This window comes from Mesoplodon mirus, assembly GCF_964341445.2.
Source record: "Mesoplodon mirus genome assembly, chromosome: 3".
Taxonomy (NCBI): Eukaryota; Metazoa; Chordata; class Mammalia; order Artiodactyla; family Ziphiidae; genus Mesoplodon; species Mesoplodon mirus.
Window position 1 is genome coordinate 22,560,788 of NC_138978.1, and position 142,364 is coordinate 22,703,151.

At 53.4% G+C, this 142,364-nt stretch overlaps 1 protein-coding gene across 1 annotated transcript; it reads right to left on the reverse strand.

Moving 5' to 3' along the window:
• Positions 1 to 13,028: 13,028 nt before the first annotated feature.
• RUNX3 (RUNX family transcription factor 3) lies at positions 13,029 to 43,591 on the reverse strand. The gene is made up of 5 exons (XM_082616290.1): positions 43,239 to 43,591; positions 41,199 to 41,355; positions 33,080 to 33,184; positions 21,127 to 21,285; positions 13,029 to 16,127 (listed from the first exon to the last, which is right to left on the reverse strand). Exons 1-5 carry the CDS (start codon positions 43,521 to 43,523, stop codon positions 15,583 to 15,585), a joined length of 1,251 nt encoding a protein of 416 aa, XP_082472416.1. The 5' UTR covers positions 43,524 to 43,591; the 3' UTR covers positions 13,029 to 15,582.
• Positions 43,592 to 142,364: the final 98,773 nt, after the last annotated feature.

Below are 142,364 nucleotides of genomic sequence, written 5' to 3' on the forward strand. Positions count from 1 at the left end.
GTGCCTGTCTGCTCCCTCCTCTTCCCCCGACTGGGCCTTGGTCCAGCTGCCAGGCCCAGCACCTCTCCCATCTGGCCAATGTGGTTCCAAAAACAACCTCAGGAGCATTCGGATGTGTTTCCAGCCCCGACTAATGGTGCTCCTGTCCACAGCCCAGACCCAGGTTCCTGTCGGGTGGGGTGGCAGTTCCTCACCTCCTGGAAGGTGATGGAAGTGTGTGTGTGTTTTTTTTTACATCTTTATTGGAGTATAATTGCTTTACAATGGTGTGCTAGTTTCTGCTTTATAACAAAGTGAATCAGTTATACATATACATCTGTTCCCATATCTCTTCCCTCTTGCGTCTCCCTCCCTCCCACCCTCCATATCCCACCCCTCTAGATGGTCACAAAGCACCGAGCTGATCTCCCTGTGCTATGTGGCTGCTTCCCACTAGCTATCTATTTTACGTTTGGTAGTGTATATATGTCCATGCCACTCTCTCGCTTTGTCACAGCTTACCTTTCCCCCTCCCCGTGTCCTCAAGTCCATTCTCTAGTAGGTCTGTGTCTTTATTCCTGTCTTACCCCTAGGTTCTTCATGACACTTTTTTCCTTAAATTCCATATATATGTGTTAGCATACGGTATTTGTTTTTCTCTTTCTGACTTACTTCACTCTGTATGACAGACTCTAGGTCCACCCACCTCATTACAAATAGCTCAATTTCGTTTCTTTTTATGGCTGAGTAATATTCCATTGTATATATGTGCCACATCTTCTTTATCCATTCATCTGATGATGGACACTTAGGTTTTTTCTTTGCTCGTTTCGCTTTTGGAATGTAAGTCTCTTTCCAAGTCTCTCTGGCCAGATGATGATAGTGCAGGCCCGCCGGCCTCCTCATCAAAGCCCTGGGCTTCCATGTGCTGCCCTTGCTGCCCGTCACCCAGACGCTTCCAGGTGCATTCATTTCCTAGGGCCACCGTAACAAAGGGCCACAAACTGGGTAGCTTAAAACAGCAGAACTGTGTTCTCTCACAGTTTCGAAGACTAAAAATTCGAAATCAAGTTGTTGGCAGAGTTCGTTCCTTCTGGAGGCTCTGAGGGAGAATCTGTTCCATGCTTCTCTTCTAGCTGCTGGTGGCTGCTGGCGATCCTCGGTGTCCCTTGACTTGCAGATGCATCATTCCAATTTCCGCCTTCATCTTCACCTGATCTTCTCCCTGTGTCACTGTCTCTGTGTCTCTTCTCCTCTTATAAGGGCACCGGTCATAGTAGATGAAAAGCTCACCCTACTCATCTGATGATGGTCTTACCATCTCATCTTAACTAATTACATCTGCAGTGATCCTGTTTCCAAATAAGGTCTGAGGTTCCAGGAAGGACATGAATTTTGGAAGGGGCACCGTGAAACCCAAGGCTTGAGGTGAGGAGTTGTCGCTCTTGGGAAGCTGGCTGGAGCTGACACAGGGAAGGAGGCTGCAGTTGACATTCTGTTTCTGTGACCCACCCTGGGTGCCTTTGCTTCTAATAGCCTGCACCTGTGGCTCTCTTCAGGGGCCTCCCCTTGAGCTACTAGAGCTGCTTTGCTGACACACACGTACACACACACACACACAAACCCAGAAGTGCCTGGGCATTTTTGTCCCCAGGGCGACCTTAGCATGATAATGACTGGCTGGTCCTCATGCAGGAGTATGAAAGCCCAGTTCACTGGCCTCCAGTTGGGAACAAACTCTGAGGTGCAGCTGACACTTCAGAGGCCTCCATAGGTCAGGGTTGAGCTGACTAGTTCATTTTCCATGTCCAGATACCCCCACTCTGTTCAGGGCTTGTCCTGGGAGCACTTCCTTAAGAAATTCACTTTCACATAGAACCTCTTCTAAAAGTCTACTCTGGGCAGCCCAACCTGAGACAGGTACCCATACCTTGAGCCTGCTGTGACCAGGACTGATGCAGGAACCCAGCCCAGGGGAGCCATGAAGGGACCCACCTCACAGGGTCCCAAGATTCAGTGATTTGTGGCTGGTGACGCTTTGTAAATGGATTCACCCACTGGGGGCCCTGAGGAGCCTTCCACACATCCTGCTCAGGCCAGTCTTCCCAGCCGTGCCATCTGAGATCTTCTAATTTTGCAGTTTCAGGCTGCTGACCAACCAGCTCGGGAGTTAGTGCCAATGGGTAGTCCTTCTTCCTCCGCATGAAGGGGACGACCACATGGATTGCTCATCGCTGTGTGCCAGCCCATGACCCAGACCTGAGTCCTTGACTCCTCTGACAGTTGACCATAGGGAACTATGACCATGAGGCCACAGGAGTGTGTGGAGAGACAGGTATAGATGCAACACAAGTGGGCAGCATGGGGCCTGGCACACCTCTTCAGGGAACCTGCTTGGATCTTCAGGACCTGCTCAGTCCCAATTCCAAATATATCATTTCCATTCTATAATGGATTGATGCTGAGCCCTCCTAATATTATTACTTGGTGGATTTGATAATACCCAGCTCACAAGGGAAGCTCAGCTGGTATAGTTGCTGGGTGTCTCATGGTCAGGCATGCAGTCTCTCTTAGGATCCAGGAGAATGCCAGAAATTATCACAAAAAAAGAATAGTTCTCTTCTGCAGAAAACCCAAGGAGTGTGCACCAGCACTCTTCTACTGGGGTTTGCCAAAGACTCTGCCCAATATCCTTATCTAGCACCATGGAATCTTCTTAGTCACATGGCTTAAATAACAGGGTAGATTGCATTGCAGCCTGAACCTCTGCAGAGTTATGTCTTTTTTTGTCTCAAAAATGATAGTCTTATTTTTTTTAATAACAAATGTTGGTGAGGACGTGAAGAAATTGGAAACTTTGTTCACCGTTGGTGAGAATGCAAAATGGTACAGCCACTGTGAAAAACAGTATGGCAGAACAAAACAATCTTGAGAAAGGAGAACAGAGCTAGAGGTATCACATTCCCTGATTTCAGACTCTACTACAAAGCTACAGTAATCAAAATAAATGGTACTGTCACAAAAATTGACATATAGATCAATGGAACAGACTAGACAGTCCAGAAATAAACCCACACAGTTACGGTCAACTAATCTACAACAAAGGAGGCAAGAATATACAATGGAGAAAGATAGTCTCTTCTATAAGTGGTGCTGGGAAAACTGGACAGCTACATGTAAAAGAATGAAATTAGAACATTTTCTCACACCATATACAAAAATAAACTAAAAATGGATTAAAGGCCTCACTGTAAGACATAAAACTCCTGGAAGAAAACATAGGCATAACACTCTTTGACATAAATTGTAGCAATATTTTTTTGGATCTGTCTCCTAAGGCAAAGAAAACAAAAGCAAAAATAAACAAATGGGACCTAATTAAACTTAAAAGCTTTTGAACAGCAAAGGAAACCGTCGACAAAACGAAAAGACATCTTACTGAATGGAGGAACATATTTGCAAATGATGTGACTGCTAAGGGGTTAATACCTAAAATATATAAACAACTCACACAATTCAATTAAAAAAAAAACCCGATTGAAAAATGGGCAGAAGACCTGACTAGACATTTTCCCAAAGAAGACATACAGATGGCCAACAGGAATATGAGAAAATGCTCAACATGGTAACCATCAGGGAAACGCAAATCAAAACCACAATGAGATATCACCTGACAGATGTCAGAATGGCTATAATCAAAAAGACCACAGATAACAAATATTGGCAAGGATGTGAAGAAAAGCGAACCCTTGGACACTGTTGGTGGGAAGGTAAATTGGTGCAGCCATTATGTAAAACATTATGGAGGTCCCTCAAAAAACTAAAAATAGAGTTACCATATGATGCAGCAATTCCACTCCTGGACATACATCTGAAGAAAATGAAAACATTAATTCGAAAAGATACATGCACCCCAATGTTCATAGCAGCATTATTTACAACAGCCAAGATATGGAAGCAACTTAAGTGCCCACCAACAGATGAATGGATAAAGAAGGCTTGGTGTATATATACAATGGAATACTACTCAGGCATAAAAAAGAATGAAATTTTGCCATTTACAACCACATGGATGGACCTGGAGAGTATTATGCTTAGTGAAATAAGTTAGCTACAAGGATATATTGTACAACATAGGGAATATAGCCAATATTTTATAATAACTTTAAATGAAGTATAGTCTATAAAAATTTTGAAACACTATTTTGTACATCTAAAACTAATATAATATTGTAAATCAACTTAAAAAATATCCACCACCCCCCCATCCCCACTATGGCGGCTTCTCAAAGAATTAATAATAGAATTACTATATGATCCAGCAATTCCACTTCTGGGAGTATACTCAAAAGAATAAAAAGCAGAGTTTTGAAGATATATTCTACACCCATGTTTATAGCAGCATTATTCACAATAGCTAAAACATGGGAGCAATTCAAGTATCCATCGATGGATGAATGGATAAGCAAAACATAGTATATCCACACAATGGAACAATATTCAACCTTAAAAAAGAAGGAAATCCTGTCATATGCTGCAACATGGGTGAACCTTGAGGACCTAATGCTAAGTGAAATCAGCCGTCATAAAAAGACAAATACTGTATGATTCCATGTATATGAGATACTTAGAGTAGTCAAAAATCATAGGGACAGAAAGTAGAGTGGTGGTTGTCAGGGGCTTGGGGGTTATCATTTAATAGATATAGAGTTTCTATTATGCAAGATGAAAAGAGTTATGGGGATGGATGATGGTGATGATTACACAACAATGTGAATACATTTAATACAATTGAACCGTATGCTTAAAATGATAAAGATGGTAAATTTATGTTATATGTATTTTAACACGCACACACACATACACACAGAGCTGGTAGCTTTCTGATCACCTAATAAATAGGTCAGAGTAGTATTGCCAAGTGTGGAATATGCTTCTTCAAAATTTAGAGGCCAAAGATGGTGGCTTAAAACAATAAGAATTTACTCTCTCAAAGTTCTGGAGGTCAGAAGCCTGAAATCAAAGTGTTGTCAGGGCCTTGCTCCCTCTGAAGGCTCCAGGGGACGAACCATTCTTTGCTTCCTCCAGCCTCTGGTGGTTCCAGATATGCCTTGGCCTGTGGCTTCTTTACTCCAATCTCTTCCTCTGTGGTCACATTGCTTCCTCCTCTGTGTGTCACTTATAAGGACATTTGTCATTGGATTTAGGATCTGCTCGGATAACCCAAGATTATCTTCTCACCTTGAGATCCTTAACTTAATTACATCTGTAAACACCCGTTTTCCAAATAAGGTAATAGTCGCAGGTTTCAGGGATAAAGACATGGACGCATCTTTCGGTGGGGGGACGTTTGCCTGCTGCGTGGTAGAAGGTGCGGAGTGCAGCGACTTCTCTTAGAGGTGAAGGCGTGGCATGCCTCAGCTCCCTGCTCCGTACTGTCTTCATTAACACGTCGGACCCCTGAATCTTCATGGGGTTTATCTTCCACCCTCTGGCACCCATGTTCTTTTTTTTTTTTTTAATTTAATTAATTAATTTATTTATTTTTGGCTGTGTTGGGTCTTCGGTTGCTGCACGTGGGCTTTCTCTAGTTGCGATGAGCGGGGGCTACTCCGTTGCAGTGTGCGGGCTGCTCATTGCAGTGGCTTCTCTTGTTGCAGAGCAAGGGCTCTAGGCGCATGGGCTTCAGTAGTTGCGGCACGTAGGCTCAGTAGTTGTGACTCACGGGCTCTAGAGCACAGGCTCAGTAGTTGTGGTGCACGGGCTTAGTTGCTCCGCGGCATGTGGGATCTTCCCAGACCAGGGCTCGAACCCATGTCCCCTGCATTGGCAGGCGGATTCTCAACCACTGCGCCACCAGGGAAGCCCCACCCGTGTTCTTGCCACTTCCTGCTCCTCAGGTTCACAGCAGCAGGGGAATGGGGCACTGGCCCAGGGAGGGGGGTATGGGTAATGTTCTGGCAGCATCGACTACGGTGTGCCTGATCCTCTAAACATTCCAGACACCACCCTGGGCCACCAGGTTGGCTCTAGCAGCTTACAGATGCCTCCTTCCCTGAAGAATTGCTCTCCTCCCAATAGCAGGGATCTTACCAAGGGGGTTACTCCCCTCTGGCGGGGGCAGGTCAGCCACACCTGCTGCCTGGGAGGCAACTCAGTGGTGCAATTCACACTTCAGAGGGCCCCGTGAGATCAGAAGGAGGCCAGTCTCCAGCCCAAAGACATCATGGATTAGCTTTCTTCCCCTGCTCTGTCCTACTTCCTTCATTCCACTTCTGAAAGCCCACCCCACAAAAATCCCTACCTCTGGATCTGCTTCTAGGGAACCTGAGCTAAGACAGCCCCTGGCAGTGTTATTATGATGGGGCTCGGGCAGGGCCAGGAAGGGGGTTCTGCGGTCCCTGCCGTGTAAAGGCAAACTGCTTTGTCTCCTCTCTGCCGTGGGACATCGTGAAAAGAGTTTGCCAGATCAATAGCTGTCTGCCGGACTCCAGACACGCTGACCTGCCCCAGTGAAGATGCCACCTGTAGTGGAGATTCAGCCACACCTGGCCGAGCTCCTGGCAGACTGCGTCCCCTCCTCAGAGGGCCCTTCCCTGACTACGTTGTCTTCTAACACTCCGTCTTCCTCCATCATATTCTCCCATTTTATTTTTTGTAGCCCTTATTCCTTTCTGAAATCATGGCATATATTTATTCATTTGTTTACAGTCTTTCTCTCCTACTAAGGGCATAAGCTCCATGGGGCTGAGGATTTTGGCTTATTCACAGCTGCATCCCAAGCCCCCATCATGGTAGTAGGTGCTGAACCAGTATGTGTCGAATGAATAAAAGAGCGGGCCTGTGTTCTTTCACTTGAAGCCGACAGAAGTCAAGCAATGGGGTTTTCTACGGAGGTTTTAAAGTGGAGGCCACTTCTGGGGGGTTACCGGGGTGGGAGAAAGCAGGTCAAGGTGGGCTGTCTTCCAGGTGGTGAAAATGCCCTTGGTCTGCTGAGCCCCTCCCTGGCTGGGCTTCTTGTTGGGTCTGGGGCAGACCTCAAGGAAACGTAACATTTTTAATAAAACCTCAGGGTCAATAAAGCCAAATGGTCTCGGGTGCCCCTCCTGCCAGCCCCAGCTGTTGACGTTAGAAGTCAAGAGGATGGGGAGTCGCCCAGTTCCCGTGTAGTTCGGGGAGACGTAAGCTAGAAGGGCCTGGCCCATTTTCTATGAAAAAAACAAAACAAAACAAAACTCACTTGTCCTGGAAAGATTCCACCGCCAGCCAGAATCAAAGGTCCATTCAGAGTGACAGAACCGCTCACATTCGCCGCTAATGAAAACCAAATTTCTCGTCCCCCTGAGCATTTCCAGGGGCTGCAACTGGAAGGGGCTGCCGTGGGCTCTTGGCCACCCCTCCTGCCACCCAGAGGGCCCCACCGTGTTAAAATAGTTTTATGATAATACCAGCCACGTATTTTTCTAATTTCGGGTGTCGGTGGTTTAGAACTGGGTTGTTTTCATGGAAAAAGAAATAGCACTTGTTTGAGGCAGGGAAGACTGCCCCCTTGGTTGGTGGTCCCACTGTGTGTGCCTGTCCAGGGCGAGGGAACCCTGCCACCAAGGGCCCGGGTCCCCCCAGGGAGGCCTCATTCGAAGGGCGTCTGTCCCCTTGAGTAAGCAGGACAGGCTGGGGGTCGCCAGAGGGTCCAGAGACGGTGATTTCTGTCTTTCGACTTCATACTTCTGTGAAATCTTAGATTCACAACTCAGAAAGGTGGACACATCGCTCTCAGATGGGAAGAAAGGGCTGTAACGCCTGTGTCCTTCCTGCTTCTACTTTTTTTTTTTTTTTTTTAAAGACATTTTCTCATGGCTTTTTCCTTTCTTTTTCCCTTTGATGGGCAATCTTTATGGCCAAGATGAGTCATGGGGCACAAACTCAGGTGTGCAAGAAATTACACCTTTTTCCTAAAGTGAACTTAATTCTTACTTTGAGCCCCCAATACGTTTAGCTAATGGGAAACTTAAGCTCAACTTTTTCAGGTATTGCTCTGTCCTTGTTAGAAATGGGAGGGAATTATTCCCTTGTTCTTCAGTTTTCTTATCTGTAAAATGGGGATAATGATAGTAGAGACCTCAAAGAGCTGAGTTAACACGGCAAAATATTTGTAATAGTGCCTGGCATGCAGTGTTAGCTATTATTATTATTCCAAAGATAAACTCATGGAGAAGGCACCAAACCCAGCATGAGGTTATCAGGGAAGACTACCTGGAAGAGGTGACACCTCAGCTAATGTCAAAGGAGTTGGTCCAAGCATGATTTTGAACTCCTCTGCTTGGATATTCATCAAGGTCTAGAAGTTTAATACACTATACCCCTAACAAATGTGCTCACTTTAGAAAACTTGAAAAAACACTGAAAAATATAAAGAAGAAAACAGAAAACAGCTATAACCCACAACCATCCAGTGAGTTCACTCTAGATTCCTTTTATTTCTATTTTTTAATTACATTAATTGATATACTGTATATACAGTGTGTACCTGGCTAGAAAAAAATTATTCCAGGAAAAATATTTATATATTTATAGAAAATAAAGATCCGGATGGGGGAAAATCCCTGAAAGTATTAACAATGGTTATCTTTGGAGAGGTGGGATTATGGGTAATTTTTCTTGTCCTCTTTTTGGTAATCTGTATAATCTACTTTTTCTCTGTAATTACTACTAATTACACTAGTATTATTTGGTGTAATTTTAAAATGTGATTTTATATCTGTGAGTCTGTTTCTGTTTTGCACATACATTCATTTGTATTATTTTTTAAGATTCCACATATAAGTGATATCATACAGTATTTGTCGTTCTCTGTCTGACTATTTCACTAAGCATAATATTCTCTAACAAACTAGTGGTTACCAAAGGGGAGAGGGAAGGGGGATGGACAAATTAAGGGTATGGAATTGACAGATATTAATGTAGATTTTAATGTAGATTTAAAAAATAAGTAAGCAACAAGGATATATTGTGTAATTGTGTGTAATTGTGTATATATTGTGTAATTGTGTAAAAAATAAGTAAGCAACAAGGATATATTATATAGCACAGGGAAACATAGCCTTTATCTTGTAATAACTCTTAATGGAGTATCATCAGCAAAAATACTGCATTACTATGCTGTACACCTGAAACTAATATAATATAGTAAATCAACTATACTTCAATTTAAAATATTTGATTTTAAAATTTAATACATAGAATTTGGGAACCTTAGACTCAGGATCTTACAACCATTACATCTTTGGGCCACGGAGGAGAGTGGGGTGGCAGGACCAGACTCTGAGCCCTGGACATGTCTGAGAGGCTCCATGTGGCCTCAGGGGTGGTGAGGGGGTTGTCATGAGCCAGGACATAAGATAAGGCTTCACTAAAACATGTGTGGGGGGTAGGGATCAGGGAGAGGGCAGGGTTGCTGTTATTACACACTTGGCATAACAAAAACTATTATCAAGACCTTGTCCCCAGTGGCTCCATCAAATGCCATGAACCCAAGAAATTGAGAGACACTTGAACCTGGGGTTTGGGGCACTGGATACTTCCTATGACTTTTGTGCTAAAGATGCCTTAGGGAACACTTAGCTCCTCCTCTGACCATTTTGCACAGGCTTCACCCTCCTTTGCCTGGACTATTGCAGTAGCCTGTGAGCAGGTCTTTTCTCTGCACCCCTATGCAGTTCATATTCCAGGCTGCCATGGCGACCCCCCCCAACAGAGGCACAACCATCTGAACCTGCCCCCACTCCACAGTGCCTGCAGGACCAAATCCAAGCTTGACCTTCAGCCCCTGTGACCCCCTGGCCTGCTTGTCTCCCATATCCCCTTGCCATTCCTCCACCTTCCCCACTGTCCTCCCAGCTTAGACACACTCCTGTCCTCCAGGCCTCTGCACGTGTGGTTCCCTCCACCTAGAGGCCCTCCTGCTGCTTCTCTGAGTAGAAGTTCTGCTGGTGAACTTCTACTCATCGTTCCATCTTGTCTCATCCGCACTATGTATCCCACGGGTTAGCCCTCCTGTCTTCCTGTCTGTCCTGTGAGCTCCCCGGGAGCACAGCGTGTCTTATTGGTCTTTTTTCTTGCTGTCTGGCACATGAGGGTGGATCGAGGCCTGGGTCTGTTTGGTGAATGAGTGAATGAACTCTGTCCAAGGCCTCGCAGACACCAGGCCCAAAGAGCAGAGTGGGGTATGTGGCCCAAACAGCTGCCACCCATTAGAACAACAACGAGGTCACAACTGTTTCCAGCAGTTGGCATGGGTACAAAGGAAGGGTGGCTCCAGAAGGCCAGCTCTGGGGCTGCTCCTCTCCCCTTCGCTCAAGGGCTTCCTCCGGGCTGGCTCAGGGCAGCCTCCCTCTGCGGGTGAGTATAAATATATAAAACAAACAGCGTGCCGTTAACTGCAAAACTAAAAATAGGAAGCCTGGAATCCGGCTCCCCGGGCTCCTCTAGCTGCTGGACCACATCGGTGTGGATGTGGGTGTTGGGGGGATGCGGCCCCTCACCCCCTCCCAGCTCCCCAGCCCTCGTGGGGAGGAACGGGGGGCACCCTGAGTTTCCACAAGGAACAGTTCATTCTTTCACTCTGGTGCCCCCCCGCCCCTGTCCTTTGGACAGCTCATTTCATTTACGACCCCAGAACGAACCGACCCACTGAGGTGCATTCCCCTGTGGCCAAGCTGCGTGTCTGGTGCAGCTGAGAGCTGCCCCCAGGGCCATGCTGGGGGGCCTGGCTGGCTGTGTTTGTGGGGTGCAGTCTGGGGAAAGGGGGGAGTAAGGCAGAGCTTCCCCAGAGCACCGGTGCTGGCCCTGCACCGGGCAGCCCCTCACAGCAGCCTCCTCCGGCCCTCACAGCTCTTCCCTTGGGCACACATCATCACCTGGGGCCCGTAGACCCCTGCTGGGACATCCACCTCTCACTACAAAAGCCAAAGTCATTCCCATGGCCAGAAGCCCAGCACTTTCAAGTCTGTCTGGGACCACTTCACCCCTCAGGAGGTGCCAAGATCAGTCCAGTGCCCAGGGAGACCACCCCTGGGAGTCCCAAGGCCTGGACCACCTCTCTCAGCCTCTGGCCAGGCCGGACACAGGCTGTGGCCTGACACGGCTGGTGAACCCGTAGGCACTGCCCAAACTGGACCAGCTCCTTGAGCCTCAAAATGGAATTCTAGAGTCCAGGGGCTCCCAGACTCTGGAACAAAATGGCCCCTTTACCCTTGACGGGAGGTGCAGGAGGTGGGGGGCTCGGGCCTGGGCTCCAGCAGGCTGGGGATGCTGGGCCAGGGATGTCAACCTTTCCTTCAAGCTGAGTAAACCCCTGTCCCAAAGCAGGGCCTTTGGGGATCATGAGACTTGATACTACATACCTGGCATATGATACTTCTACTACATACCTGGCATACAGTAGGTGCTCGTGTAATATCTGAATAAAAAGGGAAGCTGAGAGGGACAGGGACCTCCCACAGGCACATAGCTAAAGAAGGAAAGAAAACCCTTCCTCCATATCAAGATATTTTCCAGGCCCTTCTGGGATGAACCTCCTGAGGTTAGGAATTTCTTTCCAACACCTAACCTGAATTCTGGCCATAACTGAGGCAAGTCCCTTTTCCCCCTTCTCTGGAGGGGCATGTTCACTCTCCCCACCTGCTGCCACCTGCAGGCTGATATGGTTACTGCAGCTCTTCCCCCAGCAGCCTGTGTGACCTCAGGCAAGTCCTGGACTTCTCTGGGCCTCAGTTTCCCGTTGGGAACCTGGGTGTGCTGGTCTGTGCTTGCTAGGGTTAAGGTGATGGAGCTTTGAGTCAGAGGCTCTGGAGGCCACACCTCCTCTTGTATCAGCTGTGGCACCAAAGTGTGGCCAGCAGGGAGGAGCTTGAACTGTGGTTCCCTCATAACCTCCATCATTCCCTACAAAGGGCCCCCAAATAAACACATATTATGGAAGCAGAGTGTTGACTTATAGATGCTGCTTCAGGATTATTCCTGCTCATCCGGGCAGATGGCACTCAGAGCACACCCACAGAGCAGTTCTGCAGCTCTGGCTGGGATCCTGCTCAGAGAAGACTCTGCTGGCCCTGGGGCAGAAGCCGTGCTTCAGCGCAGAGGGGTGGGGATCAGGGTTTGGGCTGGGGAAAGGGGAACTTCCTGTCGGGTGTTGGGTTTCAGGCAGACCAACCTAACTGAACAGGGCAAAGTCTTGGGATTAGCTTTTGAAGTATTTTCACTCAAAAATAAGGTGTTTTATGAAATTTCCCCTCCCCAAGCCCCAGCTGGACAGGCACGGTGGGCCAGGCCTCCTTGCTAGCAGGCTTGGGGAGGCTGTCAAGCCGGGGGCCCACGCCCTCACACCCGCCGCCCTCACCATCAGCCACAAACTCCTCTGCGGAGCCGTGGGGCCAGGTGACACCCCCTCTTTGCACCTTAGTCACCTCATCTGCAAAATGGGGGAGCTGACATGGCTGATTGCTTTGCAGTTCTGATTGCTGCTAATTTATCAGTTTTGCAGCGAACAGTTCCCAGAGATGGGCTCTCACCAAGGCTGCTTCACGGTCCACCTGCCTATGCCCCCTTCCCAACTCAGAGCCTGGGGGATGAGCTGGAACAGGTGTTCTGCCTGTTCTGTTGGCCATGCGCGAAGGGACAAGGGATGGTGGCACCTTGAAGACCTGATATTGCTCTGGGGTTCCAGCCACACATGGGAGAGCCCTCGCCAGCTGCACTTACCCAGGGTGGTCTCTGTGGCCCTCCCAGATGGAGCCGGATGCAGGGAGGCCAAGGCGCTGGGGATCTCTAAAGCAGTGCGGTCAGTCCTGCTCCTGTCCCCAGGCCCTGCCCCATTCCTCCCTGGCCATGGTGGAAGGACTCCCATCCCCTCCCATCCCCATGCATACAGCTCTAGAAGTCTGGCATTGAGATCCTTCAACACATCTCAGAGTTATATTATTGTAACAAATCAGTCAAAATTCCATTTTACTGTTAAATAGTATAGAAGACAGTTTACTGTACACGGAAGTTGTGCATTAAAAACAAACACACTAAGCAAATTATAGTGCAAAGCAGTTTCCATCCCTCCCCACCTTCTTCCCAGCCCTGGGTCGGTTTTAGGGAAGATATGAGTATAGCAGGTATTAACTCCTCAGCATGACAATATGTCACAACGAACCCGAACCCACCACCAAGAGGCTTACAGTAATATGGTGCCCAAACCCTTTCATTTCCTTGTACTTTCTAAATCAGTGTGTTTGCCTAGTACAACTTCAAAGCAGCCTTGTAAATAAGGACCCATTTTTACCAGCCCAAGCTGTCTGTACCCACTATGGGCCTTAAAAAAGACTCAGCACGGCTGCCATCACTTTGAGTCAGGGAGTTGCGGGGAGGGGGTCAATTTATTTCCTGTCCCTGCCCCCACCGGGGCTTGGATGTCAGGAAGGGGTAGTAATCTGGGGAGGGGCTACAAAGTGCTGGGCACTGGGAACCCAAGGGTGCCTCCCACTGGGGCCTGGGGCCAGTCTACAACCAAAGAGAACAGGAGAGGAGGGCAATGGATTTGTAGCTGCTTCCTGAGAAGGGGTGGAGATATCCCCGCGCCCCTCCCCCGGCTGAAGGGAGTCAGCAGGATCCCCCCAGCAGCTATTTTGAACAGATAAAAGCAGGGGACTGCTTTTTCCAGTGAGGGCAGGACAAGAGAAGCTGTAGCAAGAGGGTTGTGAATAAGATCACCAGAAGGACCTCCTGACCTGTCTGAGTGTGCATCCCATGTGCTTATCTGGCGGTTGTTACAGGGTGCGGTGGCAGGCAGGTCACGTGCTATTACAGAGACAACCGCTAAGGAGCATTTTGTAGGGGAGATTTCCACATCCACAGAGGATGGGGCTGAAACAGTGGCTAAAAGCCACAGGCTGCCCAATGCTTTTAAGAGTTTTGTCTTTTTCCACTTACGCCTTTCGAGAACTAAAAAATTCAGACATGGGTTTTTTATGCCTTTCTAGAATGAAAAAAACTTGGACATGCTTAAACCCTTGGGCAAGGCCTGCTTTCCCATTTGTAAACTGTAATACTTCCCCTGTGAGCACAGCAGGGGCTGAGCTGAGGCTGCCAAGCCCCTCACAGCTCTTGTGTTCTGCCATCATGCAGCCACCGTACTCCCTCACACCCCTCCCACCTCTACCGGGACACCCACACGTCCTCTCGGACAAATGCCCGAGAGCCACAGACTTGAGATTCCAGCATCTCACCAGTGCTCCCTTTGTTCTGCACCAGGCTGGCCTTTGGTGCAAGCTGGTGGGCTGCTGCTGAAGGACTGTGACCTCTTGAGGAGGTTTTGGGATCCTAATAATTCCACACTCTCAGAGGGGGAGGGATATCGTTAACTATCATGGGAGCTTTTCCCGTAAGAGATCGTGTGTCTGAAAATGTTTGACAAGCTTCTTTCTCTAAAATCAGCTTTAAAAACTTTTTTTTTTTTTTTCAAGACTGCTTTGGGAGCAGACTGGTTAAAGACGGAGAGTTGTGCGTCAGAGACTGGAAGGTTTGGCTGGGCCTTCCCACGAGGCTGCGGGTCCGGGGCACAGCTTGGCTGTGCACAGCTTGGCTGGACCTAGGTGGGCCAGGGATGCTGACATCTGACCCCATGACCCCTTACCCCAAGGCTTTCTGGTAGGACCTGTCTGGTCCTGGTGCTCTCTCCAAAAATGGCAATTTTGAGACCAGCCTAGCGGGAAAGGGACCCTTCCCAGCCCCCACTGAGAGAACAGAGGACGAATGCCTTGGACTGGTAAAGTGCATGGAAGACCTGTCCGCAGGTGTCTTCCCCAGTTTTAGGGGCCTGCTGCTGCAGGCCGGTCTTCTCTGGGGCCTGGGACCCACGGACGGCTGGGATGGGGTCGGGGCCCTTAGCTGCCACCAGGAGTTGTAGGGAAACAGAGCTCGGGCCTGGGGGTATCCTCATTCCATCTCTGCTAGTGATTCCCTGGGGCCTCTGGAGGGGTTCCTTCCCCATCCAAACCACAAGTGAGCCCCTCTCAGGGCTGGGGGACCTTCCAGTTGTGACTCAACTTGTGTAGATGCAGAGGGAGGGCTGGGCCCACAGGGTGCGGGGTCTCTGAGGAAGGTAAGGGTGGGGAGGTCTTTCTAGGGTCCCGAGGATAAGAGGCCAAACCATGTGGGCAAATGCCGCCTCGCTCTAGAACAGAGATGGTCTCTGTCCCAGGAGGCCTGGGCCTTGTGACAGCAGTGGGCATAGCTGGGGACAGCCAGGTCATTCCAGAGGAGGTGGCAGGAGGAGGCTACTTCTCCCACAGGGACGTGGGATGAGATGAGTAGGATATGGGCTGGGGGCGGGGTCCTGGGGGAGGTCCCGACCCCTCTGTACAAAGACGTGGCTGGACCAGATGCTCTCAGAGCCAGCTACCAGCTCTGGGCCCCAGGACCATGGACCCTGGGCCCACAGCTGCCGTGAAGCGTTAAGTTCCATGAGTGCCCTGAGCCTTGGAGCTGGGCCCGCCACTTGTCTGGAAGGTTCTTGGGGTCCCCGCCACCGGCGGGAGCAGTCCACTTGGACCCGGGCGGTCAGTAGGGCCGCCACACGGCCTCGTCCATGCGGCCGGGCGTGCTCAGGGCGGTAGGCGAGTTGCTGTGGCTGCCATCGGCCTCCACGCCGTCGCTCTGGCCACTCAGGCTGGGGTTCACGAGGTTGCCGGTGGCGACAGAGGCGGCGCTGCTGGGGCAGGAGGCCAGCATGCGGGTGGGCGAGCGGTCGCCAGCGCTGCTGCTGCCGGCCACCATGGAGAACTGGTAGGAGCTGGAGGATGCACCATAGTATAGGTGGTAGGGGGAAGGGCTGGCCTGGAAGGGCCCGCTCTGGTTCTGCGGGGCCCCCGGGTAGGGCGGTGGGAGGTAGGTGTGGTGGAAGCGGCCGGTGGCCGGCATGCTGGCCACGCTGAGGCTGCTGATGCTCGTGCCCGAGGGTGTGGCGCTGTAGGGGAAGGCGGCCGACATGGCCCCTGGGTAATGCATCCGGGGGTCGGGGAAGCGGCTCTCTGGGAGGGTCGGCAGCGCTGCGAAGGAGCGGTCAAACTGGCGGGGGTCGGAGAAAGGGTTCAGGTCGGAGGTGCCTGGGGGACAGCAAGGAGGATGGTCAGTCACTGCCCGACACCACCCCGGCAGCCTTTCTTCAAGAATGACCTCAGCTATGCGGCTGCTTCCCACTAACTAGGGAGGGAGACGCAAGAGGGAAGAGATATGGGAACATATGTCTATGCATAACTGATTCACTTTGTTATAAAGCAGAAACTAACACACCATTGTAAAGCAATTATACTCCAATAAAGATGTAAAAACAAACAAACAAACAAACAAATAAAATAAAAACAGAAAAACGAATGACCTCGGGCTCTGGTTTACAGGCCCATCCAGGGGGATCCCTGGTGCTACCTGTGGCTCTGCTTCCACCGCCCTGAGCTGCTCGGGGGCTGGGGCCTGTTGATTCCCAATCCGGCCCCACCTGGGAAGAAGGTGAGAGCAGGGGTCTGGGCTGTGGGTGGCCCCGGGCGCTGCCGGGGCAGGCAGAGGAGGGGGAGGGCTTTGCTCTCCTCCCAGCATCCTCTTCCCAGCCTAGCCGTGCAGAGGCCTGTCGAGGGGGCAGGTGGGCTCCCCGCTGGGCTGTGGGTTCGTGGGGAGCCAAGGGCGGGGCCAGCACAGGCTGCCCGGCAGGTTCGCCCTGCCTCTCTCACTCTCCGTAAAGAGGGTCCCCAATGGTCCCGTGAGGTTGGGGGTCAGGCCCTGCTCTCCCAGAGGAGGGACCAGGCAGAGAGAGAAAGATGGCTTCTCCTGATGCTGCACAGAAAGGACTGGAACTCATCACGAGGCCTCTGCTTTCTGCTCCGGCTGGGGTGGACGTGTGCGTGCGCCTGCACCTCTCCTGCCCAGGTGGGGCTCAGTTAGGTTACGGGAGCTTCCGCCTGTGCTGTGGGAGCTGGGTCCACGGCAGCTCTGTCCATCCCCCGCCACCCCCCAACCCCGGCCTCAGCCTGGGCCTGTGTCTCCAGGGCTGCCCTGCAGGCTGGAGCTGACTGGTGGCCAGACAGGGATCAGATGCCACCCTCACCTGCCTCCACAGCAAAGTGAGACAGATGGCAGCCAGAGGGGCTTGGTGGCCTGGACCCTGCCCTTGTCACAGAGAGACCCAGTGTCCAGCCCAGGCCCCACCCTGGCTCCCCCAGGAGTTGGCTCCAAGACAAAAGTATCCCAGCCTCTGCCCCGTACTTTTGTAATCACAGAGCCCCCCAAACCTCAACACTCAAAGGGGCTTCAGGATTGAGTCTAAACCCCTTGGTAGGAAGACTGAGACTCAGAGAGGGTGGGGCACTTGCCTAAGTGTCACACAGCACACTGGACCTACACAGAACCCTAGGACTCTCAGTCCTGAGTTCTGACACGTGCCTGAAGGGTAACTGTCTCATCTTTGAGGCAGCACAGACTGAAGGTGAACTGTGTGGTCTCTGAGGTTGGATACTTATCTTAGTTCTGACACTTACTAGCTGTGTGTCCTTGGGCAAGTCACTAAACCTCTCTGTGCATCAAGTTGTCCCACATGAAAAATGGAGACAATAACAGTTCCTAGAGATTAAATTAGTTGATACATGTAAAGTGCCTACACTGGGCACAGAGCAGGGGCCTGATGAGGGTTTGTGCTGCCACTGCAGCTGTGACACCTCCTGTTCCGGGCACTCGGGAGAACCGGCTCATTCAGGGCCCTGCAAAGATGAGCCCCTGACCCTGGGCCTTCCTTGTACCCTGGCCAAAGGGGTGACTCTGGGCAGCAGTGGGGAGGTGGATGAGCCCCCAGCAGCAGTCTAAAGTCTGTCTGTCCCCAAGCCCTCTTTCCACCAAAGACTAGGGGCCAGAGAGGGCTCAGGAGGAGGTCAGCCTCTGCCCCTGGCCAGCTCCAGGTGTGCACTGCCTGCCGTGCCTGAGGTGTGGCTGAGGCTAGAGCTGCAGATGCCCTCAGGCCTCACTTCCCCAGATCTGCTTGAGGTGCTGTGTGACCTCAGATAAGACTTGTAACTTCTCTGGACTTTGGGATCTTCCCAGCTCAGCTGGGGAGGTGTTTCCTCAGCAGCAGGCTCTGGTCCCGGATGTGGATGATACGGGATGAGGCTCCAGGCTCCAGGTGGGGAGATGTGGGGGCTAGGGGCTGGGAGACGGCGGCCTTCTGGCACATCTGGACCCTCCCTAACAGATCCCTTGGCTGGTCAGTGCTGCCCTGAAGCCTAGGGGGTCAGAGGACCCTGGCTCCTGCCCTCATCTCTGAACCCCAGGGGAGGATCCTTGTTGGCAGTGCCTGGCACCCCAAGCACAGCCAAGCATGAGGCTAACACCTTGCTCTGAGCCCAGGGAAGCGAGCGCCGCCGCCTGACAGGAACCCCTTTTGCAAAACAAAGGGATCCCAAACAGGGAGCCCAGGATGCGATGGCAGGGCTGTAGCCCGGGGAAACAAGGCCATGCCAGGTGGGCCTGGGTGCGTGTGGCCCTCGGGGTCATGTGGGCTGCGGGCAGGCCTGCCCGGCCCTGCCACCGTCCTCACCTGCCTCCCTCCTGGGGTGGGGGCAGCGTCTGCCCCCAGCCCCGCCCCCTCCAGCCCAGTAGCCCCAAGAAACCCGAGCTGGCCAGGCCGCTGTCGAGCAGCCAATCCCAACACTGGAAGGAAATGTTTATTTTCTTCTCCAAATTGCCCCAGCTGCTGTGTGGTGGCTGAAAGAGGCCTTTGAGCTGTGAGAAGCCCCCATTGTGGGCAGTCACAGCCAGGGGGCGGGGGGCTGGGGGCTGGGGGCTGGGGTACCGAGGGGTTGGGGCCTCGGCACTGCTTGCCAGTCACCAAAGCTGGGGGGTCAAAGCTATTAACAGGAACCAAGAGAAGTGGTGGTGGGGTATCCTTAGGGGGACCCCCAGGATGGAGTCTGAAAGTAGAGGCTTGTCCCACCAGGAGGGGAGGGCCAGTGAGAGGGACTCCCCAAGCCTGGCCCTGCCAACACCCGTGACAGATACCTCCTTCTTCCCACTTTACAGATGAGAAAACTGAGGCTCAGAGAGGTGAAGCGACTTGCCTAAGATCACACAGCCAGTGCCTGGCAGAGCCCAAATTCCTAGCCAGGTCCACCTGACTGCAAAGTTCATGTTCCTTCCTTGGTCTTGGTTGTCAAAAGCCCTTCCTCTTACTCCAAAGGGGACAGGCCTGAGGACGGGGAGGCCTGGCTGGTGTGAAGGGCCACAGAGGCTGCCTGAAGTCCAGTGCTGTGGGTGGCTAGCGAGCACCCTGCCTCAGGATACAGCAGAAGGGGAAGGACTGGGTCAGCCACTATGCCACACAGGCCCGACCTCCTCTCCTCCCAGCCTCGGGGGAGGCAGGGGCTCTGCCTGCTGCTGGGCTAGGCCTGGCCCTCTGGGGCTGGACAGAGGGTGGGTAGGCCGGCCTCAGGCTCCAGCAGGTGCTGATTCCCAAGTCATGTCCACACAAGTGGAAAGAGAGGTGGGTTCTCCTTCCACGGGAGCTGCTGGACAGGACGCCACTGTTAGCCCCCACCTGCTGGGTTCCAGGGCCCCCTGGCTGGGCCCCAGCACTGCCCATGTCAGGGAAAGGCCTGGAGTGTTAGACCACTGTACCTGCACAAAGGCTGGCCTGCCGGGAACGGGAGCGCGGACAGCTTCTGGGCAGGGGTGGGCATGGCCCAGAGGACCTCTTACTGCCTCTTGAGCTCAGACCCCTCCACCCTGCAGCCCCCCTGGCTCAAGAGTTGCTGAGTGTCTCAAACTTGACAGCTCGTGGCTAAGAGCCTGGACCTGGGGCCTCTCCCTACCTTGGGGGCTCAGCAGGGCCAAGGCCCAGCTTCCCAGGCCAGAAGGGAGGTACTGTCTCTTCACACCAGGGGGCTGCATCAAGTCCCCCTGTTATGGCATTGTGCCTGGCACACATGGCCAGGGCTGGGGGCAGGGCCTCCCTTAATGGAGAGACCCAGTAGGGACTCCCTTGCTTGTGCCCTCAGAAGTACAGGAAGTTCCTGGGGGCAGGTGCTGTGGACACTTTGAACCTGGTCATTGATGCGCTGTGTGACCCAAGAGTGGCCCTTAACCTCTTAAGCCTCAATTCACTCATCTGCCAAATGGGTTCTAACCAGGGCCTGGAGGACCAAGAAAGAACAGACACCCACGGTGCATGACAGCAGCAGCCAGCCCTCCCGGCCGCGTCCAGCACTGGTGACAAGCACTCTCCGTCCCTGCCTGGCCTGAGGGTCAGCTGTGCATTCAGCCTCCTGCACCCCAACCCACTGGCCAAGAGAACCTAGAGAGCAGGGTAGATATTCACCATCTGACCACCTACTGAGCACCTGCTACGTGCCAGGCCCTGTACACCTGGACGGCCTGCCCGAGACTTAGGCTCACACGTGCCTGCCGTGTCCATCTGGCCAAGGGGTGAAGACTCCATCCTGGGCCTCTGCCCGGAGGCCTCCCTCCTCCCTCCTGTTTGGGAAGAGTCTCCGGGCAGGTGGGGACCTTTCTCAGGAGAGGCTCTGTCTCTCTCCAGGGACAACTTCACTTCACAGTTTACAAAGTTTGAGTGCAGTGATGTCATTTGAATGTCACCCGAGGCCCAGGCAGAGGCATCCACCACCACCCCGCTTTCAGATGAGAAAGCTGAGGCCTGGGGGGCTGTGGTGTCCTTGGCAGACATGTGTCTGTCTCAGGCTCCTTGGGCGAGGCCTGCCCAACTTTAACGGGTGCACTGGGGGACTCATACCCGTTTCCCGCAGGGGACAGGGAGCTCCTGGAGGGCGGGGACTGTGCCTGTCTATTCATCCCTGGGGCCAGGCACCACGGCGGCACAGGGTGAGTGGCAATAAATGTTTGCTGAGTGAATGAAGGAAGGGCTGAGCCCAGGACCGGGCGGAGCGGGCCCTCAGAGCAGGCCGCGTGTAGGAGCACTGCTGCCCCTTTATAACAAACACCAGGGTGGTGCAGCCAGCGACCCTGGGATGAGCTTTTGGTCTGGAGCAGAGAGACCACTTCCAGGCCCCCGTCCCCTTCTCCCACCGCAGCCCCCACCTCCCGGTGCCGTACCTTGGATGGGGGTCTGGGCCTGGCTGCTGAAGTGGCTGGTGGTGCTGAGCGAGCCTCGGGGGCTGGGCGTGCTCGGCGTCACCCGCATGCGCAGGCGCTCCAGGTCCCCGAAGCGGTCGGGGAACGCCTTGGTCTGGTCCTCCAGCTTCTGTCGATGCCCTGCAGAGCATGAGAGCCCGTGAGAAGCTGGTCCCCGAGAGTCTCTGGGGGGCAGAAATGCCTTGCTCTGCTGGGAAGTTCTCCCTGAGGTCTAAACTTACGCCTCTGCAGGGAGAACCCACAGGCCACCACCGATGTCTCTTCTGAGACATGCTGCCCTGGGGCTGCCACCATCGCACTCCTACCTTCTTATGCCATAGGTGAGGCTCAAAGAGGTTCCAGGCCACAGAGCCAGTAAGTTGTGGAGTCAAGATTTGAACTCAGGGTTCAAATCAAAGCCTGCGACCTACACCTCTACGTTACGCTTTTTGGCAGAAGGGGAATCTGAGGCAACAGGCACGGGAAAGGGACTTAAGCAGGCTCCCATGGGAGGCAGGGAGAGAACCCAGGGATGCTGCCGCTGTCTGTCCCCCAGCATCCATCCTGCCTGCTATTCGCATCTGCAAGAGGAATGGGAGATGGCCCCGGAATGGGAATGCTGGCTCCTCCAGCCCAGAGCTACCCTGGGACCCCCAGCACATGCCTTCTCCCCTCTGGGGTTCAGACAGGAGGGGAAATTCACCACGATGCTGGGAAGTGGAGTGGGGCGCTGTGTGAGGGGCTGGACTCCCATCTCTGTCCTGAAGCTGGGGACAGGGGACCAGTGCACCTGGCTTGGCATCACACTTGGAGAAACTGCCAGCATTTCCCAGTATCCCTCTGCCAGGGTCCACACAGGAAGGACGCCAGCCTCGTCTCCGAGACCCTGGAGGAGCTGGCAAAGTCAAGATGGCCATGCCCCTGCCTTTAAGCAGCCAGCCGAGGCCACCCTCAAGGCTTCTTGAATGACATCAGGCTTGCAGGGACCACCACCTCTCTCTCTCTCTCTCTCTCTCTCACACACACACACACACACACACCACTTTTTCAATGACTCATTTTACATTTCACAAGCAAAATATGAATAGCTACAAAAATAAAAGCATTACAGGTAAGGCTAATGGCCCCTCTGACCCACCCTAAATCCCTGCCCAGAAATCCCCACGTGATTCATTTGGAGGTCTTTCTTTCCAGCCTGTTTTTGGTTTCACGTGCATGCAAAACACAGAGCAAGTTTCTCACAGAACTTTCTTGAATGGTCTCAGCCTGGCTGTATCATTTTCTAACTTGCTCTTTCAGTAGCACACCTGGGGGGCCACCTCAGTTTCCTTATCTGATAGATGGAGAGAGTAACCCAGCCCCAGAGAAACAACAGCGTTCCCGCAAAACCTCGGGAGCCCACCCTGGGGTGCAGTGAGGGGCAACAGGTGGGGGCGGGGCGGCCTCACTAAGCCTGTGGATGTCCCTCGTTCCAGCTCGTCACATCCCCTGGAGGCTGCAGTCCCCTCAGCCGTTCCTCTCAGATGGACACTTAGCTCGCTTCCAAATGATCCCCCTGCACACAGGACTCCCAGGAATATCTCTGTTCACACACCTCCTTGTGTCGGGGGGTTTCTCCAGGGCAGACACTCTGTTATAACAGACTCCTCACAGAGAGGACCGGACATTCCTGATCAGCCTGTCAGTCGAGGTTGGCCCATTCGGCTCCACCTGACCCTGAGGGAGGAGGCCAGGCAGACAGGTGGGCCTGGTCCTCTTTTTACAGACAAGAGAACTGCAGTTCAGAGAGGTAAAGAGGCTTGCCCGAGGTCACACAGCGAGGAAAGAGGGAGGATGTCTTAGACTTGGGATCCTTGGAAAAGAAGTGTGGCGGGGGAGGGGGTGGCGGCTAAGGGAGAGGGGAAGGCTTGCCTGAGTCCTGGGGTCTTCAGTGACACGAGGAATTTTCTAGATTGACAGAGAAAGAAGAAGGAGAGAGAGGTAGTGGGAGGTAAAACAAAACTCCCCACCATGCTTGCTGAGGCTTGGAAAATGGCGTCCTAGGGGCCTGGAAGGTGTGAGATGACTCTTCACTGCCACTGGGAGTGAGCGGACAGAGGTGGAGGCTTCAGAATGGGCCTGATTTTCAAAAGGGGGATGCAATGCATTCTGGTACCCACAGGCCCCTAGTCTCGCTACACACCCCTGTCACAAGCTCAAATAGGCATCTGAGAGCCCTTAGAAATGGAACAGGTTGTCCTGGGAGCCTCAATGGGCTCAGCAAGTCACCAAGAACCAGGGACCCACTTTCTCCTCCGAGAGGCCCCAGGCCCGAGCCCATGGGACACTTAGCAGCCAAAATGAGACCACCTGGCTCCCAGCTGGGCCCCCCACTGCTGCCTCCCAGGACCCTTGGCAACAGGAAAAACGTGGGCTGGGGTTAGTTTGGCTGGAGCTGGGGCCACTAAGTTAGATGACTATGGGGGCTGGGCAAATCACATAAATGAGGCACATGGGATGGGTAGGGCCTGGGGCAGACTGGAGAGGGTGGGCCTTGTAGAAGGGGCAGTTGCCATCCAGTCCAGCTGACTGGTGCCCTGATGGGGGTGGACCCAGTGTTGCCAGAGCTTCCAGTTTACCAGAAGCCATAAACCTGCTTTTATGTGAAACCTCCCATATTTTATGTGGTGGCAATTAATTCAAATACTGAAAACAACAACAAAATAACTCAACCACTTTGTAGAACATGTCCTGTTCAGGGGCTGCCAGTTTGCATCCTCCAAGTTTGGGATTTCATTTGCTGGTTGGTTGTCTAACCTTAGCCTTCAAGGACTGGCTAATGGATACCCCTCAGGACGTGGTCTCTAGGGAAGTGCCGGACGGCTTGGCCTCAGTCCTGATTGGCCTTGGAGGAAATGCTGTTGCCCTTGCTGCTGAGGCCACTGAAAATGGCAAGGTAATGTGGATGAGCTGGGGCATGAATGAAGTCAGAACAATCTCAACAGGCAGGAAGCCGGCTGGATACATCTGGAGACCGCAGACTGACCTGACAGCAGCTCGGGTGCAAAGGATCATGTCTTAGTCAACCACAAGCTTGAAGTGAGCCAGTGGGGTTACACGAAAGCTGGTGCAAAACCTCAGGCCTTGTTGTTATTGCCACTGGCTAATAAAGTCCCGTTTCTGAGTCACACTGTGCACTAAGTGTCTAGAGATACTCCTGTGGGCCAGTGGAAGGAGGGAAGGGTTCGCAGCCAGCCTGGGTCCGAGGATGGGCTCTGCCGCCTGGTAGCCTCAACCCCTTTCCCCCACCCACCCCAAGCTACGGTGTCTGCATCGTGGTGCCCTCGCAGGTCGTGGTGCTGGCCAAACAAGGTAACCGGACGCTCTCCACCCACCTGGGTCCCCACCACCTGCACGGTCACTTCTACCCCCGCCCGTGCCAAGAGACGCAGGATTATCATCCCCACATAGAGACCAGGACACGGAGGCCAGGATGGTAAGTCCTGTCCGGGACACAAAGCCAGGACAGCGGAGCTGGCGTCGGCACCCAGACCCCGACTCCAAGTCCAGTGCTCTTTCTCCTGACACTTCCCTTTTGGTCCCATTGTACAGATGGGGCCACTGAGGCTTCAAGATGAGCCCTACACTAAGCGGTTGGTCTGGGATATAAATCAGGTAATGTGGTCCCAGAGCCCACACTCCCACCACATGCTGCTCTGCCTTCACGTAGGGCAGACTTCCTGGAGGAGGAGTTTTAACAGCACTTGGGGAACTGCTTCCTTGTTGCTGTGGAATGCCGGAGCCACGGCCCAGGAGGGGCAAAGGGGAGCTGAGGTGGCTCCACGTGGCCAGGGCGCCAGAGAGTCTCAGAGCCACGGGGCCTGGGCCTTCACACTGGGAACAGAACGGAACTCCCTGTGCCTGAGGAAAGAAGATGTGCCTTCAGAATAGACCTCTTTCATTCAGCTGCCCACAGTGAGAGCTGGGTGGGGAGCCCTGGCCCAGCTCACTAGGTCACCAGGGGCCCAGCTCTTTCACGCTGGGACTCAGTTTCCCATCTGCACACACTGCTCACTGAGGCCCCTCTAGCTTTGAAAGTCCCTGACTTAAGACTGCAAGACTCAGCCACTGGCCAGGATGAGGCCCCCAGAAGGAAGGGAGGCAGGGTTGCTTGCTCCCAGGGCCCCCCATCACCGCCTCCTGCTGCGGCTGCTGCTCCCAGGGTTTCTCTAGTATTTATTCTCTGCCTCTTCCAGGAAGCCCCCTTCTCCCAGCGCCTCTGCAGGCTAAGAGCAGTAGCTAGCAGGAACGGCAAGAAAAACAGCGGCTGACACTTAGTGCTTCCTCCACTCCCCTGTCTAATCAGTTGACACGCTCTGCCTTGTTTCACCTGCATTATCCCCATGAGGGGGTCTACCACTGTCCCTAGTTCACAGGTGAGAAAACTGAGGCTCAGTGAAGGTCAGGGACATGCTCGAGGTCACAAAGAGGCACCTGGCCACCTTGTCTTCCCAGAGCCCATCTTGTAGGAAAGGAGCCTGGGTTTGGAAAGTCAGGGGTTCCAAACAATGGGTGTTAGGGCTCAGCCCAGGCCCAGGGCCCAGAGCAGATGCAGGAGGACAGGCCTGGAAAGAGGAAGATGAGAGGGTCTCGGTGGACTCCACCAGGAGCCCTGCCCTGCTCGGAAGCTCAGCGCTGAGCGTCCAACCCTCTCATCACACCTGCTCTAACCCACCAAGTCCCTCTGCTCCTCTGGGCCTCAGTTTCCACAGCTGTCAAGTGGTTATCACAGTGTCTAACCCCTGAGTTGAGGATGAGCTGGAGGACAGGCCCCAAGTGTCTCAAGGTACAGCACTTTGTGCAGAGGAGGGGGACTGCCTGGGACGGCCCCACTTTGGCCCTCTGGATCTCGCTTGGGCTGCCTGTCCGCCTGCAGCACCTGGGCTCAACTCACTGACAGCCCATCCGACGTCACCTTGATGAGTGCTCTGATCCTCATTTATGACCCTCCAGGGCCCAGTGGCCCAGGCCTGTCCCAGGCAGCTCTTACCCACTGGGCCACGGTTGTGTCACCTGTGAAGGAGAGCTGACACTCTAACTCCTGATGGTGTGGACAGGCCAGGAGAATTAAACAGCCCGCCTGGCCTTGGCGCTCAAGGAAGGCACTCTGGGTTCACAACCCCTCCTCAAGGGATCTGGACAGTGGGAGGGCCCAGCCTTGCAGGTGTGTGAGAAGGATCAAAGTTGGGGGAGGAACACTGGGGCCCAGCCAGGCGGGTGACTCACCCGGGGTCCAGCGGCAGGAGGCTGAGGATGAGGGCTGGATTCCAGGGGGGGCTCCCTTCCTTCCATTCCCGGGGCATCTCTCAGCACTGGGCCAGCACCGGGTCCCCACACCTGCCAGGTACCTGGTGCTTCAGGGGGAAACCCAGGGGCCATCAGGGCCATGCCCTTGCCTTCACACTGGCCCGACACAAGCCCCCGTGATGAGAGGGGCAACCGCTTGAGCAGACATTTACGACTTGCCAAGTACTGTGCCAGGCAGGCCACGCGTGTCGTCTACAAGGGCCACGATCCTCTGAGAGGCCACTATCATCACAACCATTGTACAGATGGAAAAGTGGAGGCACGTGGTCAAGGTCAAACCTGGACTGGTCAGCATGTTGCATGGAGCTCAGCTGCTAAGGTCTTGACGTCCCAAGACCTCCAAGAGAGCAGAGCTGGCTCCAGAGCTGGCAGTGAGGCCCGACTGGCAGGAGGCCAGCTCAGTGTCCTGCCACAGTGGGGTGAGGGGGGCAGGAGGCCAACGGGAGCAGGGAGCGGGGAGAAGCAGAGCTGGGCGGGGCCCCAGGAGCAGCGTGGTCTGCAGGCAACAATGTGGGCCCCAGCCATGGGGCCCTTCTCCCATCTGAAGCCACTCGGCCACCTCCTCGGCTGCCCAACCTGGCCCTGGTGCGGCCACATCCCATACACAGCAGCCACTGTCTGTCCAGCCGTGGGGTGGGGCACCCGGGCCCAAGGCCTGCTCTGTGGCCTGTCAGATTTACCCCCGGTTCCTAACAGCTGAGCAGAGTCGCAGGCGGGGGCTGAGCCCCAGGTGGTCTGCTGTGGATCGGCCCCCTGTGAGCAGATGAAAGCCAGTCGGTGGCTGGGCAAGGAACCAGGCGGGTGGGGGGCCAGTGGCTCTCCCAGGGGCACAACTGGGGCTTCCAGTGGCCTGGGGTTGATTAGGGGAACGGGGGAGGTCCAAGGTTAACCCCTTCCCCCCTGCTGGGTGCATTCCCCCTGGGGGCGTGGGGTCCTGGGAGCTAGGGGCCGGGAGCAGTTGCCTCTCCTCATGCCGGGCATCCCTCCAATCCCACCTGGAGCTGAGAACAGAACTGTGGCAACTTTAGGATGGCCACAGTCCTAAAGTTGCAGGCTCAGGGTCACTTTTCCTGCCCACGTCGTCTCCTGCCCCCAGCAGCCCCAGTGGCTGTCTGCTCACCTCCTTCAGGCCTCTGCTCAAATGTCACCTCTTCAGGAGGCCTCCCCTGTCCCCCTTCCGCTGTGGGTCCCAGCTCTGCACTCTCCACCGCTCCCCCCCACCCCCAGCTTAGATTTTCTTTGCAGGACTTCTCACTACCTGAAATTAAATTAGCTAATCATCTGTTTACCTCGTTTATTCATTCAACAAACATTTACTGAGCACCTACTAAGTGCTCACGTCTGTGTTCCAGGGTCTACATCAGTGTCTGGCAAAGCAAAGAACCCCCACCCCATGGAGCATATATAGCAGTCAGGGGAGATGAAGAATACGTGAAATAAATGAGTGAACTATATAGCATCTTAGGAGGTGATAAGTAAAATGAAAGCCGGGAAGTGTAAGGGCGAGAGGGGGATGCCTGTGTGTTTGATTGAAACAGTGTGGTCAGGGGAGGGCTCACTGAGAAGTGTGAGTAAAGACTTCAAGGTGGGAAGCAGCGAGCCACACATCTGGGGTTGTTGGGGGAGTCGTGCCCCAGGTAGAGGGAACGGCAGTGCAAAGGCCCTGAGGCAGAAGTGTGAAGCTGCCCAGTTTGAAGACTAGTCAGGAGGCCAAGGTGGCCAGAGTTGGGTAAGTGAGGAGAAGGGTGTCAGAGAGGAAGGCGAGGGGTAACGGGCACAGATCAGGTTGGGCCTCGTGGGCCGTGGTGACAACAGCATGGTTTACCATGTCCCCCCACCCTAGTGTGTGAGACCCAAGAGGGCCAGAGCCAATCTGTCGGGTTCACTGCAGTGTCCCTAGCTTCTAGAATAGTGCCTGACACATGGTCGGTACCCCGAAAAATATTTGTTGAAATCATCCCATGTACACTTTGGGGAAGAAAGGGCCCCCATGCAAGATGTCAGAACCGCCCCCAGCCCATGGCCTCAGGCAGCATGGAGAACCTGCGTCCTGCCCTCTCAGCTACAGCACCTGCTAAGCCTGGGAGACAGGGTGAGCAGTTCCCAAACTGCAGTCTACCCCAGGCTTGCCAGGCGCTACACCGCCTGCTGCCCCGTATATTGGATCCTGCTCCACTGCTTCTTTACCGGCCCCCGGTGACTCTGAGGGACACCAGCACCGAGAACCTCAGAAACCAAGGCCACACAGGCAGGAAGCCACCAAGCCAGCCTTCAAACCCAGCCGGCCACCTGGCTGCAGACTGGGCACGCTCTGCAGGGCAGCGGAGGGGAACGACCTGGCCACAGAACCCACAGCCGGGCCTCGGGGATCTGCAGGCGCCCCTCCCTGGCTCCCGGGACCAGCCTCTACTCCCACCCTTCCCCACAGAAGGCTCAGCCCTCACACGGAGTCGGGGGTCACAAAGCAGGAGAAAAGCCCCGAAGGGAGACCCTGTGATAATCCATCAGGGTTGTTGGGTACCTCCTGCAGGCCAGGAAGCTGTAATTCATGTAAAATTCACAACTCCCCGGAGCAGAAGCTAATATCATCCCCATCTTACAGGTGAGCACACTGAGCTAGGAAGGCCCTTCTGAGTGGCCCTTGTTGCCCTGAGCCCCAGGCTGGAGTCCCTGGGGTGCACCGAAGCTCACCCTTGGGCAAGTGGCTTGGCCTCCTGGCCTGTCTCCTCCTGGGGCTGTCGAGGATCAATTAAGAGACTCTGGGGGACTTCCCTGGTGGTCCAGTGGTTAAGACTCTGCGCTTCCAATGCAGGGGACGCAGGTTCTATCCCTGGTTGGGGAACTAAGATCCCACATGCCGTGCAGCACGGCCAAAAAAAACAAGAGACCCTGCACAGGGCCTGGCACACAGGGAGTGCTCGTTGACCAGCAGCAGCTGAGCTGCCCTCTGACCACTTATAGGTGGGGAAACGGAAGTTGGGAAAGGAGGAGGATTTGTCCAAGGTTGCAGAGTGAAGGGCAGGTTAGGGCTGGAACTCAGGGTGCAGGTGAGACCTGCCCTGAGGGCCGGGCAGGGGGAAGAGCAGATGGGAGACTGGGAGATGTGCCACCTCCCACATCTGCTCTTTTCTATAAATGAGCCTCTGCTAAGATTTTGTTTCAAGTCACTCTAACACCACTGATCTGGCCCATACCACCTTGCTTCTGACTCCAGCTTCTCTCCGCTCCTGATTTCTTTCCCTTCCTCTTGGTGCCTCAACCTATGCCACCCCCTCCCCTACCAGCTCACCCCGAGAAGGGGCTGTCTCATGTCTGGGGGACCTCAGGAGAGACGAGCAGGCAAGGACTTGACTGGGGGCTTCCAAGGGCAGGGCTGAGCCTCCACCCTCATCCAGTGGCCTCGGCTGGGGAAGGTGGGCAGCTGCTCTGGGCTGGGCAGGGCTGAACGTGGAGGGTTCTGAGGGATTCCAGGCATTGGCCGGTCCCTGAGAGCCTTCCCACCAAGCTCCCAGTGTCCTCTGCTCACATGCCTCTACACAGCGGGTGCTCACTGTTTTGTGGAGTGGCTCCTAACAGCTCATCATCACGTTGGGCCCAACCGTGGCTCCCATTCATCCTGATTCTGCCCCTGGAGACTTAGAGTACGATACCACCTCCTTCAACGGAGACTTGATACCTCTATTACTATGGCCTGGGTTTCTCAGCAGCCACCCTGCTGCCCCGTATATTGGATCCTGCTCCACTGCTTCTTTACCAGCCTCCGGTGACTCTGAGGGACACCAGCACCATTTGCTAATGGTGCTAATGGTGGGAGTACAGAGGGGCTGCCAGGTACCAGGGATAAGAGAATACCACAGATACAGAGACTCACAAGGACCCTCCCTCTGCTACAGCCAGATGCTATCCACAAGCCATCACTGATCTCCAGGCCTGCAGGCTGGGTGGTATCATCCCACTTCCTGGAGGAGGCAGCTGAGGCCCACAGAGGTCAGACCTTGCCCAAGGTCTCCCAGCCAGGCAAGCTGGCTCAGAATCTGCTCTCTGTACCAAGGACTTATGGCTCACAAGGGCTTCCCAGCCATCACCACCTTGAGACTCTTGGGGTCACTGACCCGGTTCACGGATGACAAAACTGAGGCCAAAAGGGAGCCATGATTGTCCAGAGCCACAAAGTCCAAGGCCAGAGGCATGGACCCATGCACATCCAATGCCAGCAGGAAGGACTCAGCAGGAATCTGGCCAGGGCAGGTGCCAGCTGGGAGGTGAGTAACTTAGGCCTGATCACCAGGCTCAGGAACCCGAGGCAGTTTGGAGGAGGTGTGGCTCTGAGAGGCCTACAGGGAAACTCTCCCAGGGCCACCGGGCCCAGCTCCGAGCCTTTCCCAAGTGGCCAGGTACTGGAGTGCACCCAGGAACTGGACAGATGGGGAGCCAGGCCCGGGTGGCCCTCACTGGCGCTGCCCTGGTACAGCCACACCCATTCTCAGCCTCCTGCCTCAGGCCCACTTAGCCCTGGAACTGGAATTGAAGGCTGCTTCTGGGAAGACTGGCGCCTCCCTGCACCTGAGACAATGTGAGGCTCCAGTCAGGTTCTCAACATCCCCAGGGCTGGATTCTCTCCTCCCTGGAACTAGTGACCCTTTGGTTCAGGATCCCATAAGACAATAAATGTGAGAGGGTTTTCTAAACTGTAAAGGGCCACAGTTACAAAGAGAAGGACACGGCAGCTCTCAATACACCAGGCATGAGCATGTCATGAGTGGGGCCCAGTCCACACAAGAGCTCTGCTCAGAGCTCAGGAAGCAGCCAGTCCAGCGATGACCAGCTGCTTCTTTGTTTCACTCATTCATTCAGGGAACACAGGCCTCAGGCCCACTGTGGAAGCTGCCCCTCCAGTTTCCCCAGTCTGAATCTGTAAACTCCAGGTCATTCAGCAGGCAGAAGCAATGAAACACAAACTTTCTTTGATGCTAAAGTGCACGGATCAGGGCTCCCTACACAGAATATGTGCTCAATAAATATTTGCAGAATCAAATTTGCATTCCTGATCTCAAGATGTGGGTCCTGGGGTCAGAGTGTCTGGGCTCTGTGTGACTTAAGTCACATGCTAAGACTCAAAGAACGTTTCCAAGGAGGGGATCTGGCCTTGCAGCCCGAGCAGCCCCTACTTCTGATGGCTCCCTCCCTCCGCCACTGGCAGAGGAAGCCGGGGTGGAGTAGGCAAACCTGGCCCAACCTCTACCCCCAAACACACACACACACACACACACACATACCACACACACCACACAAACCACACACACACCACACACACCACACACACCACACATACACACATACACACACCACACACACACCACACACACCACACATACACACACCACACACACCACACATACACACATACACACACCACACACACACACCACACACACCACACATACACACATACACACACCACACACACACACCACACATACACACATACACACACCACACACACACACCACACACACCACACATACACACATACACACACCACACACACCACACATACACACATACACACACCACACATACACACACACACCACACACATACCACACATACACACACACACACCACACACACATACCACACACACACACACACCACACACACATACCACACACACACACACCACACACATACCACACATACACACACACCACACACACACGCTACACACACCACACACCACACACACACCACATACACACACACCACACACACACCACACACACACCACACAGACACACACACCACACAGACACACACACAGCACACATACACACACATACCACACATACACACACACCACACACACACCACACACATACCACACATACACACACACCACACACACACCACACACACACCACACACACCACACACACACCACATACACACACCACACACACCACATACACACATACACACACCACACACACACCACATACACACACACCACACACACACCACACACATACCACACATACACACACACCACACAGACACACACACAGCACACATACACACACACATACCACACATACACACACACCACACACACACCACACACATACCACACATACACACACACCACACACACCACACACACCACATACACACATACACACACCACACACACACCACATACACACACACCACACACACACCACACACATACCACACATACACACACACACACCACACAGACACACACACACACAGCACACACCCATCCTTTTCCTTTCCTTAAAGGTTGCGAATCCATACTCCCCCAGCCGGCCTCCAGTGGGCAGTCATCCCTTGGGGTATGGGGAGCCAAGGGTAGGTCAAGTTGATTCAGTCATCTCCTCTTCCCAGCTTGGCTTCCTACAGCCCGGGGCTAAGCACAGGCACACAGTCAGGGCGGGGGTGTGGCGCGGAGGACTGCAGTCCGCCACAGCTCCCAGGATCCAGTGCCATCTGTCTGACTTTGGCGGCTGCCCTTCCCCCGCTGGGCCCTCCTCCCCGACCTAGAGGGCTCAGTGGCTCTGGCACTTACGTCTGGGCTCCCGGGGTCCATCCACGGTCACCTTGATGGCTCGGTGGTAGGTGGCCACTTGCGTGGGGTTGGTGAACACGGTGATGGTCAGTGTGAAACTCTTCCCTGGGGGGAGTGGGGAATAAAGAAGAGGTTGGCACCTGGAGCTATTCACAACACCCTGAAGCCCTCATCTTCCAGAAGGAGTAGGTCTCTCTACTTTGAACCTGGGCAGAAGATAGGGTTCTGGGTAAAATTCAAGCTGCTGGGGTTGGCATTCAAGGCCCCGGGAGGTCTGGCACCAACTTTATCACATTCCCCTGCCCCACGCTCCGGCCACCCTGGCTTGCTTCCTCCCTGCTTCTTGGCCTTTGTTTGTGCTGTTCCTTCTATCTAGAGACCCTTGCGATTTTGGGGTGGGGAGCTCAGATGTGTACATTTTTTTTTTTCATGAAAATAATTAGTGATCTTTACAGAAGACTTTGAGAACACAGAACATATAAAAAAGAAGAAGGGCTTCCCTGGTGGCACGGTGGTTGAGAGTCCGCCTGCCGATGCAGGGACGCGGGTTCATGCCCCGGTCCGGGAAGATCCCACACGGCTGGGCCCGTGAGCCATGGCCGCTGGGCCTGCGTGTCCGGAGCCTGTGCTCCGCAACGGGAGAGGCCACAACAGTGAGTGGCCCACGTAACGCCAAAAAAAAAAAGAAGAAAAAAAACATCACCCACAGTTCCACTAGCCAGAGATAAACACTATTAACATTTATTTGGGTGTTCTTTCCTGCAACCCTTTTTGGGCGAGTGTGTGTTTTTACATAGTTGCAATGACACTAAAATAAGTATTTCCGTATCCTCTTTTTTGTTCACTTAACATCACATCATAAGCACTTACGTCATTAAAAATTCTTCATAAACTTCATTTTTAATGGCTGCAAAACATTTCAACTCATGGAAGCCTCATCTTTTACTTATCCACCTCCTTACTCTTGGGTGTTACCTTGCTGCTAATTTCTTATTGGTGTGTGCAGCTGGGGCTGAAAAAGGACTAATTTGGGAACTGCAGACATTTCATTTGTAGACACAACTGTTATTTCCAGAGCTCTGTTCTATTTTTATTTTTATTTTTATTTTATTTTTATTTTATTTTTTTTTGCGGTACACGGGCCTCTCACTGTTGTGGCCTCTCCTGTTGCAGAGCACAGGCTCCAGGCGCGCAAGCTCAGCGGCCATGGCTCACGGGCCCAGCCGCTCCGCGGCACGTGGGATCCTCCTGGACCAGGGCACGAACCCGGGTCCCCTGCATCGGCAGGCGGACTCTCAACCACTGCGCGACCAGAGAAGCCCTGTTCTATTTTTAGATAGACATTTGGCTCCAAAGTCTCCATTCAAAATTCCTGAGAGGGGAGAAAACTTTTAAAATCATCATTTTTGTTTTACCATTTAAAATAAAACGAAAATGGCCTTCTGTTTATAAAAATCTTCGTCTACATCTCCGCTTATTTCCTTAGAATAGATTCCAAGAAGCGGTGAGTGATTTCATCGCACCAGAGGGTTGGGATGGATTCAGGGACATTAACCTCTCCGGCGAGATGGCTCTCTGGAGAGGATCATCGTGATCGGTGTAGGCCCGAGTCTACCGCGGTGCTGCAGCACCTTCGTGACCTCATCTATCAAGGTGGAAGATCTCTTAAACACTCTTGACTTTGTCGCCTTTGTTCTATTACTAGTGAGACTGAACACTTTTATATGTTTATCATCTGTCCTAATCCAACACAAATCATTGCTTCATGGTCTTTCATACTTTTCTATTAAGGTTTCAATGCCTTAAGGAAAAATCACCCTATCAAGCTTGTTAACACTTTCCTTGTCCTGTTTGTGGCCATTGGTTTCCCACTTTACTGGCCATTACATTTCGCTTTCTGACACCAAGCTGATTTGCATTTTCAGTTCTACCTCTTGCTCATGAGTTCTCCTGTCATTTTATGTTTAGAAAGGTTACCTTCAATAAACACCATCCTCTCTACCTTCCACGTTGAATTCTTTGATTCTTCTGGGGGTTTACTGGTTGGGTTTTCCTTCAAAGGGCACCCCAAATTTCCCAGCACCTTTACTGAAGTGAGAGCCCCCTCTCCCACCTTGTTCTCTACCAGCATCAAAGCCTCCATGCGTGTGAGGCTGGGGAGGGGTGTGGGGGGAGCTTCGCTGATCCTCAAGTCAAACTGGCCTCCTCCTGCTCTGCCTCTGAGCTCCCCTATCTCCGGTCCCCAGTTACAGGCCTGGAGACTCCCCGAGGGCAAGGGCTGATGGCCCTGTGCACCTGTGTCCCCCCAAGGCTGTCCTCATCCTCCCAACACCTCTCCAGGGCAGGCAGGCCTGATTCCATATTCCCACTTCACAAGTAGGAGACGAAAGCTTTGGGGGTGGGGTGGGGTGTGAGAAACGATAGCTTAGCATGGCTGCTACTTGGTGATCCGGTGATGGAGGGCAAACTCCAGCCTCAGAAAGAGGACAACCCAGCACAAAAAAAACCCAGCCAGGCTGCCGGGGCCACACCCAAGAACCCAAGGGCTTCTGAGACTGGGGGGATGTAGTGGGGTAGGGGGACAGAAGGGGTTTAAACTGAGGTGTGACTCGAACTGGGGAAGAGTGGGGCCTCTCTGGAGGGATTTGCCAGAGCTGCCAGCTGGAGGCAGGGGTGGAAATGCAACCCACTCCCGACCTGGAGCTCTGGGCCAGACACCCACCTGGCCCTCACTCAGACCACAGGGGCGCTTTCCATGCTTTCTGGAAACAGGAAGTGCAGAGGCCTCCCGCTCCAGGGCTCCAGGCCCCACCCCTCCCGGGACCCTCCTTCCCCCCTACTGCTTCCCCTCACTCTGAGGTCTTTTCCCTCCTGGATCCTTCCCCCAACCAGTCAGGCCCTCTCCAGGGGTCCCTGGGCCTCTGACCATTCGGTCACCTCCTTGGTACCGCAGGGTGCCAAGCCAATGGGTAGTGGAGGTTGAGAGCCGGGTAGGCCCCTGTGCCCCACACTTGCCAGCTCCCTGAAGTGCTCTATTTCTCACCTACTTCCTTCAGGTCATCACTGAAAAGTCACCTTTCCAGTGAGGCCCTCTCCGGTCACTTTATCTAAAGGAGGCATTTTTAACTTGGCATCCCTCTTAGAATTGAGTGGGCTTGGAAACTGGGACAGGAAAAGAAAAAATGACAACTGTATTGTCCCTAGCCTCTAGCTGAAATTTAGCATCTCTCTTAAGTATGAACGTAGACAACAAACCACAAAGGCATTACAGCAGTCCCTGTGACCTTGTCACCAACAGACGTCACAGATATTTACATATCACATTACAGACGTTGTAGATGTCTTTAAATATCTTTCATGCTCGTCACAACTTCAAAGTCATGGTCGTCATCAAACCCGTTGCTAGATCTTGTTATTTAACAAGCTAACAAGGCAGCGCATTTATCACAATTTTTAAAAATGTTTTGCTATGTTTTAATATAATTGGTTTTCATTGCCATCCTTTGTATTTTATTTCATTCTTTAAAAAGCACTATTCTGAGACTGTCAAAGGGGTCCACGGGGTGATGAAAGGTTAAAAAGCTCACTCTGAAGCATCACAGACCTACCCATTCCCACTCAATCTGCTTGACTTTCCTCCTAATGCTCATTACTTCTAATAATCTACCTACTTATTTATTTTATTTTGTCTCCCTTTACTAGATTATAAGCTCCCTGGGGGCCAGAACTTCTGTCTTGTTCACTGCTGTGTCCCCTAGGACAGCATCTGGCATATAATAGGTGCTCAATAAATGTTTGTTAAATGAATTAAGGGCAGAGGTTACTGCTCCCATTTTACAGATGAGAAAACTGAGACTCACAGAGGGGCAATGAGTTGACCAGGTCACACAGTATCCAGGCAGAGCGCCCAGGAAGGTTAGAATGTACTGGAGCCTGCCCCTCCGCACCGACCCTAAGCACCTACTCCTGGGGAGTGAGGAGCCTCAACCCCACCAGGCAGCAAACCACAGGCTAGCCCTGAGGTCACCAGCCCACCTTAACAGCTTCCTCCCAGTTTCCAGGCCTGACACCACCCCTCCCAGGTACCCACAGAGACCAGGGAGGGAGGAAGGGAGGGGCTGGCACTTGGGAGCAGGAGTGGGAGGGAGGGGCAGGTGTCAGGTGCCACAAGGGGCAGGGGTCCCACGAACCACAGGTGGGGAAAGCTGTCTCCCTGAGCGCCCGTCACCTCTCTCTCCGCCTGGCAGCAAACCCATCGCCCACCTCTCCACTCTCTTAGAGCAGGAAGCTGAGAGGACAAAGGAGGTAGACAACTGTGCAGGAACCCCGTGCAAACTCGCAATCAGCAGGGAGCCCAGGAATTGCAAATCAAGGTGCTCCCACCGGCCCTGGTAGGAGGGGGAGAAGTCCTGTCTGGAAATAGCTGCTCCTTGGGGCTGAGAGTGGCCCTAGGCGTCCCTGCAGGACCTGGGTCCCTGGATGGAGCAGCAGGCACAGCGGGGTCTGGCAGTGCGCCCTTGGGCAAGTCCCTGTCTCTCTTTGCCTGGGTTCCTGTGGGACAAGCCCCACTCACTGGGGCTTCATGGACAGCGGGAGGGGACATCTCTGGGGGCCTCTGGATTTGTTCAGTGTCAACCAGGAAGCCATCCACTCCTCCCCCACCAGTGGTCCCCCGAAGCCTGCACCTACACGTTGGCTCCCAAATCTGTCTCCACACACTACGGTTTCTTTTTCAGCAGGTCATGACAGTTCAGGAAGTCATGTTGTTTTCATCTTCACCTAGGCCAGTGGCCCCCTCCTAGACAGCATTTTGGGGATGTGTGCTCCGTGGTCCTCAAGAGGTGGGATGTGTAAGGCGGGGGGATGCAAATGTCTAGCACTGCACAGGGCAATCAACTATTCACTCTTCCTGTGTGGGAAAAACTTGCTTATGTAGATTCTCTGAGCCATGAGCCTAACTCAGTTTTACATAAAACAAGGAAAAAGTTTTTACACTCTTTTGATATCTACTGAATTTTCTGGGAGGGAAGACAATTCTTTTTTTTTTAAAATTTTGCTCAGAATTTTGCCTAGAATTGCTCACAGCTTCAGCAAATCATGTCATTGACGGCAGTGCCACGTTCAGACTTTGAGTCATGTACACCTGGCCTGTCGGGCCGGCCGCAGGGGTCACGGGGCTTCCGCTAGAGGTGCAAACACCCATCCACCTCACAGTGTCTGTCATCTCGCCCCAACATTTACATATTCAAATAGATACATTATTATAAGTTACTTTTCCTTTTTCTCTCCATTATAGCTATGGAATTATATAGATTTTGAAAATGCACATAGGTGGATAGATTAAGTTATCTTGTGCGTTTCAATTGTAGGATGGTAGAGGGCGCGCTGCAAAAATTTGTTGTAAGAAGGGGCACTGCATCCGCAGGGCGGGGACCTTGGCCCTAATCACTGCAGGAGAATGACTTGGTTTCCTTCCCTTCCTTCTCTTGGTTTACACCTTCAGGCTTATCATGAGAGCTCTGTGGTGGTATTGTGTGTATGCCTTGTACAGAAAGCTATCTTCTTGCAATTAAGACAGATTCAAGGAATAAAGTGCAAGGAAACAAGCAGAAATTTCCATCTGATTTCTTAGTTCTGGCAGAAGTCAGAGAGCCAGGGAAAGGCTCTGAGTCCAAAACCTCGGCCTGTCCTGACTCCTAAAGTGGCCCAAACTGTCTGTGTCAACCACCGATCTGTTCCTCAGAGGGAATTTCCCAGTGGGCAGGAGGGGCACAGCAGATGCAGAGCTGCATGCCACAGGACCCCTGTGTCCTCCTTCCTCACTGCCAGCCGCCTCCACTTCTCCCACTCGACACTTCGCACTTTCTGGGTTTCCCCCACCCCCGCCCAAACCACACCGTAATCAGAAAATCAGTGACTGTCACCATTCAAAGGGACTGCAAAGATCTCCTCCAGTCCCAGGCATTTGAAGTAACAAAATCTCTGACCTGTATCCAGCTCTCAGCATGTGCCAACTGATATGCCAGTACCCGTCTCCTTAATGCTCATAAAAATCCCACGAGGTAGGTAACATTATTATCCCCATGTTACAGACGATGAAACGGAGACACAGAGAGGCTAAGCCATTTGCCCAATATCATCCAGCAAGTCACTGGCAGAGCTGGGACTGAAATCCAGGTCGGCTGGTTGTAGAGCCCAGGCTGTTGAAGACCATGAGCCTCCAAGATCTGAAAGTCCCGTCGAGTTCCACGGGCATCGGAGAGCCCACTCAGGCCTCTTCTGCCTCCCAGGACCACTGAGGCTGGCAAGAGAATGGCTGTGAGGATGTCTCATAAACCCAGCCTCCTGCATCTCCCAGAGCCATGACCCCAGCCTCGGCCTTGCCTGCTCCAAGAACACGTGGCTACACAATGCTTTGGAAACCTATCTCCCTCCTGGCGGGCCTTGCAGGGTGGGTGCAGGTCTGTGGGTATAAATACCACAAAGAAATCGTTTTCAGCAGCAGAAGGGCCAGGCAAGGTCTCAGTAACACAGAGAATCACCGTCTCTTCGCTTTCTGGAGTTCACCTCCCAGAAGAGGGTGTAGGTGCTTTACTGGGCTCCAAAGACCGACCTCCCCTTCTGCTGCAGCTGTAGGGGGCCTCCCTCGCCACCGCCATCTGGGCCTGCGGACCTGGCCACCACCCCACGGTCCAACTGCATCCAAGCAAACTACCACCAACCAGTGGCGAGCGACTCTCCACTCGGGGCTGGGGCTGGGATTAAGTTGCAAAAGGCTCGAGAGATTGGGGATGACAAAAGGGGCTTGGAGACTAATTAGGAGCAGCAATGAAAGCTTAATTCATAAAAGCAAACATTTTCCATCCATCAACCTGCAACCAGTTAAGGGCAACGTCTGAAAGAAATCTGGGCGTGGGGAAGGGAGCCAACAGGAACAGGAAATGTTTGAAAGAATGTAAACTATTTCAGTTTCATAAAAAGTAACAAGTAAACAGTTATTACATGCAAATAATGCCCTGGTTTTAATTAATGCTGAAAAGTCAAAATATGTTTGACATTTGTATGTATACACTGAGCGGCTGGAGAGGAAAAAATGGTGCCCAGATGCCCTTTTCCCGAGCAGGACTGGCGGCTCAGAGGGAACTAAAACCTTAAGCAGGTCTTGTTTATTGGTGATGAAAAGTACCATTCTGCCTCAGCCTCTGTCGCAACTGGAAGCAGAGGGAACCTAGCTTACTTTCTTAAGCGGGAGAGGCTGGCTGGTGCTTGGGAAGGACACTGCCCACGTTTCGGCAGGCTGGTCTTAAAGGGCCAGAGAGCCCTCAAGTCTCCATTTCGCCCCTGGCAGGGGTTCTAGAACTTCTCCACCCAGAAGTGATGATGGGTTTCAGGTCCCAGCAGCCTCCCACTCAACAGCCCCTGGCAGCAGCCACAGCGGCGTCTGGTCCTGCCTTCCTTCATACTGCCTGAGGAAGATCAGACAGGCAGGGTGGCCCACCAGCCATGATTCTAGGGTGGGAGACGGCAGCCTTCAAGCTATGCTTTCCAACATTCAGCATCCTGCACTGCATTCGTTTATTTTCTAAACCACCTTAAGGCTCGAAGAACTGGTGAAACTGTGGCTTCAGGAGACCGCAGCTGGGGAGAGGCAGCCTCAAAATGTGGGGGAGATTCCACCCCAGTGGGGAGAGTGGCTGGGGTGCTGGGGACCTAAAGACCAAGGATTTGTCTAAATCAGCCTCGAAGCATCCTGTCAAAAAAGACTGACGAGGCCCCATTTTGAAGACAGTGATAGTCCACTATCTTCTCCCGGCATCTTTTGTGAGACAAGGGTGCTTAATCGGGAAAGAGGGGGAGGTGTGGAAGACTTCACAAGTTAGTAAACCCCAGAAATGGGAAGAAAATTGTGTCTTTTCCGGCAAAAGACCCTAACTTTCTTCACATCCTCAAAAGGGTCTGTAACACCCTAAGGGGTTCCAAACCGCTGTCTTCTACAGAGCTGGCCCTGAAGACCTGTTTCTGGGGCTGCCACAGGGACCCCAAGCCCTCGCTCTCAGCTTCCTTCTCCCCGCCTTTGCCATTGTCAAAGTTGGGCTGGCGCGGTCTCCCTCCCGCTCACCTCGCCCACTGCGGCCCACGAAGCGGAGGTCGTTGAACCTGGCCACCTGGTTCTTCATGACAGCCGAGGCGTTGCGCAGCTCAGCAGAGTAGTTCTCATCGTTGCCCGCCATCACTGTCACCACCGTTCCATCTGGCACGTCCCCCAGAGCCACCACCTGAGGGCATGGGGGCAGGGGGACAGCTTAGGAAGGTAGGGGAGGCCAAGGACAGAAGGGGAGGGGCTGGGTGGGCAGCTCCCCTAGGTCCCAGGCGCACTGCAGATTTTTCAAATGCGGGTTGGAGAAGAGGTTTAAAAACAATAGCGACCTGCCCCCCAATACAACAAAAATCAAAAGACAAAATCTCTACCTTCCACACCCAAATCCTAGATCAACTGGTTAAGTCACGTCCTGAACAATTTATCCTTTCAATGAAATTTAATCTAAGTGAACGCGGTGAGTGAGCGCAGGCAGTATGTTGTGGGGTGCAGTTCCTCTCTTCCCTTCGGCTTGAGCAAAAGAGGAATCAACACGCTCCTAGCAACCAAGTCTCTAAATGAAAATAATATCATCAATAATAACGGGACTGCTCCCCACATTCAATTAATGCCAGAGCCCTTTGGGGTACAAAATTTGGCCCTGAAATGCAGCCCAGGCCCAGTTTATCTGCCTCTGCAGAGCCTGAATTCGCTATGCAGGGAAAATGCAAAATGCAAAACAAACTGGTGTTTTCAGAGGGGTTGTCCAGAAAACCCCTTTAAAGTGAGAGAGGGGCTTTTGACAGCAGGAGGATGCACCTGCTGGGAATTGCAGGATGGGGGTGGAGATGCCCCCCTAATACAGTCTCCCCCATGCCCCCATCCCAAGGAGCATGGGGAGGCAGATGCCTTTTGAAAAGGAATCAGACTGCAAAGGCAGTCACAGCCATTTAAACGTGGCCACCGCGTGCAGGGACTAGGGATCCAGATGGTAAAAATTTCAAGGAGAAAATGTTTGGGGTCTGATTAAAAAGGCCAGATTTCCTGTCAACATCCTGTCTTCTTTTAATTTCAAAGATTCCTTTTAAGCTCCAAGTGACAGTAAAACCTCCGATCTGAGGATTAAAGTCACACGGGCTTCCCCCTCCCCCTTCTCCCCGGGAGATTTTCCCCACTGGTATTTTAAGATGTCACCCGGGAGACCTCAAAGAGCCACTCATCCCTTTTTCCAATTTGGAGTCGTCTTAATGGGACCAAGGACGGCCTCAGCTGCCAGGAGCCGCTGTTTCCAGCCACCTCAGGCACCCGCCACCCCCAGCCGCTGGCCCTTCCTGCCTTGCCCTTTCTCACGGCAGCTGTGAGAGGTTTAGGGGAAAACCAAGGCGTTTTCGTTTCATCTCGCTGCCCCCTTAAAAAAAATGAAAATGAAACAGTCGCCTACTCCCCAGCAAAGAGAAAATGCTCCTCTGAATGACTGGGGGTTGCCAGGGGTGGGAGCGCCCCCAGTGTCTGCCTGACATTCGGGATCCCGGCCGCAACCGTTTAGGGTTCGTTTAGGCCCCCGATCCCGGCCTAGAGCCTCCCGGTGTAAAATTTCAGAAGCCGGGAGTCGACGGTGTGAGCAGGAAGTGTTTCTGAAGCAGTGAAGAAGGAGGGGTGCTGCTCCTCTGAGAGGAGGGTAGGCCCTCTCCACCCTCCGCACCCCGCCTCCGGTGTCCTCGCCCTGGTCCCGGGGCTCCTCTGCCCCGCTGCCCGCCGGGCTGTGTCCGAGGGATCCGGGCTGGGGAAGAGCGAAGCCCCATTCGCCCGTTTTCGCATCAACATCTCTCCGCAGGGCTCCCCAAGGGTGGAGGGGCCAAATCCTCTAAAAGTCGTCCGTGTCGGGTGCATCCAAGAAGGAACGCCGAAGTCCCCGGCCGGAGCGCGCAAAGAGACCGAAAGCGCCCGTGGCTCGGCTGCTGGGCTCTCGCCGCGGGGTCGCGGGCACGTCCCCTCCCCTCCCTTTCTGGGGCCCTGGCTCCAGCAGCTGAGACGCCCGAAGGCGCAGGGCCGGTGTCCTCCCACCCCGGGCCCCGCACTCACCTTGAAGGCGACGGGCAGCGTCTTGTTACAGCGCCAGTGCGAGGGCAGCACGGAGCAGAGGAAGTTGGGGCTGTCGGTGCGCACGAGTTCGCCCGCGTGGTCCGCCAGCACGTCCACCATCGAGCGCACCTCGGGTCGGGCGCGCCCGCCGGGCCCCACGGCCGCCTGCACGCCCAGCGCGCCGCTGTTCTCGCCCATCTTGCCGCCGCCGCCGCCGCCGCAGGGGAAGGCCGTGGAGGGAGGTGTGAAGCGGCGGCTGGTGCTCGGGTCTACAGGAATACGCATAACAGCGGCCGTCAGGGCACCGGGCGGGCGGCGGCGGCGCGGCTCCCCCGGGGGCGGCTGGCGCGGGCGCCTCCTCGGCAGCCGCTGCCGCGAGAATCGGGAAAGCAGAAGCAGCCGGGCCGAGCCCTCAGGGCGCAGGGGGCGGCGCCCGGGGACGCCTCGCCTGGGCCAGCCAGCCGCGAGGCCTCGCTGCCCCGACGGCCGCGCAGCCTGTCCGCTAGTCCCGCATCCTGGGCGAGCGGCGGCCGCCCTCGCGGCGATCCCGGTTGCCTTGGCCGCGGCGGGGCCCGCGCGGGCTGTGCAGCCACCGCCGCCGCCTCCCGCCCCCGCAGCCCGCTAGCGGCCTCCCCACCGACTCCGCGGCCACAGCCCCAGAGCAAATCCTCGAGAATCAAGTGGCGGTGCCGAAACCGCCCGCGAGGGGTTAGTACCCCGGGGCCCGCGGGGGCGGGGCCGGCCCGAGCGACGCGTCGTGCAGCCAATCGGAGCCCCCATCGCGGGCACCTCGGCGGCGCTCGCGGGGGAGGAACGGGGACCGCCGCAGGCCGCCCAAAGGGGAGGGACGGAAGGCTCCGCCCCGCTGAGGATGCCCGGGGTTGGGGGCCCCCAGCGCGACCGCCCTGGGCTCCTTGAGAGTTCTGGGGAGCCAGAGCCGAGGCTAAGAATTTGTTTAAAACGTCTAGTCCCTACAGAGGCTCATTTGCCGCCGCCTCCTGACTCGGGGGCTGCAGCTCCTCTTCTGTCGCCCTTCCCGGCCGCCCGCAGCCAGGCCTCCCCAGCTCCAGCTGCTTTCGGCCTGTGAAGCTTGCACTCTCAGCTGGGGGCCGTGGGGGCCTCAAGGCCGGTGACATCCAGCGGGGAGCTGCCCCAAAGTGGCTTCTCACTGCCCCTACCTGTCCCGCAAATTATTTTGACCCAAGAGCCTCCAGCGCATAGGAGATTACGCGCGAGCCAGAGGCCTCTGCAGCTCCCAGCTCTGCGCGACTTTCCTCCCGGCCCCGGTGGCCCCGGTGCCAACCTGGGGACAGAGGGAAGGGTGTCCCTTACGCGCCCTCATCGGCTTGGGGGCGAGTAACCCCATTCCTCTCCGCTCTCCCCTCAAAATAACTTTCAGCATCGCGCAGGCCTCGCTGCGTCGTTCTTCGTTGTGGCGGCCTGAGGGTCTTCGAAAAACGCGGTGGGGCCTGAAAAACGCGAGTGTTTACCCCCGCCCCCCGCCGACCCCGCGCGCACGTAAACACTGTCCTGCATCGTGGAAGAGGACGCGAGTCCCTGGTGAGAGGAAAACTGTGCAGAGAACGCAGGAATGGCTGCAAAGCTAAGGGCCCCTTCTTCCAAATGAGGGAATTTTCATCCACCATGTGGATGCAAACTGGCCCCCGCGGGTCCACGCCCACCTCCTCCCGGGCGGTGCGCTTGGGCCGCGCGGGCAGGGACCAAAGACAGCTCTGCCGAGGCACTGCTCGCCAGCCCTGGGTCCTCGCGCCCACTCCCGGCCGCGTGGCCCAACCATTCCCCGGCGGCAAGCAGGCAAACAATCCCTCTCCTGCCTCCTAGGCCGGGAGAGCGGGCGTAGGGACAGGCTACATCGAGGAGGGGAACTGGGAAGATCAAGCCGCCATTCACACTGGATTATCGCCCCCAGATGCGCTCCCTGGAGTCTGGGGAACGAACGCGTGCAGAGTCTCCCCGCCGTTTTGCAGATCGGGTTGGATATTCGTTGTTTCCGGCACTCGACAGGTGCAAAACGACCGATTCCAAAACTCGGGAGCAAAGAAGCATAGGATCTGAAGGTGGCTGCAAGATCTCGCCCTGGATCTGACCCCGGCCCATCGCGCGCCACTTCGTCATTGCCAAACGAAATCAAGCCCTGCGTCCGCTCCAGGGAGGACCGGCTCTGGCCCAACCTCGACCACCTGGAGAGCTGATCCCCACCCCTGTCGGAGCCTCACGTCAGTCCCTCGGGCCATTTAGAGAGCAGGGACGACGAAGGTCCCTCACTGGACCTTTTTATAGAGCCCACACGTCGGAGGTGCAGATCGCCGGGGCTCAGGCCCGCTCGCTCACGTGAGCACTGACACTAGCCGCAGAACTAGAAGAAAGTGAGGAACCGGGACCTTGGCGCATCCAACCTCTGGGAGCTTCCTGCCAGGTAGGGCCCGGGGCCAGGGAGGACGGGCGACGCCGCACTGCCCTGGAGCGGCTTTGGGGCCAGGACCCGCTGCATCTGGGGTTCGTAAATTCGATTTGTCGAGTGGTTTTGGTTTGCAGCCATGCCCTTACTTGTCTCTCCGCCTGATTTCTCCCTCTCATCCTACGGCGGGTTTACAAATGGGTTTCCTGAGAATAGGACTCCTGTGGATCTTGGCACCTGGCACAGGACCCGTCATGGCTCAAGCCCTAAGGAAGGCGCTCGCTGCCAGTGGGCGCCAGAACCAGGGAACCTGGGTTGTAGACGTAGGAGGTCGCCGGGGCCGCCGGGGGAGGAGCAGTTCCGAGATCCACCGCTAGTTGACGCCTGCACTCTGCCAGCCGTGGAGGTGCCCCGACAGGCTCTGCGCACAGATGTGCGCCAGCTGCGGTCCCGCGTTCAGGCGCCGCCGGCTGCCTCCTGCAAGTTGCCCCTTCTGGACAGACCTCCCGCCCGATTCCTCACCATCTGTGCGGCTACGTATCGGACAAACCAATGGCCTTGTGGTAGACCAGAGGCTGCCCTCTCCGCCCCCTATGGACAAGGACGCTCTCTGCCTTCGCATCTCGGACACCCGGAGGGCTCCTGCGCCCTCCGACCCGCTGCAGAACGTTCCCTCTGGCAGAAATGCACAGTACCTTCCTGTCCTGTTCCGGAGCACCGGGGTCGAGGAGCATTCACAGAGGAAGAGACCAGCTCTTTCCCAATTTCAACCTAAGGCAAACCTACTTTGTCCCCACCCCAGACTGACAGACCTAGGGTCACACCTCTCTCTCTCCTTCTTTTCCCACCCCCTCTCTCCCCATTTTTCGAAGGGCAGTTACAGTTGGAAAGCTCCCAGTCCCCAAGCTGGGACACCCAGTTACCCTGTCCCTTCCCCATCTTATGTGGACAGTCATCTCCTCTCCTTCTTCTCTGGGACCGATGGACAAACAGCCCACCTAAGGGAACGCCAAGTTGTCCGCAGCAGGGCGAGGAAGCCAGGAGGTCTGGACCTACCTTGGCCCAGAGCTGGGTAAACAGGGACACAACCTGGAGCCTGCAGAGTCTGGGTTGTGGGAGCCACTCCTCCCGCCAGTGTCCTCCACACCTGGAAGGGGATCCATGGGGTCAGAATGACCCTGTGTCGGGCACCCTCCTCCTGCTGCAGGAGAATGTCTAAGAGTACGCTCCTAGTGCACTGCGGTAGTGAGGTGCCTGCACGTCTCTCCCCTCCCACCAGAGAGAGCGCTTCTGAGGGCAGGTCTGATTCCTAGGGAGTCCCGGTGCTTGGGGAGGGGTGAGCACCCCCCAGCTGTGCCAGATAGTGGACGTATATGCTCTGGAAAATCTTCTAAGAGGTCCACTGGCTGTGGAAGGAGCTTTGGTCTGCGGTTCCACTGCCTGAGTTTTTCCACCACCTACCGTGATCTAGGGAAAATTGCTTAAAACCTCTCTGAGCCTCATCTGTTTTGTCTGTATAGTGGGGGTAATAACAGTGGCCTCCTCATAGAACTGTGTGTAAAGTGCTTAGCACAGGCCTGGCACATAGGTGGTGCTCCATGCATTCGAGCTGGCACTGTTGTTTATACTAAAATATAAGTCCTGATCACCCCTTGTCCGGGGCCTTTGGCAAGTCCCTTCCCCTCTCTGGGCCTCACATTTCCCATTTGTGAAATACCCAGTTCCCAAATTCAAAGCTTCCCCAGACTTGGAACCTAGTCCTTGGCAATCCTGTCCCCCTTGGTTCTCCTGGGGGTGGCCTGGGGGAACTAAGGAATGTCCAGGCAGAGACAGCTTGCAGGAGGGTTTTCCAGCAACCAACATAGGGCTGCCGGTGCCTGGATCTTGAGGACTCACCTTACCCAGGGCTCTCAGACCCTCACTCTGGAAACCCACTCGCCTCACCCCCTACCTCCCCACAGACACTTTCCCAAGTAGAAACTGGCCTCAGCCAGCACTGTCAGCCCTCACGCCCTCCCCAGGAGGCGGCTGTTCCCTTTATCCTGAGTCTCATGGGAGCCCTAGTCCAGTGAATAGACAGAGGACAGTCATCCAGAAGCTAATGGTTTCTCCCAGCCCGACCTCCACACCCACTCCAGAGAGACCCGTGGTGAAACCTGTTTCTTTCCTAGTGCCCTGGAACCCAAGGTGGAACATTCCTGTCCCTCACTGAGCCTCAGTTTCCTCTTCTGTGAATGGAGGTCATTCTAATTGCTCCATTTCACAATCTGGAGGGGAGGGGCATTGTGTTTCACCATATCAAGAATACCATCAATTGTTCCATGTGAAAGAAAAAGAAAGAGAATGCTGCTAATTAAACTAGGATTTGTCTGTATCCTTATTTCAGATATGTATTTATACATATGTAAGTTTTATTATATATGCTACCTATATATCATATATTAAAATATACATATATAATTAGTGAGAAAGGGTCATGAAAAACAGTAATATGGTTGAGGGGTTGCTGCCTTCGGAGCTGGGAGCCTTCACCCCCAAGAATCCATCTCTGAGGCCGTCCCTCCTGGGCAGCCTCTCAGGAAGGCTCCTGCTGATGGGGCTGGAGGAGGAGGACAAGTGGTTTCTCAAATTGCAGGATTTTTTTTTTTTTCTCTTTTGGAAAGGACCAGACTCTGAGGGGCGGGAAAGGGAGCTGGGGAGAGCATGGTGAATAGGACACAGCTACAGCCTCTGCCATTAACTGGCTGTAACTTTTGCCCAGGGTCTGCACCTCTCTGAGCCTTGGTCCCCTGGACAATAAAGTAGGAAGAGCAGTAACAGCCATGTTGGCTGAGGTGTTATCATGTCCAGGCACTGTGTTTGGGCTTTAAGTGCGTCTTTCAATCCTCATGTGTACGTGGTAGGTGTTACACCCATTTAAATGAAAAGAAACATTGCTCAGGGTTTTCTGGGCCAAAGAGGACAAGCACCAGATTAAAAGCTCAATCTGACTCAAAATTCGGGGAGGAGGCACCTCAAATGGTTATATACGTTCCTCCCCCCTCCCCCCACCAGTGGTTAAATGAAGAAATGGAAGAGCCCAGTGTACAGATATTGAAAGAGCTCAGTACGGTTAGCTGTGATGATGGTAGGGGAGCTAGAGGCAATAAAATTTGTTAAACAGTGGTGGACTTGGAAATCAGCAGACCCTTCAGACTCCAGGAAGCGGGTGCTGGGGTTGTCCGCTCCCACAGCCTGCTCTCTCTTCACCTTGGAACCGACTCTCCTGTGAGGAGGCTGACTCAGCTGTAGTCCCCAGTTTACAGATAGGAACACTGAGGTCCAGAACGCGGAGAGACTTGACCTGAGTCACCAAGGAAGAAGGGAGACTTGGACGGAGCTCCTGCAAGTCCAGGGGGCAGCACCACAGCCGGGCGGCCTGACCTCCGCCCACCCTGCTGGAGCCCGCAGATGGAGCCGCGAGCCAGGGCTACAGGGCGTCCCTCCAGCGCCCCCTCCCGGCCAGGTGCGACCCATCGCTCCAGGGGAAGTGCCCCGTCTCGCTGCAGGCCTCACTTTCACCAGCCTTCTAGGCTTTGGGCCTGCTCCCCGCAGTACCCCAGATGATTTTCACTGTGACCCCAGGTTGGAGCCTCAGGAGGTGCCGGCTCCCCCCTTGTCCCTGCAGCCGCGGAGCCCCCCACTCCCACTCCCACCCTGCTGTAGCTCCCCTGGGAGAGGGTGCCCAGCTTTGGGAATGCGAGAGGGAGGATGGAGGGCAGAGGGGTGGTCTCAGCACAAGCCTGACCAGGGGAGAGGAGGTGGCCCCATCAGTAGCCAGGGAAGTGGATTCTGGCTTTGGCCTTCCTACCACCCTCCCTGTTCCTCACTTTGGTCACCTATAAAACGGAAATAATTCTGGCAGAGCGCTGTGGTCTATGACTAACCGTTGCCCTAATTTATTGGACTCCTGCTGTGTGCTGGGAATGCTACCCCAATGATCACTAACCCTTATGAGGCTTCCACAGGGTAGAGATTTTGTTTTCTCCACTTTACAGGTGGGAAAATTGAGGCTCAGAGAGTAAAGAGCTTCTTCCCTTTGGGCCTTAGAACCTGAGAGGTTCAAACAAGAGTCTCAAGGGCTCTTCTTCTTTTTTTTTTTTTGCAGGATCGTAATTCCCCCACCAGGGATTGAACCTGGGGCCACAGCTGAGTCCTAATCACTGGACCACCAGGGAAGTCCCTCGAGGGCCCTTCTTTTAACATGACTCCTCGCCACAGAGCAGGGCTCTGTCTCTGCTCTGCTGGCTGGTCACAGGGCCTCCATCCACAGCACTGGGTGGGTGCCAAGCTCCTTGCTGGCAGAGCCATCAAATCAGAGGACTCTTCTGTTGGGGGGCAGGGAAGAGCAGGAGAATGGTGAGAGGGGCCTGGATATCTTGGAGCCCAAGGGGGCTTCAGGGAAGGGTGTGGCCTTTCCCCAGGCCCAGGATGGAGGTTCCGCTCTGGCAGTTAAGGAAAGGGCTCTTCTGAGTGGCTGTTGCCTCTTGCATCCCCTATAGTAGAGGAAACACAGGAGGGCTTTCAGGTTCGAAATGCCTCCAAACCTTAATCAGGTGGCAAGAATAGGAGTCCAAGAAATTGGTAGTCCAAAAACCAATTTTTCGAATAGGATTGGAACCACAGGGTTAGAATGCTGAGCTTTATTAATCATTACTGACAACAGTTAAACCTCATCTAGCCTCACAATACTTTTATGGGGGAGGTACAGTTATCACCCGCATTTTACAGGTGAGAAAACTGAAGACAGAGAGGTTAAGTAATTTGCCCAAGGACACACAGCTGGGAAACTGTGGAGCTAGGATTCCAACCAGGCAGCGTGGCCCCAGAGCCCACGTTCCTAACCACCACGCTCTTGTTCTCATGGACCAGAATCAGTTGCTTGAAGTTACAGTCATGGAATAGAATTAGAATTCTGGCATGAGAACTGTGGGTAGGATTCAGAATTTTATAATGTCAGACTCCACAGGGCTCTGAGGTATCATATCCAAATCTCCTATTTATCAAATGGTGGAACCAAGGCCTAGGGAGGGGAAGGGTCTCACTCAAGGTCACAGCTTTGGCCAGGAGCAGAGTCTGGAGCCCCCTCTCACCGCCTCCCACTGACTGTGCTCCAGGGTGCCTTTCTCTCCATGCCACCTCCCCCCATGTCTGCCCACCCAGTGCCTCCCGGGCCCAGCCAGTCCCATTAGGGATTTTCCATCGCCCCAAAAAGGTCCTAATGACTATCAGTCCTTGTGAAGCCTTAATTAATCTCAGAGGCCGATGGCTCTGAGGAGACTGGGGGCTTTGGCCTTACGCAGATGAAGATTACGGCTGCATTTCATGTGGTGGTGGAGGAACGCCTCAGACATTCCTGCCAGCAATAAAAGCCACATGGCTTTCCAGCGTCGCCCTTGGAAAAGAAAAAAAGCGCAGCCCTTTGCGGAAAGAAATCAACTATGTGCTGTATGCATGGCATGAGATAAAAACGGGGCAGGATGAGGTGGGGAACAGTTGGTCTTTTATGTGGGCTCCGATGGCCACCGAGAGTGGCAGGGCCCAGCGGTCGTGATCCCAGCTGCAACCCCGGGGGAGAGGGGTAGCCCTCTGAGAGGTGGTAGAAGCCACAGTGGCAGGGCCTCAGCCCCTCAACCTGAACTGAGTTTGAGCCGCCCCAGATGTCTCACAGGCAGGGCCAGCTTCCTGGGCCCGTGACCCATGCAGTCGCACAAAAGGGCCTTGCAATTGGATTCATGCTCTGCCGTCACTGCCTTGACATTCTTAATACTTTTTGAACAAGGGGCCTGCATTTTCATTTTACACTAGGCCCCTCAAATGATATGACTGGTCCTGCCCACAGGTCACCCCATCAGCCCATTGCCTCATGTCTCCTGGCCCCTTCCATGGGCCCAGGCCTGGGGAGAGTGTTTTTTGAGCACCTATATTGTCTGAGGTGAACTTTAAAGCAACCTCGTGAATTGGGCAGATGTGGAAACTGAGGCTCAAAGAGGCTTCCATGTGGCAAGGAAGCCTAGATTTGGAGTCAGGTCCCTCTGACTCCAAAGCAAGTGTCTGAACCACTCCGCATTCTGCAGTCTTTCATGTTCATCATGCCCAGTGGGATTGGTGATGCACATGGTCAGGCTTTTTTATTCCCAAATAACAGAAGGGATAATTGAGGCCTGACAAGTGAAGGTACTCATGGTCATACCCAGTCAGTGGGGAATGGGTCCCTCGGTCCTGGACTGGGCAACAGTGGACCTGGGCCCGGACCCATAGGGCTGAGGGGGAGGGGTGTCCCAGTTTTATAGTTGTTTGTTGCACTTGTAAACTTTTAGCTCTTCTGTGTGGGTCATTGCCTTGAGTCTGGCCTTGGATGTAGTGGGAGTCCTGGCCCCCCTCCCCAGCTCTCCATCCTAAACATCTAGAAGTCCTTCTTTGTGATTTCCTCCACTCTTTCATGCTCCAGTTTTCCTCTGCTACCCTCATTGGTTGGGGAAGCAATTGTGCCTTATACCTTGATAAACTCAAAGGGCTTCCAATCCTCTATGAATCATAGAAAGTTGGGGCTGAATGGAGCCTAAAGGTGGTCATGACTTATGACCTGGCTGCTGGCCCCAGGGGAGCCATCCCCTTATTCCTTGCTGGGTAACCTCAGGCAAGCCCCTTCCCTCTCTGGGCCTCAGACACCCCATCAGGGAGAGAAATGTATTAGCCCACACTTGATCCTCAGGAGGGCTGTCCATCTTCAATGTTCTAGAATTCCATGTTAATCTATGACTGGGGAAACTGAGGCCCAGGCAAGGTCATAGACTTGCTCAAGGTCACACAGGATGCTCACTGGCAGCCGGACCCAACTCTGAGGCTCCTGCCTGATAACCTAGCTTTTCTCTGCGCAAACCTTTGAAGGGACCAACTCTGGTCTTGTCCTCCTTCCCCTGCTCCACAGGCCACCATGGCCTGTCAGGCACCTTAAGTGCCCAGGTCTGGAAGCCTCAGCTAAGGGTCCTCTTTAGGAAAAAACGTGCCTGGTGATGGTAATGTCCTTTTTTCCCCACTCACATTTAGGTTGTGTCATTGTTTCCATAATAAAGACCTCTATTCCAGGTGTTATAATTTGGCTAGAAAATGGGGAGGAAGGGTCAAACTCTAGGACCCAAGGGGCAGGTGAGGGATAGAGCACTGGCAAGCCAGGAGAAGAAAGATCTTACTGGACTCAAGGCACACAGGGTACGTGTGTGCACGCACACACACACACACACACACACCTCTTCTCATGGGCACACTCACACACAGCACACATGCTCAGGGGCACACTCTCACACACACTCACTGGCAGCTCACACTCACACATCTATGTGGACAAGTCCTCATGGAGGCCAACACTGCTAGGTCACAGCCACACATGTAAACAGTTAAGTGTATGTGTGTGCAAAGACGCTCACAAGGAGACACATCTGTCTGTGTCAACACTCACAGACTCATTAGTGTAGACGCAGATAGGCCTCCATAGGCACACGTCAAGTGCATGTAGACACAGACCATGCTGTGGACAGAGCTACATGCAAACTTTGAGGCAGGTGTGGAGTAAGGGCTCAGAGCTTGAATTTGTTCTCTAGCTCAGCTCTGGGAGGAGTTGAACCCTGGCTGTGGAAGTTTCTGCTTCTTCTTAGTTCAGGGGCATTGACTCTCTAGGTGGTTTGTGAGCCCAGGGCTTTCACTTCCCCAGTACCTAACTGTTAACTCCTTCCTTCCCAAATATTCCATGGAGGTGAGGGGAGCCTGCCCTCTTGGTCCAGAAAAAGGTAGCTGTTATATGAGGGTTGCAGGGAGGGTCCCTGAGGCAGCCTGGGCTGGAGGGCAGAGCATGAGCCTGGGGCCCCAAAGCCCTGGGGTCAGGTTCAGGTTGAGAGGCCCTGGACATGACACATCACCTTCTTGAGCTTCAGCCACCTCACCTGTAAAACGGGGCAATTACTGCTGCTCAAAGGGGGTCGTGAAGGGGCTTCTGGCTCACATGCAAACCCAGAAACAGCAGCTGCCACAGCCTGACCACCCCTGGAGGGTGAGTCACCCTGAGCCCCCTCTTTTAGGGCCTAGGTGACACCCCCAGGGACCTCAGCATGGGGAAGAGTATTGAAGCCATGTCATTTGATGAACTGTTAAAGCAACTGGGAACTTTGTCCTGGGGAAGAGCAGGCCTGGGGCTGAGAACTCTGCTTTCAGATCTCTGAAGAGCCCATGCGTGGCAGGGGACCATGCGAATGCTGGGGATGGAACTATGGCCAGTGGCTGTTGGGCTCCATATGAGGAAAAGAAGCAGAGACAGAATGAGACATTCCTCTAGAGGTAGAGAGCTCCCCGTCATGGGAGGTATTCAGGTTGAGGCCCGGATATTGTAGAGGGAATTTAAATGTTGGATGGGGCTGGAGGCTGGACCAGGTACCAGTGTCTAGCCTAGGTTTGGCTTGCAGTAAACATTTATTGAACAAATGATAGAGTGAAACCAGAGTTCCATCTGTGACCTGACAGTCTGTGATGCAAGGTCTACCAGCTCTGAGTTCTCACCCTGGCATCTTTACCTGCTAGTGTGTGACCTTGGGCCTCCTCAAGCCTCAGTCTCCTCATCTGTAAAATGGGGAGAATTGACCACCTTCCATGCTCTTCCCTCCAAGTAAACTTTAGTAGTTCAATAGCTCACATCTTTTATTGCTGCCTTTCAGTTCATTCCAAAATGACTGCTCTTATAAATAGAAAATGACACTGAAAGCAGAAAGCATACAGACAAGCAAGATGATGGTTAACACAAAGACCAGGAGAGTGGTTCCCCTGCCCTGCCGTGGCAGGGAGAGGGAGAAGGAGGGATGTGATTGGGAAGGGGACACTGGTGGGAGCCCTAAGGTCCACTTAGTGGGTTTTTGTTTTTTTTTAACATCTTTATTGGAGTATAATTGCTTCACAGTGTTGTGTTAGTTTCTGCAGTACAACAAAGCGAATCAGCCATATGCATACATATATCCCCATATCCCCTCCCTCTTGTGTCTCCCTCCCACCCTCCTTATCCCACCCCTCTAGGTGGTTGCAATGCAGCTGCTTCCCACTAGCTATCTGTTTTACATTTCGCAGTGTATATATGTCAATGCTATCCTCTCACTTCGTCCCAGCTTACCCTTCCCCCTCCCTGTGTCCTCAGGTCCATTCTCTACATCTGTGTCTTTATTCCTGTCCTGCCCCTAGGTTCATCAGAACCATTTTTTTTAGATTGCATATATATGTGTTAGCATACAGTATTTGTTTTTCTCTATCTGACTTACTTCACTCTGTATAACAGACTCTAGGTCCATCCACCTCACTTAGTGGGGTTTTTTAAAAGCTAGGTGGTGGGTTTATGGATGTCTGTTTTATTATTATCATTTAAACAATATTTATATACACTCCCTGTTACTATATTTTACAATAAAGTATTTTAGGAGAAAAGCAAAAGGTAAAAAAGCCCTCCCTCCCCGAAAAAGCCATCCCTCCCCGAAACCTCTGAAAAAATGATTGACAAAAATGCTGAAATTTGCATAGAGTTGCAAAACTGCCCATGGTGCATCAAAGTTGGAGAGTGTGTATTCTTGGCCAAATCACTGTTTCGACCAGATTGTCCCGTCCACCAGCTCACTCAGCTGAATCACCTGGTGGCCTTGAAGCCATCCTCATCATGGCAGCCCCCCCATGTGGAGCATTTTGGGGTACCCAGCCCCTGCTGAGCATGCTCCCTACTGAGCTCCTTAAATCTTACCAACAGCTTTCTAGGTACATGTCATCGGGCCTGCTTTACAGGCAAGGGACTGAAGTTCACTGAGTAAGTCTCCTGGACCCAGCTAGGAAGGGACAGAGCTGGGATTTGAATCAAGATCTATTGATGCTGAAATTGTGCCCTGTTGTACGCAGCAGCCTCACCCCAGGGGCCAGGTCCTTCAATATAATAACTAATGATATCCACACTTCACGTGTATTACTTCATTTATCCTCACAGCCACCTTATGTGTTAAGTGCCCGTATTATTACTTCCATTATAGCACTAGGAAAACTGAGGCACAGAAAGCTTAATAAGTTGCCCCGGTTCACACCTCGGGTGAATGTCAGAGGTGAGCTTTGAACTTAGGCAGCCTGTGCTGCCCTGCCAGGCCCATGGGGAGTACAGACATCATGGACACAAGACAGAGCTGTGGCCCGGGGTGCACAGATGACCCCCAGGAACCAAAGGCCAGCAGGAATGGATGGCTGGGGTTGGGGCACGCAGTAGGGAGATCTGCTCCCAGAGTGACACCAGCCCTATGCAACGAGCTGTGCCTGTCCCTCTTCGCCTAACAGGCCTGTGGCCCTCGGGGAGGTGCTGAGAATGTGGGCAGAGACAAACAGAGGCCAGAGCAAGCTCATAAATCCCCGCCTGGCGTGTCTGGGCCACAGGCTCAGACACTAGGCACTCTTTGTCATTTGCTGCTGGCATGAGTTTGTCCCTGGCAAGAATGTGACGTTCATCACCTGTGCATCTCTGGGTGCCCCTGAGTGACTTCTGGAATGGGATCATAAAATGTGCTCAGACCCTGGGTGGGGGCTGCACCCTCTTACTGCCCCATCTCTGAACCTCAGTCAAATCAGGGGTGGGCCTGATGCTCTGAAAGTCCTTAGCTCACAGAGGCCTGGTCCCATCCTAGAAGCGCAGGGGGAAATGTTCCCAGTCCTATCCTCGGGGAGCCCTGCACTTGATGGGGGAAGAGCTGGGATGGAAAGGAAAAGGAGAAATAAGCAAAGGAAGGAGGAGGCTCTAGCTAGATTCATTCAGTCAACAAACATTTTTTGAGCACCTACTATGTGCCAGGGGTTATTTTAGGTGCTGAGGATACAGCAATGGACACGATAGCTTTGACTCCAGCAGGGAAGGCACAAGATAAACAAGGAGGCAAATACATAAACATGAAGATAGACAGTGGGTGGTCACTCATTCCTTAGACAGGCGGGTCAGTGAAGGTCTCTCGGAGGAGGTGACATCTGCGCCGAGACCTGAAGGTTGAGGAGACTCAGGTGGAGGAAGGGAAAGGGGAGATGGTGGGAGGGCCCACAGCACGGCAGGAAGCAGCTTCTCCCACCTGCCTTCTCCCACCTCCTCTGCACCGGGCATGTCCATGAATCTAAAACTTGTTTCCCCTTTTATCCCTTTTTGCTTCTCCCACAATAGCCCTGAGAACCAGATGGGGCGAATTGAAGTAGCCTGACCTAGAGATGAGGACACTGAGGCTGGAGATGAGAGGGGCTTGTACTGCATTCCTTTGTGCCCCAATGCCAGGACCCCACCAGGCCCCATACCCGGCCTGGTGCTCCTCAGGCCGGCCCCACTGTCCAGCATGTTCTTCAACCTCCAAGTCCAGGCAGGCGGCAGCCAGAGTGGAGTCAGGCCATGGGCACCGCTCCTCAGGGGTCACGGGGCTAGAAACGTGGGCCGCTGGGCAGGGCCTGGGAGGGACGGCGCTGGGGGCTGTGCGCCCGGCCCTGATTGGAACAAGGTGGCGGGCCTGGGAGACCAGCCGGGCTTCACTGATCTTGCCTGGTGTTCTAGCCACCGGGTGGGGCCAGCACCGGGCAGGCTGCCGGTTTTCCCAGGTGTGGGAACACCCTGGGGGAATGGCCTTTCATGTGGCTGTGGGGTAAGCATGCCACCCAGCACGTGGGGGAGGCCAGGGCATCGGGGGCACGCTGGCAGTGTAGGGGCCTTCCGGAGACTTGGAACCCCACAGCTGGCCAATGTCAGGCTCCCGGAGACAGGGTCACAGACTCCAGGCTCTGAGACACTGCGAGAATGGTGGAATCTTTGTCATCGGAGCTCACATTTACTGAGTGTTCACTGTGTGCCAGGCACAGTGCTGAGCACGTTATACGGTTTAACTCCATGCATCCTGGGTTCTATGATCCCCCCACTTACAGGTGGGGAGACTGAGTCTCATCAGAGTTAAGTAACCTACCTAAGGTCACACAGTTATGAGGCTTTTGTCCTAGAATATAAGATCCCTAGAATCAGAGGGTCTTGGAGTGTGGAAATCACAGCTGGTTGATATTGGGAAGACCTTGAAGATCCTTGAGTCCAACTCCCTTGAATCCCTTTTCCTCCTCATCTTGCAATACTTCTGAGGGGAGTTTGGCCTTTGATGTGCGTGGGTGTCAGCTTAGCAGAACAGGATGGTACTGGGGGCAGGGGCTGAGGGCAGTTGAGGGCCAGGAGTAGGAAGGGGCATCACTGATTCTCCCCTTCCAATCAGCCCTATGGGGTTCTGTACGACGGCCCCCCACTCTTCCATCTGTCTGTCTTCATCTCTTTCCACTTGTTCCTTCCCTGATCCCACTCCAGCCACACTGGCCTCCTCGCTGGTCCTCAAACACACAGTTATACCCCCACCACAGTGCCTTTGCACATGCTGTTCCCTCTGCCTGGAAAGTCTTTACATTCAGTCTGCATGGCTCAACTCCCCACCTCAGTCAGGTCCCTGACACCCCAGTGAGAGGCCCTCTTGGAGCCCCAACAATAGGCAGAGTAATGGCTCCCAAAATGCCCACATCCCAACCACTGAAACTGAATATGTCACCTCACATGGCAAAAGGGACTTTGCAGATATGATGAAGGTTAAGGACTTTGAGATGGGGAGATTACTCTGGATTACCTGGGTGGACCTAATACATCACAAGGGTCCTTACAAGTGGTAGAGGGAGGCAGAAGAGGACAGTCAGAGGGAGACGTGAGATGGAAAACTGATTGGGGAGCCAGAGAGATGGCAGCATGAGAAGGACTTGGCCCAGTGTTGCTGGTTGTGAAGACAGAGGAAGGGGCCCCTAACTGAGGAAAGCAGATGGCCTTTAGAAGCCGGACAAGACAAGGAAATGGATTCTCCAGTAGCCTCCAGAAAGAAACACAGCCCTGCCAGCACCTTGCTCTTAGTGAGACTCACGTAGGCCTTCTGACCCCCCAGATCTGTAAGATAATAAATGTATGTTGCTTTAAGCTACTGCATTTGTGGTGATTTGTTACAGTGGCAATAGGAAACTAATACATCCTTCTTCCCTGATTTATACTTATTTAGCACAGTTATCATTGCCTGATAAATTACACTTTCACTTACGAATTGTCTTTTCCCTCCCCCAGCACCAGAATGCCAACTCCAGGAGGGAAGGGTATTTTTTTTTTCATTTGGTTTCACAGTCCCAGTTAAAGTTGCCATATTTAGCAAATAAAAATACAGAACACCAAGTTAAATTGAATTTCAGATAAACAACAAATACTGTTTTAGGGTAAAGTTGTCCCAACGATTGCAGTCATTCATTGTTTATCTGGAATTCAACTAATTTGGGTGTCCTGTATTTTGTCTGGCAACTCTATTCCCAGTGCCTAAAAAAGTGCTTGGGATCATACTAGGATCTCAATAAATATCTGTTGAATGAGTGAAATAAATAAATGAACGAATGAACATTAAATTCTAGCTTAAAAATCCTTTTGGCTTCCAGAACTCCTACAGGATAAATAACAGCAAAAAATGAAAGCAAACAGTTTCATGGCCCTTCCTATATACCAGGTACCATTCTGAGTGCATTACAATTACTAACTTACTCAGTTCTTGCAGTAACCGAATGGGGTCATTAACCCACTTTACAGATGAGGAAACTGAGGCCCAGACGAGGAAACTGAGGCCCACGAGTGGCAGAGCCAGGCAGTGCAGGGCCCTCGAAGACCCTGGCTCACAGAACATTCTAGCTTTATCTCCTAATTCACTTCCCTACACATAGTGGATTCTTTCTCTCTAATAGACCATGGTGCCTCTCTGAGGGGTGGCTTCCCCCTTTTCTCTGACTGCAGAACTCCTGCTCATACACCAAAGCCATGTCCTAATTCCCCTTCATTGTGATACTGTCTCTGATGCTCCCAGGAGGACTTGGCCCCTTGTCTGAATGCACTGTATGTAAGGACTGGCTGTTTTGTCCTTTACTCCCCCAGACTGTGACCTCCCTGACGACAGAACTGAGTCATTTTCAGCTCTTTGGCCGAGGAACTTAGAACTGAGCATGGCTCTAAGGGGCTTTCCAGAAGCATTTAAGGACCAATGAATGAATGAATGAATGAGCGGTGAATGAATGAACGAGGGAATGAACAAACATCTTTCCCACTCTGGGCCTCAGTTTTAGAGTCTATGAAAGGGGAAGAACAATCTCTAATCCCTACCCCCTCATCTCTTGAAACAAAACACATTTTTTGCTGATAATGAGAATAATACGCATTCATTAAAGAAAAATTGGAAAATAATAAAATTATGCAGAAGAAAATTAAAACCACCCATAATCCTGCCACCCAGAACAATTGTTAATATTTTGGTTTTCAGCCTTCTGGTGTTCTTACTATATGTATAGATTTTTTTCTTCTCTCCCTCCCCCCTCCCTCTGTCTTTCCTTCTTTTCTTTTCTAACAGTGGGAACCTGTAGTCCATGTTTTGAACCTGCTTTTGAAACTCACCAACATACAGTGTGCATTTCCCCTTGATATTAATCCTCTCCCTGACGGCAGGCGACAAAACTACACTGATCGGGCATGGTGGGAGTAAGTGTGTGGAGAGACCCCCCCAGTTCCAGCTGGACCACCGTGGTATTCCCTCGTGGTGAGTCCTTTGGGGTGTTTCTGGATCTCAGTTATGAAGGCACTGCTAGAACACCCCAGTGTGGACGTCTTAGCCTCGTCCCTGGCTCCTCCCTTGGAACGTGTTCCAGGATGGGGAGCCCCGTGTGGACACTCGGGCTCTCGACACCACCTGCCTGCTGCTCCCCAGTCCCACTCCTACCATTCGCCTTGGCAGGAAATTGTGGGAGTTATTTGACCTACTCGGAAGAGAAACCCCCTCTACATCCAAGGCCTCACTGGTTCCATCCAGGCTGAAGATACCCATTTATTTAGCCATTTGTCCGCTTTATGGTCTAAGGCTCATGATTTCCATCTCAAACACTTGGTTCCAACTGAAACAGCTTCAGACATCTCTGAGGGTGCTCACGACCTCAGGCCTGCATAGACATCATGTGTGTTAATAATTCAATGACTGAACTTACCTCATACCAGGCCCTGTGCATCTCTGTGCATCCCCACAATCACCCTTGGAAGTAGGGATGACTATCTCCCATCTTACAGATGAGAACACTGAGGGTCTGAGAACGAAGTTGCTTGGCCGAGCTCACAGAGCAGGGAAATAGGACATCTGGGACTCACCCTAGGTTTGCCCGACTCAGTGTAAAGCTGAGTCTTCTGCCCTCCAGGGGCTGCACCTGTGTAGACCACTGATTCTACCCTGAAGAGCTGTGAGCCTTGTAAACTGGGGGTGCAAAGACCTAGCCCCCCTGCCCCTGCTGCCTGCTACCTGACGGGGCAGAGTCCCAGCATCACTGGGAAGTAAGGAGAGAGCTTTGGCCTACAAGCTGGGTGGGCCAGATTCTGGCTGTTGTCCTGATGCTGTGTGTGCCCTCACCCTCTCCATCTGTAAAACGGGAGAGCAGGGACTCAGATGACAGCCTCCTGGGCATGCAGCTTCTCTGAGCACAGCCGTGGTGATACTCACCGCTGAGTCAAAGGAAGAGAGAACTCTTGTCAGACGGGCCACGTCATCAGAGGCAGCCAAGCCTGGGTCTTGCGGGGTTGGAGTGGGCAAGTCTCAGTCCTAGACCTGACAGCCCCAGATGAAGCCTACCCACCACACACCCCCAGCCCCGGCAGATGGGAGGCTATTTTTTAACCAACCCCACAGGAAGAAGAGGCCAGAAATGAGTTCAGGGGGTTAACCCAGGTCCCTGGGGGCCCCTCCTATTTGCATCCTCTTTCCCCAACCAGCCAGGGAGCTGAGTGGACTTCACCTGGAGCTCCCTGGAGCCTTCCAGAACTCCCAGCAGATCAGACTGTTGGAGCTGGAAGGTCCCTGAGTGGTCCCCGGGTGATAGGCAGGGAAACCGAGCGAGGCCCAGAGAGGTTGGACCAGGCCTGCCTTGCTCACCGCCCCCTCTGCTGTGTGTTTCCACCTCCTCTGCCTCCACCTTCCTAGGGTGACCCAGGGCAAGCAAGACCCTCCTGTCTTGGCCTCAGTTTTCCCACTTGTCAGATCATGAGTCCCCTCTGGGCATCTCTGAAGCGTCTCCCAGCTGGAGAACCTCCTTCTGAGCTGGGGCCTCCACTGTGTCCCATCAGTCCTGGGTTTCCCGTGAGGCTCGAGAAGCATCAGCCCTGTGGACAGGGGCCAGTGGCAGGTGTCTGGGGGCCCCCCAGGAAGAGGAGGAAATTCCTGGCTGGAGAAGCGGGGACCAGCCTGGGTAGGGGCAAAGCCGCTTCCCTTGTGGCCTCCCTCAGACCACACCACCAGGTGTCCCTGGTCCCCACAGACAGGGGTTCCTGAAAAGTCGGGTGTCTGCCACAGTGGGTGCGGCCGCTGATGTGTGTTTGCCTCTGTGAGTGTATGTGTGTTCACACGAACATGGTGGGGGTGGGAGGAACATGGGGGCCAGTGGGCACACGGGCCTGGGGGGACCAGACTTTGGTTGCTGAACAGGGGCAGCTTGTGTCAGGCCCTACCACAACCACAGGTCCCACCCAGAACCCCTTGGCTGGGGCTGGTCTAACCTGAAGGTGGAATGCACGTGGGGGAGGGGTGCATGCAGGGCAGGCGTACGGGGGGGAGGGGCACATGTGACGAGGGGGTATATGTGGGGGAGGTTTGCATGTGGGGGAGGGGATCATGTGGTGGGGGGCACGCTGGGCCCAGCGCCCCGATACTGTCGGGGCCTCCAGGAGCTGGTACCCCAGTGAAGGCCTGAGGGGAGCTGACTCTGACTTGCCTCCTTTTTATTTAGTCTGTTTAAAACAACACTGTTAATAAATAACATTAATTGAGGGTCTCACATAACACACCCCTGGCCCCGTGATACAAGTAGAATAAGCACAATGAAAACACTTGTACAAATACAGAAAAACACCTAAAAAATGTTGAAGCCTGAAACCTTAGAGCCAGAGTGAATACCATGCATCTTTGAGGAGGAAGGTGTCTCTAGAGCCTCTTGATATAAATCATCTTAATTCTCACACCCTGAGCATTTCACTGGGGCCGGGGGTGGAGCTAAGTGCTTGAAATACTGTCTTAGTTAATCGTCTGAACTGTTGTTCTCTCCCTTGTACAGATGAGGAAACTGAGGGAAAGGGAGCTTAAATATGACCCTCGGGGAGTAAGTGGTGGAGCTAAGATTCGAACCCAGGTCTGGCTAATTTGCAAGTGCAGATCCTCCCGGGGTCCAGGGCTCAGCTCCCCCGGGAAAACTGTGTTAATTCATTCATTCATTCCTCCAGCGGTATTTTCTGAGCACTCCGAGGAATCAGATCTAGCTCAGCACTGGGGACTTGGCCTTGAACAAGACAGACAGGCCCTGATCGGAGCCCCCAAATGGTCACAGACTGAGCCCCAACCCTGACCACAGCTTGACCCCCTACGAGCTGTAGTCCCACCTCCCCCAGTCAGCAGGGGCCTTTACAAGCTTTTCATGGGCCACGATGTGTTCAAAAGCCAAGGCGGGTGCCTGCCTCACCAGTCCATTGTCTGCTCGGGCAAGGAGGCCATCAGGAGCCCACTCACCACCCCAGGTCCACCACACTAGGCCAAGCCTCCTTGGGGCAGGGGGCTGTGTGCTGGCCTGGGGCCTGCCCGGGCAGTGGGCAGAGAAGCCCAGCTCCCCTCTTGCCTTGGCCAAAGGGCAAGCCTCCACTCAGAGCATGGGGCCACCCCGGAGTCTGAGCTGGTGTGCACCCCGCTGCAGCCCCTTTTTAGCCAAAGATAAAGGTATTAAGAATGTTGAGAGGCAACCGCAGAGCATTAAACGCAAGTGTGGGGACCTTCTGAGCTTGGAGCCCTGCAGCACCCCATGGGTTACAGCTCACGAAGCTGGCCCTGCCTGAGGGAGGCACCCAGCTCAGATGGGAGGGTCAGTCACCCAACTTCCACCCCAGCAACAAAGCCCCTGACATGCAGGGGTGCAGGGGGAGTGTGGGTGTGTGTGTCCAGCATGTGTACTCAGGAGCTGCCTTTTGTGCACTAGGCTGTGCCCATGGGGGACGCCGTGGCAGTGGTGAGCAGAGCCTGGGATTGAACCCCAGCTCCACCACCTACAAACTTCGGGAACTTAGGCAAGTGACTTCACCTCTCTGGGCCTCACTTTCCTCCTCTGCAAAATGGGGACAAAAGTACCAACTGCTTGGGTTTGTCAGAGTTAGTAGTGATTATATCAAGTGCTGAGCCCAGTACTGGCACAAGTCAATTTCAGAGGTGACCCAGGGCAGAGGAGTATACCCCCCGGTAAGCAGGGGGGTCCAGGAATAGGGGCAGAGGCATGTCTGTGTGTGCCCCTCACTCCTGGAGGACCCAAGAGGGGAATTCCAGAGGACTGCTGCAGGATGCCCAGGCAGTAGGCTTGGGGCATGGTGCTGGATCACACAGAACCTACACTAGGTGGGAGGGACCCCTGGGAAAGCTGGGCGTCCCAGGGAGAGGAGCCCAGAGGGAGAGGCCCCCACCAAAGTGCTCAAAGTGCTGTTATGAGAGAGATAGCAGGGGACCCTCCCTGCCAAATGAGGAAGGAGCCCTTTGCTTGTGCCATGCGTGGACTGGGCCAACTATGGGATTTGGGCTTAGTTCCTTGGAGTACTCTCTGAGCTCAACTTTGGCTCAACCTCCCCCCCCCCGCCATGCCCCTCCCCGTTCCCACTGCTCCATGCCTCAGTTTCCCCAACTGTGCACTGAGGAAGGAGAGGACCACCATACATCAAGTGCTTTCTAAGTAGACCGTGCACTGTGTTTTACAAACCTCCCTCTCTTGGTCTTCAAATGATTACTGGCCCATTTCTCAGAGGAGGAAACTGAAGCCCAGAAATGACAATGACTCACCCAGCAAGAAAGCAGCAGAGCTGATCCTGATTGGCCAGGCTCGTGGAAGTGCCACCAGCCCTTCCCAGGAAGGAGGCCAGTGGAAGCCAAGGGATGTTCCTTTATCTGGGAAAACCTCAATTAACTCAGAGCTAATGTGCTGCGGTGAGCTGCACAGGCTCCGGATGCAGGTTTGAACCTCAGGTGGGTGATCCTGGGCAGGTGGTTTAACCTCTCTGGGCTTCAGTTTTCTCATGGATAAAGCAGGCTTAATAATAGCACTTATTTTGTAGGGTTGTGAGGATCGAGTGAGCAAAGATCTGTAAAGCACTTAGTGCCTGGCATACAGTAAGAGCCATGTAAGTGTTGACTGCCAATGTGACTATTTAAGAGTTGAATTGTCATAATTTATATTTTCTAGATAATTATGCATTTATTAGTTCCAATTTTGTGCTTTTCCTTTTGCATTTAGGATCCAGCAAATTTCCCTTTCAAGTTTCATACAATTTCTGCTCCCCCAGGCCTGCAGCTATGGTGGATTTAATAGCTTTCCCTAGAGTAGATTTTCCCAAAGTGGGCTCTCAACACACCAGCTCCTTCAAGAAGCCAGTGTTCGTTAGCATATCAAAGGCTCTGAAAAGTCCTGCCGTAAAACCCTCTGTGGAACACTGCTTGATACAGTCATTCCTGACCTTATTTGGTCACAAAGCCCCCTTTATTTCTTTTTTTCAAATTAATTTTTATTGGAGTATAGCTACTTTACAGTGTTGTGTTAGTTTCTGCTGTGCAGCAAAGTGAATCAGTTATACATATACATATATCCACTGTTTTTTAGGTTCCCTTCCCATTTAGGTCACACCACAGAGCACTGAGTAGAGTTCTCTGTGCTATACAGTAGATTCTCATTAGTTATCCATTTTATATATAGTAGTGTGTATATGTCAATCCCAATCTCCCAATTCATTCCACTTTCCCTTCCCCCCTTGGTAACCATAAGTTTGTTTTCTACATCTGTGACTCTATTTCTGCTTTGCAAATAAGTTCATCTGTTCCATTTTTCTAGATTCCACATATAAGTGATATTATACGATATTTGTCTCTCTCTCTCTTTCTGACTACTTCACTCTATATGACAATCTCTAGGTCTATCCGTGTCGCTGCAAATGGCATTATTTCATTCTTTTTTATGAGCCCCCTTTATCTCTGCTCAACACCTGATAACATCTGCTGAACACACATTGGGAGATGCCCCACTCATTTCCTGGTTTCTAGGAAATGACAGAGCTGTGAGCAGCGCCCCTCACAGAGACGAGTGGCTCCACCTCTACAGAAATCATGTCCAGTAACTTGCTTCCATTGCTCAGCTGGTTCCCTGTGTTCTCATTATCGCTGTCTGATTCAGTCCCCACAGCATCCTGGCGAGGTCAGTAGCGTCAATATCCCCATCTCACAGGTGAGGAAACTGAGGTCACGAGGTTAAGTGGCCACACAGCCAGTAAGTGGCAGATACAGGAGGCAAACCCACAACTTCTGATTCTAAACCCCACATTCTTTCTTCTGTACGTTGATAAGAACAATAAAAATAGATCTCATTCTGCCAGGATCAATCTTCCCTGGTTGATATGCTTTTAAATATCTAAAGCCTTTTTTCCCCCTATAGCATGGAATATATTACAAACTTAAATCTTCAGCAGCTTTCTTCTGCTTACAAAAGCAATCCATGATGGTAGGGTATAAAACTTTTCTAACATTTTGAGTTGGAAGATGAAAAACTCCATAACCTCACCTCAAGAGATAACCTGGGTTAACAGTGGGACATACACTCTTCTAGATCTGGATGGTCCAACATGTGCTATTTAAATTAAAATAATTAAAATAAAATAATATTAAAAATTCAGTCTCTCAGTCACACTCGTTGTGGACCTGGGTGGGCACATTTCAAGTACTCAGTGTTCACACGCAGTGAGTGGCTACAGTATCGGGCAGTAGAGACGGAACATTTTCATTGTCACAGAAAGTTCTATTGGACAACATTGCTCCAGACTCTCCCAAGACATATACCGACATATATGCATAATGATTGTTAATATTTTTGGTGAAGTTCCTGGATATGTCATAAGTCTCCGTATGGCCTCACCCATAAAGGGAAGAGACCCTCTAGAGGCAAAAACCAGACACAGGGAAAAACAGTCTAGACAGAAATACACTGAATGTTAGTGGTTTTCTCTGGGTGTTGAGAGTACAGAGTTTATTTTTAAATTTCCTAGGTCCTTCAGGTGATCTACAACCTAAAATGCCGGTGGGGTGGGGATGTCGGGTGGATTTATGTTTTCCCTAATGTTCTTGCTGGTTCTAAAAGCTTCAAGTTATGCTCTTGCCCAAGGCTTAATTTATTATCATTGTTTTTAAAATTGTGGACTCATGAAGAATGGAGACCTGCACAAGTCAAAGGAATGAAGCACAAAAGAAGGAAAGGCAGACAGAGGTTCATTTTCAGGCCAGGGCCCCTCCAGCCTAGGGCTGTTTTAGGCAGGGCTGGCTTCACGGGCCTGCAGGCCAAGCAGTCACACAGGCTCCCTTGCTTAGAAGAGTCCCACGCTTGGTTTCATGCTCCGCAGTTGCCATCTTGAAATTCTTAATGATTTTTGACCAAGGGGCTCTGCATTTTCCTTTTGCACCGTGCCCTGCAAATTGTGTCGCTGGCACTAGTCCCGGGTTCTCCCGGGGATGGGTCTCGTTTTGGCTGCTCTGACTTGTTCTCGTCAGACCACAGACGATCCCATCCATGGCGCACTCTCTGTGCCTGAGAAAAAGTTTGCTTTCGTTGCTGAGGTGTGTGTCTAGAGAGTGATAAAAATAGGGCTCGCAAGCAGGTGCGGGGGGGCCCCTGTGGTCTGTGTTCACACACTTACGTGCACTCAAGGCGCACGTCTACAGTGGCCTATTTCAGAGAGCGGCCTGGTGCATCACAGGATTCTCTGCCCACATCACTGCTCAGCTTGGATCCTGCCTGGACCCCCACTGCCTGAAGGCCATGACCAACCTCTAGGCCTGGCTCAACTTCCTTCCAGTCTCTTCTCCCTCAACGTCACCACAGGACCCACGGGCCCTCCCATTTCTAAGCAATCCTCTCTACATGGTCCTTCTTCCATACCTTTGTCCATGCTATTAATTCTGCTTGGACTCCCCAGTGTTCCTTCCTTCCCAGATCTACCTGTCTCAGATTCTACGCTTTCTGGGAAGCCTTCTGGAATTATTTGAGAAGGGCCTGAAGGTACTCTAATTGCATAGAAGAAAATATGAATCACCTTGCCTGGAGGAATCAGGGAGGGCTCCAAGGAGGTGGTGAGCCTGGGCCTTTAAGAAGAGATGTCTGCCAGGTAGAAAAAGGAGAGTTTTGTCAGGCTGGCTTTGATATCAGACAGATTCTGACATGAATTTGGGCTTCACCGGTTACTAGCTACATGACATTGGGTGAGTTACTTCCTTTGTTGAGCCTCAGTTTCCTCATCTGTAAAATGGGGATAATATTGATAACACCTACTACATGAATTAGAGATTAACTGATTAACTGAAATTAGAACCACCACAGTGCCTGGCACACAGCAAGTCATCAACAAACATGATTCCCCTCTCCCTTCCTCAGTGTCTTCCTTCTGTGAAATGTTAGTGTCCATCGCCCATAGCTCTGGGTCTGTCTGTTTATTCATCTCTGCAATGGAGGTAGTGGTGTCCAGCACACGGAGCTGTGATGAGGGTTCTATGGGGTAATGGGAAGTTACAGAAGTCCCAGGAGCCTGAGGTTCTACATCGATAGGAAGGGCATAAGCCAAAGGGGTGCTGGCTGGCCTTTCTCCCAGGGGCATTTAACTGAGGCAAGCTTTCCGCACATCACGAGGATGTCAGCTCCAGGAGGTCAGGCACCTTTGTCTGTCTTGTCTGCTCCTGAATCCTCAGTGCCCAGGACAGTGTTTGGCATGCAGGTGATGCTCAATAAATGTCCATTGAATGATCAGCAGCACCAGTTGGCCCACATCACACCCCAAGTCCTGGGCACTGGGAATGGGAGAATCCAGGAAAACCAGCCCTTTCCAGGGAAAACTGTCTTCAGGTTGGGACCACAACACAGGCCACAAGCATTTCCCAAGCACCTGCTGTATGCACAGCTCTGCCCAGCCCAGGGCAGACCCTTGCTCCACAGCCAGATAGGGAGCGCCGGGGAGGAAGATGACTGACACAGCAATTTGGGAAGAGGAAGAGAGACGAGGGGCGGCCGGTGGGGCCCTGGCTGGGCAGGAGCAGGCTGACCCCTTGCTGATGGGAGGCCCAGCTCACCTGCTCCTGGGAGTGTGGGGCTGCCTCTTCCTCTTCCTTGTTTTGAAAAAAAAGTTTCCCCTAAATTTACATGTAATACATGTTCAGTGTTTAGCAGTTTGGAAAACCTACAAAAATCACCAAGAGAATTAGAAATAAAGGCTCCCCACCATCACTGCTTCATGTAGCACTAACTACAACATTTTTGTGTTGTCCTTCCAGTCTGTTTTCTAAGGTGGCCTTGTCCCCAGAGGCAGCTTCCTCTGCCTGCCCGGAAAGGGATATGCCTGCTGTACAGGGGAGAGCCAGGACCCATGTCATGAGCCCCTCCCACCCCTAACATGGGGCTCCAACCATGCTGGCCCTGATGCATCTTCCTAAGAGATGAGGGAGCCCAGAGCTGTGGATGAGGCCTCAGCAGGGCTTCCTCCATGGGGGGTAACGGGGGGGGGCAGAACTCGGGTTCAGTGAGGGAGGACGGCATGGAAGTCCTCAAGGTGGGGGCCCTTCTTGGGGCCATGCAGTGTTGGCCTTTAGCCACTGGGCACCCGGGCGAGTTGAGTCTGGGGCAGGGGCATGACCAAAATGGACCTCCCTTCTCCTCCCCATGCTCTTTCTTTTCAGCCCCTTTCATTTGAGCACCCCAAGTTTTCCTTCCCTTAACACCTTCTACGTGCTGTATACCCAGCCGCTGTTCTCTTAACAAAGGTGAGCAGATCAGTGAATCACTGGCACTGGACCCTGCGTTCTAAAAAAAAGCCCAGCCAGCAATGCTTCACCCCAGAGGGGCCGAGTGCCATGGTGGAATTTAAGTCCACCAGTGTCCACTTTCAGTGTCACACAGTGAAGGATGTTCTGGGGGGCTGACTTCGGTTACCCCTGTGAATCGTTAAGTTATGGCATCCGCCCTTTCCGCCCACACGTAAGCCTGAACCTTTTGCCAAAAACACTTTTCCCAGACGCGAAAGAAAACCCCAAAGAGGAACCTAACCCTTCACACGGCTGCAGCAATTGGATGTGAGAGCTCAGGCACCCACCAGCAAGCGTTTCAAAGAACGAGCCAGATGGCAAAGGGGAAGTGGGGGGAGAGGCTGGAAGCCTCCCTGGAGGTCAGTGTTGGTCCATCTATTCATTGGTCCTCTCACCCTCTGTCTCCTCCCTCCTCTTAGCAAGAAGCTGCTGAGCCTGACCTGCTCCCAGGAGCACCCCACCCGACAGGAGGGGGTGGGGGGAGTGAGGCGGGGGCAGGGCTCTCCCGAGGCCTGAAGGGGAGAAGGGGGGAACCCAGGAAGGCTCCCCAGAGGGGGCGGCCTTTAGGCTGGATCTTTTTTTTTTTTTAAACATCTTTACTGGAATATAATTGCTTTACAATGGTGTGTTAGTTTCTGCTTTATAACAAAGTGAATCAGTTATACATATACATATATCCCCATATCTCTTCCCTCTTGAGTTTCCCTCCCTCCCTCACACCCTCCCTATCCCACCCCTCTAGGTGGTCACAAAGCACCAAGCTGATCTCCCTGTGCTATGCAGCTGCTTCCCACTAGCTATTTTGCCTTTGGTAGTGTATATATGTCCATGCCACTCTCTCACTTTGTCCCAGCTTACCCTTCCCCCACTCCCCATATCCTCAAGTCCATTCTCTAGCAGGTCTGCGTCTTTATTCCTGTCCTGCCCTTAGGTTCTTCATGATCATTTTTTTTTGTTTGTTTTTTAGATTCCATATATATGTGTTAGCATACGGTATTTGTTTTTCTCTTTCTGACTTACTTCACTCTGTATGACAGACTCTAGGTCCATCCACCTCACTACAAATAACTCAATTTCGTTTCTTTTTATGGCTGAGTAATATTCCATTGTATATATGTTAGGCTGGGTCTTGAGAGGAGAGAGGCAGGTTTCTCACCTTCCCCATCCTGTTCAGAGTCAGACTCTTTTGCCCAGGAGGAGCGGGAACATGAAATAGTCATAATTTCCATAATTATGGAGGTCTTCCCTCTGCACCAAGCCCTATATTAAGTATGTAATATACACGATCTCATTAACCCACCCAACACATCTTGAGATGGCTACCGTTTGTTCTCCCGATTGTACAGATGAGAAAACTGAGTTCAGAGAGGCGAGGCACTTTGTCCGAGGCCACAGAGTGAGGAAATGACGGGGCCTGGCTGCAGCCTGGGCTTGTAACTAACTGCATTTCATGTGGCCTCTTCCCCAGAGGATGCCCTCTTCTCCATCTCCATCTCTGGGAGCCATTGACAAGGGGCCTGACAGTCCCGCTACAGTCTCCCCCATGCTTAGCTCTCTCCAGCACTGAGAACCCCAGGCGGTTCGTGCTGGAGATGGAGCAATGGGGTGATACGTGGGAACATCTGCCGGGTGACAAGTGAACAAATGTGGGGAGGCGGTGGGGCCAAGGGGCTCAAAGAGGTGGCCATGCTGAGTGAGCACTTGCTATAGACCAGGGCCGTGCGCAGGGCTTCAGGGCAGGGTCACATTCTCCCTTGCAACCACTTTAGTCCCATCTTACAGAGGAGGAAAGAGACTCAAAGAGGTGAATCAACATGTTGGGTCACCCAGCTACCTAACAGCTTAAACCTGGCTTGACTCTTAAACTGTATGCGAGCCTGGTCCCCGAGTAGCTGAGAAAAGTTGGTGTTCCTGCTATGGAATTCGACTTCACACAAGACCACACAACTCTTTGGACCTCAGTTTCCCCATCTATAAACCGAGGCGGAGGCCCTCTGCCTGCCAGCTCCAACATTCTCCTGGATTCACTCACTGTTCCTGCTTCTTGGAGAGTCTCCAGGTGTGACGAGTCTCGCTCCTAGCCTCAGAGCCACAATTCCCAGCCCAGCTGTGCCCCTCCGGGAAGTGCTGTTTCAAGGTGGGTGATGGAGGGCTCAGGTTCCACATCCACTGAGGGATAAAGCCCTCCCTTCCTACCTCCCTCCGTCCCCTTCCAGCACGTAAGGCAGGCTACTGGGCACCAAGGCGGGAGTGACTGGCTGATCCCCCAGGTCGGCCTGGGCCCGGAAGCTCCCAGGAGGCCAAGGCTCCCTGGTGGTCACAAGTAGTCCCAGGGAAGACCCCTGGCAGAGGGGTGTTTGAGCTCAGTCTTGAAGATTGGGTGAGACTCCTCAACTGCCAGCTGGGTACCCCCCGGCTTGGTGGATTTGAGGAAGGGTCTGCAGATGAGGCATCCCCAGGAGATGGAAGTAGGAGCTGGTGTTGCGGCCGCCCCACCGAAGCCTGAGCCCAGAGCCCAGGTTCCCCGCCTTTGGAGGAGTCTGGACTGGCTCAGAGGCGAGGCTGGGGTCAGGGGGTGCTTCTGCCTGCCTTCCCTAGGAGGCTTCTCGAAGGTCAGGTTTGCAGGCCCTGCTGCTCAGGGGCATCTGACTCCTGGCCCCTCTCCCCTACTCGAGCTCCTCCACCCTCTCAGGTAGCCGAGCGGGCCTCAGCTTTGATACAGCCACCTCAAGACTGAGGCGTCAATGGGCTCTCTATGTGACCAGTGGGGCCGCTGGGGGCCGCCGGCCGCCGTCGTGGGCACGGGTGAGGCCTGGACACACAGTCCCACTGTGTGGGGCCGGCTCATGCCCACCCAGACCCTGTGGCCAGTGCGGGACTCCCAGGAATGCCCTTCCCGCCTGGGGGGCACTGTGGACTGGCAGGGTGGTCTGGGGAGATGGGCGTGTGCAGGGCGGCCTCAGGAGCCGCCGTCAAAGGGCCCCGGCAGAGGTGGCGCCAGGCAAGCCCCAGAGTGGCTGTGGGTGGCTGGCGGTCAGCCCCTTCATCTCCCAGGGTCACGGGGGAGGGGAGGCGGCCAAGGGCGCTCTACCCAGGGTGACCAACCATCCTGGGGTGCCCGGGACTCGGGAGAGTCCCCTGTTGTTTAGCCACTGCCCAGAGCTGAGCACAGGACACGGTGAGTGACCTCTCTGGTCGTGGCAGCTGTCCCGCCATCCAGTGACTTCTGAGTCAGACCCTCCCCACTAGAGCTGCCCAGGGCCATTCTGTGAGGCCTGCCTCACACCTGAGAGGCCGTTTCCCATTCCTTCCAGGTGTCTTCAGCCGTGCAGCTGCCCACCGCTGCTCAGAGAACTCTGGCCAGACAGGCCCGTCCCGGTCCCCTTCCAGCACCTCACCGCACATGGTACCCCCAGCCATCCCAGGAGGTGCCCACAGTCATCTCATCCTCTCCTGCCTCTGCATCTTTGCCCACCCAGCCCATTCCCTCTGCCTGGGACATCCTTTCCCCGTCTGTCACCCCCTCACCCTGCAAGGCCCAGCTCCAGGAGGACTGTCCTCTCCTCCCCCAGGCTGACCAGTGCCCCCTCTCTGATCCCCCAGCCCCCTGTTCTTTGTGCCTGTAAATTTATCACACCCCAGTGCAATTTTCAGTTTATCTGTCTCTTTCCACACCAGACTGTGACCTCTTCAAGGGTGGAGAGCCTGACCTAGTCACCCTTGTACCTGAGCTCCCAGCACAAGGCCAGGCTCCTGATAATTTTAAAAATGAAGGCATTTATTGAGCCCTTACTCTATGCCAGGCACCCTGCTCATTTAATTCTCTCCAGAGCCCATGAACTTGGTGTAATCATCATTCCCATTTTACAGATGGGGAAACAGACGCACAGAGAGGTGAAGTGGCTCGCCCCGGGCTACAAAGTTAGTGAAAGGCAGAGTCAGGACTTGAGCCTGGAGAGTCTGATTCCAGAGCCCAGCTTGAATCTCAGTATCTACTCCTTGATAAGCTTTTGTGGAATACTGAATAAAGGAAAATCTTTATCTCCCTGAGTCTCCCAATTCCTTGCACGTGGCAGCTTAGACCCATTTCCTCCAGTTCCCTCCCTGGAGGGGTGCCCTCCCTCAGTGTCCTGGGGAGAGTGCTTTTGCCCATGGGGATGCAGTTTGAGGGTGCTGTGAGAGGGACCTGTTGCAAGGGGGACGCCCCCAGGGGGCTCAGAGAAGGGCCTCGTGAGGCAGATCCAGAATAAAGGAGCTGGCCCTCCATGGGTTGCGGACGGGCCCTTGGGCAGCATCAAGGCCGTTGCCCACATTTGTCAGGTGGGGAAACTGAGGCCCAGAGACCGGAAGGGACTCGCCCATAGTCACACAGTGTACCATTAGGCCTCAGCTTCCGCATTTGTCAAAGAGAATATTCATACCCCTTCTCCTACCTGGGAGAGTCCCGGAGAAGAGATGGGAGAAGGTGGTGAATTGCTCAGGGCACAGGGCACCCCAGGAGCCCCCTTTGCCCTCTCAGTGCCTGGAATTCTGCCATCAGCCTGCCAGCTCTGTGGGGTAAGCATCGCCCTCTTCGTGTCTCTTCCTCACCCTCTACTTCGTGTGGGAATCAAATGCCTCTTCACGCTCTCCCCAGACCTCTCTGTCACAGGGAACTGAGAGCAGTTCTGGAATCAGGAACCCAACCATAAAAGCTCTCGAGGGGCAGTGATGTCGTGAGACCCGCTGGCTCCACTGCCTCCGGCTGAGGAGCTGGAACCGTAGGCCTGCATTCAGGGGGGTCCGTGAACTTAGGCGGGAAACACGTGACAGCCTTCCTTTCACTGACCTCTAACTAAAATTTAGCATCTTTTGCCACAGTGATTTTGTCACCCATGGAAATCACAGATACCCTCCAGTCTCATCAGGGCTGTCACGGATTCTCTTGAAATACCATGTATGCCCATTCCTGCTGCATTATGGCCATTACTATCTCCACTGAGAGGCCCATGGTCACGGAGTCACAGATTTGCTTTTTTATAGTTGGATAACTATTTCCATAGATTTGGGTTTTTTTCATAGTTCTTTGTATTTTGTTTTATGCGTTTAAAAATTTGATTCTGAGGAGTCTGTAGGCTTCCTGAGACTCCAGAAAGCTCTGTGGTTCAGGGCAGGTTAAGGACCCTACATGGGACAGCATGTAGCCGAGCACTGCAGGACCCAGAGGCTGGATCGCTTTGGGGACAGAATTGGCAGCTGCAGCCCTGTGAGCCTCCAGAGACAGAATTTGGTAGACAGATCCCCTGAAGTGAGCAGAATGTGGGGGACAGAACTGGGCAGGAGAGAGGGGGCCAGACAATGGGGACAGAACACGGAGCTGCAGGGAAAGCCTCAGACCCCAGACCCTGAGGCCTCCCCTGAGGCTTACAAGACACATCTGCATCCCTGCCCACCAGGGATCAGCCCGCCCTGTGCACAGCCGGCCCAAAGCCACCAGCTCTCCTTTTCTTCTCCCTCTGTGTCACCATTTACCACCTCTCAGGCCCCATGGCATCAGGAGCTCATCCTAGGTGGGTGGCCCTTTAGTCCTGTCTCCCAAGTTTCCTTTGTTTTAAACTCGACATTTCTCCATCTTGCTCACGGAGGGAGAAATACAGATTACAAAGACCCAGCAAATGGTTTTTATAAACTCTTATTTTCTTGCCACAGAACTGCCTTTAATTAGCTCTGAGGACTACAAAGGGAACAGCGTTATAATAGGAGCCGCTTGAAGGAGCCCATGGCGCTCGGCTCCCAGACCTCGGGCTGTTGCTGGCCACCAGCCACAAGCAGGTCTGACGGGAGCGCCCCTGCCTCTCCCCACTCAGCCCCCACGTGCGGCCACACAGCCTGCCTCAGCTTCTCTCCAGGGAGGAGGAATGGGTCCAGCCCTCAGACAAGCCCTCGCAGAAACCTCTGGACAATAAGCACCCAATTGTGCCTCAGTCCCTGCCCAGAGCTGGCTGCCCAAGGACTGGCTCAGAGTCACTCTGTTAGCCCACAGCAGGACAGGCAGATGGGCAGAAGGGCAGATGGACAGTCAGACCAACTTCTGTGTCTCAGCCGATCACCTCGGCTGAGAAAAGGCAGCGCCAGGCCCCCAGACCCTGGAGCTCTGGATGCCACTCAGTCCTTCTATCCTGGAGGAGAACTCATCCCCGTGTATAACCCAGAGGCACTGCCCTCATACACAGTCCGTTCCCAGCCTCAGGCAATCAGAATGTCACAGCCAGAGGGGCCTCCATGTGGGGCACAGAGAGGTTAAGTAACTTGTCTAAGGCCGCTCAGCAAGGTTGCCACTGAGCTGGGACTCAGACTCAGGGCCTCTTGACCTCCAGTTTCAGGTGCCACAGCCCCCTCTGGGCTCCTGCTAGTGGGGAGGAAGGCAGCAGGGGGGCCAGACAGAGGCAGGAACAGTCTCCCCCCGAGTTCTAGCCTCAATCAGAGGTTTCAAGTGGGGAATCCCGGGACCCTATCCTTTTTGAGGCACATTACTCTGACCTCTAGGTTCCTCCAGGCAACGAATAGAGGCGGAAGCCACCCAGAAACATTTATTCCTACCCAGGACCAAGTCCATAAGCCTTCCCGAGGCCTGTCCCTCAACTCCGATCCAGTTTCAAGGCCACGCAGAGCTGCACGAGTTCCAGCAAAAGCCTGTAGCCCCTTCCTCCCTCTGGGAGTAATCCCTCACCCCAGGGATTACTCGGAAAATGCAATGCAGGAGAAGTCCTCGGGAAGGTCTCTAGATCCTAAGGTGTAGACTTGCCCCCTGCCTGCTCCACGGCTCTGGTCAGAAGCTGGCTGGGCTCTGGGGGATCGGAGTATCTGAGCGTCTGCTTAAGCACAGGTGGAGGGTCTGAGCTCTCTGGGTGGGCCAGGGGCTGGGACAGCTGGGCTCAGGGGCCCTGATGGTGAGGCAGGAAGCCTCGGGTCACAGGGACACCCCCGTGTCCTCTCCACCCCACGACCCTCCGAGGTCTGGCCTTTGAGGTCTTGAGGTCTTGTGGTATCCATTGCGCCCACCACAAACAGTCCCACCAGCTGAGGATGAAAGTCCACAAGGATGCTCCACTCCAGGAGACCACGGAGGCCACCAAGCCCTCTTCCCACCTCAGGCTTTCAGAAGCCAGCGGATTTAGGTAGTCAGCCCGGGCACTTGAAAGCAGCCAGGGCTGGCGGTGGAGTGTCGCGGTCCGGGGCCTGGCCACAGCTCCCCACCCAAAAGGGGGATCATTACTCACCGCGGATGAAGGTCGGCGAGTAGGTCGGGAAGGAATCGAAGATGCTGTTCGATGCCATGCCCCGCTCTGAGGAAGGCGAGGTTTCAGCCCTTCAGGGGGTTGGGTTGGGATGGACTTGGGTGGCTGTTGTTTTATTTTTTCCTAGCTACTTTTGAAAATAAGCGGGGGGGTGGAGGGCTGCTGCTTTTTGTTTGTTTTTTTCGTTTTGTCCCTTTTTTCCCCCTAGTGCTATGAAAAAGAAAAAAGCAAAGAACGCGAGAGTGTGTGTGTGAGCGAGAGAGAAAAAAAATCCCCAAGGAAAGTAAGTTTCTGTTTGTACCCAAGAATTTGGATTCCAGGTCCCACAGGAATGTCTCGCCACAAATTTTCAACAGAAGCGTATGCAGAGTGTATCATTAGATGGCGGGAAGGGGCCTTCGGCAGCCAGGGCAGGAGTCGCAGGGCAGTGAGAGCAGAGCCAGCCCAGTATCAAGCGCCACGGGAATGAATGAATGAGGCTCGCCCCCGGCAGAGCTCAGCTCAGTGGGTGCGAGGGCGGCCCGGGGGTGGGAGGACCGGGAGCCAACCAGCTCCGGCTCAGGGCCCTGAAGGCGGCTGAGGGCCTGGCCTTGTGGTTCTGTGGTTGAGGGACCAGGCCTTCACGGTGTCAACCCGACCTCAGCTCACAGGATGCAAGAAGTCAGCTCGCGGCCTTGGCCCATTGGCTGGGCGGCGGTCACCTGGGCCGTGATGTCACAGCCTCTTAGAAGATCTTGTGGCTGCCTCTCTCTCTTTTTAGAAAAAAAAAAGAAGAAGAAGAAGAAGAAGAAAGAAAGAGAAAGAGAGAACAAAAAGGGATGGCTTTTATTTGTGGAGCTGGCCTTAGCATGCGGCCCAGAAGCAGAACTGGAAGCGGCTGGAGAGGGAGTGGCGTGGTGTGGGGGGGTGGCGGTTTGGATCCTGTGGGAGACCCCTTTTTAATTAAGGCCAGTGTTGGCCCGGGCTGCCGGGAGCCCTGCAGGCCCCGCAGTGGGTGCCAGGAGCCCGGATCCCCTCCAGGCCCCCCACCCTGGGCTGCGTGTGGCTCTCACGCTGTCATCGTCCACCACTGCAGCTGGGGAGAGGCGTCTACATGTGTGGCTGGGTAGCACTTCAGGGGGATTTTAGGGGAGTTGGGATTAAGTACAAAGGGAAACACATGGAGGGGTGCCACTGGTGCTCACGCCGAGGCCTGTCTGCCTTCAGAAAGGCCCTCCTAGGGAAAGCTGGTGGCATGGCCTTGCCAAGGGGCCCTGTGCAGAGCTCGGCTTCTGAGGCCTGCGCCAGTCATTCAAGGCCCTTTGGTCATTTTGCCCACCTGTGCATCTCCGTAGGGTTCTCTGTTCCAGCCTAATGTGCCTGGGCTTTCCTGCTCTGGGTCTTTCCTCTTGCTCTCCCGCTCCCTGCTCCCCCATGCCCGGCTCCCAGTGCCCTGTGTCAGCCCCTTTTTGAATGCTTCCATTCCCAGGGAGACTCCAAAGTAGGAAAGACATGGAGGATGATTCAACGCCACACTTCCGTGTTCCCAGAAACCAGGTCAGGCGTTGTGGGGGAGGGTGGCGGTTTTACCATTTCCCTCGTAAGTTCTACTCTCCCATTTCATGGGCCAGACCACTGAGGCCCAGAATACTGAAGTCAACTTGTGCAAGGCCACACAGTATTCTGAGTGGAATTAGAATGTCAGCCTCTGGCTCAGCAGTCTGGGCCTCAGCCATGACACCACAGTGCTCTGAAGCAGCCTCTAAGCTAAATCCCAAGGTTTCCAAGAGTCCTCTGCAGACTGGGCACCACCACCTGGCCTCTCCCAGGGAGCCCAAGCTTGGGGCCAGGCCCTGGCACCAGCCTCGGACTCACGGTCGTCTCTGTAAGCTAACACGGAGCAGAAGGGGCACCCGGGGGACGAGGGGCTCGTCCAAGGTCCCAGGTAGACTTGCTTCTGCCCCCAGCCTCACTGGGTCACCTGGGAGCGGGATGCCCTAGGAAATTCGTTGTCTGTGCCTCATCTGGATCCTCATGAAGGCTCAGTCTCCTCTTCCTGACTGGCAGGTTGGTGGGGGCAGGGGATGGGGGTGGAGGTTCTAATTTGTCCAGAGAGGAAGCAGGTTTACAATGAAAGCCACAGGGCTCTGGAGTCAGATTCAAGTTCCAGTCCAGCTCTACTGGATCCCAGCTGCAAGACTATGGGCCAAGTCACTTGCCTTCTCTGGGCCTCAGTTTCCTTTCCTGTAGAACTTCAGATTCAAGTACCAGTCCAGCTCTGCTGGATCCCAGCTGTAAGACTATGGGCCAAGTCACTTGCCTTCTCTGGGCCTCAGTTTCCTTTCCTGTAGAATGGGGACAACACATTTCTCGAAGAGACAGGCAACTGGGTGAGGGCACCATGAAGGTTGGTTTCCTTGTCTGAGGCTCGGTGATGTAATTTGGGCTCTGTTATGAGTAAGTGCAGGAAAAGAACCATCACAGTCACATAGGAGGATAGACTGCCCCTGCTGGAAACTCATCAGCTGGCCTGGCCCGAGTAGGGCCGGGGCGGGGGGGTGGGGGGGGGAAGGAGGGGCGGTCAGCGACACAAGTAGAGCCTGCCAAGGGGCCTTGGCCTCCTGACTAAGTTTGGAGCGTTTTGGAGTCTGCCACGTTATGAAATAGATCAGAGATGAACACAACTGGAAAGACCCCCTTTAATAGAAGTGGAAACTGAGGCCCCCAGAGGGGCAGAGACTCACCCTACCTCACCCGTGAGTCAGTGGAACCCGGGCCCCTGCTTCCCAGCCCAGGAGTTGTTTCCACTCTGCCGACACCACCTCTAGTTTCTAACGTACCACCCTACGCACTCGGCTGTTTTTTCCACACTTAAGAGTGGGCCCCCCATAACACCTATAATTTGGTCACTCTGAGGGACTCCCCCTCCCTGGGAAGCTGAGTTCAGGCCCAGGAAGGGGGCCCAGGGGCACTTCTGTGCAGCAGGTGGTTTACTGCTTTCCTGGGACCGTGTGGCAAATGCTTACTGGGTGACAAGTTTGGTTTTTCCCTCAAGAGGCTTATAATCTCCATGTGTCTCTTCAGAGGCGTGTGCCAGACTTTGCTCGAACTCCTGGAGGCTGCCTGGGGAAGCAGAAAGAACCTTCCCGAAGGTTCTTTCCTCTGAGCTGTGAGGTTGTGGGCAAAAGGCTTTTTTCTTCTGAGACTGCTTCCTCGCCTGTGAGATGGGGCCAACAGCAGGACCCACTTCTCAAAATTGCAAAGAGGATTAAATGAAAACAAATATTGTGGGTGTGCCTGGCACATTGTAGGTGCCCAGTTCCTGAGATTCCCTTTCCTGCCACTTCTGAGCATGCACCCTCTCGGCATGCTGTGGGCAGTCAGGTGTCCTCTTGCTCTCCACTGGAAAAAAAAAAATCCGATACCTTAGAAGCCTCTGAATCATTAGATCAGGTTAATCCAAAATTTTGGTTGAAGAAGGAAATCATTTAAAAAAAATAGTAATGTTCCTTTATTTTACCTTTAAACTTATAAATGGCCTCCCTCTTGTTCTTCTGTCTCAAACCAGCCCAGGAGGCGTCCCCTACAATTTCCAGATTTGTCCTCTTTAAAGTGGAATGCAAATGTAAGATGCTTACAAAGCAATTAGCACCCCGTAGCATCTAGACCTGACTCTTTCGCCCAATCTTTTACGTTTCACCCATACCTAATTCAGTTTATTTTTTAGCAACTTGCCTTCACCGAGTCTTTCCAAGGTGTTCAACCTTGGAAAGTTTTCATAGAGACAGACACCCCCGTTTTGCATCATACCACGAACAGCATCACATCGCCACCAGTGAGGGTCCAATTAGGAAAACAGAAGCCACTTTGAGTGATGGAAACTGAGGGAAGGAAGTTAGTTCAGGGATTATTGGCAACCCAGGTGACGGAAGAGCTGAGAAGCCAAACAGAGGTGGGGAGGAGCCCCAAGAGTAGCCACAGCAGGAAGCCACTGCCACCATTCGGCAAGAGGGACACAAGGAGGAGTGGTGTCGCTAGGGTCCCCAGTGGAAGCAGGAGCATGATGGCCAGTCTTGCATTTGCTGGAGCCGCAGAGGAGACTCAGCTGCCATGGAGGGCCCCTGAGACAAAGAATAAAGCAGCCTCTCTTCCTGCCGTCCTTCCATCTCCTTCTGGTGCCTTCCACCGGTCGAATGGAGCTGGAGCCGGCTGACGTAGTGGAATCAGACCTCTGCATTATAGAGCCAAAGAAGGGAGGGAGTAGATGGGTCTGAGGGCAAAGTGGCCCAACACTGGCATGGTATTCAATGGAGTTCTGTAACTATGGAAACCCAGCTGGAATGAACGGGTTTGGGAACAAACCCAACAGATGTTTGGCAAGTCGACAGCTCAGTGGGCTGGTGGGACCAGAAGGCGTGGATACCAGCGAGGGATCTGCTGGCCAAGGGCACCCACTGGCATAATACACCAGAAGTGCCAGTGAACCCCATGGGCCATTTACACTGGGGTCAGTTAAGAAAACACCTACTGTGAATGGTGATGAAATCCGTTTTCTTAACCTGTGTGCAGAGCTGATATTTTCACTACAACCTTGGGTGACTGTGATTGGGGAATTATGAGCATTGGCTGCCGGGCCCGTCGATGAACTTTGTAGTTTACAAAGATGGCACACTCCTGAACCCACTGGACCCTCCCAACAACCTGCGGGATAGGTGTGTCTCTCTTCACTTTTCTGATGAGGAAAAGACTAATCACAGGAATTGATCCCGAGTTTTAGCTTCTAGGAGTCAGCACAGCCAGCTTGGACAAAACAGGCAGCGGATTTGAGGTGGGGACTGGTCTTAGAGTTCAAATCCTGGCTTTCAACCAGCCAGTCACAGCACTGGGTCCAAGGAAGGTACTGGAATGATATTTGATATCTACTGCAAGCTTCCCCGGCGGGGGGGTGGGGGGGAATGGGGCAGGGAGGCAGGGTGGGGGGCTCTACCTTCAGAGCTCAGCACAGAGACATCAAGATAAGATGTCTCTTCCCCCATCTCCCCTTATCCCCCCAGCCAGATCCACCCCCTGCTCTATCGGGAGCTCAGGGCAGAGGATGAGGCCTGCAAGCATGCAGCCCACCCAGGGCCCAGGATACACAGGCCAAGCCAAGGATCATTAGCTCAGAAGGTACCAGGTGAGATGCACATGCCAAGAGCTGTATGCACAGGGTCTCCAATGGTGGGTTCTCAGGACAGCCAACCATGCATACTGGTCTTCCTGCCATTTCCAGGGGCAGTCAGAGAGGTGAGGAGACCTGCCCAAGGGTACCCTGTTTGTGGATGGAGGAAGCAGGATCAAACCCAGCCTGCCCTCCTCCTGCTTTTAGGTTTTCTCCCCTCCCTGCCCCCCGCCTCTCTCTTTCCTGCTGTTTGTTTCAAAAAACTGCTCATGGTGCCCCCTTCAGAACCAAACCCCTCCGTCTCCTCCCCCTTCCTGCCTCAGCCCCCTTCTCCAGGCCCTCCCTTTACTGGAGCCCACGCTGCCATCTCTGTATAGCTGCCATAGGCTTGGTGGCATTGAGGACAATCTTGCAACAATCTTTACTCTCAGCATCTGCTTTACCAGGGACCCTGATAGCTCCGCTCACGGCCTTTCTTCCTGCCTGAAATTCCACCATTAGTACACGTTTGGATTTGGATACATTTCAGCCATAAGCCCTCTGTCAAAAAGGCAGATAGAAGCGGGTAGAGGAGTAAACAGAGCCCCCCGCAGGGGAAGAGCACAGGCTGGGTTCTACCCAGCTGCCCCCCAAATGGACTTGTTGCCTCTCTCTCTGGCCAGAGTTTCCCCGCTGCTTAAAATAATGATCCACATGCTCCCCCATCCCACTGCCACCTGCACACAAACATCCCAGGCAGACAGAGCAGAGATGGTTCTCTCCATTTTTACAGCTGGGGAAACTGAGGCTCACAGAGACAAAGGGCCTCACATGCAGTCGCAGGTGTGGTAAGAGGGAGTCAACTGCAGGTCTGCTGCCGCCACACCCAGCCGTCCCCAGGGCACCCCTTGACTTCCCTTTTCTCCCTCAAGTCCCCTCTAGGGATATTGACATGCTGGGGCCTTGGAGTCGGGAGAGCGCCCTCAGGTCCCAGTTTTGGCTCTTCCTGGCTGTGAGATGTCAGCCGGTCCTGTCCCCACCTCGCTGCCCTCACCTGTAAGATGGGAAAGATCAAAAGCCCCTCTCTTCTCCCAGGGTGGGCAGGTGAGGCGGGAACCCCTGGGAAGAACACAGGTAGGCAGCTGGCTGGGGTGAGCTCTTCTTCTGTTGCTGTTTTGTGGCTGACGGTCTGAGAGCCCGGGCGGCAGCGTGTAAGGGGTGAGGGTGTCGTGTATGGAGGGCAGAGCTGGTGGTAGGAGGGGGTGTGTGGCTGACTCACAGCTTTCCCAGGGTCCTTGGTGCCCCCAGCAGCTTCCTGCCCTCCCACCCAGTCCCACCGAGGCCCTGCTTCCAGCAACGCTGCCTCTCCTGGGTTTGGAAGGCCGATCCCAGTCGAGGGCCACCCGAACCCGAGTCCCAGGCTGCAGGACTGGTCACCCCAGCCAGAGTGCATCCCTCCCGAGCCGCCGGTCAGCTCAGAGGCCTCTCCTGTGCTCCTCTGAGACCTGGAAAGACTGGCCCCTGACATGCTAGCTCCCTCAGAGTCCCAGGCCCCTCAGAGGAAGCAAGAAAACCCCAAGCTGTAGCCCCTTTGGGCTCCTAAAACGAGCTCTCTCTGGGTTTTTCGGTGGAATAATCTATTTTTAGCGTCAAAGAGGGCTGCCGGGGCTTAGACCTGCTGAGGGACAGGCTTGGTGTGACCACAAACCCTGCCGGAGGTGGGCACTCCTCAGCGGGGCGGGGTGGGGAAGGAGGGCAGCAAGGAAGGGTGTCCCCAGCCCACCCCACCCCGACCCCCAGGGCCCCACGCGGCAGACGCAGGCTCAGGGCTCCTTCCTTTCCTGCTCGGGGAGCGCCCCCCCGTCCCCATTTTCTCTCAGTGCTTTCTGCCCGCAAACGCAATACTAATAATCATAACAATAATCATAAACTAGCACTCCCCGCACGCCAAGGACTCTTCCAAGAGCTTTAGGTAAATTAAGTCAATTCTCACAAGAATCCAATCACTTAACAGACAAGGAGACTGAGTCTCAGAGAGGTTAACTGACCTACCCAAGTTTGGCTCAGGACGGATGGAGCCAGGATTTGAACCCAGACAGTCTATTTTATCATTAGTTACTCTCATGTTCCAGCTGAGGAAACAGAGCCTCAGAGAAAGGAATAAATGTGCTCAAAATCACCTGGACAGCAAACAATGAGGCCAGGATTCACGACAGGGCTTCCAGGGCATGGCACCTATGGCCTCGGTTCATTCTCCCAACAAATGGTGTTTGTGTGTGTGTGTGTGTGAGTGTGTGTGTGTGTGTGTGTGTGTGTGTGTGTGGTGGGTACTATTATTCTCCCTGCTTCCCATTTTCCTGAGGAAACTGAGGCTCCGACAAGAAAAGGGACCCACCTGAGTTTGCAGAGCTAGGAAGTGGTGGAGTTGGGATTTGAACCTCATCTGTTGGAATTCCTGAAGCCTTTGCTAGAAGCTGCCAGTCTCAATCCCCACCCCCACCCATTCCCCAATCCCTGCTGCTTTCTCTGAGGAGGCTGGGCCCCAGGAGGAGCCTGGATAGGGTTGTAAGTTTAAAAAAATGATTTGGCCTTAATGTCCCCCCCACCCATCTCCATCCCTTTCTCTCTGCTTCAATCATAATGATCCCGTTTGCAAGGGTGTGCTGGCCAGCAAATTTGCTGACCCAGGCGAAAGGAAGGGGGGTGGTGTCATTATGTGGTTGGGAAATGGTGAGGCATTTCATATGCCACCGATCTAGTATCCCAGGAATTTCTGCAGCCCTCAAGGAAATTAAAGAATTAGCTACCATCCAGGGCTGTGGCTTCCTCCTCACTGTGTGTGTGCATTTTCTTGACTTTAAATAGGATGCTCTGAGCATCTGCACGTAAGTGGCAGCATTGTAGGAAGAGGGGCTGCCTGAGGTAAGGAGAAAGTCCTGGCCAGTGAGGCTACAGGGCGAGGCTCAGAGAGGGGCAGGAACTTGCCCTAGGCCACACAGCTCATGCCAAAATCTACACCACCCGACTTGTGGCCTGATGTCCTTTCCATGATGCCAGGCTCTGCAAATAATTTGCTGTGTGAAATCAGACAAGTTCTTTTTCCCTCTCTGGGTCGTTTTTTCTTATTTGTAAAAGGACAGGGTGAGGTCATTGTCTTAGTTTGGGTTCCTCCAAAGACAAACCTTGAACCTAAGGAATAAGTGTAAGCAGTTTATTTGGGAAATGATCCTAGGAAGCAGGGGTGAAGGAGGGGGGAAGTGGCACAGGGAAGGGAAGGTAGCCCATACAGGGTGCAGGAGCAGCAGCTTGCTGCTCTGGCACCTGGAAATCTACACCCCTGGGACCCCTCTGAGGAAGTGGGTGGAACCCACACAGAACTGCTCCCCCAAGGGCCAGGGAGCTGGGGAGTGTATCCACCAAGCTGGGGAGTGTATCCACCCTCTCTCATTAGTTGAGGGTTATTCTAAGAGTAATGACTCTCCTACAATTCTTGCTGCTCCCCTTGGGCAAAGCTCACTCAAGACCAGAAAATGTCCTCAGGCCAACCTGTTCTTTAGGGGAACTGTCTGTTTGGGGAGGGTGTATGATTTCTAAGGCGTGTCTTGGCTCTGATAGATAAGGATTTCTTATTTCATAGGCATCTTCCTCAGTATCCTTCCTATCAACCCTTCTGAGCTGTCATGACATCAGGGAAGTAATGTGTTAGCACAGTAGATGAGGTACAAAGTCATACCCTCACTGCCTGTCCCAGAGCCTGAGCTTCCCCTATCCATGCTTCAGCATGTTGGACATTGGTTTTTAAATAGTGTTTGTTGAAACCCCTCGGGGTCAGTGTCTCAGCGTACCCTCAAGGAGGGAGGTACCAGGGAGTAGGCTGAATGGAGGGAGAGGGACTCTGTCCTCCATCACTTTGGCCAAAGAAGTCTGCTTTGTCTTTTAATTTTTAATTAAAATTTTTTTTATTATCCCCTCAAAGTTATGCATGCTCGTGATTTAAACAGTCAAATACTTCTATAAGGCACTCCTTCCCACTCCTCAGACAAGACCATGTTCAACACCTCTAACTGTTTCTTTTAGTATTTACTCCACTTCTCTAAATAAATAATATGTTTACCAAATTCATTGTGATTTTTCAGTTTTAGATATTATCTATTGACTTTCCATATGAAAGAGAATTTAGCTCCTTTTACCTGGCCTTCTCCTTAACCATGTACCATTTCTATCCTCCTAGGATAGTAGTTATTTTGGTTAGATGAGCTGTTAGCATTTCCTTTTTTCAACTGGGTAAATGCTTTCCCAGCTGGGTCATATAGCATGCTCTGATCACATTTCCTTGCTTGCATAGCCTTTTGTTTTCCCTGGAGTTATAGTTTGTTTAGCTTTTCATTTGCATAATTTTCTGTGTGCTTACCACAAATTTATTCCCAAACTCTCCACTAGTTGTCCAAATCTCCTATTATGAAATTCAATGGCATCGATTCTTTTATGGAGTCCTTTCTCCTGGAATACCCTAACCTGCTCCAGTCTAGACTGGTTGTTCTCCAGGTCTGCTACTCAGCTATTAACCTGTGATCTTTCTACACTGATATCCTGGGGTTCTCTTTGCCCCCTCTTACATCAGAGGCTCTGTTTTCTGGATTCGTTCTCTTTCTCGGTTTATTTCCTTGTTTTGATGGCACACATCTTCCAGTAGCTTCCCAAGAAAGGATGCATGCGAGGTAGATTTATTGATGAGCATTTGATGACGTCTTTAGTCATACTTCATGAGTAGTTTGGCTGGGCATAAAAATCATAGTTAAAATAATTTTCCCTCTTCAAAGGTATTTCTCCATTGTTTTCTTGCTTTTTGTGCTGCTACTGATAAGTCTGAAGACATTCTGATTCTTAATCTCTGAAAAATAGCTTATATATTTTTTCTCTCTGAAAGCTTTGAAGATATGCTTTGTCCCAAGTGTCCTAAAATTCCACAATTATATGTCTTTGTGTAGTTCTATTTTCACCCATTGTTCTGGACATTCCATTAATCCTATGACTTGGACTTTTATGGTGATCGATCCTGGCTAGTTTTCAAGAATTATTTATTTGATTATTTTCCCCCCTCCCTCTTCACTGTTCTATCTTTCTGTTGGGGCTTCTAAAGTTCTAAATAATTTAAGATTCTCATAATTTCTAAAATTCTTATCCTCTCTTCTGTTTCTTTGTGTTGTGTTTTTGTAGTCTTTTGGGGGAGATATCATCATCTTTTTCTTTCCATGTCTCTATTAAGTTTCTAATTTTTGTTATAATAAGTTAAATTCATACTTTTTGATTTTCTAATTATTACATTCCATCTCTTTTCTTATTGCATAGATGCAGTACCTTCTCCTTATCCCTCTGAAGATATGAACGATAGACTTTCAAAAAAAGATTTCATCTCCCTGCCTAGGGTGTTTCTTTTCAGTTACTTTATTTTTTCCATTTTATTTTGTCTTGTCTTTCCTGGTGGAGGCTTTCTTCATATGGCTGATGATCCTTGGCTGTCTGCCCTATTTAATAGAGGGGTACTAAACTCTGATTGGAAGCTCTGTGTAATTGAGTCCAGCCTGACTCTGGACTTCATAGAGGGGTCTGACTAGGTCATTTCCTTGGTCGGTATCTTTAGATCTTTCCCCTTGGTCTGCTCAGATTCCTTGGGGCAGACTCTCTTGATGTCTTTAGAGGGTATTGGACTGGCTGCCAATATTCTGGGCCAAGAGGGTTATAAATGCACATATGTAACATTCTCCTGATCCTTCATGATCCTTCATGCCATACATAACCTCTGTCTTTTATGTGGCTGGTCCGCTCCTGTCCAGAGACCCTCTGCTTTTTTTTCTCTCCAAAAAATAAACCTCAAATATCCTACTGAGGTGGGAGAGAGAATCTGGGGGTCTAACTGCTTCCTACAGACTTTCAAACATTCCTCCTGTTCTCAGTCCCTTCCCCACCTGCATTTCTGGATATATCTCTTGTGCCCAATCCCTGAGTCTTTGGCAGTTTTGCCATGTAAGAAGCTGAGCTGCTTTCTGCTTTCCCACTGCATGTCTGTGGGGATTCAGGTCACTCAGGTCTGCCAAGTCAGTGGCTTCTCCCACAGATGCTTTACAGGTTCCTACACTTTGCTGCTGTTATCTTTTCTCTGTTCTCTCTGACCTTGTAGTCAAATAACCTAAAATAACCCCCAAACCAAAAAACACACCACCAGCCACCTAGCCGACAACAACATTCTACAGATAGGAAGCAGAGGTAAACTCATGTCTTCAATCCACTCCTTTCTGTTTTCTAGAGTGTGGGGAAGATTTTTATTGAAATAAGAATTCCAGATATATCTTGTTTGTGTTTGGGAAGACTCAACTTTAAAAGATGTGAGTTCTCCTCCAAATTCACTTATAAATTATATTAGCAATTCCAGTAAAAACTCCAACGGGATTTTTCAGTAAAACTTGACAAACTATTTCTAAAGCTCATGTGGAAGAAGAATGGCCAAGAAAAGCCAAGGCAATTCTGTAAGAGGGGAGCTAGAAGGGTCACCCTGCCCAATATCAGGATCTACGATACATTACAGTCATGAAGTCAGAGAGGTACTGGCACGAAATGACATGATTAGGCCAGTGAAATAGAATAAAGAACCCAGAAACCTATGCCCCTATAAGGGTGCATCAGTCAGGATCCGGCAGGAAACAGATGTTAGCCTCAAAGCCTTGACTAAGGAGCATTAAGGAAGCAGCTCTTTATGGAGGTATGGGCAGGATCAAGGGAGCCAGCAAAGGATGCCTATGCTCCCAGATTCTAGCAGCAATGGGAAACCATCACCCCAGCCTGTAGGGACAAGGCGGGGGAGATGGTTCGGGAAGTCAACAGCTCTGGGACAGGAGGTGACTCACAGAAGGAATGCAGACACTGCCCAAACCATGGCCGGCCAGGCAGGGAAGGAGCACCTCCTACAGTGCCAGAGGGCATGGAGACCAGGTGAGGTAGGCCATAGATGGTAGCCTCCAGGTACACAGAACAGTGCAGAGAAAGGTGACAAGCAGATCTGAGCGTGGGGAATGGAGAAAAACCAATACAAATGGAAATAGCCAACCATCTCCCGGGTAGTCCACTCAAAGGTCCCACAGACAAGGCAAATGCCACAGCTCCCAAAGTGACTTCATCAGAACCCCCTTCTCCTTGTTCCGTGAATGGCACGGTCATCCGCCCTGTCCCCAAGCTGGATCCTGGATCACTCTCCTCTCTGCATTTACTGTTGAATTTACCTGCAAAATAATCCCCATGCTTCTTGCCTGGTGGGATGACAGCTCACCCTCCACCTATCAGCCAGGTAGGTGGAGAATCAGTCAGTACCCTGCCTACGCTTTCAACAACGTCCCATTTTCTACACGAAAACCCTGGTCTTTCCCTCCACCTGTTCCTCCCAGTTCCAGCCTCCCAGGCCAGGTGTGGCGTCTTCACAAGTCTGTGACTTTGCCCCTGCTGTAATCTCTCCCGAGAGGCCTGCCTGCTCCCTGCCCCTGCTTCCTGTCCACGGACAACTCACTTCTCTGTGAAACAGGCTCCTCACCTTCTCCATATTTCTAACTGCTGTCATTCCTATGTCTGGTCCCCTCCACCTTCTGTGACTTTTCAAAAATAGGAAGTGTGTCTCCAGATACCGGAAGAAGCACTCATGAATGTTTGTTGAATGAATCCATGATCGAATGACCAAATGAGGAATTGAATGAATGCCCCTCCTTTTCTGAAATACTGAAAAAGAGGGGGCTTGGGCAGTTGGGCTCGAATTTCATTTCATTTACTCAACAGCTGTGCATTGTGCACTTACTACGTGTCACATCCTATGCTTGGTGCTGAGGACACAGCGGTTAACACAACAGGCGTGACCTCTCCTGTTGTGGGACTTAGAGTCTGATGGGGGAAATCGACATTTGACAAGTAAGTTCACAAATAATTACTGAATTTTAGTCATGGATGAAGTGACATTTTACAGAGTCAGGAGCCGTTGTGACCCATAGGTGGGGGTGAGATCTGTGAGGAGTGGGCCTGGTGGAGGGCACAGCATGGGCAGTGACCGGAGGAGGACAGGAGGCTGGCCTGGTTTGGGAGCTGCAGAAGAAGGCCATGGGCCTGGGGAGAGGGGAGGTTGAACAGGTGCACAGGGGCCAGCTCTGGAAGAATCTAAAGGTGACCAGAGGTGAGGATAGTGTCGGTGAGTCTTGGGGGTGTAACATGATCCAGTTTGCATGTTCTAAGTTTTCTCTAGAGAACTAGCTGGAGGGGGACTGAGGCTGTGGTCAGGGGCGTCCTATACACACACACAGGCTGCAACCCCTGGCACCAAGGGCAGAAGGGCAGGGTGACCCCCACCCTCCTTCCCTCGCCAAGCCGTCTGCGGTGGCTTCCTGTTAAGGTTAGCCCTGGGGCCCCTGTCCCAACCTCCCTGAGATAAGCCTGCCTGCTCTGAACCTGCCCCCTCCAATACCCTTCATGAGGGTCTCCCCGGCAACCCCACATTTTTGGAGAAAGGGACAGCCTCTCCCAACACCCCACCCTTGGCCTGCCTGGCTGTCATGAGTTGAGTGGTGAATCCCCAGAAGATTATGTCCACATCCTGGAACCTGTGAATGTTACTTTGTATGGCAAAAGAGTGAATATTACCTTATATGGTAACAGGTGTGCTTAAATTAAGGATTTTGAGATGAGGAGGTTATCTGGGGTTATCCAGGTTGGCCCCAAGTGCCATCTCATGTGTCTTAGAGGCAAAGGGAGGCCACGTGGAAAAGAGGAGGCAGGGACCAAAGTGATGCAGCCACAAGTCAAGGAATGTTGGACCCACTGGAAGCGGGAAGAGGCCAAGAAGGGACTGTCCTCTAGAGGCTTCAGAGGGAGCCCGGCCCTGCCCACACCCTGATCTGGGACTCCTGGGCCTCAGAACTGTGGGAGAATACGCTTCTGTTGTTTCAAGCTGCCCAGCGTGATTGTGTGTTTCTGCAGACCTAGAAAACTAACATGCAGCTGAGACCCCCTCGCTGCCTGGAATCCTGGACTGGCGGCTTGATGCACTGTCCGAGGGTCCAACAGCACAGGCCTCACGCTGGGCCAGTGTGTCCAGAATGCCCAGCTGGGGCCTGCCACACGTTGTATTGTGCCCCAAACAGTCCTCAACTGAACCGAAGTGAATTTTGCACGTGGAAGGGCATGGACTTGCCAACCAGGCCAAGCTGGGCTCAGATCCCCTTCTGCCAGTTGCTTCATGGCACGAGACACAACTCTTGTGTCTGTAAATGGGGGCGACGACAGCAGCCATCAAGGCAGAGTGGAAAGGACCCAGGTTAAACCTGCAGCTCTACCACATGCTGCTGTGCACCCAGGGCCAGCGCCTCAACCTCTCTGAACTTTTACTACCGGTTGAGGGTCAAGAAGGCATCAGGGAACTGGATTGGGGCAACCAATTGGCAGGCAGTTTCCGCGGGTCCCCTTGGCCCCAGGGTCAGCCCCACAGGCTCAGATTTGCCCATCAGCCCACCCCAGGAGGCCCCTCCTTGGCCTGTGGCCCCTCACAGGGCCAAGGACCCTCAGAAATGGTCCTGTCCCTGGGGAGGGGGGAACAGGCCCTCCAGGTTTCTTGAGGGGCCGAGAGGAAGTTGCCCACCCCCATCCCCAGCTCCCACCCCACCCCTGCCCCCCATGTGTAGATGTTTGAGTTCCCTCTTTCAAGGAAACAGATCAAAGAGCCTGAAGTTGCCTCAGGATGGGGGGCGGGCAGGAGGGGAGAGCTGACTGGGGGTTCATCTCTGCTGTGCCCTGCACTTCACCTTTTACACGCTACCCCTCGTCTTCACCCTCACCTGCTGACCAAGGTCACCCTCTGTCCTCATTTGAAGGGTGGGAAACAGGCTCAGGCCAGGCAAGTCCCTGACAGCTCTGAGTGGAGCCGGCCTCTGCCCCTCGGGGGGCCCCTCCAGGCCTGCCTGCCTGCCTGCCTGCCCTGCCCGGGATGGGGGCTGGACCCCTCCTCCTCCTGCCTTTCTCCCCTGCCTGTAGTTACGTTCATCTCCCTCTCTAATTACAAAAGCAACACACGTTCAATGCTCAACACTTGAAAAGACCAAAGAAAAAAATTTAATAATTACCCCACACCTCTTACTTAGAATTAAACTCTGTCAATATTTTGGTGTGTGGACTAATATACACTACCAAATGTAAAACAGATAGCTAGCGGGAAGCAGCCGCATAGCACAGGGAGATCAGCTCGGTGGTTTGTGACCACCTAGAGGGGTGGAATAGGGAGGGTGGGAGGGAGGGAGACGCAAGAGGGAGGGGATACATGTATATGTATAGCTGATTCACTTTGTTATACAGCAGAAACTAACACACCATTGTAAAGCAATTATACTCCAATACAGATGTTAAAAATTTTTGGGGGGGGGCTTCCCTGGTGGCGCAGTGGTTGAGAGTCCGCCTGCCGATGCAGGGGACATGGGTTCGTGCCCCGGTCCGGGAAGATCCCACATGCCTAGGAGCGGCTGGGCCCGTGAGCCATGGCCGCTGAGCCTGCGCGTCCGGAGCCTGTGCTCCACAACGGGAGAGGCCACAACAGTGAGAGGCCCGTGTACCGCAAAAAAAAAAAAAATTTTTTTTTTGGTGTGTATCTTTCTCTTGAGTCAGTGTCTGTCTTTTTCTTTCTCCTCCCAAGACGTCATCACCATACCTGAATTTTCATGAACCTTTCCCCACCTGGATAGATAATGTTCCACAGTGGGCATTCTTCCCCTGAGTACAACAAGCTTCGGAGAGTCTGGGGGACCCTCTTTGTGTGGAGAAAACCACACACAAAGTCACGTAAAATATGTAGTTTCTGGTGAGAGGGTCCCTAGCTTTCATAAAATTCCCAAAGGAAGCCAGGGCCCAAATAAAGGTTAAGACCCCCTCTTCTGCCCGCTGGCCCAGGTCACAGGCGGGAGCTGTGACTGGCAAAGGCTAGCCATTTGGGTGCCCTGGGGGATGACTTCCCCTCTCCATGGGCTCCACAGTGCCAGAGCTGTCTCTGTGGGAAGGAGCTCGATTACACGGGTGTTTGTGGGGAGAGGTCTATGGCCTACGTGCATCTGGGGTTTGTCAAAGTACAGATTCCCAGGCCTGCAGCCGCTTCCACCCAGTCTCATGCGACAACCCTCCAAAGAGTCCTCCACTTCCACCTGCCTGTGCTTCAAAATGTTTGAAAAGTGCCCTCTGGTTTCTGAGGTGCCCTTAGCTTTGGGGAGCTCGGGAGTCATGTCCAGAAGAATGGTGTGAGATGGATTCAAGTGGCATTTCGGAAGCTGGCTAGAATGAGCTGAGAATGACTCTGGGTTTGTGGCCTGGAGGCTGGGTGGATGGTGGTGAGGAACACCAGGCCGGAACCTGTTTGGTGGGGGCCATGGGGTGGAGCCTTTAGGAACACGGGGCGGAGCTTGTGAGGTCCAGAGTTGGGAGGGCTCCAGGTGGGTCCTGCCACATCTGAGGAGGCCTCCTGGAGGAGGTGTCCAGCAGGCAGTTAGAGGTACAGCTCTGGAGCCCAAAAGGAATTTGGGCAACACCTGCTCACACATGGCCATGGAAGAGTGGGTGTGAAGAGATCCAGACAGAGGGCTGGGAGCTTGGACACACAAGTCTGAGGGATCGGGAGGGCGAGGTGAGCTCAGAAAGGTGACTGGGGAGGTAGAGCGGGTTCAGGTGAGGGTTTGGAAGGAAGGTGTCATTGATGGGAGTGAATGCTGCAGAGAGAACCTAAGACGTGACCACGGATTTGGTGAGCAGGATGTTGCTGGTGATTAATCAGGTGCAATTTCAGGTGAGTGGGGTCGGGGTTGGGGGGCAGCAGAAGTCAGACCATATTCATTGATTCGCTCATCCATTCATCAATTCATTCACTGTTTCAGGCTTGGGGCAAAGAAGAAAATGGTCTTCCAGGGGCCTAGGGCTGGAAGGGCTGAGGGTTGTGGCCAGGGGACTGGGCAGGGTGGGACAAAAAGGGTCCAGAGGACCAGAGGGTTCCGTGGGAGATGATGGGGGGACTCTCTGGGGTGGCATCTGGAAGCAGCGGGGAGGTGCATCCCCCTTGACAGCGGGGAGAAGATGGAGGGGCAGCCTCTCAGGGAGGGCTGCAGGGAGGTGGCATACTTTGGGTTTTTTTTTTTTTTTTTTTTTTTGCGGTACGCACGTGTCTCACTGTTGTGGCCTCTCCTGTTGCGGAGCACAGGTCCAGCGTCCATGGCTCACGGGCCCAGCCACCCCGCGGCATGCGGGATCTTCCCAGACTGGGGCACGAAACTGTGTCCCCTGCATCGGCAGGTGGACTCTCAACCACTGTGCCACCAGGGAAGCCCAGAGGCGGCATACTTTGGAAAGAGCCAGGTTCTGGGCAGGTGGGAGGTGAAAAGAAACTCCCTAAAGTGAACCATGTCCTCGGGGACCCCGGGGCTCCATGGCAAGGTTTGGTGTGGTGGGGAGAGGATGTAGAGTCATAGAAAGCACAAGTGACCAGCATAGGAGCTCTGGGCCAGAGAAGGCAGAGATGGGCTTCAGAAGTCCCAGGACCCCCATCTGTCCCTTATCCTGCCTGATCCTTCCTGCCCCTGCCAACCTCCAGAATCCCTGTGCTTTCCATCCTCCCCGCATCAGAATCCACTCCCAGAAAACAACCAAAATGCCTTCCCTCTGAGGCCTGGACCACTGAGCCACCTTCCTAGCTCCCCCTCCCCTGCATTCTGGTAAGTGGATAGAGCAGGCATTAGGCCGGCGGGGAGGCAGCTGAGATGGTGGCATTTCAGGCAGTGGGATGCAGAAGAGAGAGAAATCTCTTCCCAGCATCACCGGGCCAGTGACTACACTGGCACTAGGGGCCTGGCCTCAATGTAATTCTGGGCCCTGCCACTCCTGGTGGCCCAATAAGGACAGCCCAGGACTCACAACCCCTCTACCCCCAGCTCCTACTGAAGCTACAATAGTATTTCCAAGGCAGAGCAACCAGAAGCAAGAGAGAAATCAAGACACTTCCCTTGCCTGCTCTGTCAACTCTGCACATTAAGGCACATCAGATAAGCCTCTTGTCTTGTATGTGGTTGAGGTGTCAGACGGGCTGGCTGCTGTCTGCTTCCCTCGGTGGTTCTAACTGTTCAGATGGGCCTCCGGGAAGCGTAGGGAGGGTGTGGGCAGAGGCCGCTCACTCCTGGAGCCTGGGCTGGGGTAGATTCCTCAGCCCCGTGGCAGCCCCAGGGGATGCAAAATGCCTGGTCCTGTCCCTGTCTACAACCTCCCGTGGTTCCCTGGGATCCGCAGCAGCACCTCTACACTCCTCAGCCTGGAGTTTGAGGCCTTCGAGGTAAACTTCTTTCTGCTTCTAATCATGCATCTTGCACTAGCCAGGATAGGGTATACTTTGCACTTAAAAAAAAAAAATCCAGATCACTGTCCACAGGGATTCTTCCTCCTGGAAGTCCCTCCCTTCCTTCTGCCACTGTCTAAATCCTGCCCCCGCTTCATGACCCAGCTTTCGTGCCCCTCCTCCAGGAAGTTCCCAGCTGCCAACCTCATGCTTCTGTTCTTCTGTGTTTTTTGTAGCCAAGATGTCAGCTTATGCTTCTGTTGGCTCCCTTAGTGCCTGGCACAGTGTGGTATGTGGCATGGGCATCGGTGATTGCATTCACTGGATTTTCTACCCTGTTCAGGTTTAGCTCACATATATTAAGCACCTACTACACGCAGGCCTTAAATTTCACAAACTCAGCCTCCTTAAATTTACTTAATGGTGTGGTGATATTGGTACTACCTCCTCCACTTCCATGTCAGGAAACTGAGGCTCAGAGAGGCTAAGGAACACCCCACAGTCACACAGCCAGGAAGTATCAGAGTTGGGGTTGCACTGGGGCCTTCCTGAGTTCACAGTCTGGGTGTTTCTACTCCATGCTTTATCTTTCCATCTGAAACATTTTCCATCAGGTGGGGTTTTGGAGGAAGCAGAGAGGAGTGACCTGCTGTTTTCACATTGACATTTATTTCAACCTTCTCTTTCTTCTTTATTATGTTTTTCCTTATAACAAAAGGTATTTGTGTTCAGGTCTGACTCTTAAATCCAGTGCTCTTTCTAAGACACTCTATTGCCTCTGTTCCAGGTGGAGTCCCTGAGCCAGAAAAAGACAGAAAGGTCACCTGGACCATTCCCCTGCCTCTGGTCAGGACTCTTTTGATCATAACAAGTGACAGAAACCCAACTGTGATGGGTTAATATTATGTGTCAATTTGGTTAAGTGCTAGTATTCAGATATTTGGTCAAACACCAGTCTAGATGTTGCCAGGAAGGTATTTTTATTTATTTATTTATTTTTGATGGAAAAGAGAAGAGTTTTTTTTGTTTTTTGTTTTTTGCGGTACGCGGGCCTCTCACTGTTGTGGCCTCTCCCATTGCGGAGCGCAGGCTCTGGACGCGCAGGCTCAGCAGCCATGGCTCATGGGCCCAGCCGCTCTGCGGCATGTGGGATATTCCCGGACCACGGCACGAACCCGTGTCCCCTGCATCCGCAGGCGGACTCTCAACCACTGCGCCACTAGGGAAGCCCGAGAAGAGTTTTTATTTGTTTTAGTAAATAACCTACACATCTTAGTGATTCACAACAGCAAACAGTTATTGTTATACCTGTAAACTGAAGGCTGGTTGCCTCTGCTCTGTGTAGCTTTGGATTCCGGATGCAAACTTCAGAAGCAGCACGTAGTGGAACACAAGCCACCATGAGAATGCACAGGCATAGACATTAAGGCAGCATGTTCACTAACAAGGAGGAACTGAAGCACAGTACGCATTTTATATATTTACAGTCCATCGTACAAGCCATGTGCCTAGTAGGTTGTAAGTACCTCATTTCAGAATGAGGATTCAGTCATTTTCAACATTATTTTGTCATCACTATGGGCACTGCTGAACTTTATCTAAGCTCTGTTGTCCCAGAAAGCAGAAACAATTAAAAATCTTCCTACCCCGTGTTCTGGACTAAGCCTGATGGCAAAGAACACTCTGCCCTTGCATGTTCCCACATAAGACAGCTTCCATCCTTTCCATCCTCCCTCATGACTTCCATCAGACTCTTGGATGACTCTCTTGTTTACCTGCCTCTCTAAGTCCCAGGCCCATTTCCTTTTCTTTGACAAGTTCTTCATGAATGAATGTTTTCGGGAAGGTATTTTTAGATGAAATGAACACTTAAATCCATAATCTTTGAGTAAAGCAGATTGTCCTCCCTAATGTGGGTGGGCCTCGTCCAATCAGTTGAGGGTCTTCAGAGAAAAAAGACTGACTTTCCCCAAGGAACAAGGACTTCTGCCAGCAGATGGGCCTTCAGACTGGAGCTGCCACACCAGTTCTCCCATAGGTGTCCGGCTGCTGGCCTCTCTGCAGACTGTGCACCTGCCGGTCTCCTCAACAGAGTGAGCCCATTCCTTAAAATCTGTCTCTCTCTCTCTCTGTTCTGCCTTCCTCTGTGTTGGCTTCATTCTTGAGCAGGCTCTCCTCACAAGGTACAAAGAAACCTGCCCAAAGTCCTAACTTATTGTCTAAGCTTAGCAAAGCAAAGAAAGGGAGGGCTGCTTTTTTTTTTTTTTTTTTTTTTTTTTTTTGCGGTACGTGGGCCTCTCACTGTTGTGGCCTCTCCCGTTGCAGAGCACAGGCTCCAGACGCGCAGGCTCAGTGGCCGTGGCTCACGGGCCCAGCCGCTCCACGGCATGTGGGATCCTCCCGGACCAGGGCACGAACCTGTGTCCCCTGCATCGGCAGGCGGACTCTCAACCACCGCGCCACCAGGGAAGCCCGGGAGAGCTGCTTTTTAAATAATTCCAGCAAAAGTTCTCATTGGCCTGCTTAGGCCACGTGACTGTTCCTGAGCCAACTGCTGAGACTCTGACAGGCCAGGGGGCCAGGTAACCCTCCTTTCTGTAGTCTGACGATGATTCCTACATATTTGTGTGCTCTCTGCCTTGAGGCACATCCGGGAAATGGATGGGACCTGGGAACTGCAGATTTGAAGAAAAAGCACACTAATGTGATGAAGCCTAGGGATTCATTTAACAGCTTTGGGGATGGAGCCAGGCTTTAAACATTCCCTTGGGGAACAGTTTAGCTGAAACTGAAATCTCCAGGGAATGGGCTCCCGATTCCTCTCTACCTTCCATGGAGCTCAGGAGTCTTTAGTTCCTGCCTGTGCCCAATGCTTGAGCCAGTTCTACAGCATTTGCAAGTGATTGTATGCCTCCAGTGACAGGGAGCTCATTTCCTTAAGGCAGCCCCTGACATTTTTGGCTACTTCTGACTGGGCGAAACCTCCCCTTTATGGCGATCTGGAGTCTGCCTCTGTCCCCCCACTCATCAGCCCCAGTTTTGCCCTCGCCCACCCCATCTCCCGCCCTCTCCCACCCCATTTCCCACCCCCTTGTCCCTTCCTGCTCCAGCCCAGCACTATGCTAATCCTTCATCCACACCACAGCCTCCAGGCCTCTAAGTCAACACTCCTATCAGCTGTTCTCCAGATGCTGAGCTGTGCACATTACTCACTTTATCTCATGCCCTTGTCTCTAAGGTGGGCACTCTCACTGTGAGCCTTGAGACGTGAACAGGTTTCTTAAGGTGACCCAAGTCATACAGGGCAGAGCAGGAGGCCTGTTCTGCTCCAAAGCCCGTGTTCTTTGCCACAGGCTACGCTGCCTTCAATTGTTCCTCAAATGATATGGTTTCAAGAAACCCCCGCTATCCTTGAAGCTCACTTCTGATCATTGTCCAGTAGATAAAAGCTTCTCAAAGTGGGGTGGCCAGGACTGAACTGTACTGGTAAGGGCTCTTGTCGTTCCATATTATGGAAATCTCTCTTAAACTGGTTTAATTATTGGTTCATACACCTGAAAATGGTATCGCTTCAGGCGTGGCTGGATCCAGAAGCTCAAACAACATGATCAGGACTCAGGCTCCCTTATTCTCCTTCTGCAGCTCTCCATAATGCTATCCTCTGTCTTGGCCTGATTTTCAGGCCTCCTTTTCCCTTTAGTGGCCTTCACCAACCAAAATTTTATATTTTATCTGTTTAGCAATCCCAGGGGAAAGAGCTCCCCTTTCCACAGATCTAGGCAAAGTTCCAGGACTGATTCTTATTGGCCTGGCTTGGATCATATGCCCTCCCTCAAACCGAGGGCTAGCTGCAGGATCCAGTGATCTGACTGGCTAGGCCTGGGCAACATACTAATCTCTGGCGCTGGGGAATAGTATCATTTCCACCCAAACCACATGGACTGAAATTATGTGTGTGTTTGGGGGCGGGGAGGTGGTGAGGGGAGTTCCTTGGAGGAGAATAAAGATGCTGCTTAAAGAAGAAGTAAGAAGGGAGGGCAGCAGGCACAGACACAGATGTCCACTCATGAGCCAAACCTTCCGTATTGCTGGGGACTTGTGAGGGACGTGTGAACCTTACGGGGGAGAAGGTGACTCACCTCCTTCCTCTGGGTGCCCTTCCTTCATTAATGCAGCCGAGAATCCCAGCATCAATTTCAGCAGCCAGGTCACCCAGTCAATGCATCTCCAAGTGCTAAGTCCCCACCCCCACACTGTGGCTCAGGCCAGCTTCTTCCTGCTGTATTTTGGACCCAAGTCCAGCACTTTTACATGTATCCCTCTGACTGTCTTGTGACACTAGAATGAAAGCTCCACAGAGGCTGGGGCCTTTGCCTGTCTTCTTCTCTGTTGTGTTCCCAGCACCTGGGACAGGGCCTGGCCCTTGTAGACACTCGATGAATGTTTGTTGAAATGAATGAATGAGATCAGCCTGTGGCTCCGGCCAGCTGAGACACCTTTGCCAGCCCCCAATCCTGCCACTTTGGTATCTGTAAGCCTGGTCCCTCCCTGTTGGATCACATGTCACAGTTGAATATCAGCAACTACCATGTGCTGAGAACAGGCCACATACTCCACACCCATCATTTTGCTTAATCTTCCATCTCCTCAAGAGCCCCATGAGGTGGTACTAATTTCTTATTTGTCAGATGCAGAGCACAGGGGCTCAGAGGGTTCATGCAACTTACCCAAGGTCACACAGACAGAGCATGCAGAGCTACGATTTGAACCCATACAGAGAGACAAGGCTGGAGCTCTATCCCAAATGGCTTCCAGTAACAATCATGGCAAACTCACACTGAGCATTTATTATGTGCCAAGCATCACACTAGGGGTTTTACATGTGTCATCGTATTTCAGTCTTTACAGCAGCTCTGCAGGGTGGGCGCTATTACATCCCATTTAACTGATGAGGAAACTGAGGCTCAGGGGAGTTGAGTGATATGCCCAAGGTCACATGCTAGCGAGTGGCTCAGCTGGCATTTGAAGCCATGATTGATTCTGGGCTCTTTACAGCCACCCAGTGCTGACTCTCCCAGCAGTAACCCCTCTCCCCTCCGGCTAACCCTCATCTGATGACTACATCAGGCATTGTTCTAGGCACTGGGGACACAGCCAAACAGAATGGACAAAGATCCCTGCCCTTACAGACAACACTCTAGCGGGGGAGTCCGAGAGAGATAATAAACCACAAAGCACAATCAAAAATGGAATATGGGGCTTCCCTGGTGGCACAGTGGTTGGGAGTCCGCCTGCCGATGCAGGGGACACGGGTTCGTGCCCCGGTCCGGGAAGATCCCATATGCCGCGGAGCGGCTGGGCCCGTGAGCCATGGCCGTTGAGCCTGCGCGTCCGGAGACTGTGCTCCGCAGCGGGAGAGGCCACAATGATGAGAGGCCCGCGTACCGCAAAAAAAAAAAAAAAAAAAAAAAAAAAAAATGGAATATATCAGATGGCAAAGAGCATTAAGAAGGAAACAGTATGCAAGGTAAGAGGACTGAAAGCTACGTGGGTGTCAGGAAAGGCCTCTCTGATGAGGGGATATTTGAGCAGAAGCCTGAATGAAATGAGTGAGCGAGCTGCACCCTAATGTGGAGGAAGAGTATTCCAGGCAGAGCAACAGCAAGTGCAAAGGCCCTGAGGTGGTAGCAGGCTTGAAAGTGAAGAGACCAGTGTGACTGGAGCAGGTGAGTGAGGGGGAGGGTGTGAGAGGAGGAGTCGGAAGGTAACACAGGCCAGACCTGTAGGGCCTGAAGCCCATTGGGAGGATTTTACCTTGTCTTTCCATGGCGGTGGGAGCCACGGGAGGATCTTGAGCAGAGGAGAGGCCTGATCTGACTTGTGATCAGGTGATGCAGAACCACAAGGAGGGAGCATGGAGGACGGGTGGTTCCTCACAGGAAAATCCAGATATTGTTTTCAAAGGAAGAGAGGACAGATGCTGGGGGGGCCCCAAAACAAGGTGTCCATTGCAGCTGCCCAGCTCTGCAGAGGAGGGCTGGCCTGTGGGACAGGGGCTGTCTGGAAGGCAGCGCTGGTGGAAGGGACCGTGGTCTCTGGGGACACTCCTCCACCCTCCTCCTCTCTTTATGCTCCCAGTCCTTGGAAACAGTCCTGCCAGGTGATGCAAAATGGTCCTATCTCAGGCACTCAGGGGACTGACTTCTCTTTCCAGCTCTCCTGCCCACCTGTCCAGCCACTCAGGCTTCTCACGGCTTCTGAGCATGTCCACCCAGTCCAGCCTCTGGGCCTCTGCTCGTGCCATTTCCTCTTCCTGGAATGTCGTCCTTACCATCTCCACACGTTGCAATCCTGCCAGCCTGCAAAGGGGACCACAGCTCACTGAAATGGGCTGCATGTGGGCCTGTCTCCCTGACTTGCCTGCAAGCCCCAGGAGGGCGGGGAGATTGTGTCCCCACGTCCTCATCACCCCAGCTGGGCAGGTAGGCAGGAAATGCTGGCTGAATAATGAAGGATGAACAAATAAATTATAATTGAATGATGAAAGGGAGGGGGGAGGGATGGAGGGAGGAAGGAAGGAGAGAAGGAAGAAAGGTAGGAAGGAAGAAAGGGAGGGGGAGGGAGGGAGGGAGGAAGGAAGGAAGGAGGGAGGGAGGACAACGCTGTTCAAATGAGACCTTCCTTGGGAGCCTCCCCTGATTTCCATGTTTCAAAGCCACACATCATTTATTTCTTAGCATCAGTCATTTCGGGATATGCCACCTCATCTCTCCTTGTGATTCCAGGAAATATGTCTTAATCTCTATCTTTTCCTCTTGTCTCCCTGTCCCCTTCCCACGCCCTCCCTGGCATGTGGGGCATACAAAGGGCTTAACAACTACTGAATTAAAATGACTAAAGGCCTGAGAAACATGCCAGGGTCCTCCCCTACCAGGAAGATGAGTATGTTTCTACTGAAAGAGGGTAAGGCTTAAATCCATCTTTCTCTAGCAGGGGAATCTCAGACATAAAGGGGAAGTGAAGAAGGTGAAGGAAAACAGTGTTCCAGGTTCTTCAAGGGAAGAAGGGGGTATATGCTGGGTGCCTGCTGTATGCAGGTGCTTCACACAGACTCCGAGTTGATTTCCCCAGCAGCCCTGGGAGGTGGGTATGAGTCTTCTAATTGCATAGGAAGAGAAACAGGATCAGAGAGTGACAAGACCACAGTTACACATCTGTTAAGAGACACGGCTAGGGGCTTCCCTGGTGGCGCAGTGGTTGGGGGTCTGCCTGCTGATGCAGGGGACGTGGGTTCGTGCCCCAGTCCGGGAAGATCCCACATGCCGCGGAGTGGCTGGGCCCGTGAGCTGTGGCCGCTGAGCCTGTGCTCCGCAACGGGAGAGGCCACAGCAGTGAGAGGCCCGCGTACTGCAAAAAAAAAAAAAAAAAAATGACATGGCTAGAATTGGACTCCAGGTACTGGTGTTCCGGTGTAAACCGGCTCTCAAAAAAAAAAAAAAAAAAAAAAAGCCCTGATTTGTAGTGCTGGCCAATTTCTATGGTGTAAATACTCCCACCAAGGCCAATTTCAAGTTACCAACAACTGGCCTGCAAAATTCCCAAATGTTTCACCATTGCCTCCTGCAAGCTCACAGCAGCCAGCACCAGCAGGCTCCAGCACACCACTGAAGGTCTGTCTGACCCCCAGGTGAGGCCCCCCTCCCGCTGCCCTGGATGGGCGGTGGTGGGAGGACAGGCTGCTGGAGCTGACATGAGGGTGAGGGTGGCCCTGAGGTGGGGTTAGGGATCCTCCCCAGGCTCAAATTTCCCCTGTGCTTCTGTGGGCCTCGCTGGCTCCCTTGGCCCACACTCCCTCCCTCTCCTCTCCCTTCCTCCATCACCTGCAGGTGCCTCCTGGTGCTTTTCCACACTGGGGTCCCTCCCAGACGCCCTCTCTGCTCCATCTCTCTTCCTTTCTGATTCTTGGTCCTTCTGACACATTTTCCCTCCCATTTCTACCTGCAGGTTTCTCTCTCTCTCCTTCTCTTGACTCTCCCTCCCTCTCAGGAAACTTTTCAAAGTCGGCTTAAAAAACAACACAGCGACTCACTTTACAGGTTTTTTTCCCCTGTTCTTGAGAACAGGACGTGAGAAGGCCAGGTTGAATTTCCTGTGTGAAATGATGTGTGGGGTTTCTGAGCAAAACAAGGGTCAGGCTGTGGTCCTGGAGGAGCCGATGCCAAGGTTACCTGGAATCAAGCCTCAGACAGAGCAGCCCAGGGGGTACCCAGGCCACTTCCACCCTCTCCGGATACAGATTTTCCAGACATGCGCTGGGACAGGCACAGAACATTCCACTGCACACCGCCATTGCGCCCCATTCATCCAGGCCCTCACCACAGGGCAAGAAGGGGCCCTGGCCAGTCCAGACCCTGCTTCAGCTCTTCCTGATGTGGGTGTGACCCCGGGCACGTCACTGTGCCTCTCAGAGCCTCAGTGTCCTCATCTGTAAAATGGGGATGATGAGGCCAGCTTTGGGGTCTTGGCAGTGAGAGACTAAATGTAGGTAATACACCCAGAAGAATGTCTGGCAAGTAGGTGGTGCTGAGGTAACATTAGTTATCTGTCCAGTGGGGAGGAAGCGGAAGGGAGGAGGTGTTCTATATAGATGCTAACTGAAATCTCTACCCTGCATATGGTAAAACCATGGTTAATTGAAATTCTCTTGAAACTTCCAATAACTGGCACCCTAGGAAGGTTACTTAACCTATTCATGCCTCAGTTTCCTAATCTGTAAAGTGGAGTTTATGATAAGACCTACCACATAGGAGTATTACATGGGTTAGATGAGTTAACACATGAAAAGTGCCTAAAGCAATGCCTGGCATATAGTAAGTGCTTAATTAGAGTCAGCTGTTATTATTGTTGTTCATTTACACATTCCTAACAGCCATTTGACAGGAGAACACTGTGACATTTCTCAGTTAAATTTAAGGAGGCCTCTGATCGGGACAGTCTCCATAATTTTCCTCCCAGGCAGCATCATTCAGAGGCTCTTAAAGTCTCTGTGCTGCCCCAGCGTCCTCACATGCTACATGAGGTGATAACCGTCCCCACCTGATAGGCCGGGTGTGCACACCGGATGGGCAGTGTTGGGAACTGATGGCGGTGAGTATGACTCTTTCTCTTCCTGGTGGCTTGGATTCCACGTGCTCTGGACGTGAGCGCATTGCCTCTCTGTGCGGCATCACCAACCTGTGGTCCAGTTCCTGGTGTGCTGGTGGCCACGCCCCCATCTCTAGGGCTGACACGTGACTCACCTGGCCACCCAGGGTTTCCCTGATTGGTTTGTGGTTGGGCATGTGACCCAAGATGGGCCAATGAGAGCCCAACCCTCAGTCCAGGCAGAGGAATCCCAACCATCCCGATGGCCTTTGTCGCGTGCCCAGCACTGTCCCAAGCAAGTTTGTGCGTGCTTTCGTTGACCCTTCTCAGCATTTCTCTACTCATTTTACAGATGGAAACAGGAGTCAAAAAGCCTGACGCGCTGTGTGATCTTGGGGGAGGTCCTCTCATTTATTTACTCAACAGTTAAGTGTCAAGTGCTGGGAAATAAAACTGCTAACTTTTACTGAACCCTTGTTATGCTCCCATTGCTAGTCTAAATGCTTTACAGCTGAGAGAAATGCTATTATTCCCATTTTAGAGGTAGGAAAACTGAGGCACCAACAGCTCACATAGGCGATTCGTGGGAGAGCTGCAATTTGAGCCCAGGAGTCTGATTCACGGTCCATGCCCTTAAACTACTAATTGTACCACTTGTGCTGAGCCAGGGGGAGTTGTCAGTTCTTCATGGAACAAGGGTAATGGCTCTTGGACCCTCTCTCCAGTTTCCTGTTTGGTTCTGGTTTCAAGGAGGCAGAATGGGCTATGTCCCTGATCTGGGACTCCCAGCTCTGACCTCACTCACCTGTGACAATGGGGTCTTGGCTCCTCTCTGAGCTTCACTTTTCCTCTGTCAATGAGGTGTGATCTCAAAGAAAATGCTCCACGCTCTTTCCACCTTCTGGGAATGGCTGGGCTCTGAGCACCTCTCTGCCTCCCACCTCTGCCCCATGCGGTCCATTCCTCCCATCCCCAAACCCTGTTCGTCCTCTGGGAACTCACTCTTAGAAACAGTGGGTTGTAAATATATATCTCCTGGCCTCCCTCCCCTAACAGGGGGAGACAGACAGCTGGGGCAGGTGGGATTCAAAGGTCCTGGGTTGGTATAGATCCACTGCCCACCAGCCACACAAGCCTGTCTGGCCTGGCAAGTGCAGGGCTGTTTCCATTGATCTGTACTGTCAGCACGGGGAAAGCAGCTGTTTTCCTCCAAATCTGAAATCTATGGGGGCAGAGGGTTTGGAGCCAGGAAATAGTTCTTGAGTTTCGGAAACACTTTGCTTGGAGGGTCAGCTGGCATGGGCAGGACTGCAGAGCATGCTGGGAAGCCCCAGCCTGTGGGGAGGAAAAGGCCAAACCCATGGGGTACCTCCTTCCAGGCTCAGGGTTAACCTCGATACTTTCTGGTGCTTCAATTCATTGCCGTTTCCCTCTAGCCCTAGACTTTGAACCTGAAGAATAACCTGGTGGTGCGTGTTTGACAGCTCTGGTCTGGAGTCATTGATCTGGTTCTAGCCCCTGCTCTGACATTGACCTACTGTGTAGCCTTGGGCAGGTTTCTGTCCCTCTCTGGGCCTCAGTTTCCCAGGGGTCAAAGGAGGAGGTCAGACGAATGATCAGTAAGGACAGTCCAGCTCTGATCTCGCTGAGGGTGGTGACGATATTCCTTGCTGTCTGGAAATGTTGCACTGACCAGGGAGGGCTCATGGAGTGGGCATGGTCCTTGTAAGGGCATAACTGGCTCCCTTCACACCCTGGCCCCTGCCATACCGGACGGAGTGTCAATGACTGTTCCCCTTCCACCCACTCCTACCCTATCCTGGCAAGTTCCCTTCAAAAGCCCTCATGATACTCACCCCCACCTCCTGCCCCACCCCTGTCACGGTCTCCCAAGGTGGCCGTAGCTTCCCCTGCGGTCAGGTAGTGGGCCCTGGGTTTTTGTTTCTCTATGTGGGTGGAGCTGGCCCCCAGGAAGGGACCCTCAGGAGCTGGGCCTGCAGACAGGGTCTTTATGATGGCTTCCAGAGCTGGGCTTCAGTATTTGCCTGTCAAGGAACACTAGGCTGATGGTCTAAGCCCTGGATACCCCCTGGTTTCTGGCCCTCGGTACCCACATCTGCAGAAGGGGTGCCCTGAGCTGGGGCAGCTCTGAGGCCCCTCCAGTCTGATCTCACGTGCTGCTGTCGCTCTCTGTTCTCTCCACATTTTCTTGACTCTCCTCCCTTCCCCCCTTTCTCCCCTCCCTGCTGCCCCTCCGCTTCTCCTGCACCCCACCTGCAGCATCCTCATGACCTCCTCTTTCCCCTGTTCCACTCTGTCCTTTAAGGTGAACCTTCAAAAGCACATGTCTGATCAGACCCTGCTCAGCAACCTCCCTGGTTCCTTGTTGCCCAAGACATAGAAGTCCGCTCAGGGCGCTCTGTGCTCTCCTCCCAGCCCTCCCTTCTGTTCTCATCCCCCTCTCCCCACCGTGCCCCCACCTCTCCAGCCATAGCACACTGCTCCTGCTTGTCAAGTAAGACCAGAGCGTCCCCACCTCCGAGGCTTTGCTCTTGCCCTTCCCTCCCTTTTCCTTCTGTCAAAGCCCACCGTTCTTCAGGACCCGTACATAGGTCACGTCAGCCGTGGTTCCTGGTGTTTAGAGCTCCCATGCCCTGGCTACAACCTCTACCACCCTGGAGGTCTGGCTCAGATTTGAGGTGGCTCCCACAACAGGGGATCCTTCCATGCCATGGTGGCTACCTCCCAAATTCTGGGAGACTGTGAGGACCCTGAAGACAGGACCTACGTCTTCTCAGCCCCGTCCTCAGGGGCTTGTTTAATACCGAAGAAAAGTAGCTTCTTAATACCAACATGTTGCATGGAACTGGGCTGGGGTGCCCTTTGGAGGGAGAGCATGGGTAGTCTGTTTGGACCTGGACTGCTTAAACAGAATGAGCTGGATTGGGAGGATTTATCCTAAACCAGGTGGATTTAAGTTGAGTTAGATGGGCTACCCAGGCTGGGTGAAGCTGGGTTATTTTGGCTCAGTTGGATTAAACTGAGTTAATTGGATCGGGCCAGTTAGTAGAGTGGGATTGGTTTTGTTAAGACTGGATTGGTCTGGGAAAATGGCCTGTTTAGTTGAATTGTGTTGGATTACTTGGATTGGGAGAGCTGGGGTGGCTTGATGTGGGTAAATTGAGTTGGTTTAAGTTAGTTGAGCTGGGCTATTGTGTTGGCTTTGTTTGGGTTAGTTCATTTGGGTTGGGTGAGTTGTGTTGATTTGGGTTGATTTAGTTGGATTTGGCTGGTTCGTTGGATTCAACTAGGCTAGCTGTGTTGGGCTGCTGAGTTGAATCTTAGTTGGTGCTGCTATAACAGAATGCCGCAGACTGGGTGGCTTAAACAACAAATATTTATTTCTCACAGGTCTGAGGCTGGAAGCCCAAGATCAAGGTGCCAGCATGGTTAGATTCTTGGTGAAGGCCCTCTTCCTGGTCTACAGACGGCCGTTTTCTCTTTATAGCCTCACAGTGTAGAGAGTGAGCTCTCCTCCCCTCATCCCTTAATAAGGGCACTAATCTCATCATGAGGGCTCCACCTTCACGACCTAATTATCCCTGGAAGGCCCCACCTCCAAATACCACCACATTGGGGATTTAGGCATCAAACTATGAATTCAGGGGGGGCACAAACATTCAGTCCATAGCAAGTTGGGTGGGTTGACTGGGGATGGGTCAGCTGAGTTGGGCTCACCTGTTGAGTAAGGTGGATTATGTGGGTGGAGCAGGGCTACTTGAGGTGGTCTGGTTGACTGAGGCTTGTTTACATGGGTTGAGCTCATTACTTGGGTTGGGTTAGTCGGTTGGGTGATTGCTTTGGGTTGGTGTGGGCAAGGTTAGCTGGGTAGAGCGAGTGGGATGGGATAGGTTACTTGGGTGTCTCAGACTGGGCTGCCTTAGACAGATCGGGTTGGTTGGCTGTCTGGCTTGGGATGGGTTGGCATGGTGGGCTGGGCTGTCGGCTGGCCTGGGCTCCAGCTGGCTGGGGTATAGCCACAGTGCTGTGAGCTCTGCGCCGTCTCCAGTTCGGAGCCAGCGCGGGGTGGGGGTGGGTGGGCGCCTTGGCCACAAATAGCTGTGGGGAACACAAACAGTTTGGTCTTCAAAGACCTCAGTGGTGTCGGCTGTAACTTTCCACACGGCCCAACGAGCACACCTCTAGGCTTCGTGTTCAGACCCAGCTGCTGCTTCCTCTGTGAGCAAACCGCAGTGTGGGGGGCGGGAGAGGTGGGGAGCATGGGGGCTCCGAGCCCTCCTTGCCAGGCATCCCCCAGCTCACACGCCAGCTGCTCTCTGCCAGGGAGACGGAGATTGACCCCATGGTGGGCAGCATCCCCTCCCTACAGGGGGCCCGCACAGTGTGTGTCAGGCCTGGCAGGGGAGGGTGAGACCAAGAAGGACCGCAGGGAGGTAGGAGTCAAAGTGGGGTGATGGTTAAACTACAGGCCTGGGAGATCTCAGGGGTGCCTGGGACTGGTTCCTGCACAGCCGTGGTGGGAGTTGGGCTGGAATTCATTCATTCATACATTCATTCATTCAAAAAACTATTTCTTGAGCACTAGGTGCAAAGACCTGGCAGGCAGGAGTCAAAGGAAGGAGTGTGGGTGATGGCTACGAAGACAGACTTAGGCTTCCTGAACGGCTGGGTCACCCCGCTGACCCCTGTTCTCTTACCCCCTCTGCTCAGCCCCCTCTGTTCTCCTTTGAAGGCACCCACCGCGAGCACCTCAGAGCCCTCCTGTGCCCCGATGAGATACGCCTGTGGGCAGACAGACACACGATGGTGGCCAAGCCCAGACAGCAGGGCTTGGCACTCACTGCCCGGTAACCACCCCTGCCCCCCAGCTTCCCTGCCCGTGCTCTTGCACCGCACCTCACCTTCCCACCCATGCCAGCTGAGCCGAAGGTAGAGCATCTAAACCCAAGGGGCCGCAGAGGCTGTCAAATCTAGAGATGAGGAAATTGGGGCCCAGAGTCAGGGAGAGCATTGCCTGGCACACACAGCACATCAGAGGCAGAACGAAGGCCCCCGTCCAGATGTCCTGATTCCCCACGCCAGGAGCAGCCACATGGCTCAGTGGAAAGTCCACGTGTTTGCGATTCCAACAGCCCTAGGCTTGCTGTTTACCGCTGTGCGGCCTTGGATAAATGTCTTTGTCTCTCAGCCTCTCTTTCCTCTAGGGTGATGGTTCTCAACCCTGGGGGATTTTGCCCCTCAGGGGAACATTTGGAAATGTCTAGAGACATTTTTGGTCGTCACACCTGGAGGGTCACAACTAGCAGGCAGAGGCCAGGGACGCTTACAGACATTCTCCAGAGCACAGGACAGCCCCTCACCAAGAGAAGCAGCTGGTCCCAAATGTAATTAGTGCTGATGTCGAGCAGCTCCGTTCTATGGTGACCAACTGTCCCGGTTTGCTTACCAGGCTCCTTCCTCCTGCGGGTCTTTGCTCCAGCATTAATGCGCTCTATACCCGGCCCGTCCTCCCAAGGTGCCCAGGCTCAGCTCCCTCAGGAAGCCTCTCGGACGGGTCCCTCCATAGAGAACCCTCCCTCCTCAGGCTTCCCGCCACCTCACTGTCTGTCCCTTGCAGCAGAGCACCGCACATCAGGTTAGTTGTCAGGTGTCCTGAGGGTCAAGGGTCTTTCTTCTTTCCAGGTAACTCAACTCATTGCCCTGGAACTAACTGATTACCTGCTCACACCCCAAGTACAGAGCGCTCCCCACCGTGCAGGGCTGTGTCGGGTATGTGCCTGCGCCCCACGTCCAGCTCAGGACCTGGCACAGAGGGGACAAATGTCTGCTGGAGACATTCCACCAGGTGCCAGGCTCCACCGTCTGCAAGTCCTGGATACTCTTCTCTCCCTGTCACCCCTTTCCCCGTCACACCGAGCAAGGGACTGGGACACAGCAGAGGCCCGGCCCAGACCTGGGTTCTCTCAGGCTTGAGAAATGTCAGGATTGAGGTCATCATGTGGTAAGAGGTTCTCAGTACACCAAGTGAAAAGGCTGATTACAGAGCAGTATGTGGGTGTGAACTCATCCTGGTAAATTACATTCATATGAAGGACATGTTTTCTTGATGTAAAAATGCACTGTGGGGCTTCCCTGGTGGCGCAGTGGTTGAGAGTCCGCCTGCCGATGCAGGGGACACAGGTTCGTGCCCCGGTCCGGGAAGATCCCACATGCCGCTCCGCGGCTAGGGCCGTGAGCCATGGCCGCTGAGACTGCGCATCCGGAGCCTGTGCTGTGCAACGGGAGAGGCCACAACAGTGAGAGGCCCGCATACCGCAAAAAAAAAAAAAAAAAAGTGCTTTGGCTCTTGAGGGCGGAGGTGACATTGGCAGGGCCTGGCCACTTATCTGCTGTGTAAACTTACGGAAGTTTTTAAAGTTCTCTGGGCCTCAGTTTCCATATCTGTAAAATGGGCTATGAGAGTGTCTCCCTCCCTGGGGAGTCGGGAGGCTCCAATGAGCTAACGCTGCAAAGGGCCCATACGCAGTCAGTGCCCAGTGGGTGTCACCACTCTGTTCTTACAATTCTGAGGGCAGGGTGCCAACCTTTCCTTTTCCATCCTGCCCGTCGCCCCAAGCTTTCCGTAACAACAGAGGGAGCCTCCTGCATCCCAGCAGAGCCCCGGCTCTAAGCCCTCGTGGTCCCTGGATCAGGATGGGGCTATAGGCGTGTCTTCCGGCACCTTGAAGAGGCCGCCGAGGACATCCAGGACATCTGCGCTGCTTCTCCCTCCCCACACCCCGCGATGGCCGCTGACTGCCGTGCCCACCAGGAGACAAGGCCAGCCTCTCTGCACAGGCTCGGACGGGGCAGGGTGGGTTTATTTACTCTTTGCCGATGCTGGTTTCTCTGTCCCCAAAGTGAAGTCCTGCTGGTTGACCATGTTTCCTGCCTGGGTTTTCCCTGCCTAGTATGTCTGCTACCCGCCCCACCCTGGACCCCCTCCACACTTGCCGCGAGCTCTCCTTCCAGGTCCTCTCCCTGGCCACCGGAAACCAGACTCAGGAGCCTCCAGGGCCCCTCAGGTTCTTCCTTAGCAGGAAGTTGGTACCCACGGGCAGCTGGCTCAGCCCAGGTCACACTTTGGTCTCGGTTAGGACGGCCACAGACTACACATCAGTCAGCTTTACGGAACGTAGCAGAGCCATTGTCCTGCCAGGTCCAGCCAGGCAACTCAATCCACTAAGATATGCTCTCTGCTTCTCTGCTTCTGCCATTGTTAGAGAAGAGCATCTTAACTTGGCTTGGTGGCAGGGACCCGACTTAAACTCCCTGACTTTTGGCTTGATGACTCAGGAAGAAACAGAGCCACACCCCGCTCTGTGGTGAACTGTCCTCCCAAACATGCTTTTTTTTCCAAACTTCAGTCATTCCGGTAACAACTTCAAGATATTTCTTACTCTCAATTCATATTGCACATAATACTCCTTACTTCGTATGTTTTAAAAAATGTATTCACTGTTCTTACTTAATTAAATTTAGCCTCATCCTGAGAAATCTTATCTGTGGAATCACAGGTTTGATTGACTAGAGACTTTCCACCCTAAAATACATGAAATAACCACGAAAATAGCACATACTGGTTGGTGCACCATCTATAACACAGTCCTCGGAGAGCAATTAGGATGCTTATCCCTGTGGAGGATCCCCGAGCCCATCTCTTATCAGACCCCTGAGATGGCACAGCCCGGCCCCTTCTGGGCCACCCCCAGCACCAGGAACACTGAAAGCTACTTAATGTCATGAGAATTGATTGGAAGCCAAACTCCATTCTGCCCAGCTGCTGTGAGTACCCGGAACAGTTACAAAGCCCAGCCTGGCTTAGTTCAGGAAGCAGGACGAATAATAATAACCCCCTGTATTAGCACAGCACTTTACAGTTGGCAGAGCCCATTCTCAGGTCCTAGACTCACTGTGAGCAGCCTAAGGCCATGTGACTGAAAAGGACGGGGCTGAGATTGATGGTCAAAGTCATAGAATGTTATTGCTGGAAAGGTCTCTGAGGTGTTTTAGGTGGCTATCGATGGGCATGGACTCCAGAGTGAGCCTGGAGTGCCCTTTTCTCTTCATGTTGATGCCTCTGATTCCCATCAGTTAGGTGCTGGAGGGTCTTTAACAGTCTTGTTCTTGCCAGACTCCCATCTAGGCAGAGAGTCTCAGAGTCAGAGGCTTCAGCAGACCGTAGTATCCAGCTGGAGTTTCAGAACGTTTGTGGTAGGCAGCTTTCTCAGATGGCCCCCAAGAGTCCTGTACATGCCCTGTGTAATCCAGTCTCCTTGAGTGAGAGCAGAACCTGTGAATGTGACTTAATCAAAGGACGTTTATGTTGGGTAGGCCTGACCTAATCAGAGGAAACGTTCAAAGAAGGTGAAATGTCAAGAAGTGACTTCTGCTGGTCTGGGAGACAGCACATGGGGGGCCACACAGTGAGGAACTGCCGGCAGCCTCTAGGAGCTGAGGGCTGTCTGCTAGCAAGAAAGCAGACAGGGGCTTCCCTGGTGGCGCAGTGGTTGAGAGTCCGCCTGCCGATGCAGGGGACACGGGTTCGTGCCCCGGTCCGGGAGGATCCCACATGCCGCGGAGCGGCTGGGCCCGTGAGCCATGGCCGCTGAGCCTGCGCGTCTGGAGCCTGTGCTTTGCAATGGGACAGGCCACAACAGTGAGAGGCTTGCGTACCAGAAAAAAAATAAAAATAAAAAAAATAAAGCAGACAGCCCCACAGCTACGATGAACTGAATTCCGCCACAACCAGTGGGTTTGGAAGCGGAGCCTGGGCCCCAGTGGGATTTTAGTTCTGCCAACACCCTGAGCAGAGGATCCAGCTAAGCTGTGCCTGGACTCCTGACCTACAGGAACTGTGAGATGATAAATTGCAGTTAAGTTAAGCCGATATATTTATTAAACAGCAACAGGAAAGTAATACAATGTTTTTGCTTTCCTTATATTTATTTTTGCAGTTACTTGATGTTGGTTTTTATTTAGTGTGGAGATATAAGATATAATTTTAAATTAAATTAATTCAATTTAAAAAATCAGTGTGGCAGATTAAAAAGTAGCCGAAATTCTTTGACACTCGTATCATCAAGAAGTGGGCTTTATGTCCCCTCCCCGTGAATCTGGGTAGGCTTGTGTCTGCTTCCATCAATAGAATATGATGAAAGTGATGGGATGTGACTGCAGTGTTAGGTGGTAAAAGGCCTTGCAGCTTCTGCCTGGTTCTCTTGGGACCCTGTTGCTTGAGAAGCCAACTTTCGTGGAAGGCATCTGACTACCCTGCAGCCACCGTGTTGGAGAGGCCCCACGTAGATGCTCCAGTGGCTGCGGCACAGCTGAGCTCCGGGTCGACAGCCAGCATGGGCAGCCAGCTGTGAGAGGCAGCCCGCTTGGACGTCCAGCCCAGTCAAGCCCTCAGATGAATGCAGCCCCAGCTGGCACCTGACTGCAGCTGCATCAGAGACCCCAAGCGAGAGATGCCCGGCCCGGCCCAGCCCTTCCTGACCACAGCATCATGAGCAAAATAAAATTGATGCTTTAAGCTGTTGCATTTTAGGTAATTTGTTAGGCAGCAGTAGCAACTGGAACAATTAGTGACACATTCTTGTGGCTCCAAACTCAAAAACTACAAGACTGTCTGGGATCAGCTGTGGATGAGGCCTGCGCGGAGGCGGGGGCTTTGATGAGAGGCAGCACAGCTTCTCCACCGCCCTCTTCACCCACAGCCTCACCAGTGATAGACATTCGCTGAGAACCTGCTGCCTGCTGAGTAGTCAGCAAAGGCAGGCTGTCAGCGGGACATTAATGGACCTTATCATTATTTAATAGCTAACGACTTAAGCACTTAATATATACCAGACACCATTCTAAGTATTTGAGAGTGTTGAAGTCGCCTCAAAGCCGCCAGATGCTGTTACTATTACCTCTCTTTTCAGATGGGGAATTGAGGCTCAGAGAGGTGAGGTAACTTGCAGGAAGGTGTCAGAAGAAGGGCTGGAGCCTAGGCTTTTCGGAGCCCAGAGACCAAATCCACCACCCCGTCCTGCCTGCCCAAGGGACAGCAAGGCTGAGCCAGTAGAGAGGACACTCCAGATGGGGAAACTGCAGGAGCAAAAGGCTCGGAGGCTGGACTCTGCTTCCTGGAGCCTGGGGAAGGCGAAGAGGAGAAGAGGGAGGTGGAACAGGGCTTGAATGCCCAGTCAGGACGCCTGCATGTGGCTGTCATGTGTGCGGAGATGCCCGAATCATCAGAGTCTGGTTCTCCTCTCCCCATACCCCTCCTCTCCCTCCCATTTCTCTCTCTCTCACTCTCTCACTCTCCTGGAGGCTCCCTTTCTTTGCAGAAATGTATTTTCTCAATGTAAATAAGTATATATATTATATATATATATATATATAAAATACATGTAAAACTTTTTTTTAAACCAATGTTAGTGTCTTTAATCAAAGTTGCCCCTCACCCGCTCCCACCCCCCAGCAAAGGAGGTATTTCAGTTTGCCAAAGGTATAGAGAAGCTGGAGCCATCTGTGGTTTCCAGTTCACGATCACTTTGGCCCAGGAAGGCTTTGCGACTGTCGGCCTTATGAACGACAGCCTTCCTGGCAGCCTGAGACACGTGGCCCTGGAGGAGAGGGCCCAAGCACTGGGGCCAGGAGGCCAGGCGCTCAGGACAGGGCATAGTGGGGTCCCTTCTCCACCCCCGCAGTCCCAGTCCCCCCACCCCACCCCCCGCTCTGCTGTGAGGCACCAATGAGCCTCACCTGTTAGAGCTGGAGGGGTCCTCTGATTTCCTGTGCAGGTGAGGCCCAAGGAGGGGGAGGGACTTGTCCAAGGTCGCACCGTCAGAGCATGTGACTTAGACCTTCTAACCCAGGGCTCTTTCTCTGCACTGGGGGTTCCTTCATGCCTAGGGATAAAGGGTCATTGGAGGAGAGAGACATGTGCTGAGCCTAGGCGCCGGGGAGATAACGGTAGGGTTTCAGGCTGGGCTACCCGGCTTTCTTCATTTGGGGGTTCACACCACGAGGCATTGGTCCCGATCAGGCCAGCCTTGAATGGGGTCTTCCTTATACCTCTGAGGAGGATGGGTGGGCGGGAGGGAGAGAGAAAAGGGAGGCTTATCTGGCCTGGGGAAGCCACTAGAGAACCGATGTTGGAGAGCCAGACTCCCAGAAAGACGTCTGAGGCTCCAGAGGAGCACTGGACAGGGAGTCAGGGGCCCAGGGTCCAGCGCGAAGAGGCCACTGTTTCCACTGTGAGCATGAACATTTACTTCACTTACCTGCTGAGTGTTTGCTGAGGATCTGTGTGCCTGGCCCCATGCTAGGAAAGGGGAGAGGAAAAAACTGTGGCCAGCCTTCTCAGTTACAGGAGCTCACAGCTCAACAGGGAAGAGAACATATGGGAATATCAGTAAAATATAAAGTCTGACCAGGACCAGGAGGGAAAATAGAGGAGGGCTGTAGGGCTTGGGGTGGGAGAGAAAGCTGACCAGGCAAGACATGCGAAGAGCATCCCAGGTACAGGCACCACAGGGACAAAGGCCTGGCAGTGGAGAATATGAGGTCGTGCGTGGTCTTGCTCAGCTGGAACACCGTCCTAGGGAGGGAAATGACATTTGGAAAGTGTCCTTGGAGTGGGTCTTGAATGACCAACTAAAGATTTTGGACTTTATTCTTTAAGCAGCAGGAGCCAGTGAAGGGTTTTGAGCGAGGACATGGCGATAAGCCTGTGAAGCAGGAAGAGTCACCTTTTTTTTTTTTTTGTGGTACGCGGGCCTCTCACTGTTGTGGCCTCTCCCGTTGCGGAGCACAGGCTCCGGATGCGCAGGCTCGGTGGCCATGGCTCACGGGCCCAGCCGCTCCGCGGCATGTGGGATCCTCCCAGACCGGGACACGAACCCGTGTCCCCTGCATCAGCAGGCGGACTCTCAACCACTGCGCCACCAGGGAAGCCCAAGAGTCACCTTTTGAAATGCCCCTTTTCTTCTTTAGAGCTCAGCTTCTTCATCAGTAGATTGAGGGAACTGGACTAGTTTAGAGATGGTAAATACCTGGCACACACAACATTACTTCCCTATCTGCATCTGTAACAGGCATCAATAGTCAGTCCCTGCACTTTCTCCCATTGAGCTCAGTTTCAGCTCCGTAGTGCCCCAGCCAGTCTCTGTGATCACATGGAATTGGAAAGGGGAGTCTTCCTGATACCTCTGTGATCACATGGAATTGGCCTAAAGGATGCACTGGTTGACTATCTCTCAACAAGGTGATGATGGTGATGCTAATTGCAATGAAGACCACAGCACTTTTCACCGTGCAGAAGAGCTTTTGTCCCATCATGCTTTCTGATTACTCTTACTGGCTGCAGAGAGACAGGGAGGCTTTGCACAAGGCCACCCAAGTTTCTGCAAAAGCCTCTCCCAGGCTTCCGTCCCAGCACCAAGGGCTTGACCCCCCTTCTCAGCTAAATCCTACTGTCTTCCCGGCCCAGATGAAGGGGGCTGATTTAGGGGCACCTCCAGTCTTGCCACTGTCCCCAGAGCTGCTGGGAGCTCTCTCCCAGCCCCGGCCACAGCCCTGGTGGTCCTAGAGGCAAAGTATGAGGAGCTTCTGGAATTGCTGGCACAGGACATTTGCCCAGTTAGTTAGAAAAACATGTGGCTTACTCTTCCCTCTCCAGCCCCCTCCAGCAGCCACCACCTTCTAATTCAATTTCCCTTGAAAAACAATGGTTTCAGTGAAGGGGGAAACAAGATTTTCCGAAGTAAAGTTTTGCAAAATAATTACCCCCTAAACTGGCAGACTCCCTCCCCCTCCCTCCTTGCATAAACGCCTCTAGGACAGTTTCACAGACCTCAGATCCCAGCTGGATCTGCCCCTCACCTCCCCCAGAAGTTGCCCACCTCAGATCAGATCCTGGGCATCAGCTGGGCATGGGGCCCACAGGGGTCATTGCCCTCCGTCCTGGTTGCCTACCTCCTCTTTCAGTGAGGACTGGCCTGGGAGGAGAGGAAGGAGAAGGGAGTCTTGTTGTGCCCCAGGCCTGGCCAAGGAAGAGGCAAAGCCTTGGTGGCAGCTCCCTGAGCTGGCTCCACCATCATGGTGCCCTGGCTATTCCCACAGAAGGGAACTGAGCACCAGACAGGGGAAGGAGTCTGCCGGAGGTCTCAGCACGATGCAGCGGAAGACAGAGACCAGACTGGACCCTGGACCCTGGACTCTTTGTCCCAACTGCCTCACCTGGAAGCTTTGGCTGGGCCTCTACTGATGGGCCTGATGCCTGGCAGGACTCCTGAGAATGCAGCCTCTTGGTTGGTCTCCTTCCACCCCGGGTCCTTGCCAGCCCATTGGGCAAGGTACAGATTCTCCTTCCTGCTCCACGTCCTCAAGGGAGCCTTCCAAGGGGCCTGGGGTGGCCCAGCTGCAGTGTCTGCCTCTGCTGGTCAATAGTGGGCTGTGGCCCACCCCTCAGTCAGACACACTGGCAGGCAGCCAGCCAATCACATCCTAACTGCCAGCCAGGGTCCACCCATCTGGGCCAGAAGCTTCTCTTTGCTGTGCCATTTCCCCTTGCATGCCTTCTGCCCTCTCCTGATGCCCTCACCTGGGCACTTGTTGATCCCCAGATGACCCTGAGCAGTGGGCACCAGCTCCCATCCCAAGTTCTTCCCTCACTGACCCCCTTCAGGGGCCCCACCCATGTGCTGCATGAGGTGTCCCCCTTCTAAGGCTTCCCCCAAGATGGTCCCGTCTGGCCCTCCCCAGAAAGGCTGCTCCCTGCCAGAGAACCCCTCCAAGTGCCCTTGGCTTACATTCCCTACAACCTTGACTCACTTCCCACCAGCTCCCAACCCAAATCTCCTTCTTTTTCTCCTTCTACTAATTCATACAAAGGTGTGTCTGACTGACCAGCCTAGCTCTCCCAGAGAGGCTCCCAGAGAGGTCCTGGGCTGAGATTCTGGGATGGGAAGAGCAGCTTTTGCTCTCAAGACACAACTAGGTGCTACAATGACAGACTCTGATGCAGAGCCACCTGCCCCATGACCTTTGCTGTGTAGCAGCTTTAAGGAGCTGAATAGGAAGGGTCCTGGGCAGTCGGACAGCTGAAGGCAACTTCTGCTTGCTACTTGCACCAACCGCAACCTCTGGCTGAAAGGACCCTAAAGGTGTCCAGCTGTGGATCCAGTTTCCAAGATGGCCACAATGATCCTCACCTTCTGGTATTTACCCCCTTGTGAAGTCCCCACCCACAGCAGGCAGGGCTGACTTGTGTAGCCAGTAGCCTGCTGGAGAAATGTTGGAGTATGATTTCTGAACCTAGGTCATAAAAGACATTGCTACTTCTGCCTTACCCTCTGGGATCACTGAGGGAAGTTGGACGCCATATTGTGAGGGTACTCAAGCAACCATGGAGAGGCCTACATGACAAGCCCTGCCAACAGCCTGCACCAATTGGCCAGTCATGAGTCACCTTGGGAGGGGATCCTGCAGCCCCAGTCAAGCCTTCAGGTCAGTGCAGCCCAAGCTGACATATGATCGCAAACTCATGAGCGATCCTGAGCCAGAAATGCCAGCTAAGCTGCTCTCCCATTCCTGGCTCATAGAAATTGCAACATACTAAAAGCCAATTGTTTTAAGCCACTAAGTTTTGGGTAATATTTTATACCACAAAAAATAATATACCAGCCAACCCCTTGCCACCAGAACTCTCCTGCAGCCTTTCACTGGAGCCATTTGCACAGCTTTGTAAGAAAAATTATCCAAAACTTGAAAATAGACAAAGAGACGGCAACATGTTTTTTCAACTTCATATTGGAGCACTGTTTAACTGGCCCACCAAGGGTATTTAATTATCTGGAGGATTTTACATTTGACTTGGTATGTGTTATCAAAAGACCTGACTTTAGAAGTTATATGTTAACTGATAGATTTCTCTCTAGTAGAAAACCCCAAAAGGTTATGGATTTTTGGCCCTTTAGGACATTAATCAGTTTTGTATTTAACTGAACCATTTTATTCCAATGTTCTTTCTCTAATGTCTTGTAACTTTGTTCCTCTTGTTCTCCTTTGAATCAGCATTACCATCTTACTGGTTCTCTCATTCATGATTTAAACAAATTTTTGACGTATGTTCAATCTATATTTGAATGAGTCATACTTCTTTTTTAAGATTAAACTCTGAAAGCTTACATACCACCAGGAATGGGGAACTCACTACCCATCAAGGAACCCAGGAATCTTAGAATAGTTCCTAGAACAGGCTTAGGAACTCCTCCTTATCCTTATAGCTACATCCTATAGACCTGGTTTTCCATTTGATGAGAACGTCAGGAAGTAAGCTGAGCCCCTAATTCCCATGGCAGCCCTTTATATTTGCTAATTTCTCATTGTTCTGCACTGTAGAGTGCATATTTTGTAATCAGGAAAAGAAGTTATTAAATAAAAAAAAGAGTGAGATCTAAATTTTGCTACTGTGAGTTGATGGAGAAGGATTTGGGGGAAGAGCCATTTACTGATGCTGCTCTGTGCCCATACCTATGCAGCTAGAGGAACTGGAGATGGGCAGGGGTCCACTCTGACCCTCTACCTAATCTCTTCTCCCCAGGCTTTGGAGGGATCTCACTAGGTAAGACCTTCCCCCCTCTCCCCTGGTTTTCTTTCATGGCCTTGTGGCTTTCAGGGGTGAAGGCCAAATCCCCACCATGACCCCCCAACATGGCCCGGCCCTGCCCCCACTTCCCTCTTATTCATACCAAGCTCCACTTTAACCCCTTCATTCCAGGCACACTTTCACTCTCTTAGGCTCACTATGATCCTTTACACTACCTGGCCTTTGCTTATGCTGTCCTCTCTCCCTGCAATACATCCTTTATCTTCTCCTTGCCTTTACCATTCCCTGCCCCCACAGAGGCTCTCAGAGCACCTGTGCCCCGCCCCTCCCCCAGCGTGCATCAGGTGGCCATTGGACATTTGCTTGTGGGATGATCTGATAGTGCCGGCCTCCGCTGCTCGACTGCCGGTTACAGAAGGAGGGGGACCACCTCCGCCTTGTCCTATATTTTGTCCCCCAGGACTAATGCCAGGACTGGTGAGCAGTGGACCCTCAGAGCCCATGGGGCCCTGCGCCTGGCACTGAGGAGGCACTAGGGAGAATTTGCTGAGCAAATAAGTAAAGGTCTCATCATACGTGGTGGCAGAATGCCAGGCTAACCCTAAATCACTGGGCTCGCGGTCCAGTGCTCCTTCTGCAGCCCTGAGTGTGCAGTGGGGGTGAAACTGTTTCTTGTTAAACTCGATGGGAATGCCTTGGCCTCTTGCACACCCACGAGCCGTGACTCAGGTTCTATGAAGTACAATCAAATGCTCCCTCTTTTTTTATCTAAAGAGAGCAATGTACTAGCCACAAGAGACCTTTTGACGCCTACTCACACCTCAGCTGAGCCCGAGGTTTTTCTTTATTTAAAAAAGGTGTGTATATCAAAATAGAGGTTAAATGTTCATTGAAAAAAAAGTAAAATGCTACTGAAGTGTGGTGAGTACGAAGTGGAAATCCTGCCATCCCACTCCCAGAAGTAACCCCTGCTAACAGCTAAGTGCATACCATCTACACGGGTAAAATAATCGTAATGATCACAGCGTACATGGGGCTGACTCTGCACCAGGCCGATTTATAAATTGTCACAGTAGCCCCAAAAGGCGGGTACTTGGTTTCCATCCCCATTTCATTGATGGGAAGCTGAAACACACAGAGAAGTTGAGTAAGTTGCCCTAAGTCACACAGCCAGTAAGTGGCAGAGCTGGGATTTGATTCCAGGCGGCAGGCTGGAGAGTCTGGGTGCTTGATCCAGCGACCTCTTGAATTTATACAGGTGTCTACACTGAGGTCTTAAGGCATAGCTGTTCACGTATGGAGTCTGGACCTGAGCCTCAACTCTGCTTCTTTCTAACTCGGTGACCTTGGGCACCTTACTCAACCTCTCTGTGCCTCAGTTTCTTCTTTGTGAAATGGGGCCCATGGTGGTTCTACTTTCGGGATGGCTGTGAGTTAGTGGGTGGAAAGTGCTTGGAGCAGGGCTTGGCACACAGCACGTGCTCAGGCCATGTTGATATCATCACTGTCACCCACACCAGACCTGAGATGTTCTCTGGTCACAAGGATGCACACTTCCAGCTCTCCTGCCACAAGCCTTGGTCTAGCACAGGCAGGGAAGCCCCACCTCCTTCACTTTCCTGACAGCCCAGGCCTGAGCCCAGGGGTACCACGCAACAATACGACAGCTGTCAGCGTGTGGCACCCACCTCCAGCAAGGAGCCCTGCTAGGGCCTCTCTGCACATTTCAGTCGACTGGTTCAGAGCTGGGGAGCCTGCTGGTCCTGAGCTCAAATCCAGGCTTGGCGCTTCTTGTTGCTGAACTTGGAGCAAGTGGTTTTACCATTCTGAGCCTTGGCTCGGGGCGGAGGCATGCAGGAACGGGGCAAGTACAGAGCAGGCCTTCAGTGAACAAAACAGGCCTCATTTCTCTTCTGTGAACGGGGACAGTGCGCACACTGATGGAGCTCAGGATGAGCTAAGATGCTGCTCCCCCATGCAGGACCCGACGCCCGCCTTGTGACCTCCGAGATGTCCGCTGTGTGCGTGGCCTCATTTTCTCCTCGCCACAGCTTCACAGGTTAGGACTTATCAGCTACCGTTTGCAGGTGGGGAAACTGAGGCTTATCAAAGGCAGTGATTTGTCCAGAGCCCTATTTCTGGCATTCAGCGAGCTCAAGGAGGACCCCAGGGCTGCTGGCTCTGAGGGGGCCCCAGCACCAGCCCTGACCCCGGAGCAGCAACCTCCTCCGCGCCCCGGGACAGGTCCCGCCTCGAGCCCCCATCCTCTCCTCACACCAGGCACCTCCTGCCACGGCTAGAACACCCGGCCCACAGGGACACTGGGGGAAGTGGGGAGGGTGTGGGGAGCCAGAGGCTGCAGCTGCAAGAGGGAGAGGCCCAGGTGGGCCAGACAGGTTCTAGACTCCCCAGATACTGGAACAGGAGAAGCAGACGTTCTTGAGATGGTCGGATGCCCAGCTATGTCCAACCCTCTTTGAATAGGCCCGAACCAGCTTGCTCCCCATCGACCATGGGTCCTCCAGCCCCTGCTTGCATCCCTACCAATAGGGAGCTCGCCGCCTCCTGAGGCCCCCGCTGCACCCAGGGGAGGCACTGGCTCAGGGGGTCACACAAGAACACGGCCGGAGGGGCTTAGGCAGACAGGTAGAAAAGCATCCGTTCCGGGAAAGCCCCCTGCATCCTCCCCTGCACCCCAGGGACGCGTGCCAGCTGAGGCCCTCTGCTCAGAACTGTCACCCTGCTCTTTCCACACCAGCTTACCCAGTCCTTCCTCTGCACGTGGCAGAACTTTACACAACCAGGTTATTTAATCTTCCAACAACCTCGCGAAGGAAAGGCTAGGACGAGCCCCCAATGGAGAAACTGAGGCATAGAGCAGAGAATAGGCCCAGGCACACACAGCGGTGCGTGGCAGAGCTGGACACCAAACCCTATGCTCTGGTGGAATGTCAGAGCCAGAGGGTCCCTCACACACGACCTGGCGAGGGGCCCTCAACCCTGGCTGTTCGGTTGAATCACCTGGGGTGGGCTTAAATGGTGACCACCCCAGAACCTTAACAAAGTGCATGTTCTAAAAGATCCCCAGTGCAGCCGGAGTCGAGCTGATGAACTCAAGCCCCTTGCTTTATAGGTGGGGACGACAAAGCCTCAGAGAGGCCAAGGCACTTGTCTAAGGTCACACAGCAAATCAGTGGCACTAGAACTGGGCCTTGGTATCCCTCAACCCAGCAGGACTCTGACGCTGTTCAAGGTTAATGCTAAATGAACTAATTGCATCTGGTTGGTCAATGTACTGCCCAGCCCCATCTACCCACACCCACCCCTGACCACACCCCGAGCCTAATTTCTTCTCCAGGTTGGCTGGTTCCTCTGAATTCAGCGGCAGAGAAAAAATCCACCAGGGGAAATGATGGCGGGTGTGGGGTCACTTCGCCTGTGTCTGTGGGTTCGTCTTCCTCTTACCTCTCGTGAGACAGGCTGGAGGGTAAAGAGAACAGTGTTCCTTGTGGAACGCAGAGGGCCCAGACTTCCGCAAAGATGCGGGGGCGAGGAGGGCTGGGCATGAGGCTGCCACACCCTGGGCATCCCCTGGCCTGGGCTGCTGGGAGTGAGGCTGGCGGCACAGAGGGGACACATGGCTTGGTGCCTAGCAGCCAGGCTCAAATCTCACCTTTTTTCATTTGCTGGTTGAGTGAATGTAGCCTTAAACTGTGCCCCACCAGTGGACACCCCCCAACAAGATGGGGCTGGTGGTCGTATGGCCCTGACAGGATTAGTTGAGACTGGACGTGCAGGGGACGAGGGGTAGGGCTGCCCACAGGCAAGCATAGCCTCGTTGTTATCATGAGGGACCTATCGGGCCAGGCATGTGCTTGCACCTCACTGTACAACCCTGGCCAAGTCCCTTCCTAACCTGAAGCCTCAATTTTCTGCTCTGTAAAATGGGGAGAGGGCGATATGTAGGGTCCCTTCCTACCCAGTTCTTGGGGATTGTTTTCTCACTGTCTTCAGAGATGTGGTAGTCATGAGTAGATGTGGTCGAGAGCAACATCCGGAATCTTACCCTGATCCTTTTGGCAAAGCCCAGGTCAGCGGTGCCGACTGCCCCCATGCAGGAAAGGCTGGAGGGGGCAGCTTCCCTTGGGACACAGGTTGGAGGCTCAGGCCGGCTTCTCCTTCCCCTGCTATGCAGTATCTCCCTGACCTGGAGCCTGGTGCTGAGAGTCGTAAGACTCCTGTTTGTTGACCACTTACTACATGTCAGGCCCCATGATGTGAGGTGACTTGCTCAAAGTCTCGATGGCAGGATGGAGCCTGACACTCAGGCCCATGTGGCCCTGAGTTTCTGCCCTTTGCCCCACACTGCCCTGCTTTGCTAAAATAGTGTGCACGTGACCTTTTATAAATGCCTCACTAGGCTCTTGGAAGTTTATGGCATTTGATTGGAAGCATGGGCTAAGGAGTCAAACTGCCAGGGTTCAAATCCTGGCTCTGTGCTTTGCTGTGTGACCTGGGGCAAGTTACTTAACCTCTCTGGGCCCCAGTTTTTGCACCTGTAGAATGGGTTAATGACTTACTTCCAAGGAGAACACTATGGAAAGGGAGAGGTTTGAGAGTGGGGAGAGTAACCTTACAGTAGAGAAACCTGACAAATGCTACCTCAGCCAGTGGTCAAGGTCAACAACAAGAGTAATAGGTCATATGGATAGTATGTACCCTTTATATGATGTGATGGATATGGCACTTTACCTGTATGGCCTTTCTCCCCAAATCCTATAACTCCAGTCTAATCATGACAAAAACATCAGAGAGATTCCAGCAGAGGGACATTCTACAAAATACCTGACCAGCACCAGCACTTCTTGAAACTGTCAAGATCATTAAAAAAAAAAAAAAAGGCAAGCCTGAGAATCTGTCAGAACCAAGAGGAGCCTAAGGAGACATGACAGCTAAATGTAACGTGGTTTCCCGGGTGGGATCCTGCAACAGAAAAAGGACATCAGGTAAAAAGGATGGAAATCTGAATCAAGTATGAACATTAGTTAATAATATCAATTTGTTCATTGTAACAAAGGCACCAGACTAATGTCAGATGTGAATAACAGGGAAACGGGATATATGTATAGGGTATACGGGAACACTGCATTAGCTTCTCAATTTTTCTGTAAATCTGAAACTGTTCTAAAAAACTAAAGCTTATTTTTTAAAGTAGGATTAATAATAGTTCCTACTTCATGGGGTAGTTGGAAGGATAAAATGAGTGAATGCATGGAAATTACTTTGAATAGTACCTGGTACATACAAAGCCCTCAAGAAGTGCTGGCCATTATTATTATCATTGCATTGGTGGGGCGACACCGGGCACAGAAACCCAAGGGAGGTAGATCAGCAGATCATATCAGCCGAGGTTTGCTCCCCACCGCCAGGGAAAACCATTTCTCCTGAAATTCTGAGAAGGCAGGTCTGGCATTTCCATGGCTGGGTGTGCTCGCCTCACCGTGTCCCGTTCAGCCCGGGAGCGCTCCCCTTGGGCCCAAGATGGGCAGAGGAGCTGGGGGAGGTCGTGTGAGGAGTGGATATGGCCCAGTCTCAGAGCTGGCGGGCCTGGCAAACCCCGCCCCATCCCTGCCGGCTGGTGACCTTGAGCAAGTGAAAGCACCTGTCTGAGCCTCCACTTACCCACCCATAAAATGGGGGTATTTGCCTCAACCTCATATGGCTTGGCTTGGTGGTAAGTGCCCAGTAACAGGAATAGTTCAGGGGCAGGGGTGGGTTTAGGGATCAGAAGCGTCTTGAATTGGAACGACGCCTTCCCCAGTCCATTGCTCAGCATCCCCACACCCAGCCCTGCAGAACTGCCCTTCTGGCCTCCAGACGGTTCTTCTCCCATCACAGGGGGTGAGATTGGGCTCTGAGCACAGGTGACCACAGAACTAAGGGGCAGTGGCTCTTCTGGTCTGATAGGAGGCAAATCAGGAGAGAGAAGGGGCCTGACTGCCAGCTGCTTCTCTCCAGAGGAAAGGGTGACATTGTCTGGGGGAGGGTGGGGGTGGGGTAGCCAGGTGTGCCCGCCATCTGCACACACCTGGAGCCAGGCAGTGGTGGGTGTGAAGGGAAACTGCATGGGGTGGAGAGCCCCCATCTCCTGCCCCCAGAGACTCCAGAGCCCAGCTTCCCACCTCTGTCCCAGCCCATCACAGCCCCTGCAACTCCACCATTAGCAGCCCTGGTCTTTGGGGCTTGAAGTCCTTTGGTCCTTCACAGTCAGTTCATTGCCTTGGACTCCTCAGCCTTGACCCCAGCCACAGACCAAGGTCTGACTCCTGACACACAGCGCTGGCCACACAACATGCCCTGACCTTGGCCTCAGATGAACCCATAGCCACAGCCACAGGGTCCTGACCCCAAGCAGCCATGTCAGAGACATAGATGTGGGCTCTGGACCAGCCCAGGCCACTCAATTCCTGAGGCTGGCCTACTGGGCCAGGGTTGTCATCCCGGAAGGTGAAGCCCATCCACGCGACTCCAGGACAATGTAGACATGCACCACAAAGCCCCCAGCTGGTCCTCGGGAGACATGGTTGTAACTGTGCCTGGCACCCCCACCCCGTGTGACCCTGGACACGTTCTACCCTCCTTGGCCTCAGTTTCCCCTCTTCCCTACAAGGGAGGAATGGATAATCTTTGAGGGCTTTCCCAGCTCTGATGGTTGGCGATTCAGGAGACACGAAATGCTCTTGTGGGCATGTTTCCAGACTTTTCCCAGCTCTCACTTCCCTAGGCTGACCCCCCCCCCCACTCTGCCTTCCTGGCCTCAGTCTCACAGCCCAGTGGTTAGAAATAGCCCTTGGGGCCACCCAGACCTGGCCTCAAGACCCAATCACCACATCTTAGCTGGGGAACCTCCGCAAGTTTCTTAGCCTCTTGAAGCCTCAGTCTGTTCGTCTGTGAAATGGGGATTTCAGGTGTTGGGAAGACTCACTCAGGCGACGTGTGGAAAGCTTTCAGTGCAGAGCCTGGCATGAGAAAAGGACCAGTAGGTCAGAGCCAAGCAGATCACCCTTGCCTGGGCTTCCTGGGCTTTACTCAGCTCCAGTGGTGATAAGATACCGTAACACCCTTTTCTTCCCTTTCTCAGTGGGGTATTGGAGCCCTAGAGAGGGCAAGCTCCTTGCCAACAGAGTGGGAGCAGCAGAGGCTCATGTTCCCCCTACCCCACCTTTCATCTGCCCTCCGTGGGAGCCACCAGAATCCATCATCAACCTCCCTGAGCCTCAGTTTCCTCCTCTGTAAGAGGAGGGAGAGGGACCAGTGGGACCCCCCTACCTTCCACTCCCACAGCTTTGCCCGCCCAACCACTGAAGGGGACAGGAGCATGCTGGGGTGGGAGGTTATGGCTGGATGGCAGGCCTTGAGAAACCTCTGGAACGCCGGTTTGAAAGTTTGGGGCTCATTTTTACTACAAGGGCCCCCCTTCTCCCCTTCTTTCTTTTCATGACTTGTCACCAACTGTTTCTTCCCTTAATCCAAACCATTGTCTTTCCAGGGTGAAATTTAAATCAAAGCCACATGGCTCCCCTGATACACACCCCCTTGCCAAATGGAAGCGTGTTCTGGGGAAACAATAACGACCCTGTTGAAGGGGATTCTGATCTCTCCGTGGGGACCACCAGGCAATGGGAAGACTTGGGGGGCTTCATGTCGGCCTGACTGGGATGGGCTCAGAAGTTTCTAGGTCCAAACGTGGCTCAGACCGAGAGCTAGGGATGGGCCACAGTTCCACCATTGAGAGGACAAGAGCTCTTTCCTGAGTCCGGGGTCTCCATCTCCTAGGCTGTGGGCATATGAGATGGTGCCCAGGCCCCTGAGGCCCCTTTTGGAGGTGGAGGTAGGTTCGCAAGGTCAACCCCGCAAGGCTTGGCCATTCAGGTGAGTTGAAACGTGACGGCAGTGTGGCCGTGGGTAAGACATCTGGATGTGGACTCTGGTTCGTGTCTGACTCTCAGTCACTTGCTGTGTGACCCTGGACAAGCTTCTTAACTTCTCTGAGCTTCCATTTCCTCATTGGTAAAATGGGGCGCTTGCCAGACCTCTCTCTTGGTAAAGCGCCAAGTACCTGCTGCACGGTGAAGCTCGCAAAAGTAGTTCAGGGAGGTGCAGAAGTGAAAGGGAGTCTCGCAGAGGAAGGAAGGAGATGCCAGGCATAGTATCAACAGAGGCAGAGAGCAGGATGGGTAGGGCCAGGGAGGCAGGGAAATCTAGGCACCCGGCTCCTGACGGGGTGAAGGCCCTGGAGCGGAGGGTCACAGGACTCTGGAAGGGGCAGGCTGCTCTACTGCGGGTAGTGAGGGTGGTGGGGATGGGGAGCGTGTGGGGGGAGGGGGAACCTAAGTAGGGGAGGAGGGCCAGCCAGTCCCCAGGGGCCGCTCTCCAGGGGCTTCCCCAAGCCTGGCCTCTGTTTTGCATAGTCTGGCTCTCGCAGGTGGGCCTATAACTTGGAGTCTCTGGGGAAGGGCGAGGTCAGGAGAGCAAGGGGCACCCTCCCACCCCACGCCCCACGAAGAATTAACGTATAGGCCTGAACACAAAGAATTAACCACATAAGGCCTGAACACCTGTGGGGTGAGCACACTCATACACATAGGTCCATGTGTCCAGGCACACAGCCTAAGACATACATGCAAATACACACACACTAGACCCATATGCAAAACTTAGACCCAGACAGGCCCATGCACAGACACACACTTCCATGCTGGCTCACACCTGCATACTGAGCGTGCATGCATGCACATACATGTGCTGTGAGAGGGGGGGCTCTCTCTCTAAGCCTTTATTCCCTTCACAAACACAGGCAGGGCATCCACCATGTAGCAGGGACTGTGTCCAGCCCTGGACACAGAGACATAGTCCCCACTCCTGGAACTCACACTTAGTGAGAAAAAAAATCAGTAGTGCTTGTTGAAGTAATGATTGCTCTTCACACCGGTGATTTTGTTCATTTAATCCTCACAACGACCTTCTAGAGTTGGGGTATCTGCCCGACTGGATGGGGCGTGGCCTGCCTAAGGTCCCGGAGCTTGTGAGCAGCAGTCTCCCTTGGGGAGGTTGGGACAGGGCCCTCTGCTTCCTCACGGTGACCTACACACAGACCAGAGAGGCTCTGGGGACACACCCCATCTGGGGGGCATCTGGGCCTGCAGAGGGGCCTGGCTGCTGTTGTTAGCTCAGCTGGGGGGCTGGACCAGCCACTCTTCCCATGCTGTCTGCACCTGCTGGAAGAAATGATTCTGCCCATTGAACAAAGAGGACACAGTCTCTGAGAGGACAGGTGGCCTTAGGAGGTGGCAGAGCTGGGCACTCCGTGCAGGACCAAGGCCCTTGAGGCCATTGGATCAGAGAGGGGAGCAACTCCTGCTCACCCGAGGGCTCCAGCTGCCCCAGACCCCCCAGTCAGTCAAGGAGTCCTCCCTGACCCTGGCTGGACATAGTGCCGGGCACAGCGGTGGGATGAGGGGCAGACCTCAGCCCACTCCAGGGGTCTGGCCAGCCCCTAACCACCGGGCAGCCCAGCCTGTGAGCTTCTCGTTGCTTCCCAAATTACCTAGAGAGACGCCACCAAGTGCTACCAGGCCTGAGAAAACCAAGCTCCTTGAGCACCAGGACAAGAGTGAGCAGACATTTGAGGCTGAGGCACTGGCCCCCACCTTCCCTTGCAGCAGGGAGGTGTGTGGGGCATCATTCATTCAGCTCCTCCCTCAGTGATGCATCATTTCTGGGGCCCCTTTGGGCCGGGCTTTGTGTGCAGGCTGAGGTTGGTGTGGGAGGGGAAGGCCGCAGGGTGAGCCTCCCTTTAGAAGCCCTTGCAAATCACCCTCCTGGAGGAGTGGCACCTGCCCTGGAGCCACTCACAGTCTGTCCCAGAGCCTCTCAGTCATCTGATCAATTTGAGGAATCTTATAAAATGCAGATTCCTGGGCCTGTTCCCAATCTGCTGAATCATAGTCTCAGAGCTGGCGTCCTAGAATCAGTATTTCTGCAAAGCGTAGGGCTCTGTCCGAGAAGCCAGCACTGAGAACCCCTGGCCTAGGGCCCTGGTGACTGCTAGTTGTTATGTTTCGGACTCTAGCGGGATGTCATCTTATTTCATCCCGGGTCCCTCTGAAGGACGCGCAATAAATGTGTGATGGTGATCCCGGTGGGCTGCCCAGGGTTGTGGGCCCATGGAGGGGTGCACCTGGAGCTCCACGGGTCTGCTGTGTGACCTTGAGCAAGTCACTGCCCTCTCTGGGCCTTAGCTCTGATGGTCTCTAAGGGCTGACACTTAGTGAGCCACCACTGGCCCCCAAGGGCTGCTCAAACACCCCCTGGGAGGAGCTGTTACTCCCAGCCTGGGAGGGAACCAGACTAACTGTCCAGACATCTTTGGATTTCCCCCATTGACCCTCTGAAAAATGGGCCCAAGCCGTGGGGGCACCCTGAGCTAAACTGATATCCGCGTTCTTGCACACCTAAGGGGAGAAAACTTTGCCAGCCCCGGAGCCCCTGCGCCTGATGGCTCAGGTGGAGAGACGTGAGGACCCCCGGCCCCTCCCCCCACCACGGGGAAGCCGAGATGGTGGGCGAGCAGGTGCAGAAGCTTTCACTTCTTAGAATCCCTGCGAGGCCCGGGTGGGTGAGCTCATTTACGGGAAAGGGGGATGGGGGGCTCGCTCTTCTCACCCGGCCCTGCCGGGGGGCGGCGAGTGCGTCAGCAGCCCCGGCTCCGGCCTGCCTCCGGAAACGCCGCCCAGGGCTCAGTCACGAACCGGGCGGGCAGGCGGGGCAGCCAGAGCGCGAGGGGGGAGTCAGGTGACCTGCGAGGCAGCTTGGCTGTGGGCCTGGAGGCTGCACCGGGGTGCAGGGTGAGGTCAACTTCCCCCTTCCCGGGCCTGTACCCCACGCCTGCTGCCTGGTGGGATGTCTCTCCAGCTGTCTGTCTGTCTGTCCGCTGTCCCCCGGCCCACCACGGGCTCTGGACCTCTGCTGAGTTCCCCTGGTGCCCGTGAGGTCTGCGTTCCCAGCAATGACCAGCCTCCAAGGGGGCTTCAGCTCAGGGTCCTGTGCGGGCGGGGGGGTGGAGACCCCAGCCAGGGCCTGGGAGGGGAGAACCCTGCCTCCCAACCCACCCTCCCCCACTTCTCTACAGCTATTTAAAGCAAGTGGTGGCCGTGGGAAACTTCTTTAGATGTGTGGTTTCGTCTTCTCCAGCACAGAGACCGGGCGTCTGCTCACTCGGTCTGGTGAGTCATCCAGAGTGAGAAAAGCCTTTTTGTTTGGTGCTCGCTCGAGGCTCTACGGTCTGAGAACCTGGTTCGATGGGGCCCTCCCTTGCTGGGACTCCTGGAAGGCCTTGGAAGTGCCTGGAGGGGCCCCTTTGTCCTGTCACCAGACCCAGGAAGCCCAAGGGCTGAAACGTTCTGCTGCGGTCGGGGGGGCTGCCTGGCTGGGAGGGTGCCGTCCTCAAAACTCATCACAGCCACCACCTCCTCCAAGAAGCCGCCCCTGAGTCCTCCAGAACCTCCACCAATCTCCACCTTAGTGACTCGGTCCTCTGCCCTCAGTCTTCTCATCTCTGAAAAGGGTCAGTGAGTCCAAGCTTGCAGATCTGTGGGAAAATTAACTGCAGAATGTGTAGCACAGTCCTTGACACACAGTAGGTGCTCCATGGATGGGGTTTATAATTAATGAGAGTTGCTAATGTTTGTTGGGTGCTTATTTTACATGAATGATCACATTTAATTTTCCTAACAACTCCAGGTAGTGCTTACTAGTATTATTCCCATTTTACAGATAAGGAAACTGAGGCACAGGGAGTCAAGTTACTTCCACATTATCACACAGCCAGTAAGTGCAAAGTGAGATTCAAACCCATGTGATGTGGCACCAGAGCCTGAGCCATTAAGTGCTGTGCCAGCCTGTCCCAGGAGCTCAGCGGATGGTGGCTGATGAAGATCTGGACTACAGGAGCTATGAAGAGGACGCCCCTTCTGCTCAGAGCCTTTGCACGTGCTGTTTCCTCTGCCTAAGCACTGACTTTTCCCCCATTTGCCTGACCATATCCTTCTCAAGCTTGAGACCTCAGCTGGAAGGTCACTTCCCCCTGGAACCTTCCAGGATTGGCTCTGTTATGTGCCCTCACGGCACACAGCCCCTCTCTGCATGCTAATCATAACTGCTTAAATCATGAATTGTGCAGTTTTCTGCCTGGGTCCCTGCCCAGACTGTGACTGTCCCCGGGATAGGGATGGGTCTGGCCCCTCATGGCTGCATACCCAGGCGAGCACAGTACCTGGCACACAGTAGGTTTCCAAGGCTGTGGACTGAATACGTGCCACCAAGGCAGCCAGAGGCTGAGAGAAGCACAGAGCAGCATTTGCCCGGAAAGGTTTCCAGGAACTTCCTTTCTTCCCTTTGGTGACCTCTGGGAAAGGCAGGCCCTGGGACCTGCTGCTCACTGAGGGTTTAGGGTTGACAGGAGGGTCCCAGAGGGGCCGTGCAGAGGACAACTTTCCCAGGACGGCAGGTGGCTAGCCCTCCATGGACGTGGGAATCCCTGGCTATTTGCTTATGGCAGTGGAGCTTTGGGGAAGTAAGAGAGAGGGAGCATGTCCTGTGCCCCCCACTCCCTGCCATTCTGGCAGTGGCTGAGGTCCCAAGAGAGAGGGGCATTCAGCTCTGTCGTTGGGGGCCCACAGGTCGCCAGGGCCAGGGCGGACGGTGCTCATCACAGGGTGGCGTTGGGGACAGAGAGAGGTTCCAGGGCAGAGGGGAGCACACAATCTTGGGTCCCCAGGGCATGGGGGAGCTGAGGCCCCCTGGGGGATGGACCTGAAGGCAAGGCTGTCCTGCCCTCGTTGAAGGAGCAGCAGTTCCTGTCTGCTGATGTCTGGCAGGTGTTTTGAGTACTGCCATGAATGCAGAAAGCCGTGGCCTCACACCCAGATCCAGCGGCCATGCCAGTGGGGGTGGGGGCAGCTTACCTGACCACAGGAGTAGCTGTGCCAGCAAAGGGGCCCTCTTTCTGCTCGTGGAAGGAGCCACTGCCATAGCTGGCACACCGACAGGAACAACGCAGTGATCAGGGGGTGTAGCCATGCCAGCAGGGAGCAGGGGAAGAAAGGACAGATGACCATGGAAGAGGTCACGCCACCACCCACCAGGTAGGAATGGTTTAGAGGACTGGAGGGGCCTCGCCAGCAAGAGCAGTGCAGCTGACCACGGACGCAAATATTCCCTTTGACACCAAATGCTCTGAATACCTCTGCAGATGCTTGGGGCTTGGGTGCCCACTGCCTGCCATCTCTGCCGCCTCCTTCCCTGGCTTTCCCGGCTGCCCTGGGGGCCTTGTGAGGGGCAGCACGAGCCTGTGGAGACACCAGGAGAGCTGATAGGAGGGACACCGCAGGCAGGAAGCTGGAGGATGGCAGGAGAGAGGCCTGGGCCACTGGTCAGGCCCCAGAGAGAGTGAGGCCATCTTGGACATTGGTGTCAGCCCTCTCCCTGCCCCTCACCTTCACTCTGCCCAGAGCACAGATGAGAACATGGGGGCTCAGGGACATCTGGGAACTTGAAAGCTGGGGCGCGGGGCCCAAAGCCCCAGCTGCAGGCCTCTCCACTTGGGTGAGATCTACCCCATTACTCAGATGCTCTTGGAAGGGGAGGGAGGAAGGGCGGATGGGGAGCAAAACGGGGCATGAGGAGTGGGTATGGCTGGCCTCTCCCCCTTGGGGCCTCAGTTTCCTGCATCTGTGAAACTAGACACCCGGCCTCCACCATCCGCCAGGGCTCTCCTAGCTGGTTGGTCTCACAGGAGGGGCGGCATGTGGCCAGAACAGGCTGCTACTCGCTGAGGACTTTGCAGCTCCGTTACCCAAATGGAGGCCAGAGATGTGGAGTGACTGAGGCAAGGTCACACAGCAACTCAGGAAGGTGGGAGAGGGGAGCTTCACTTGACTGGGGTGGGGGTGTGTGTGCTGGGGACCCAGGCACCATGAAAATGGACGGAAGACTGTGCAATTGAGCCTCCCCGCCCCCAGCCTGCCTTATTGCTGAAATGCTCAGACACAGGAAGAGCCGACTTCCCTGAGGCCACCAGCAGCCCACCTCATGCAGAAAGACACAAATTCAGTGAAAACTCAGGCCCTCGCTCTGTGCATTCCCAACTCCCTGCCCTGTCTTCAGGATCATAGCTATCTCCCCATTGTACAGAGAAGAAGGCTGAGGCCCAGCAAGGGCAAAGGACTCATCCCAGGTGCCTGCCGCCTGAGGAGGTCAGGCCAGAGCAGGGTCCAGAATCCAGGTGTCCTAACTCATGGTTCCCTGCCCTGGTGTCCCACCCCACCACCAAAAAAAAAAAGGATTTATCGAGGGCCCTAGAAGTCAGCTCTAGTCTGTCTGGAGCTGCTCAGGTCTGTCTCCAGCCAGACCTGATTCCTGCTTCAATTCCACCCCTGCCTTAGGGTTTAGCCCTGCCAGCCCCAGGCACTGCCCGCTACCACCCAAGCAGCCCCTAGGAAAGCCCTGGAGAGACCAGGCCAGAGCTGAGTGCCAGCGCTCTGTTAGGCCTTGGCAGGGCCAAGAGCTGCCCTCTGCATCAACCTAAGGATGAGCCATCTGCAGTTCTTTCCCAGCCCTTTGCAGTTTGCAGAGCCAGGATTGCTCCTTCGAGAGCTCACTGCCTCATGCCAGCCCAGAGAGTGAACAGATGAGAAGCTAGAGGCACCTGCTTAGCTGAAAAGCCACAGTTACTCCCAGCTCTTCTCTTGGTGCTGGGTGCAGCAGGCTGGGTCTTGTAAGAAAGGCAGAAATGCTTGAAAGAGAGTTCCCTGTGAATCCCTGAAGAGGAGTTTAGGAAAGATTTTGAGACAGCGAGGAGCTGGAGGTCGGTGGGGACAAGTCACCCGTCCTGGGTCGCACAGAAAGTTTGGGCTGAGCCAGCAGGGGAAGTCTGTCTGTTGTACCCGACGCAGCACTGGCTCTGATCTGAGGCTGGAGCTGAGCTGACCAGGCCCGGCTTGTGCATGACCCCAAGATGGTCCGTGCAGGTGAGGTCAGGAGCCTCTGTCCGCAGCTCGTAAGCTCTCCTGATTCAGAGCCACCCGCACCAGGCGAGGGAAATCCCAAGGCCAGACAGTTGTGGGAGTGTAACGCGGGCCCTCCTACCCCGCTTACATACCCCCCGCCCTTTGCATATGACTGGAAACGTCTGACCTGGGGCTCTGGCCGGATTCTAGTCCAGCCCAGACAAAAATTTCCCCTGTGGTTTAGAATGGATCATGGCCATCATTTCCTGTGCCCCAAGGGAGGTGAGGGCGGGGTCGGGCATGGGTCCGGAAAGGGGGTGACCCCACCGTCAGGCTGTACAGAGACATGTGTGGGACACTGACATGAGAGTCTGCCAACTGAGGGTCCAGTTCTGGCCAGACCACAGACTCGCTGTGACTTCCAGCAAATTCCACTCCTCTCTGGTCCTCTAAAATGAATGTCATTTTAGGGCACCTGTGGTTTTGAGTACTTTACTCTCCTGAAGGAACAGAAGGGGCACAAGAGAGACTGAGGCAGGGGGCACTGGGGAGGAGTGGGGCTTTGAGTCACAGACATCTAAGATCAAATTCTGACTCTGTCACTTACTTGCTGGGTGGTCTTGGGCAAGTGACTTGGTATCTCTGAGCCTCCATCTCTGCATCCATCGTACTAATTATCACATGATTTGAGCTTTTCCTCTCTGCCACGGTGCCAAGTGATCGCTCACAGACACTGCCCAACCACCCAGAAGGTAGGGGCTCTTTTTAAATCTTGTGGGCGATGAGGGAACGAGGCTTGGTGGGCCAGGATTTGAACTCCAACTATTTGACTCCAGATTCCATGGTCTTTAATGCCTGCCACACAAGAGGGGTCATTGTGAAGATTAGATAAGATAATCTGAGCAAATTTCCTCACTTGTTGTCCTTAACCTGTGAAAATTATCATCATCATATTCTTATTACTTTTCTTCATCTTGCCCCACGTTCCCTGGTTAATGCCAATGCCATTCCTAAGTCCAAATGACCTCCCACTGCTTCTCTGTGGGGTGCCCACCTGCCTTGATCTGGGACACTCCCTCTGCCCTCTCTGTCCCCCGGTCCTCATGGCCGTGCCCGTCACTGGGTGGGGGGCTGGGAGGGCCTCCTGAAGGCATTTGACTCAGCCACATGCCCAGGACCACACAGTGGCTCTCAGCATGTGGAGCCACCAGCCCCAATCCTACTGCACCTTCCATGTCAGCCACCTCCAGACGCTGGGTAGCTGGGGTGCTGGGGACTGCTGAGCAGAACTGTTGCTTTGACACTCTCCGGAGGTGGGCTTTATCTGTAGGTGGAGCAGCTGGTTGCCTACAAGAGATTCTCTACCTTCCCTTGATTCCAAAAAGTCCATCACTAGCCAGCCATCCTTTGGGGTCAAAGCATATATATCCGGGGTGCACTAGTAAATTCTCCCAGGAAAGGGGGTAGCTGGGATACTTAAGAGGGAATGAGGGGACTTCCCTGACTTCGCCTTCCAATGCAGGGGGTGCAGGTTTGATCCCTGGTCGGGGAGCTAGGATCCCACATGCCTCCCCGCCAAAAAAACCAAACATAAAACAGAAGCAATATTGTAACAGATTCAATAAAGACTTTAAAAATGGTCCACATCAAAAAAATCTTTAAAAAAAGGAGGGAATGGGTGGGTGTCCTGTGAGGACTGAGGCAGTCTGGGCGCCCAGGGAGGGGTCACTGAGGGCGCTCTGAGGTCTGCACCTCACCAGCCTGCCGGGTCCTTCAGGCACCCCTAGGCTCTGGGGTGAGCACTGGGGTTTGAAATTTGGGCAGAAAAGATAAAGATTTCTTTTCCCCCAATTGTTCCCAGTACCCACCCCCTCATCTGGCTGGTTTGCTCATTTACTGAGCACCTGCCGGCTGCCATGTGCTGTTGGCACCTGTGAGCCCACCTGAATCCCAGCCTGTCACCCATGGGAGCATGCCCCACCTGAGCCCGGGGGGCGGGGGGAGCTGGGGTGAAACTCAGAGGGGTCGTGGTTGTCACCAACAGGGAGACTGGCTGGTGGTCTTCAGCTGTGAAGTCAGCTTTGGTTTTTCGGTTGAGAATCGCACCCACATTCACAACCCACGGGGAAGGAAGACGAGTGGGGCCAGATTCTGTGTTCTTTGGAAACACCACAGGGCGGTGAAAGGTTTTCCAGGCCCTGACCTCAAGCTGAACAGGCAAGATTTTAATCACTGAACTGTCATTAAGTGTCTCCCACTAGCTGGATCCAGCTTTGTAACCTGAGAACATCAGGAAGAGAAATACCCCGGCTCAGAAGCCCCGCCACCAACAGAGAACGTGACAGAACATTCGTCAAGCACTGACTTTGTGCCAAACGTGCGTTTGCCTGTTCAGTTCTCAAACCTGTGCCGTGACAGGTGCTGTGATTATCACTTTATAGACGGGGAAGCCAAGCCTCAGAGATGTCAAGTGACGTAGCCATGGCCATACAGCCAGTGACCCAGATCTGCCCCATCCAAAGCTCAAGCTCAGAGCTGCTAAGCCACAGAGTCCCAGGCTCCTAGAGCCCACCTTGTCCCGCACCTGCAATGCCTCAGGAGTATTACCCGGCCGAGCAGGACCTGGTAGCAAGACCAGAAGAGGAGCCCGTGGACGAGGAAAACCACACAACCCCTGCCCTCAGTGAGGGTTTAGGAAACGTCTGTTGACCAACGATCCTGTTTATGTAAAAACAAAACTGTGGGTACATGCGCATAAAATAGATACTGGAATAAAATGTACCCGAATGTTAGTATTGGAGGGGATAAAGGATGAATTTCCTTTTTCTTTTCTGCGTAAATCTGTATTCTCCAATTTTGCTGCAAGACGTTGGAAAAAAAACGATAAAAGGGAAATCGGATGCCTACCCCAGAGCTGTCCAACCGACCTGGGGCTCGGGGATTTTGGGGAGGGGTGGTCTGTGATGGCTGCAGTTGGCCAGACAGGCTCACCAGTGAGGTGGCCATTTGGCGTCACACCCAAGAGGGGACAAGGACCAGCGTCCGGCCTCCCAAGCATGAGCATCTTGGGGTGTGGGGAGGTGGGGGACACATAATAGTTTTGGGGGCTAGTGGGCAAGGAGGAGGATGTTGGGGCAGGCAGACCCTGGGTGCAGCTTTCCCTTTGGCTCAGGGCTTTAGCTGGGGCAAGTCATTGCCTCTGTGAGCCTCAGTTTCCTCATCTGCAAAATGAGGCTCCGGAGGGCTGGCATAAGGACTAAATGAGATCTGTAAACAGACGGTCTGCCAGTCCCTGGCACATAGTAGGCACTCAAACACTGGCAGCTCTTGGTCGTGGGTCTTTTCTTCCAGGCCTGAGCAGCTTTTTGGGGAAAGCTCTGGCACCCAGCTGGGAGTTGGCTGGAGGGGAGTAGGGTCTAACCCTCTTGCTAAAGGTGAAGAATCTGAGGTTTAGGGAGGCGAGGAGGTAAAGACAGGATGGACTCCCCTCCCCCACCACACCCAGCTGCCTCTTCCAAGCCTCAGTTCCCCGTGCAGCTAGTGTGGGGCTCTGGTGCTCCAGGAGACCTGAGATCCATTCTGTGCGTCCTGACATCTTCCCTGCGACGGGCCCCTCCCCTCCTCCCGCCCGGCCCGGCCCAAGGCCCGTGGAAGCCAGGAGGACTGGCAAAGTTCTCCTTCTCGCTCTCCTTCTGAGTCAGAGCCCCTGCACCACGGAGGTGACTCAGCGGAGGCAAAGCCCCACACCACACCCCAGCCATCCCTGAAGAGAGGAGCTTCGCCCCCGGGCTGGGTTTCCCAGCATCTGCCCTGCCCTGCCCTGCCTGTGTCTCTCGGGCTCCCTGGGAAGAGGAGGCTGGAGGGATAGAGGAGGAGACAAGGAACGGGAGGGCGCCACGTCTTCCAGATCTCTGTCCACTGCAGCCCCACCCGCCAAGTCTAGCGTGGAGACAGCAAGAAATCCAGGGCGCCCTGTTATTTGACATTTGTTCAGGTGCTCATTTGTCCAACAAACATCTCCGAAGTGCCCACTCGGTGCCAGGTACTGGGCTGGGCTCAGGAGTGAGAGATGAATCAGACCGGGTGCCCGCTCCCTGGGGACTCCCAGGCTGCTAGAGGAGACATTCATGGAAACAAGTAATTAAAGACATAATGAAACTCTTTGAGATAAAAATACACGGGGTCTGTGAGCGAACACAGAGGGGCCACTGAGATGAGAAACTTAGCGTTTTACGTAAATTTAACTAGAGGGAGGACTCATGTATCCCCCAGAGTGGGGTGGGTGGTGGAAGGCCAAGGCATGGTGTGATCCTGAGGGATGCTGAAGGCCCCACCCTCAGCCTGTGATCTTCCTTCCTGCCGCCAGCATTCCACTGTTCTTCTGGGAAGCGTTACCCCTATAAAATTCCGGACCAGGGAGAGGCCCCTTGGAATTCAGAAATCACATTTGGATTCAAGGATCCATTTGTAGGCCTTGATCTGTAGCCCTCTTACTTTGTGACTGTGTGCAAGTCACTTGTCTCCTGAGCCTCAGTTTTCTCATCTGCCAAGTGGAGGACTGCATTTGAAGATAATTAAATTAGCTGTATTTGCAGAACATTTGCTGTGTACCAGGCATTGCACCAAATTCATTGCATGTGTTACCTCGTTCAGTTCTTACATCCGCCCCATGAGGTAAGTAGTTTTAATAGAAGAAATCTCTTATCGATGAGAGCAAAACCAGTGGTCTGTTACTAGAAGAAAAATATTTAAATTGGGACATCTTATGATACATAAAATAGGCATTATATTGAACATAACTTGTGTACAAGTTATATTTATTAGATGATCTTTGGCTGAAGGGCCAAGGCTCTTTGAGACCTGGGCCTCTGGCCAAAGTCCTACCTTATTTTTCTTGCATAAAACAAACCTGTGCAGCAGAGTTGATGGTCCCCATTTGGGTTTCTTTCAAGTGGAGGGAGACTTAGAGATGCTTGTCAAGCAATCTGTAAACAGAATCCTTCTGGATTTTTAAAAGCACCCCCCACCAAGTTTTAACATGTTTCCAGTGGATTTTTAACTATTGTTTTCTCCAGTCTTTTATGGTTGTTTTGCCCACACCTAACTGAGCATTTTTTTCTTTTTAGGACAGCTCTCCTTTATTGGATCTTTCCAAGGCCCTTTCTTAGCTTTCAGAGACACATCAACTCTCTGTCCCACTCTCACTCTTGTCGCACTGGTTTAGCAATTACAACTGGCAGCTACGGGTTCGGAGACAGGCCTCACCGAGCCAGCAGGAGGACCTTGATGGCACTGGGCAGTAGCCGGCCAGCCTGGGAACATTCGGAACACTGTAACACCCATTAGTCTGCCTTTCAAAGGAAAGGAGAATGTTTATAAATCCAGAGAATTCGTTGAATGGAGGCCAGTTAAGGCAGTCTAAACTGTTTTGTTCCCATTTTACAGGTGAGGAAACAGGTGCATGAAGTCATTTCCCTGAGGCCACCCTAGTCTTGGCAGAGCTAGCGTTTGAACCTGGGCCTCTCTGGCTCCATGTCCTTCATCCCTACATTCTGCTGCCTCTTTAACACTCTGAGGCCCTGTGAGCCTCTGGCTTCCCCGCTAGAAGGATTAAAGGGTGTTGTGATATCCCACGTGGGATTTGAGGTGTATTTAAAAATCTCGAGCACCGTGCCTGTATAAGAGTCAGGGGATAAGGAGTAAGGCGCCATGTCTCCCTCAGGTCCATGTCCCCAAGCCCAGGGCTCAGGCCTATCTGTGCAGTTGGCTGGGAGCAGTTAGGGTGTGCTTGTCTTTTGGTGTGTCCCGAGGACCTGCTCTGGGGCAGGCGCGGGGCTGGTCCTGGGATATAACAGGGAGGAGAAGCAGCCGCCATCGCTGCCCTCAGAGCTCAGTGTCTGGCGGGATCATTCCAATGCCTCCCATGTCCAAGCCTCCTCTGGCTCAGACTTCCTCTGGGGGCCACTGTGGATGTTAAATGTGCAAAGGAGGCAGATTTGGAGTCAGAGACATCTGAGTTCTAATTCTCGTTCTGCCACTTACTAGCTGTGTGACCCTCGGCCACCGACAACCTCTCTGAGCCTCAGTGGGAGGGAGAAGGCCTCGCGGCAGACCCTCCGTGGGCAGCACCCCCGAGGGCCCAGCACACAGCAGGGCCAGGAGGTGCTCAGCTGTGGACAGGGGACCGGGCGGGCAGCCCTGCGCAACTTCCGACCGTTGGTGGCTGTGGAGAGGGACGCGGTGAGCAGGGGAAATGAAAAGAGGCCAGACGCCGTCCAGGCCGCAGCACGCGAGGGGTGCCTCACTGGGCCACCCGTCCCAGGCTCAGAAAGGGGAAGGCGGCCCAGACCGGGAAGTGGTCGGCCTCTGATGACCACCCCACGGGGACCGCACCAGCCCGAACAGGAAGTGGTCACCCCTTCCCACCCTCCACCCCAAGCCGGTCCTGCCTGAGCTCACACTTGGGAAACAGCTGGGCCCAAAAGTCCCTGTTCTCTGGTCTGTTCTGGGGGCCGGCTTTATTCTTAGAAACCCAGCTCGGCCTGGGGCCACTGACTCTGTGGCTGGGGGTCTGCAGACATGGCTTCTCGTCCCAGCTCTGCCACTTCCTTGCGCTGAGGCCTTGGCCAAGTTGCTTCCCTGTCTGGACCTGTTCCCCATCTGTGAAATGGGGTGATAATCCCCCACCTGCTGCCTCGGAGAACAAACATGGACAGTCCTAAAAGGTCAGGGCTGGAAAGTCCCCCAGGGCTCCCTGGTCCAATATCTTTTCACGGATGAGGAGGCTGAGGCTGGAGAGGGCAGGGGATTGATCCTGTTCCCACAGCCAGGTAGTAGCAGGGGTTTCTGAGGTTTTGGAAAGAGCACTGGATTGGGAGCCAGGACTAGGTCCAAGGCTTCACTCAGCCCCTTCCTTGCGGTGGCACCTTGCTCAAGTCAATCAGCCTTTCTGAGCCTTTTTCTGCAGTGAGGGAGCTAGCCTTACTTCCCAGGGTTCTGGTGGGGCTCACCTA

Coding starts and splice junctions, on each gene's coding strand:
- RUNX3 (XM_082616290.1), bottom strand. CDS start 43,523: ATGCGTATTCCTGTAGACCCGAGCACCAGCCGCCGCTTCACACCTCCC. Junction 33,185..41,198: donor CGTGGGCCGCAGTGGGCGAG/GTGAGCGGGAGG, acceptor CACTCCCCCCAG/GGAAGAGTTTCACACTGACC. Junction 16,128..21,126: donor GGCCCAGACCCCCATCCAAG/GTACGGCACCGG, acceptor GCTGTCCCCCAG/GCACCTCCGACCTGAACCCT.